Consider the following 144,179-nt stretch of genomic DNA (forward strand, 5'->3'; position numbering starts at 1 on the left):
CCCTGGTCTGGAATCAACCCCAGGCGCAAGTTGTTACCACCGCTTCGTGCCAACTGTGCTGCCGCCAAATATTGCGGCGTTGACGATGGCGCGCGCACGCGGAGAATGGGAGATGTGTCTGCGTGCACGTTCACGGCCGACGACGTATTTGGTGACACAATAAACGAAAGATATCTCGCTCTCTCTCCTCCATGCATCAGTGCCCTCCCTTCCTCCCACCTGCCCCCCTCCCACCTCCCCAATGCCAACTATCAAACCCAAACTGCGGGGAGCTGTAAACTATAAACTATTAAACAAAAAAATATTTTATTTCATTTTACTGGGTGAGGCCCCACTGAGCTATACATCACTTTTTCAGAAGCGACATGGCTATCACAGAGTATAGCTCAACGAAGTAGTGCACCACGTGCAAATGTCTCGCAGCAGACAAACACTCTAAACGCGTGATGTTGAGTCTAAATGTGGAGGGAAAAAACGGAGGACCCGGAGAAAAATCCACGCGACCACCAGGAGAGAGACCTCCTGTATACAAGGCGAAGTTGTTAACATCTTCTAGCCACCGTGATGATGATGAGAGAGAGACACACAAACTCCAAAAATGCAGCAGGCGTCAGGGTCGGGATCGAACCCACGATCTCCTGTATATCGAGAGAGGTAGTTAACATCTCCTAGCTACCGTGATGATGATGAGAGAGAGAAACGCACACGCAAACTCCAAATATACAGCTGGCGTCAGGGTCGGGATCGTACCCACGACCTCCTGTGTACCGGGCGAGGTAGTAAACATCTCCTAGCCACCGTGGCCAATCGGCGTTGCAACCTCTTGAGTTTGGAAATGGTACAGACTCATCACGGTGAGGGGGGGGGGGTAGGGAGAATGTCTTCCCATTGCAGTCTGACGCTCACCCTTGCCCCGTGTAAATTCATCAGCGCACATCAACAATAGTTTTTTTTTCTACACATCCTGTCAGCCACAGAGCCTTTCTTATGGTGGTTCATAAATTTCATAATTTGTTCAGTACAAGCAAACTCTGTATCGGTTTTGACGTAGTGTCTCGTCATCGTCATCATCATCAGCAGCAAGAGACCAGACTCGCTTGAACCAATTCTTGCGACTTGCCAGACGTTGCGGGCATGTGACCCTCTCTGGTTTGTTGCAAAACCCCACTGACCAGCGTGGTGAAGTATGGTCAAACAACGGCCCCGTAACGCAGCGTCGGGGGGAAGCCTTAATGCAGCAGTGGATTGACAACGGGCGATGAGCGAAAGTGCGAACAATGATCATGATGTACGTAGCGTCTACGAGCCACGGTGAAGGGTCCTTCCACACGCGGTTGTACTGCGTGTATGTTGAATTTCTTTCGCACCGTACGTAGCCAACCATGCTAATCGGAGGTGCCAGGGATGGACAAGAAACGAAATACAAAAGTAGTTTTAAATAAATTAGTCCATCAATCTAGATGATGACTTCAAATTCCACGGCTCAAGTGGTTTCATAACATCGGAAGGAAGAGCGTTCCAGACGGCCGCGGAAGCGCGTTCAATGCTGCGATGGGGTCTAGGAACAGAACGATACAATGCTGCGGTGTGTTCTAGGAACAGAACTGTTCAATGCTGCGATGGGGTCTAGGAACAGAACGGTTCAATGCTCGCGGTGCGTTCTAAGGTCGAGCCGTGCGTGTGCTCCCCGGCACGACGACCGACGTTTCGCTCCACGTGCCGGGAGCTTTTTCGGGCGCATAATTCAGAACAAATAGCTGCACGTCAGACGTCGCGCCAAACAACGCGCGCTACGACAACCCGAACCGAACAACAAATCGGAGCGCTCCGGATGCTGAGTGCCGCAAACGTTGCTTTGGCCTTCCCAAGGGGTGCCGTTTTTTTAGCTTTGTTAGCACAGATGTTTGTACGTATATGTATGTTGAACTTCTTTCACACCGTACGTAGCCACCCGCGCTAATCGGAGGTGCGAGCACGTGGGTCAAAGGTCAACAAATGCGGCGTGGCCAATGACGGAGAGCAATGATGATTATTATCGTACGGCAGATTAAAGCTCGCGCGCGCATTGCACTGAGCCAGGTTACGGGAGATTGTTGACGTGAGGCTAATGGGAGGAAAGTTCCAAAGCGAACGAGCACGTTTGTCTAACAGAGCAAGGCTATTGGGACTCGAGGGAATTGAGCGGGGCAAGTGCGAAGCAAGCGGAATGGCGTTGAAGTTGCTGGCTTCTGCAGAGCGGTGGTTGAACACAGGACGGGTGAGAGTGTGATCGAGTCGGTTTTAGTGGAACAAACGCGTGACATGGGCGAAAGCATCGAGGCACAACGTCGATCAGAACAATAAGTAGTGGCGATACAGGAGTGACAAGGGACTGACTGTACGGCAGTAAGAGAATCACAACTCCGTTCGCACAGGCACAGCAAGCAGCCGAACTGCTCGATGATGCATTCTACGATGCATGTGATTTAAGAGGTACATGAACTATTCACATTTTTTTGTTTTACCAGGTGAGGCCCCACTGAGCTGCGTTATCTCTTGTTCAGAAGCGACCTGGCTGTCACAGATGATAGCTCAACGAAGTGGCTTCTCATCACGTGCACATTTATAGCAGCCACATTACTATGAACTCACGTTGATTCTAAAAGTGGAGGGGAAAAACTGGAGGACCCGGAGAAAAATCCACCGACCACGGGGAGAGAGAGAGACACGCAAACTCCAAATATACACAGCAGACGTCAGGGTCGGAATCGGACCTACGACCTCCTGTATACAAGGCGAGGTTGTTAACATCCCATAGCCACCGTGATGATGATGAGAGAGAGACACGCAAACTCCAAATATACACAGCAGACGTCAGGGTCGGAATCGGACCTACGACCTCCTGTATACAAGGCGAGGTTGTTAACATCTCATAGCCACCGTGATGATGATGAGAGAGAGACACACAAACTCCAAATATGCAGCAGGCGTCAGGGTCGGGATCGAACCCACGATCTCCTGTATACCGGGAGAGGTAGTTAACATATCCTAGCTACCGTGATGATGATGAGAGAGAGACACACAAACTCCAAATATGCAGCAGGCGTCAGGGTCGGAATCGGACCTACGACCTCCTGTATACAAGGCGAGGTTGTTAACATCTCATAGCCACCGTGATGATGATGAGAGAGAGACACACAAACTCCAAATATGCAGCAGGCGTCAGGGTCGGGATCGAACCCACGATCTCCTGTATACCGGGAGAGGTAGTTAACATATCCTAGCTACCGTGATGATGATGAGAGAGAGAGACACACAAACTCCAAATATGCAGCAGGCGTCAGGGTCGGGATCGGACCTACGACCTCCTGTATACAAGGCGAGGTTGTTAACATCTCATAGCCACCGTGATGATGATGAGAGAGAGACACCCAAACTCAAAATATGCAGCAGGCGTCAGGGTCGGGATCGAACCCACGATCTCCTGTATACCGGGAGAGGTAGTTAACATATCCTAGCTACCGTGATGATGATGAGAGAGAGAGACACGCAAACTCCAAATATGCAGCAGGCGTCAGGGTCGGGATCTAACCCACGATCTCCTGTATACTAGGCGAGGTAGTTAACATCTCCTAGCCACCGTGATGATGAGAGACACACAAATTCCAAATATGCAGCAGGCGTCAGGGTCAGGATCGAACCCACGATCTCCTGTATACCGAGATAGGTAGTTAACATCTTCTAGCCACCGTGATGATGATGAGAGAGAGACACACAAACTCCAAATATGCAGCAGGCGTCAGGGTCGGGATCGAACCCACGATCTCCTGTATACCGGGAGAGGTAGTTAACATCTCATAGCTACCGTGATGATGATGAGAGAGAGACACGCAAACTCCAAATATGCAGCAGGCGTCAAGGTCGGGATCGAACCCACGATCTCCTGTATACCGGGAGAGGTAGTTAACATCTCCTAGCCACCGTGATGATGATGAGAGAGAGAGAGACACGCAAACTCCAAATATACAGCCGGCATCAGGGTCTGGATCGAACCCACGATCTCCTGTATACCGGGAGAGGTAGTTAACATCTCCTAGCTACCGTGATGATGATGAGAGAGAGAGAGAGAAACACGCAAACTCCAAATATCCAGCAGGCATCAGGGTCGTGGAGGATGACCCTACACAGGTGGGATGACGGGGTGGGGGGCGGGCTACGTGAGGTCACGCGCCAGGTGCGGCGAACAGAGGTGGTTAATTGGCGAGCCGTCGAGTCCCGGCGCTAATTGGCACACCTGGCGCGGGTAAGATTCTACAAGTTTCCCGGACTGGCAGGAGAGTGGCTCCCGGGGACAGCCAGCTTCGCCAGCCTTCACCGCTGCATCCCCATCAACAGCAGCAGCAGCAACAACAACAACAACCGCCACTAAGTGGCGGTGACGCCACCACGGCGCTTTGGCAAGGCGAGGAGCACTTTGGGGCCACGTGAAGTGTCGATGATTTGCTGCTGACAGGTCACAGGACAGATCCTGCTTACACGGGCTCACGGAGATAACTGGCAGATGCACCACCTGTGTCCCCCTACTGTGCCAAACTTGTACCGTTTTAGCCGCCCGGTGCTTCGATCGTTGTTGTGAGCGTGGCTCCTACGCCCTCCGCTAATGCTGGAGGGCGACTGCCTCCCGACTGCCCAGTAGCGGCGTCCTTCACGAGCCTCCTCCTCCTCCACAGAGGCCGACCTTGACGTCGCTGGTCCACCCAGCCCCACATCCTCCTGTACCACATCAGCTCCGTCTCTTCTCCAGCACCTATCACCACCACCACCACAGCCACAACAGCGACAACAACAACCCACGCACCTTATTTCCCTCCTTCCTCCTCGTTTGTTTATATTTTTTTTCTGGAACTCTCTTGCGCCCGAGCGGTACACAATTGAAAGAAATAATTTGCGTTTCGCGACGGCGGCGGTGAGTCGCGCGGTTTCGCTCGCGGTCCGCGTTTCCCATTGTTCGGGAAGGCGCGCTCCCTCCGTTTTGTTTGGTTCGCTCGGCACGCGAGGAAGGCGAGCGGAGATTTACATTTAAATTAGGGGCGGCTCGGCCCTCCGCCGTGTTTGCACGCAGCGCGTCTGTGTGCGTCTGCGCGCGCGCGTGTGTGTGTATGAACGTTGGTTGTGTGTGTGTGTACGTGGGGTGTGTGTGTACGTGGGGTGTGTGTGTGTGTACGTGGGGGGTGTGTGTACGTGGGGTGTGTGTGTACGTGGGGTTTGTGTGTGTACGTGGGCTGTGTGTGTGTGTACGTGGGGTGTGTGTGTACGTGGGGTTTGTGTGTGTACGTGGGCTGTGTGTGTGTGTACGTGGGGTGTGTGTGTACGTGGGCTGTGTGTGTGTACGTGGGGGGTGTGTGTGTGTACGTGGGGTGTGTGTGTACGTGGGGTTTGTGTGTGTACGTGAGCTGTGTGTGTGTACGTGGGATGTGTGTGTACCTGGGGTGTGTGTGTACGTGGGGTTTGTGTGTGTACGTGGGATGTGTGTGCTCCTGTGGTGTGTGTGTGTACGTGGGGTTTGTGTGTATGTACGTGGGGGGTGTGTGTACGTGGGGTGTACGTGGGGAGCGGTGGTGAAGCGGTTAGCGCGCTGCGCTACGAACCTGGCGACCCGAGTTCGATTCCGGCTCACGGCCAACACCAGTGACGATTATATGAACCGGTCCTGGGTCTCCCCTGGGTCGACTCAGCCTCAAATGACTACCTGGTGCGGTGTGTAAACATCGACACTGGGGAGACAAAGGCGGCCGGGCGTGGTGTTGGCCACTCAGCCCCTCGTGTGCCGTGCCGGCCTTCGGTGTTGGCTAACAGCACTCGCCCCAACAGTCTGTTAAGGCTGCCTCGCAGGCGAGGGAGATAACATATCGGCTAAAAATGAGCATGTCGCAAATAAGTCTATGAAAGATATTGTCTAAGAAGGGTCATCGCTCGAAACGTTGTTATTAGATATTGATGTTTTCTTAGTGTTGTTTTGTCGTTCACGGTTGACAGTGCACGATTGCCAACTGCATTTTTTTTCATTCGCAGTTTACAAATAATAATGCTAATAATCCCGGAAATACAATTAACACTTACATAACGTGTTTCACAAGTCGTCTCAAGGTGTCGTACATTCCAGGAATTGTTTTATCCCAAAAACGCAACTAATTTAATTAACATTTTAAAATAATAATTGAAAAGGGGTTATTTTAAGTGTCAGTGTGTTCACACCAAAACACACACAACCTTTATCAATTAATATAGTTTTTTAAATATAATAAATAGATTTCTAGATATAATTTAACAACATTCTTTAGCTCAATAGTATCTTATGCACGTGGTGTGTGCCAGGTATATGCGGGTACCGCCATTCCAAAGATGCATATTCTGCCTATTAATATTGGCTTTGTTAATTGCATGAGGTTAAAGGAGCAACCCTGCAATTGCTTTGCTCACACTGTGCATCGGTTAACCCCCCGCCCCCCACCTCGCATCTGAATAAATGAGTGCACCACAATTTCGATTTAAAGCTTTCGTGACTGCAGGGATTCATCTTCTTGGTTCTTTCGGTAAAGTCACGTAGAATTGAAATAATAAAATAATATAAGTAAAAACATAAGAACAGGTCTGTCGGGGAGACAGACCTGTTCTTCACCTGAGGACGGCTACTTGCGTTGTGGCCGAAACGTCGTGAGAATTATTTTATTATGTTTTACTTTTATTATTTTATTATTTCAATTTCATGTGACTTTACCGAAAGAAACAAGAAGAGTGCACCACAGTTAGTCGTCACACTTGGTGGGGTAAAGTATGGGTACTCACACCTCCGTTCAAAACGTCTTCCGATGCGCATTTTAGAAGCGCTCTCCTCTCTCTCTATCTTGAGATCCCTCTCGTAGTGGAGTCCGTTCCGCCAGCGGGTGGCGTAAGCCGGCAGTTTGCGGGGCTGCGCCTCTATCACAAAGGGCTTCGTAACGGCCACGTTACAGCGTCATTTCGCTTGAGGCTGCTGTTAAGCGCCACGGTGGCGAGGAGATGTTAACTACCTCGCCCGGTATACAGGAGGCCGTGGGCTCGATCCCCACCCTGACGCCTGCTGTATATTTGGAGTTTGCGTGTCTCTCCCCGTGGTCGCGTGGATTTCCCCTCCACATTTAGAATCAACGTCACGCGTTTGGAGCATTTGCCTGCCGTAAATGCCCGCGTGATGAGCCACTTCTCTGAGCTAACATCTGTGGCCAGGTCGCTTCTGAATGAGAGCTACAGTCCACAGCTCAGCAGGGGCATTACCTGCTAAAATAAATAGAAAAATGTTGCTTACATTTTTTTTTATCAAGTCGCTGCATTCGGCTCGTTCGGTAAGCTCTCGCCGGGTTTGACGGTTGCTGCTGCCGCTGCGTCCGTCCACCACCCCGCCAGGCTCTACGAGTTCCCCGTGCAGGCACCGCCGCCGCCGCTGCCGCCGCTGGCCCTGCTGCCGGCCAAGCGGCCCCGCATCTCGGCGCCGGCTCCGCCACGCCGGGGCAAGGGCGGCTTCCCCATGAAGGGCGGCCCACGCTCCACCATCACTGGCACCGCGGCCCCCGCGCCCAAACGTGAGCCCCCCCCCCACCCACCGCCACCCCCCCTCCCTTGCAACCCCCACCCCCCTGGCCCCCAGCAGCAAGCGCTGTTATTCTTTCTCTCCTTGTCGATGCAGCAGATGCTTGGCCGGTCAGTCGGTCAGTCGGTCGGTCATCCGATCTATGAAACTATTTTTTTTTTACCGGGTAAGGCCCTACTGAGCTGCTAAATAGCTCTTTTTCAGAAGCCTATCACATATGATAGCTCAACGGAGTGGCTTATCGCGTGGAAATGTATAACAAACAAATATTCTAAGCACACGTTGATTCTTAATGTGGAGGGGAAAACCGGTGGACGACCACGGTGAGAGAGACATGCAAATTCCCACATATACAGCAGGTGTCAGGGTCGGGATTGAACCCACGATCTCCTGCATACCAGGCGCGAGAGATAATATCTCGCCACCGTGGCACAATCGGTCGGTCGGTCCGTTGATTGCTCGATTGGTCCTGCTCACTTTCCAGGAAGCCAAACCACACGGAGTGCAAGCGGCTGGGTGGTGGGTGGCAGTGTGAGTTTCTACCCCTTTGTGTACTGACACGCCGCTCGCGCCACGCCAGCGCTGTGCCAAGCTAGCCCAGCACGGGTCCAAAAGAGGCGTGCTGGGCTTGTCTTTTTCCACCGCAGAAGCCCGTGCTGTGCCGCTGATGGCGTCACACGCAGCCCCTGTGCCAGATTCCGATGTCTCGTGAGGCCTCGCGCATCACGGTTTTTTTTTTATTCCACGGCTCGACCCGGCAAATATCCCGGTGGGGAAACCGCCCGTCAGAGCTCACAAACGGGTTTTGATTCCTTACCCGTACCCGTACCCGGCCGCACCAGGGTCGCAAACGGGTACCCGTACCCGGCCGGGTATGGGTAGCCGGGTATCGGGCAGGGGTATCGGGTACCCGGTTGCGACCTCTGCTGCCCGTGCCACGAGTGCGCCGTGCCTCGCCGTCGGTGCAAGTGGTGTCCGAGTAATCCCTGCCGTGGCCTCCCTGCTGCTTCTCTCTCTCTCTGTCGCGCGCCTCTGGCAGTGCGGGCCCTGAGTCTGCAGGCCATCAAGGGGGAGCTGCGGCAGGTGAAGTTCCGCATCGATTCGCTCCTGGAGAATCTGGAGAAGATCGAGAAGGAGCAGAGACCTCAGAACGGTGGGTTTGGTTCGCGCGTGGCCGACGCCGAAAGGCGACGCGCAAAAAATAACTTGCGATAAACGAGGCAAACAGAAATAAGCAATATTTAAAAATACCTTTTTTTAAACACGCTTTCATGAAATGTACCGTACGAGTAATGGAAGAACTCCACGACTCCAGGAAGTAGCCCCGAAGCTTGCCATAACGTAAGGGACTGTGGTGATTTACAGCCAGCGTCCAGTCCCTTCGTACTGCAGGCTGACTCCCCTGTCATTACCTCCTGTGGCCACTAGTCAACTCGCACTGCAGGGTGACTCCCCTGTCGTTACTTCCAGTGGCCACTAGTCCACTCGTACTGCAGGCTGACTCCCCTATCATTACCTCCCGTGGCCACTAGTCCACTCGCACTGCAGGCTGACTCCCCTGTCATTACCTCCCGTGGCCACTAGTCCACTCGCACTGCAGGCTGACTCCCCTGTCATTACCTCCCGTGGCCACTAGTCCATTCGCACAGTAGGTTGACTCAACTGTCATTACACATATATTATAGATATTTTTTATTCATATCTTATTTTGAGCTACAAAATTTAAGGAGCAGCGAAATCAGTGGAGGCCCACGTCCAGCAGCGTATTGATCATGGCGCATGATGAGGATACATTAAAAGTGCCCATAGCAATCGTAATCATCTTTTTTTCTTTTTGTTAAAGGAGACTTGGGATTTAAGCCGGTGTACGCACGTGAAAGAAAACGCTTTCAATCTTCCGTAGAATTTCGACATGATATCGTCGCCTTTTTTTATGCTCAGCAACTCCAGGAGACGAAACTAAAAGAGTTCGCTCGCAAACAAGAACATTCATTGTGAAAGCATATTTAAATTGAAAGGCCTCCTGGTGGTTTTGTGTTCTTTTGAAGGTGGCGTGCGTGCGTGCGTGCATGTGCGCGTGTGTTTTTGTTAACCGGTAGCGTAGAGGCTAGCGTGGGGAGCGGTTGCGGTTATTGATGCTGCCGCACGAACCCAGCGACCCCGACTTTGATTCCTGCTCACGGCCAACACCAGTGACGATTATCTGAACCGGTCCTGGGCCTCCCCTAGGTCGACTCAGCCTCAAATGAGTACCTGGTGCGGTGTGTAGTAAACATCGCCACGAGGGAGACAAAGGCGGCCGGGCGTTGGTGCTGGCCACTCGCCCCCTCATGTGCCGTCCAGGCCTTCGTAGGCGCTGCTCGCTAACAGCACTTGCCCCCAAACAGTCTGTCACAGGCTATACGGGTATCTTTGTCTTTGTTTGTTTTTTACCATTTCTCAGTTCATTGCGAGAGGTTCAAGCGACCCCTTTAAATTTCCTGTCAATCTTTTACGGGGGAAACACGAGGCCCTCGGGCGACGCTGATTAAACGGCTGTCATTTCATCGATTTCATTTCTTAATGATGATTTTTTTTTTCATTTTTGACCCCCCCCCCTCCACCACCGTTTGAAAAATGGACACGGCCAGCTTGCCCGTTTGGTCATTTTTCTTTCGCCCCAACAACAACAACAACGAGACCGGCTCTCTCTCCCCCACACGATTGCCTGCCCTCCCCATAGTCCAGCGGTCGGGAACCTATGGCTCGCGAGCCATATATGGCTCTTCCGGTGACGGCATAAGGCTCCCAGACAATTTTGAGTTGGAAAAAATAATAATAATAAAAATCAGTTTGGAACTGATTTTTAAATACTTGTGATATTGTTTAATAATACTGTGTCATTTTAAAGTAAACAGAAATTAGTTTTGAAGATAAATTTCACGGGTCACGCCTGCATGAAGCTCAACCTCACCACGTATGAACCAGACTACAAGGCCATCAGCAAAACCATGCAGCACCAGAAGTCGCATTAAAAGTAAGACATATTTAATTTATTATACGTTAAAAATACTATATGGCTCTCAATGAATTATATTTAGAAATATTTGGCTTTTATGGCTCTCCCAGTCAAAAAGGTTCCCGACCCCTGCCATAGTCCATAGCCACACCTGAAGGGGGAAAAAAATTCATTTTTTTTTACCGTAAAGGATTAGGATCGTATGACTGTGGACAGAAATTGCTATGTTTATTCCCACCAATGACCTCTGTGGCATTTTGTGCTGAAATCAATAGGAGCCAAATTTGTTTTAAAAATATGTATGCATTGGTGTGTTCTGCCCGAGTGGCCTGCCCTTGTTGATTTACCTTGGCGTAGCTTGCTGTTGTTGCTGTTGTAAAACTGACTATAGATACGCAGAGGCACGGACCTTTGTCAGCCTCCTGCATGCGCAAGAGGCATGTGATGCAGTGTGAGATTGTAACGTTAATTCTGGAATTCCGGACTTAATAAATACAATTTTGAAAGAAACAAACATTAACACGAATTAGAAAAAAAATCAACTCGCCACTTTCCTCGCGAATACCACCGCTACACAGGCAAACATAAAATAGGCCGACGTTTCAGGCATTGACCCATCATCAGTGTACATTGTCTAAAAGAGAGTACTATCGTGCAAAAGGCCCATTTCCCAAACCATCTAATATATACAAGACGAGAGAGTCAATGACCTCTGATATAGTGCGGCGGCGAAAGAGGTTCTCCATCCAAACATATGACAGATATAAATCGAGATAGAGTGAGTTATTGTTATTCTTGGTTATTTCGGTAAAGTCACGTAGAAGGGAAATGATAAAATAATAAAATATAAAACAATAAAGATTCTCACGACATTTCGACTGCAACACAAGCAATCATCGTCAGGTGTGAAATCCACAGCAAGATTTTTTTTTTAAGTGTAGGTTTTTCCCTTCTACGTGACATTACCGAAAGATCCAATAATATTAATCCCTGCAGTCACGAAAGCTTTAAATCTAAATTTTAGTTATTGTTGTTTGTCAATAATGTTTCTATACTCCATGGATAGATAAATGCAATTGCTCGTTCATAACAAATGTGAAAACATTCTAATTTAATGTATGAATATGGATTACAAATTTGAAATTCTAAACACCCCGCAAAGAGATGTATTTTCTATTATTCGAAGAAAGCAGAAGAGAAGATGAAAGAGGGAGAACTGAGAGAGAGAGAGAGAGGGGAGAGTGGAATAAAAATGCCCATACGTTTCGTCCAAACGAACACAATATCGTCAGGAAATTGGATTTCTAATGCGCCATTCTCAGACACACACACACACGAACGCGCTCAGTTTGCGTCGGGGTGTAACGATCAGCGCAGACAAACGCGCTTTGTCCGGCCCGAAGCAAATAATCCCCCCCATGCCCATCTCTCGGCATGATGATGTTATCAACAAAGCATGGCGCTGTGGGTAGAAAACTGGCAATGTGTGAAAATTCTAGATTTGAAGCTTTCGTGACTTCAAGGATTCATACTCTTAGTTTTTTCGGTAAAGTCACGTAGGTAAAAAATTTAATTAAAATTAATAAAAATAATAATAAAATAAAAATCACGACGTTTCGGAGGCAACACAAGTCTCCGTCATCAGGTGGGACCGTCACAGCCAGATTTGCTGCATCAAGTGATCAGGTGAGACCGTCACAGCCGGATTTGCTATATCAAGCTCACTTGATACAGCAAATCTGGCTGTGACGGTCCCACCTGATGACGGAGACTTGTGTTGCCTCCGAAACGTCGTGATTTTTATTTTGGTAATATTTTATTTTTATTAATTTTAATTTCATTTTTTACCTATGTGACTTTACCGAAAAAACTAAGAGTTTTGTGTGAAAACCCCACCCATTGGTGCTTCGTTGTGCCACAGCGTTAAGGTTTTTGTTTACTTTTCTAACAATTTTTTTTTTTTAGCAAGTAAGGCCCCACTGAACAGCTCTTTGTTCAGGACCGTCCTGGCCATCGCACACGATCGCCCGACGAGAGGCGGCTGATGATCGTGTGGAAATTCACAGCATGCCGAATACTCCGAACGCACGTTTCATTGCGATCTCGAATCGTTGTCGCGGAAAGTACGACATCGTTGATTCATTGACGAGTGTGCATAGCATACCGCCGGTGTGCCGCGTCGCATTTGTCGTGGTTGAGCCGTTTGCGCTGTCGCTGCACGGGCGATGCGATCTCCTCGAGTGAGAGGAGACGGAGAGAGAGAGAGAGAAATGGCAGAGAGACCGACTGACTCGCAATTGGAGAGTTCGCGCTTGGAATACTTCGGGTCGGCGGAGGGAGGTGGGGTTGGGGGTACATTTTCACCGCAGTTGGCGTTATGAATAGGTTGACATCAGCGGATACATTGAATTGCAGATTATGCCTCGAAAGGTCAAAATTATGTACGGTCCTAACGGGACGGTGCGTAGGTTGTCGCGGGTGTGCTCGACAGCTGTCTGCCATTCGTTGTCGCGCAGTGAGCGCGTGTTGCCAATCCGATTGGCGCACGACGTTTTTCGCCCTGGTGCTTTTGAAGGAAGAAGTTCCCGGCGCTGTGTTTCGTTTCCACAGCTGTACGGAATGCGAACGACTCCTTGCTTCCAATGATAGACAAAGATAAAGATGCCCCGTGTAGCCTCAACAGGCTCTTGGGGCAAGTGCTGTTAGCGAGTAGCACGTATGAGGGCCAGCGTAGCACACGAGGGGGTGGGTGGGCAACACCACACCCGACCGCCTTTGTCTCCCCAGTGGCGATGTTTACACATTGCACCAGGTACTCATTTGAGGCCGAGTCAACCTAGGAGAGGCCCACAACCGGCTCAGATAACAGTCACTGGTCTTGGATATTAGTTAACCGCGACACCACTGCTTCACAATGATAGACACACACGCACAAGCTCGGTGTGCCATACAAGTCAGCAATGAACCTTTGATATATGTGTATACCGTATATCAATACACACACGTGTGTGTGTGTGGCATTATCGAATTCCCGGTTCTCATAAGCTCCCATGAAATATAATAAAACGGTGAGCCATTAGGCACAAAGCACCATGCAGCCCCAGTCTAATAACATTTTTTTTTCTATAATCGAGGCACAAAGAAATTTCCCAAGCAGCCCCGGAGTAATGAGGCAAGGAATAACATTCTACAGAGCCGTCCCGGTCATTACCGCTGCCCCTGCGTGGTTCGCTGTGCATTTTGGGTCGTAAAATGTGGGCAAAGGTGGAGCCCTGCAGTGGCCCGATTGCATTCCATGCTGGCAGAAGGATCTTCACTCGGACGAGCTCTAAAAAGGCCCCCTCCTTCCAGAGGAGTGAGTCACTTGGGTCGCCTCTCCCACGCTGGCGAGACGCCTTAGAAGTAACGGGAGTATACACCCACATTGCACTCCACTGCACGTGACCTGCTGATGGATTTGGGTGGACGGAGGCGGCTGAGCGGATTTAAGAAATTGCCACGCCGTGAGATCAAATCAAATAAACTTTGGAGTAAATCGGTAATTTCTGAGTTACTTATAATATTTGGCAAAATATGGACCGTACTGTTTTTCGTCCACTATGCAACAGACGGAGTTTAGCTTCGTTTGGCCAGCTTTTCTTCCCCTTCAGTTCCGATGATGTACGTGCATATCGTCAAAACGAAACCGGAATAAAAACGAAAATAAAGTCACTTTATCGGTACCGAGGTTCCCACAAGGCCAAGCGGGGAGGGGCGTGTGGCCCAGCTTGGCGCCAGCTATCATAGAATGCGGTCATGTCACTGTGTCCCTCTGCGGTGAGTAGCGACGTCTTTAAAAACAACGGCGTTACTACGCCTCCTCTAAAAAAATTGAATCAACGCCGAGCCGCTTGCGAGTTCCCGAGATTCAGAGGTTAACGGGACCCGCACCCCGCAACTTGCATTTGCCTCTGAACGGGAAAGGGTTAACCAGGGTCGGTCGCCGGCTCGAACTGCATCACGCTTGCAACGGCACAGGGCAAGCGCGCTGGTCTTTGGGCCGTGTCACCGTCCCATGAACGTCGCTGGAACACACTGGGGCCAGCAGGGCCCGTGGGCCGAAGGACAGTAAATTACATTTTATTTTATTTGTTTTGGCAGCGAAACAGACATCCACGTATTTTATTTCTTATTTATCACGTCGGTTTGAGATGCCGAACAGCGCTGTGTCTCCTTTTCGGTGTTTATTATTTTAGTTATTTTCTTCTCTTCACCGTTTTTTTTTAAATATATATTTCGTTATTTGATGTAACTTTTTTTCTCCCCCCACAATTGTGTTTACTCGCGAGAGCTGCTGATATTGCCGCCTTCATTTCTCACCGTTGCGACGAAAACAAATTGACGGCCGAAAGACGCAGTTTTCACTGCAGCGACAAAAACACTTCTCACGCATAAATCCACATTACCCCGGCGATTCTTAAAAACAAAACTAAAAAATAGGGTGCTTCGTAGCCACTGAAATCACATTTTAATTACATTTGCTGTTGTTTAAAGTGCCAATTTTGAAACTTTGCAGCGAAAGTCGGCGAGCGTGTGACCGTTGACATCCTTGGATGCTGACGCTCGTTTTGTTCGGTGGAGACAATAGATTATTCATTTCTGTGCCCGATTTAAAATATTACATTGTGTCACTTTGTCCGTTTGCCCGTCCGAGGACCCTTCAGTGGTATTTCCTTTTTTTATAAAACTGCAAAATTCGCGTTTGCAGTCAAGAGCTACCCTATTCGATTCGTTTTAAGTTATTGACATTTCATTGATTATCGTTTTGATTCACCAGTGAATCATCAGATAATTATAATTGTTCGATCTTCATTTGAAGCTTTCGTGACTGCAGGGATCAATACTCTTCGGTTCTTTCAGTACGTAGGTATGAAATAAAATAAATCACGACGTTTCGATCGCAACACAAGTGGTCGTCCTCAGGCGGAACAAAAATTGTTGTTATGATTTCAACTTGGAGCGTACGCAGTGACCATTCGCTCGCTCTAGAAGAGAGGGAATCATTCGGAGGCGTGAGGAACCACGGACGAGCTGGATGGCAGCCAGGCGTTTTGAATCGACGCCAAAAAATGCCCAAGCTCAGCAGTCCTCCATATATTAAGGCGTTATCGGCCGTGTGAGTGGAACCCACGAAACCCGGCAAAAAAACCAAGCAAACACTCGATACCGCACGGACGGAACGGGTCGAGTCCAACGTTTTTTGCGGCACTGACTTCGCTCGACGCCCACAATGACATAGTCACAGGGCGCTTCACAGATTGACACATTAAAGCGCATTTAACGTTACGATCAAAACGCCCGTCGCGTGCGACGGCGTCGTCGCTGGCGGATGGGGCGTGCGTCCTGCAAGGCCGAACCTTTTAGCGCTGTTTTTTTGTTGTTGTTGATCAGCCGTGTTTTGGGCAAGCCTTTTGATGAGTGTGGTCCGGTCTTCAATGGGGCGACGCAACTTTCACGCTCAAATTGTGCTCATTTTGGATCGTATTTTTTAAAAAAAAGTCCTCACGGCGCTAAAGCGTTTGCGCTTTTTCAACCCTCAGCCGCAAAGCGTAATGAGAACCACTCGTCTGTAATGTGAAGGGAATAATTTCGCGTGGTTACCTGTTGTTTCATTATTATTATTTGTTACCTGCTGATGCAGCAGCTCCTCTCGATTGCCAAACTGCTCAACACGAAGAAAGAGTAAATCGAAGCCTTTTTGGGTCGGCAATTTAATCTTCCGTGCAGAATGTAGGTTAGCCTTCAGCTGCGATGCAGTCTGCTTAATGGCCTAGTCAATTAAGCATCTGAAATTATTTTAATTACACGGTCGTGTAGCTGTTTTTATGTTTGCTATTCTCCCAGTTTTTATCCTCCACTTTCGCCCCAGTTGTGCTTCGGAATCATTTTAATAAGACAAATCATCCACTCAGAACCCCAAGGTCAAGCACAAATGTATTAATATATATACATCCTGTTATATTATCCTGCATTTGTTCAACTGCATTGTGTCTTGAGACAAAGCAATCATTTGGCACGCGAGCAGAGTAGTGGATAAGCCCTTGTTTATAAATTCGGCCCGTGGAAAAATTAAAAATATCACACGGGAAGCCAAACATCTGTTGTTTTTGTGTTTTTCGAAAGGCGGCTTGACATGATGTCACCACGTATTCACGCCGGAGGTGGCTGTACTTCTCCCACACTTGGCAAACTGAGATTCGTAAATGTTCGCAGGTGGCATTTCGCCAGATCAAGTGGCGGATCAGATTGAATGTGGCCAGAGTGGTCATCGGTGACCAGGAGCTGGACTTGTAGTTGACGGGCGGTAACGTATCGTCGACCGTCTAAGTGCTAAGGGGCCGTCATAAATGACGTCACGCACCTGGGGGGGGGGGGTCAGACATTTGTGACGATGTGTGACGAGGGGGGGGGGGTTGAGAAATGTGACGTCACATAAAAATGCGCAACTTTAAATAAATATGGACAACACGTTCTACTTAATTAAATAGACTTTTTAATAAATGTTTTCTCCTACAACATCGGAGTGCAGCGCCACATTAAATACGCACTACAATGACAATAGGTTTAAAGCGATTTGAAGCATGTTTTAATTTATTTAGGGAGGGGGGCAGAGCTATTGTGACGTCATATTTGAAGGGGAGGGGGGTCTGACTTTTTGTGACGCCGTGTGACGAAGGGGGGGGGGGGGGGTTCGTCAAAAATCATCCGAAACCGCGTGACGTCATTTATGGACGGCCCATAAGCAGGTGTTCATTCCAGCCCCCCCACCCGCATCCCCGCCCCCCACGCTGCACACACACAAACTCAGCGGTGCTGTCACCCAAACTAGCAACAACAATTAAAAACATCTTCTTGGTTCTTTCGGTAAAGTCACGTAGAAGAGAAATAATAAAATAATAAAAATAAAACATAATAAAATATTTTATTATATTATTATATTTTTTATTATGTTTTATTTTTATTCTTTTATTATTTCTCTTCTACGTGACTTTACCGAAAGAACCGAGAAGATGAATCCCTGCAGTCACGAAAGCTTTAAATCGAAAATTAAAAACATTTTCTCGCAAAACACTTTGCCAGAGCAACTCGCCACAAATCCTCCGACTCTCTGGGATGTGACGCCGACATCATTGTGCAGATTCAGAAGCGAGTCCGGGTTTGTGTGTTGAGGATCCCGGATCAGTTTCGTTGTTTTTTTCCTGTCTGTGCGATTTTGGGAGAATTGTCTCGTGTGTTACGGCACCGCGTGTTGAACGTCTGTCGCACCGTACCTCGCCAACCGCGCTCATCGGAAGCGCTAGCTCAGAAGGCGACGCGGTGACCACAGTTCGAATCCCATCCTCGGCTAACATCGTTGGCGATGTTCGCCGAGGATGGGACGCACCCCTTTCAGCAACCCGCGCCGACCCAGCGTGGCGAAGTAGGCTCAAGCGAAACTCCACGTGCAGCGGATTTGGTACAGGGCAGAGGTCGCAACCGGGTACCCGTTACCCGTACCCTACCCGATACCCGGCTACCCGTACCCGGCCGGGTACGGGTACGGGTAGCCGTTTGCGACCCTGGTGCGGCCGGGTACGGGTACGGGTAGGCCGTGAGTCACTGGTGAGTAACCGTTTGTCACTCATTTCTGGTAGGGTACGGGTAGGGAACGGGTACCCGTACCCGGCCGGGTATGGGTACGGGTACCCGTTTGCGACCCTGGTGCGGCCGGGTACGGGTACGGGTAAGGAATCAAACCCCGTTTGCGACCTCTGGTACAGGGGCTGTAGAAGGCCTCTTTCGCGACGTACAGCGAGATTGTGTTTCGTAACTTTCCGCTGTCGAGTGTTTCGGCAATACTGCTGCCCGCTCACCTCGTCCGCAATCCCCGTGCGCGCGGGCAGATGAGCGGTGGTGCAGCGGTTAGCGCGCTGCGTTGCGAACCCGGCGGCTCGAGTTCGATTACCCGCTCACGGCCAACACCGGTGACGATTATCTGAACCGGTCCTGGGCGTCCATCAGGGTCGACTTGGTCTCAAATAAGAACCTGGCGCGGTGTGTAGTAAACATCGCCACGAGGGAGACAAAGGCGGCCGGGCGTGGTGCTGACCACCCACCCCCTTCGCGTGCCATGCCGGCCTTCATAAGAGCTCGCTAACAGCACTTGCCCCAACAGTCTGTTAATAATGCGTGTGTGCGTGCGTGTGCGTGTGTGTCCGTACGTGCGCATATGTGTGTGTGCATATGTGTGTGTGCATGTGTGCGCGCGCGTGTGCGCGCGCGTGAGTGCGTGCGCGTGTGAGTGCGTGCGTGTGTGTGCGTGCGCGTGTGCGCGTGCGTGCGCGTGTGTGTGTGCGCGTGTGAGTGCGTGTGTGTGCGTGCACGTCTGCACGTGTGTGAGTGTGTGCGTGTGTGTGCGTGTGCACATGTATGTGTGCGCGCGTGTGTGTGTGTGCACGTCTGCACGTGTGCGTGCGAGCAGGTCTGTCGTGTAGCTCCTCCTCTGCGGGAGCCTCCGCCGCTGGCACCGCTGGGACCTCCTCCAAGCTCGCGGATGCGCCGGCGGCAGCGCGCAGCGACGGCGCCGCCGCGAACCCGGAGGTCGCGGAGGGAGAGGACCACGGCCTCGCCGAGCCTCGCTCCTCCGGGGAGCAGCGCCTGGTGCGGTGACGCGCGGCTCCTCATTTATGGACGACCCCTATCAAGTCCGTGTTGCGATGCGCTGCCAAAGAATTATTTTTTTTTTACAAAAGTTTGGAGCTTCTGCGGAGCTCGTGAACATTTCTTCGAGTTAATTACCAGCTGGTTTTTTTTCTTTAATTATTTTTCACGCCAGCGCCTTTACATCGTGCGCCGTTCTGATTTGCGCTCCTTAATTGTTTCCACGACACCGCTGACGATTATCCGAACGTCTCCTGAGCCTCCCCTAGGTCGACTCAGCATTAACCGAGCGCCCGGTGCGTCATGGCAAACATCGGCGATGGGGGGGGGGGGAGGTAAAAGTGGCCGAGCGCGGTGCTGCCCAGCCATCGGCCACGTGTACCGTAATCGAGCCTTCATCGATTGCTCGCTAACGGCACTTTTCCCACCCCACCCCGACCCCCCCTAAACAGGCTACCGTGGGCGAACCTTTTTCCTTCGTATATTTTGTCCACGCTTGCATTTGCTAATCGTTACCCTTTTGTTGTTTTACATCTCCTTCTCGCAGACGAACAGCCACACATGCGACCAGGATGGAATACAGTGACCGCTGCGATTCCGGGTAAACGGATCACGTCCGATTCATTGCATTCGTTAATGAATCACCGCGTATACGTTATAGTTCTCTACCTCCCCCACCCCCCGCACGCGTGCAATGCATTTTTATGCACAGCTATGAACAGCAGAAGTGGCAGCTGAAGGCAAATGCCACATGGCCTCGTCGTGCCTGCCGTGCCAATCAAACCAGTGTCCTCCGCTGAATTAATAGGACGCGACTGGTACATTTTTGACACCTGTCGGCGGCGTTTCAACATTAAACCGCCATCGTAGGCAGTGTTGGATTATCCTAGTAGCAAAAGTAGCTACATGTGTTAAGGGCCCGGCGCTAAATGCTTTAAAGCTATTAATTCCGGGTTCAGTGATTCTGCACTTGCTCTATTGCTATAGTACTATACCGCCTTCAGCTTTTATGAACGACCGGGTGTTTAATGTTAGCTATTTGTTTTATCATCTGACTGTATAGCAAATGAAAAAATACAATAACTTTACTATGCAAGTAAAAAATATGTGTTTTTTTATGTGGGTTTTATTTATTTATTTAGAGCCCCTTCATAACAAATGCTACAGGCCCCGCACTAGCTTAATCCGGCACTGCTCGTAGTGACATCTTCTACAGAGGCGCGGTGGGTGGCATGGAAAGTGGGGGGGGGCAAGGAAGGGGGCAACCTCTACAGGGAGGGAGGGTCGGCTGATGGTTTGTGTCCAGCGAGTATGTGTCGATTAGACTCGCGCGCACACACACGTGTGTGTGTGCACACGTGTGTGGGGGGGGGGGGTTAGTGTAGCAGTTAGCGCGCTGCGCTTCGAACCCCAGTGACCCGAGTTTGATTCCCGCTCACGGCCAGCACCAGTGGCGTTTATCTGAACCGGTCCTGCACCTCCTCTAGGTCGACTCGGCCTCAAATGAGTACCTGGTGGGGTGTGTAAACACTACCATGCCTGACCGCCTTTGTCTCCCCGGTGGTTGAATTTACACACCGCACTAGGTAGTCATTTGAGTTTTAAAGAAAGTAGTTTGCCAATCCAGATGATTTAAAAGTGCATAGCTCCAGTGGCTCCCTAATATCAGAAGAAAGAGCGTTCCAGACGGCCGCGGAAGCACATCTGAGAGCGCGCGATGTGGCGTCCGTCTTTGTTCGATCGGCTGCAAAAAAAGCCGCTGCTTAAAACGACGGTGCCGTCGTTACGTTTCTTAATCAACCTCTTACTCTGCGCTCAAAGGTGTTGTTTGTTTTGGGGGGTCGTGCCACGGTCGTTGGGCAACATCGTCCGAAGTTTTCGCTGCGAGAAGCTCCGGTGCAGCCGCGCTAAAGTGGCCGGAGCGAACGGCCGCCGTTGTTTGCGATCAACAGTAAAAAAATTAACCCGTAAAAAAAAGTTTTTCACTATAAATCCTTTATATGCGTGGCATCGGTTTTATTTTATTATTCATTTCTGTTTTTCTTGAGTAAGACTTTCATTTTTATCACATTGGTATTTTAAATTAAAGATGAAAAAAAAATTCCCAAAAAGTGGAAAATTTTGGAAAAATTTTTCACGAAAATAAATTGTCACGCACAACGATTCTGTGTGCAAAATGTCAGCTCGATTGGATCACGGGAAGTGGGTTAAAAAACGACCGAAAGATTTGCACGGTCGTAAGCGCGCAAGCAAGCAAGTAAACTTAATATAAAGGATTTTTAAAAAGTGTCTCTCCCCGAGGTAAAATGGGGAACGCGTTCTGACTGACTGCCGCTCGCTCTCGTGTCTAACTTATTTTTTCTTTTGTACTCCCCTCACAGATCCGCGCCCGAGGTTCACGATTTTCCGGCGCAAGACCTGGGGGGGTTGGGGGGGTTTGGGGGGCACGTTACCAATGGAAAACGTCGACGACTCGGCGCAAAATACCACCACGTGACTAGGCCCCAATAGAAAAAAGCAAACATTGACGTTAAACACAAAGATAAACTACAGCAGCAACAAGATACACGAATAAAACAAAGATTTTTTTTGAGTCGTAAAAACAATAACCTGATAGAATTACTTTCTTACAGAAGGAGGCACAGTTTTTTTTTATTACATTCTAAATATTTTTTCTTACGGTTTTGACAACTGTAGTCTCAACATTGCGTGTGTGTGTGTTGTCTTTATAATTGTGTTAACATTTCCACGGGTGATTTTCTTCATTCCAGGCGCCACAAAGCTCTATCCACATCCTTTAGCCTTTTTTTTAAGGGAATAATAATTCTTCATCTGCGTACGCAGCACTTTTACACCGGCCACACCCGAACCACACCAGCACGGGGCAACCAACACATTGAAATGCCAGCCTCACAAAAGAGACATCTGCAATCTGGTTCGGTGGCCAAGCAGGGCCAGGGGCGGGGCTAATGACGTGTGCAAGTGCGTGAGACGTCAGTCAAGTACAACTCAGAATTAATAAAGGTTTTTTTTTCTTTCTTTGGGGGTGGGGTGGGGGGGGGTTAGATCACGTAAATATAAATTTGTGTCGTTAAGCCCGCCACCACCCCGAGCACACATTTACTGTCCTCCAGCACATCGGTGGTGCTGAAGTAGCACATAATTGGCACGTTTTTGTTTATGACAAACCTTACTAATTGGCTGTGTGGTCGGGTGGTGGCGGTTTTAATGACACATGTTATTTTTAAAGTACCTAACCCAAAAAAAAACCACTTTATTATTAATAATATTGCTCGCCAAAGCCCTACTACTACTTCTACGTGTTAAACAACACGGAAAGGCGTCAAGTGCTCGTTCAACGCACGTGGCTCAGCTTCTGCAGTGGAAAAAAATAATTATGTCTGCGCCAGGCTAGTTTGCCAAAGGGCCCTGGCATGGCTCGGTTGTGCAGTGGAAAAGAACATGCTGGCAGCACCAAGCTCGCTTGGCAGTGTCCTGGCATGGCTCGGTTGTGCAGTGGAAAAACCATGCTGGCTGCACCAGGCTAGTTTCGCAGGGACCCTGGCATGGCTCGGATATGCAGTGGAAAATACGGATATTAGTTGGGCTTCATTCATGATTATGTGCGACTTGTGTGTGTGTGCTGTATTTGAAACATATCCACCACGTATTTATAACCTTTCATAACGACGATGATATAAACAACTTATAATAAAAACAAACGTGAACAATAAAACACGAGTGATTTTGATTGCGTTTTTATTTGGTATTTTGACACGGGAGTGTGCGTTTCATTAAATGTGTACCTTTTTTTTTTGGGGGGGGGTGGCAATTTGTGAACACACACAAGTACATCGTCTGAGCTAAAACGATTACATTTCAGTTTTCAGTGTGAGGGCAAAGAGTCGGTGGTGAAGCGGTTAGCCCAAGACCTTTTGAAGCGAGTGACCCGAGTTTGATTCCCGTCCACGGCTAACATCAGTGGCGAAGTGAAATGTGAATCAGAACCATCCCTCGCCCTCCCTCCCCCCCCCCCCAACTTTTCACCGCATTGACCAGGCGTGGTGAAGTATGGTCAAATAACCCACATAACAGACATGCCGTAGATAGGTTATTGGATTAATCAAGGGCTGTGCATTACTAATTTTTATTTGTTTATTTTAGCTCAGATTATTGTAAAAATTATGAACGATGTGTCACTCAATTAAAATACACACTTTTTATTTCATATATCCCCCCCCCCCGCCTCCACAATTTAATTTACAATTTTTCTGGCGTAGGAGAACACCGCACAGATGGGCGCAGCAAAATCGCGCGCCTGCAAAAAAAACGATCTTCCATATTTTCAACTCGCCTTATAATTAAAATGGAACCTTGATTTGAAGCTTTCGTGACTGCAGGAATCCATACTCTTTGGTTTGTTCGGTAAAGTCACGTAGGTATAAAATAAATTATATATATTTGTATTTTATTTCGCGTAGGTATAAAATAAATAATAAAATAACATTTATTTAATTTATTTTATGCCTACGTGACTTTACCGAAAGAATAAGAATACGTTTTACCCTTTCTGGCACTAAAACTGGCGTTCAGATGTTCAAACACCAAACATCTGAACACCTGTTTTATTGCGAGAAAGAGTAAAAACAGATGATTTTTCATACTTTGATACTAGTAAAAAATGTCTCATTTTGTAGCTTCTCACCCCGAGTTATAAATTCCCTGATAGTGCATTGTCTTTGGGGCCGTCCATAAATGACGTCACGTACCTAGGGGGGAGGGGGGGTCAGACATTTGTGACGATGTGTGACGAGGGGGGGGGGGTTGAGAAATGTGACGTCACATCAAAATACGCAACTTTAAATAAATATAGACAACACGTTCTACTTAATTAAATAGACTTTTTAATAAATGTTTTTTTTTATTTTTTTCTATTTAAAGCTTTCGTGACTGCAGGGATTCATATTCTTGGTTCTTTCGGTAAAGTCACGTAGAAGGGAAATAATAAAATAATAAAAATAAAACATTATTTTTAAAAACATTTTATTTTATCATTTCCCTTCTACGTGACTTTACCGAAATAGCCAAGAAAATGTTTTCTCATTCAGCATCAGAGTGCATCGCCACATTAAATACGCACTACAATTAGAATAGTTTAAAGCGATTTGAAGCATGTTTTATATTTTTTTTGAGGGGGGCAGAGCTTTGTGACGTCATATTTGAGGGGGGGTCTGATTTTTTGTGACGCCGTGTGACGAGGGGGGGGGGGGGTAAAAAATCGTCCAAAATCGCGTGACGTCATTTATGGACGGCCCTTTTGTGCTGTTCGCCATTTGGCGTTCTCTCATCTGACACTAGTGTCCTAGAGAAAGCCGCCTCTGGTGTAGACCAATCAGTTTGAAAGACAATGGCAGCTATTATGAGACAATGTTTGTTTGCATGCATGTTCACCACAACTACCGTGTGTGATTAACGCACACTTGATTCCTTGCGAAATGTTTCTATTTGGTGTTGGAACAGCTGTTTTATCGGCAGAAAGGGTAAACCCTATTCTCATTTTCGCCTCGTAATTAATTTACGCGCGGCCCATTCGAAGCGCCACAATTTCACGCAAAATATTTTTTTTTTAATGAAATCACGGCTCTCTAAATCGTAACAATTCATCAAACACCATTGCTATGAAAGATCCCCACGTATAGTATTCACAGACTGTTTGGAGCAATTGCTGTTAGCGAGCACCTATAAAGGCCGGCACGGCACACGAGGGGGTTGGTGGCGATCACCACGCGATGTTTACACACCGCAACCAGGTACTTATTTTGAGGCTGAGTCGACCTAGGGGAGGCCCGGGACCGATTCAGATAATCGTCACTGGTGGTTGTTGGCCGTGAGCGGTTCGTAGCGCAGCGTAGCGCTAACTGCTACATCACCGCTCCCCACATACATAGCGAATAGCGTTACGTGCGAGGCAAACGGGGCACGGCCTTTAATTCAAGGCCATAACCATGGAGTCAACATTGGGGGGGACCAAATCTTCCAGGGGGTGTGGGGGTCCAACCCAAAAAAAAATCTAAATTTGAAAACGAATTTCCTGCCTAAAATATAAAAAAATTCACTAACACATAGGATGGACTTTTTATTTATTTTTTACAATAATGTCTAATAGTTTATTGTATTACTTGGCTCTGATTTTTTTCTTTTTTACCTTTTCTTGTTTCATTATATGTAATGGCAGAGATTAGGGATGAATAAAGTACAACCATAACAATCATATAAACAAAAATCTATTTTATAGCAACATATTGGGGGGGACATTTTGAGCATATTTGAATATATTATAATTACGGCCTTGGTTTAATTACCCAATTTGCCATGTGCCTTTTTTTGGTTTAATTACCGACGCGCATTTTTAAATTCGCGTCCCTCCCTGCGGAGAGGGGGAGGGGGCACAAGTGGGCGGGGTAAGGGGAGGGGGTGGGGTGGGGGAGAGAAGTGGGCGGGGGAAGAGGGAGGGGGTGGGGTGGGGGGGAGAAGTGGGCGGGGGAAGGGGAGGGGGTGGGGTGGGGGGAGAAGTGGGCGGGGGAAGGGGAGGGGGGTGGGGTGGGGGGAGAAGTGGGCGGGGGAAGGGGAGGGGGTGGGGTGGGGGGAGAAGTGGGCGGGGAAAGGGGAGGGGGTGGGGTGGGGGGAGAAGTGGGCGGGGGAAGGGGAGGGGGTGGGGGGAGAAGTGGGCGAGGTAAGGGGGTAGGGGGAGGGGTGGGGAAAGAAGTGGGCGGGGGAAGAGGAGGGGGAGGGGTGGGGGGTTCCGTTACTCGCGACAAATCGGATAACGCGACAATGATTGTGGGGGCAGGGTAAGGTAAAGTCGCGCATCCCTCCCCCCCACGTGTGCCGCTGAACGGGAGGTAATGGGCGGGGCTGACGTCGTCCGCATCGTCACCGGCGTCACGCCGGGGCGGGCTGTCGGGGGTTTCCTGCCTTCGGAGGCGAGCCACCGGTGGCTTTTTGGATTACACGCTTTCTTTTAACTCATTCTGTCGGTTGTTGTTGTATCCTCAAATCTTGTAACTCAATTGTAACCCACTTCCCAATGTGGTATTGACTGCAAACTTGGTATACTTATGTCATACTGATGACAATACTATATTCTATCATAAAAAAAAACATTTGTGAACATGATTTTTTACATGTTATGTTTCGGCTTGGGTCTAATTGTCCACGCTCAACTAACGTTGGCTGTAGATCACCACGGTCTCTTACGTTATGGAAAGCTTCGGGGCCACTTCCTGGAGTCGTGGAGTTCTGCCATTACTAGTACATTTCATAAAAGCGTGTTTAAAAAAAAAGTTTTTTTAATATTACTTATTTTAAAGGAGCCTGAGTAAATTATACAAAATTCTGGATCTCCATTTTTTTGTATCGCATAATCAACTTCATTGACTAATCATCCCAGGCTTACGGTGCTATTGTTTACCCTTTGCCAATCCACCTCGCGCCGTGTGGGTCATGGCAGTGGTGCCGCGTGGCTGGCGAGGCCTCCGATCCGTCGGGCACGTTGCAGTTGCACCGCCTGCACACTCACAGCCATGCCACTGGGTCGTGGGGGGCGTGTTTGACCATACTTCACCACGGTGGTTTCGTGCGGGTTGGGTAAAGAAAGCAAAGGGGGGGAGGCCCAGTACAAGTTAAAATATCACCGATGGTAGCCGTGGCCAGAAATCGATCTCGGCTCACGCGGTTCGTGGCACAGTTCGTTCCACCGCTGCACCACCGCTCCCAAACGGAACATCCGTTAATTGCGTTAACTCAAGTAAACACAAAAGGGGAAAACTTCTGCGATGAAGCAAACATATTCCTGGTTCTTTCGGCAAAGTCACGTGACGTTACCGATAGAAACAAGAATTCCTGCAGTGACGAAAGTTTTAAGTCTAAAAATGAAGCAAACACTCAAAACGAGAAGTTTTTTCTCTTCTTCGTTACCTCCCGAAATATTTTACTGAAAAAAGAAATGCATCGCCACAGACGTCAAAGCGAGCAAGGGGTTGAGGCATGGTCGGGATGCCGTCCCGTGGCTTCATTACAGCTCCCCCCGCTGTGTCACCTTGTCAGCTCGCTTGAAGCTAAGCAGCATCGGGCTTGGCTCGCACGTGGATGGGTGACAACTAACGAAATGAGGTGGCTGCTCTCGGATGTTGCTTAGTAGGAGGGCCGCACTCACTCTTCCGCGCGTAGGTTTCACAGCTCCCCCCTCCCCCCCCCCCACTTCGTTATGCAAACGAAGCTGTCTGTCTTTGACGATACATCCAGAATCCCGCGAGCACTTTTCCTAAGCTGCGCGCAGCGAGCAAACACGAGGACGAAAAATCGTGCCCGCGTGCTTGGCTTCTTAGCGCAGGGTGCGTTCACGGATAATTTGTACCGGGAGCAAGAGCCAGCAGAGCCTCACCATTCTGGCGAATTGCCCGATGATGCTGGATGCAATTACCAGCGAAACGGCGTACTCAAAAATTGTAAATGTTGTGGTTTCACTCTTAAACACACCGGTGGGCTAAAGTAGTGAACTATTTGTCTTTTGTTAACGTGACACTTTTTTTGCTGATTGGCCGTGTCGGGTGGTGGAGGGTTACGACACATTTATAAATAACGCGATATAACCCAAAAACTTTATTATGAATAATATTGGTCGCGAAAGCCTCACACGTGTTAAACTGGAAAATTTATATTTCATCGCCGGCGGAATCTTCATCAGTGGATTGATCGTTGCGGGTTACGATGATCTAAACCATCGTTGGCGATGTCTGATTATTATATATTTTTAAGTACAAAAAAATTAACCCGTAAAAACAAAGTTTTTCACTATAAATCCTTTATATGCGTGGCATCCGTTTTATTTTATTATTCATTTCTGTTTTTCTTGAGTAAGAGTTTCATTTTTATCACATTGGTATTTTAAATTAAATATGAAATTATTTTTTTCCTAAAAAGTGGAAAATTTTTGAAAAAAAGTTTCACGAAAATAAATTGTCACGCACAACGAGTCTGTGTGCAAAATGTCAGCTCGATTGGATCACGGGAAGTGGGTTAAAAAACGACCGAAAGATTTGCACGGTCGTAAGCGCGCAAGCAAGCAAGCAAGTGAACTTAATATAAAGGATTTAAAAATCATACGCACACATGGGTCCTGTTACACTTTGCGGACACGCCTTTTGTATTTCATTGGCGATGGTAACACGCAGGAAGAAATACATTTTGTGAAAGGCAACGGTGGTTGTCCTATCTAATTTATATTTATATCGAGAGCAACTTCACCCATGGCGCTTGACACGGCCTGCAAAACGGTGACAGCATTGAATGATGTAGTAGGCCAGGGGCGTGCTACACGAATTGAAGAATGAGTGACAGCGATACTTAGGGATCACGAAAGGGTATGAGAGGGACTGGAAGTAGTGGAGGGAAAGAGGGGAGGGAAGAGAATGGGCGATAGAGAAAGGGGCTTCGCGGTGGCAAGATGTTAACAACTTCGCCCGGTATACAGGAGGTCGTGGGTTCGATCCTGACTTTGATTCGAGTTTGCGTGTTCTCCCCGTGGTCGCGTGGATTTTGTTATCCGGGTCCTCCGATTGTTCCCTCCACGCGTTCGGAGTATTTGGTTGCTAAAAATGTCCACGTGATACGCCACTTCGTTGAGCTATCATTTGTGGCCAGGTGGCTTCTGAAAATAGATCTACATAGCTCAGTGGGGCTTACCCGGTAAAATAAAAAAAATTGTTTAGTTCGTAGCTTAGGTCATCTTTAAGATAGTGACAGAAGGAATGTGGAATTTCCATCACCAGCTCGTGGTCGGTGAAGGAGCGATAAGCATTGCCTCTTGCGCTCATCTGTGGAGGACGAAATCACTTCTAGACCGCTCGCCGCTCTCACAGTGCTTCTGCCGTTTCACACAGAGAGAGAGAACGTCCCGATGCGTTCACGACGACTCGCTCCCCTCGAGTCTCGCCAGGTGCCTCCTGGCGTCACCGCTTTCGCCGGCTCGTGAATAATTCACAAGCCGCCCCGGGGAGAGATCTCCCCCAGGCCGCCTGGACCCAGGCACGTGCCCCCTCGACCACGAGACGTATGCGCCCCAGCGGGGCGATGCGTCGTAAATACGTTTCAAATAAATTCAATAATTTACTAACCCCAACGGGCGCGCGACGCGCCACGTGTCACCCTCATTCATTTGTGCCGGTTGTCTGCCCCCCTACCCGGTCCCCTCCCTCCCCTCCACCCCCACCCCCTCCTTCGCCTCTACCCCCCCCCCCCCCTGTTCTCCACTCCCGCCCCCTCCCTCCCCTCCTTCGCCTCTACCCCCCCCCCCCCCTGTCCTCCACCTCTATGTTTTTTCTATACAGCCAGATAATACGGTAAATCGCTAACCTTATACACCCGGTCGTTCATAAAAGTTGAAGGCGGTATAGTACTATAGTAATAGAGCAAGTGCAGAATCACTGAACCGGAAATGATAGATTGAAAGCATTTAAGGCGGAAGATTTGCACGGTCCTAAGCAAGCAAGCGAACTTAATATAAAGGATTTAAAAATATATTCGCCTGTGGAGGACGCGGGGATCGATCCCGCGACCTTTGGCATGGGAAGCGAGGGCGCTACCAACTACGCTACTCCACCACGGCCTGTGGAGGGGTTCTTACACTCTGACGTTCAGCCAAAGCGATGAATGCGTTCTATTTGAATATATGTAAAATATTTTTTTTTGCCTAAAAAGTGTCAAATTTTGGGAATTTTTTTTCACGAACAATAATTTTCTGGCACAACGAGTCTGTGTGGAAAATGTCAGCTCGATTGGATCACGGGAAGTGGGTTAAAAAACGACCGAAAGATTTGCACGGTCCTAAGCAAGCAAGCAAGCACGCAAGCAAGCAAGCAAGCACGCAAGCAAGCAAGCAAGCAAGCACGCGAACTTAACATAAAGGATTTAAAAAGAAACACCACTCGCTTTGAGTTCATCGCGCTAAAAAACTAAAATCGCGAAACCGCTGCGCCTCCGCTCCAAACCCATAACTAAAGTACTCCATTATTAATACAGAGTAACCCATAGCAACACTGCCCAATACTTCCCTCCCACGCGAGAGGACATCAATTTGCCACCACACCAGAACGGTGTCACGGCAAAAACATTTCTTTTTAATAAAAAAAAATTCGACGCCGACCGGCTGTCCCAGCAAATCGGGAAGACCCATTAGACCCGGCCACGATGTGTCCGCCTCCACAACCAGGACCGCGTGCACCGGCTTATTAGACGCCTGCAACTAAAGCGGCGTCGCCCGGTGATGAGGAATGGACAAAGAAAAGGCTGCCTGCCACCACCACCACCACCACCCACGCCACCATTTACCTCGTGCGCGGCGGGCGACTCTTAATGGGGTTGGCCAATCAGCCCGACTGGGCGCGCGCTCACGTGCCGCGTGTTCCCATGAATCAAAGTGGCGGCTGCCCCCCTCCCCCCCTAGCCCCCCTCAAGTGGAGAGAGACAGAGAGAGCGAGCGAGCGCGCGCGTGCGGTGCAAGCATCGCCAGGGAGATAGTGCGGCGTGATTTGACCCCGCACCGGACATCGATCATTCCTGGACGCTCGTCCGATTTGGAGCGTGCCCTCCATTCTCTTCACTACCCTCCTCTCTAACCCATACTCCCTCCCCTAGCCCCCCCCCTCACCTCCTTGCTTCCCCCACCCCCCACCGTGACCAGCGATGGCTACATACGGTGCAAAAGAAGTTCAACGTACATACATGTCGTCACCGTCTCGCCTCCGTGTGCTGAATCGTATTTGTCGCGTGCAATGATTGCTCCCTCGCTTCAACGCTATTCGATGATGAATTGTAGACATTTATTAGGGGATGGGGGGGGGGAAGTAACGATTTGATGAAAATAATGGATGCTTATTTATACGACACAACGCAGCAATTTGCATCGGTATGTCTTCTTAACGCTGGGGCTTCACATCTTTTACTCGATATTTGTTTCTCGCGAGTCACTGTTCAAAGAGACCGGAGCGCAAGGCGACTCCGTGTCTGGTCAGTAGCCACGAGCATACAGAGAGAGAGAGAGAGGAATGGTGTTGGGCCGTCTTGCTGACCTACAGGGCACTGAACGGGTTAGCCCCAGCAATATTCGCAAGAACTGATCCATCTTTATACACCGACGAGGTGTCAAGAGATTTCCGAATCGCCGTCTTCCAAGGACTCAGAGGTCAAGCAAGCCTCTGCTCCTGTGGAGTGATCGAGATTTTGCCAGTGAAGCTCCCAAACTTTGGAACAGCGCTTTGCATTTTGCTAATAAGACAATCGGAAGTCGTTAGATATCGTTAAGTATGTCTTGTGGGTGGGTGATCGGGCTTTTTCCGGTGCAGCTCCGAGGCTTTGGAACACCGCTGTGCCTTTCGCTAATAAGCCAGAGTCGTTAGGGAGAGTTAAGTCTGTCTTGAAAGCTCACTTCTCTAACCAGGCCATTACCCCCTGCTGCCTAGCAAAGACCGTGTACCCTGCAATTCTGATCATTTCCTGGCTCCCCATACACAAATGTGCATCATTATAATAACAACAACATTGTTATTAAATGCGACTGCATGTCAAGACGCCGCACGGAAACGGTGGCGATGTTTGCTTCGCAACGGGTGCGTGTGTATGTGCGTCGAAATTCTTTCGCACCGTCAGTCAGTCATTCATCTGTCATCTCAGACAGTCGACCTCGTGGCACCTGGGTCTGCCCCGTGACCTCCTGCCGGCGGGCGTTCGACACTTCACGTGGCCTCAACGTGCACATAGCCTGGCACAAGCGTCGTGGTGACATCACCGCCACTTAGTGGCGAATGACGGTTGTTGTTGTGTTGTTTCGCACCGTACGTAGCCCAAACGTGCCGATTGGAGGTGCAATAAGAAGAAAATTTAGTGAAAAGTTTTCAGGTTAAAGTTTCGTGGAAGACAATTTTTTCACGGACCGGGGGTGTGGGGGGGGTTCATCATTGGATCTTTCCCCCTTTTCAAAGAAGCTCGCCAGCGACGTTTGTTTTTTACTCATTTTGGCTAGGGGTTAGCAGCTTGTGGGCTTACCAAAACTGTGACTGCTTAGACAAGTGCGCAGTGCGGGAAAGAGGCGCGGACGGAAGTAGCTCTCCTCCTGCTGTGCGGTTCCTAACAGGTCACGGACCGGTACCAGTCTGCGGCCCGGGGATTGGGGACCCCTGGTTTAGATGACGGGTGATCTTAATTATTGAACGTGTACACAGGAAAAAAACATATACATATGTAATGATATAGTGACATCTACTGGTTGGAAAAGAGAAGCGCGGGTACAGGCACCACTATAAACATCATCCAATCACAAAAGGAGAGGTATCTGGCCCAAAGGTAAAGGGCGGGGCTGGCCGAGATACTCCAGGAACCCGCTAGAAGGTTCCACGAGAGGACGTGGCCGGAGGCGGAGCCTAGCCGCGCCTGCGGCTATATAAGCGTAGGCGGAGGTGGACTCGTGGTCGGTGTGGGGAGCCTTGGGTCCGTCATCTCTTCCCGTCGTTCGGCCACGTGGCGGATCTCCAGCCGAGATCCACCGCCCTCGCCTGCACGCCGTCAACCGGCGGCGAGGCCGGGAGTGGGCGGACGAAACCATTCTGTGGGATCGACCGCGTGTAGCCTGTAGGGATGCTAATATCTACGTGTGTACTCGGAGAAGGAAGAGGATAAGGTTGGCCTGTGGTGTGCCCGAATGTAAATAAAGGAAAGAGTACCCTCTCTTTGGTTCTTTCGGTAAAGTCACGTTGGTAGACATATAATAGATCACGACGTTTCAATCGCAACACAAGCAATCGTCATCAGGTGGGACAACCACAGCAAGAAAAAACTGCCTACTTAGCATGCTTCAAATTGCTTTAAACTATTGTCATTGTAGTGCGTATTTAACGTGGCACTGCGCTCTGATGTTGTAGGAAAAAACATTTTTTCTTGCTGTGGTTGTCCCACCTAATGACCATTGCTTGTATTGCGATTGGAACGTCGTGATCTATTATTTGTCTACCTACGTGACTTTACCGAAAGAACCAAAGAGTATGGATCCCTGCGGTCACGAAAGCTTCAAATCAAGAGAATACCCTCGACATAACGTGTCGCGGAAGTCGCTCATTACACACATATATAAAGGGCCGTCCATAAATGACGTCACGCACCTAGGGGGGGAGGGGGGGTCAGACATTTGTGACGATGTGTGACGAGAGGGGGGGTTGAGAAATGTGACGTCACATCAAAATGCGCAACTTTAAATAAATATAGACAACACGTTCTACTTAATTAAATAACTTTTTAATAAATGTTTTCTCCTACAACATCAGAGTGCAGCGCCACGTTTAGTACGCACTACAATGACAATAGTTTAAAGAGATTTGAAGCATGTTTAATATTTTTTGGGGAGGGGGGGGGCAAAGCTTTGTGACGTCATATTTGAGGGGTGTCTGACTTTTTTTGACGCCGTGTGACGAAGGTGATGATATTCGACTGCGGCGTCCATAGAGGTACAAGCTATTCATTCAAGACATTTGATTTCTAGTCGTGTAAATTGCACGATTGAAACGTAATATTCCTTTGCATCACAATCATCATCATCTGTGATCGATCCAGTGCTGAATAAAAGCCTCCTACGCAGTCTGTGTTAATTCCGTGGTCATACGACGCAACTATCGATCCAGCTCCGACACCCACAAGCCGGTCCCGTCTCAACGGTGTGGACATAACTTGTATTCTCAGGTGAGACATATGCGCGTGTGTTGGACTTCTTTCGCATCGCACGAAGCCAACCGCGCTAATTGGAGGTGCGGGCGAAGGGCAACAAACTGAGCACAAAAAGGCAGTTCTAAAGAAATGAGTTTGTCAATCTTGATGTTAAAAGTGCACAGCTCCCAGTGGCTTCTTGGTATCGGAAGGAAGAGCGTTCCAGACGGCCGCGGAAGCGCATCTGAAGCGCGCGATGTTGCACCTTTGCCTGCGATTCAGTCCCCAGTCTCGTCCGTTGGCCCTTCTGTCTTGCTTGCAGAGTCCAACCTGCGTTTCGTAACTAAACAAACGACTAAACTCAAGTAACTCTAAAACTAAAATTAACCAAACAAACAACCCGTGTTTTTCATAGCTAAACAGACGATGTGCTGCTGCTGCTGCGTTGGCAGTGGTACAGAAGCACAATAAACAAACACACAAACTCCACATTTGTAAACAACACCAAGGCCTTAAAAAGAAAACAACACTAGACGATTGTTTTCTGTACATAAGTAAATGGCCCTTTTCTTCAAAGCACGCGGAAATGAGTCACTGCGCGAGACAATGAGATTCTCTTCAATAAGATGGCACACTGTCACGTGGTGTGGCCTTCACAGAAATCATATAATCGGCGACGTTTCGGGCAATGACCCTTCTTCACAGCACCAGGGCTATTGCTATGAAGAAGGGCCATATACTGTATGCATTCTTTCAAGGCCACACATGGTGCTGTTGACGAACGTTTAGAGTTGAATGTACCCTACGCTGAACTTCGTTCGCACCGTACGTAGCCAACCGTCCTCACCGGGGCCGCTTCGAACGTCAATTTCGGCGAGCCCTTTATTTTTTGTGTGGCGCCAAGTGGATTCCCACATCGCGGGACACGTCCATCCAGCCGCGTCGATTGACCACGGCCGACAACGGTGACCCGCACCAATTTTAACGGGTCATTGCCACCGTCGGAATGATTGAAAATTTATTTGCGGAAGAAAATTTACCACAACCACAACAGTAGCAGCAGCAGCAACACCCGCGCCGGCGAAATGTATACGCCGTCGCATGTTTATTAATTCGTTTGTCACGCCGCATTGCCGGCGCATCGTGTTTATATGCAAGCTCTGCAGCACGGCTCGCCACGAGGCAGATGTTCTCAAACTGCCTTTATTAAATGTTGCAGTTTTTTTGTTGTTGCATTTTCTGGGGTTTTATTTATGCTCCACTATGCTCGTCCACCCACTCACATTGCACGCCCCCCGCAGCCCCCACCCACCCACCCGCCCTGGCACCCCCACCGCCAAATAACAGAAACAATAAAAATTCTCAATTTTGAAAATTTGCATCCGCCCCTGCAGCTTACAGCCCCGACAATATTGAGTCTCTGCGTGGGGCTGTGTCTGATGAAATTGCATTTGTGGGTGGGCATGCAACTCAATTAGCGTCAGGATGGGTTTTAGCGCTGACTGTGTGTGTGTGTGTGCGCGCGCGCGTTTCTTCCCGTCTGTCCACAACAGAAGCGTCTTTACACTTTGCATCGCTGGCCATGGAGCAAAGGCGGTCAACCGGCATCGCACGCTTTCAGAGACACTTTTGCGGCCGTCTGGAACGCTCTTGCTTTCGATATTAAGAAGCCACTGGAGCTATGCACTTTGAAATCATCATCTCGATTGAAAACTCGTTTCTTTAGAACTGTTTTTTGTGTTCAGTTTGTTGTCTTTCCCCCCGCCCGCACTTCGGATTAGCGTGGTTGGCTACGTACGGTGCGAAAGAAGTTGAACGTCCAAAACAACTTCTTGGTTCTTTCGGTAAAGTCACGTCGAAGGGAAGTAATAAAACAATAAAGATCAAACATAACAAAATAATTCTCATGACGTTTCAGACGCTGTCGCCTCGACAGAGCTGGTTTTCACCTGAGGACGGCTGCTTGCGTTGTGGCCGAAACATCGTGAGAATTCTTTTGTTATGTTTTATTTTTATTATTTTATTACTTCCCTTCTACGTGACTTTACCGAAAGAACCAAGAAGATGAATCCCTGCAGTCACGAAAGCTTTAAATCGAAATCCAAAACAACATTCAGAATTTCTGTTGATGTTATGTGTTACTTCTTTCTTCAAATGACATGGCAAGAGTTTAACAAATATAAAAATCCACGCGGATCTCTCGGCAGCTAGCGGCGTGCTACCTTGTGTCACAAAACGGCCCCATAAGACGACGTTAGGGGACGTCCATAAATGACGTCACGCGATTTTTGACCCCCCCCCCCCTCTCGTCACACGGCGTCACAAAAAGTCAGAACCCCCCCTCAAATATGACGTCACAAAACTCTGCCTCCCTCCCCCCAAAAAAAACCATGCTTCAAATCGCTTTAAACTATTGTCATTGTAGTGCGTATTTAATGTGGTGCAGCACTCTGATGTTGTACGAGAAAACATTTATTAAAAAGTCCATTCAATTAAGTAGAACGTGTTTTCGATATTTATTTAAAGTTGCGCATTTTGATGTGAAGTCACTTTTCTCAACCCCCCCCCCCCCCTAGTCACACATCGTCACAAATGTCTGACCCCCCCCCCCCCCCCTAGGTGCGTGACGTCATTTAATAGACGGCCCCTTACCAAATATATATTTCTGAATTCCCATCACCGCATTCCTCCGGATTTGCTGGAGAGGTTCAGGGTTTGAATTCCAGCGACTGCCCTGATTATTCCTGCGCGTGCAGTGACCATTCTCATACTACGTGGCGCAGTGTGCTGGCGTTAGGGTCCACAACGTTTTAAAATTACTCGCTTGGGATTACACACAGCCGGACAGTTAGAGCCGCGCCCCAAACCCGTTTCTGGTGTCAATAAAGTATTGAAAATCTGTTCGCATGCAACTAAAAAATCACGAAGAACTCCCATATATTCTCAACAGACTGTTGGGGTATTAATTCTAGATTTGAAGCTTTCGTGACTGCAAGGATTCATACTCTTAGGCTTTTTCGGTAAAGTCACGTAGGTAAAAAATAAAAATAAAATTAATAGAAGTAATAATAGAAATAAAATAATAAGTAAAATAATAATCACGTAAATAAATTAATAATAGCGGCTTGTGTTGCCTCCGAAACGTCGTGATTTATTATTTTATTTCTATTATTATTTCTATTATTTTTATTTTTTTACCTACGTGACTTTACCGAAAAAAGCTCAAGAGTATACTGTTGGGGCCAGTGATGTTCGTCAGCACCTGTGAAGGCCGCCTTTGTCTCCCTAGTGGTGATGTTTACACAACGCACCAGGTACTCATTTGAGGCTGAACCGACCTAGGGGAGGCCCGGGACCGGTTCAGATAATCGTCACTGGTGTCGACTCTGAGCGGGCAATCGAACCCGGGTTGCCGGATTCGCAGCACAGCGTGTTAACCTGCTGCACGAACGTCTCACACAAGCGCATACGCATGAGACGCGCCCCAAACATCTTGCTCTAAAGACGCAGGGAGAGGAAGTGCATCATAATCCGCAGGGTACGACTATAGCTCTCGTCTGTAATGAAGGGCACACCTTTGCCAAGTCTTATAAGTGGCGTTCGCTGCATGGCAATCTAACCACGTTTAACACGTAGACTTTCGCGACCAATATTATTCATACTCAACGTTTTTGGGTAAGATCGCGTTATTTATGAATGTGTTGTAACCCTCCGCCAGAATTGCCGGTGGGCTAAAGTAGTGAACTATTTGTCTTTTGTCAACGTGACACTTTTTATGCTGATTGGCCGTGTCGGGTGGTGGAGGGTTACGACACATTTATAAATAACGCGATCTAACTCAAAAACGTTGATTATGAATCTAACCACGTGTTTAATTCTCGGGCCCATGTAACGTCCTGAATTAAGTGAACATTTTGAATAAAAAAAAATCATTGGGTTTCTCGTTTGTCTCGTTGGCGAGCAGGGGCTGAGACCATCAACTCAAGCCACGTGAGAATCCAGCTTTTATACTCTTAGGTTTTATCGGTAAAGTCACGTAGGTAAAAAAATAATAAAAAATAGGAAAAAATATTATAGAAATTAAATAATAAATCACGACGTTTCAGAGGCAACACAAGCTTCCGTCTTTTTTTCTATTATTTTATTATTCTAAATTCTCATTATTTATTTATTTACCTACGTGACTTTACCGAAGAAACCTAAGAGTATGAATTCTTGCAGTCACGAAAGCTTCAAATTTAGAATCGAGCTTTTATTTAAGTCCACGGTTGGGTAGCTAATATCTGCATTTGAGCCCAGGATCTCAGCGCTACTTGCTCATCGCAACGACGCTGCCACGGCGAGAGAAGCCCCCCCCCCCCCCCCCCGGAGTGCAATAGGCCAGCCGAGCCAACGCACACGTCTCGCGTTCCAATGTTCGTTGAGCCGAATAACAAAGCGGCGCTGAAATTTTTGAGTTACGCAACGCCAGGGCCGCTGTGACCCAGTTGCAGGTAAGGGGACTCGTCGACAGACTCAGTTTTGTTTCCCACAAGTCAAATTTTCGTTTTAGTTATTATTGATATATATTTTAAAAATGTGTTCCCAGCTAGGCAAACGTGAATTCATTTGCTCAAGGCTTCTGCCAGAGTCACCGCCGTCAAGTCCAATGCAGAGATATCCCAGCGCCAATGAACGAGAGAGATGGGGACCGTCTCCTAGCAGGCAACCTTCGAGCACGTGTGTGTGTGCGTGTGCGCGCACTGAAAATAATGCTACTAATAAGAAGAAGAATAACAAGCGATATTAATATTTATACATTTGCAATGTCTGTCGTTGTGAATCGGAGATGAAGTGTGCACCCGAGTTTGCAAACGCAAACTGCGCCTGACGCTTGTATTTCTCTTTCCTCTTGCGGAAAAAAATGGAAAAAATGCGGAATGGAAATAAATAAATAATCAGTGGGGGTCAGCCGGGTGGCTCACAGCTACGAAGAGCGCCGAGCCCACATCACCGATAGCTTGAGTTCAAATCCAGGTTTCGGCCGTCTTGATCAATAAACCGGGTTAGTGTAGCGATTTGATGGCCACAGCCCAGCGACTAGTGACTTACGTGGAGACCCAATGAATTGCATCGAGACCCAATGAATTGCATAGAGACCCATAGACTCACATAGACTCACATAGGCTCAGTTGTGATTCAACTGATTTCTCAAGTGTAATGAGTTGATGGTCTTAGTCCGGCTAACCAATGACTTACATGGAGACCCAATTAATTTATTAGAGACCCATAGACTCACATAGACTCACATAGACTCACATAGACTCGCATAGACTCACATAGGCTCAGTTGTGATTCAACTGATCTCTCAAGTGTAATAAGTTGATGGGCTTAGTCCGGCTAACCAATGACTTACATAGAAACCCAATTAATTTCTTAGAGACCCATCGACTCACGTGGACTCGGTTATGATTCAACTGGTTTCTCAAGAGCTATGAGTTGATGGTCTGAGCTAGGTCAGTCACCAATGACTGCTCCAATAACAAAACAACGATATTGGTATATTTGTTTTTTTGCACTTAGATTTGGATAAGGTTCAGCGTTCAAATGTAAAATTATCGGTGTGTCACGTGACAATCTCGTATGCGAGCGTATGGGAGAGTGCGCTCCAAACTGCGTCGACTGCGTAGGGGATAAGCCGGCAACTTGAGGGAATTTGTCCATGGAATCCTCGTCACATATCTCTTCTGCAGCCATTCGTATGTATGTACTGTATGTTGAACTTCTTTCGCATTGTAAGTAGCCAACCCTGATTATTCGGCGGTGCGGGGGAACGACAATATACTAAACACAAAGAAGCAGTTCGAAAAAAAATTGTTCCTAAATCCAGATGATGATTTAAAAGTGCACAGGTACAGTGGCGTCCTAATATCGGACGGAAGAGCGTTCCAGACGGCAGTGGAAGCGCATCTGAAAGCGCCACGCGATGCCGGTGACCGCCGTCTGTGTCCGACAGCTAAAACCAAAAGCAGCCACGCCGCCGCGAGGACGACGGGAGATCACGCGACGATGGTGACACGATCAGCGAGGCATTGTGGGTGGTTCATTTGTGGCCAAGCGTTGTGTGTGTGCAATGATTGTGACCGATGACGCATGCCACCTTGCGAGATTAAAAAAAAACATATATATATAAATCTGTCGTTCCCTCGACGATGACAACCCTGGAGCATAAACGCCACAAATTTCGAGACGAAAAAAAGCAAAGTGAGCCCTTAAACATTTTTTTACAAAAAAAATATATTTAAAATGTTTTTAAATATATTTTTGTAGAATTTTTTTTTGGGGGGGGGGGAATAAATACATAAATTTCAGAGACAAACCCAGCCCGAGGCCACATCGAACCCCGCCGCGCCACTCTGGCCACCTCCCTGTTTCAGACCTTAATTAGCTGCGGCCCGTGCGCTGTCCGCAATCAGCACGATGCGTCTCTGCGGGCAGCCGGCTTACCGCCGATATTGTGAAGCCAGCATGCGGGTGGCGTGCGCCAAGGCGTTATTTCAGTGCTGGATAATTGTCCTAGAAGCAAAAGTAGCCACATATATAGTAGCTACGGGCCCAGCACTTTCAAGGGCCCCGTGCTAAATGATTTCAAGCTATCAATTCCGGTTCAGTGATTCTGCACTTGCTCTATTACTATAGTACTATACTGCCTTCAACTTTTATGAACGACCTGGGTGTTTAAGGTTATCGATTTGTCGTATTATCTGGCTGTATAAGCAAATGAAAAAATACAATTACCTTACTCTGGAAGTAAAAAATGTATGTTTTAATATTTACATGTTTATTTATTTATTTAGGGCCCATTAATAACACATGCTACAGGCCCCACACCTGCATAATCCGGCACTGGTTATTTCGTGTTCTCTTCCGCCTGGTTACGATTTGTGGAAAGTGTCGTTCTCTCTCTCTCGAAGGAGGAGGAGGTCATTTCTCCGTCCTCACACTTGCGCCGGCAATTGTCGAGAGTAATTGTTTTTAAGTCAATCTTTGACTCGTCAACCTGTTAAATCTCTTTGGAGGCTTCGTTTGTAGATTTATTTTTGTTATTGATACCTGGCACATCCTCAGGGTCCGGGATCGAACCCACGATTCCCTGCGTACCAGGCGAGGGAGATGACTTTTCTGGCCTCCTTGATGGTCGGATATGCAACGTTGTACCGCATAGCTGCGTAGAGGTTTATTCAAAACTCGGTGCGTTGCACCGGCAAAAATAAAAACAATGATGAATGACCCGTGCCTTTGCGGCAGTAATTTATCGAGATGCGACGGCCAGTGCATGGTGGCCTCTGATGAGTGAGCCGTATATTTTTTGGTATTATTATTATTCAGAGGCTCACAACCCTCCGTGGGAAATGGAGATGACGATGGTGGTGGCTGCGGATTTGGCAGACGCGATATAATGACGCAATAAATTTAACAACTACGAGAATGTATAATGTTGTGTATGTATAATCACATGCACGCAGTGTATATCCTCTCCAGGCGTGTGCGTGTAGATAATAAAAATGATGATCATTTTCAGCCCTTCGTAAGTACACTGATATGACGGCCTTCCCATGCACCATGTCGGTTCTTATTCTGCACAACGATCGGTGTAAGTTTGATCACGGGTGCGTCCGGGACTCGTTTGGATAGGGATGGCCAAAAAGTAACGATACACCAGGAACATAAGCCAAATTACATGAAATATTTCAGCTTTCTATATTTTGGTGTGGAACATACAAAGGAACCGCCTTCTGCAAGGTCCCTCTCCAACCGTCGGTGGGAGGCGTAAGGTAAGTTCAAAGTAAACATTCTGCAGGTAAAACCCAAGCTTGCTCTTGGTTGAGTGTTGACCCAGCTGTAACAGCCTTGCGCCTTTGTATATTTTTCGATAATATAGATCATTCCATTTGTCGAAATTTCCGACTTAAGATTGCGGTTGAGTGTTGATCTTCTGACAGAAGCCTTGGGCCATTGTGTATTTTATAAAACAGGATGTCATTATTTTTCAAAAGATAAATCATCCAAAGTAACGCAAGTTTGTTTTAGGTATTGACCCTGCAACAACAGCCTTCTTTGTGCCATCTTGTACCTTCCGATTATTATTTTACAATGTAATGACTAAGTATGTATTATTTTCTTGATATTATAAACATTGCATTTGAATATTTCCATTACTCTTTCCTTTAAATAGTACAACAAAACCGTTGAAAACATCAATGCAATCTGTTAATGTAAATCGATCTGTTAATGTTCTATTAATGTTAATTAATGTTCTATTAATGTTCTGTTAATGTAAACTGATGTTTTATTCAAAGATATTGAGTGGTCGATGTTTTATTTCTGTCCCATCCCTACCCAGGATTTGTCCAGATGTCACGCACCACTGATGTTAACCATGCCTGGCAATCCAGACTCGTGAAAACGCACGTGAATAGTAGCTAGCAAGAGATACAGTAGTTTCAAAAGATCGTTGTCTGATTGTTCACTGGAGACTTCGTTTCTCCACGAGTATTTTCCGAACCACTGGTAGACTGGAATTGGCGGCACGCGACTAGTAGCAGCAACCATCTCGCGAGAAGCATTCCTGATGCGGTATTCCGAATTCGTAAATAATTTCTGGGGTCACCAACCCGGATTAAATCTGCCTGAAACTAAAGCCCCTGCTTATTTCTGCTTTGTCTTCCCAAACCCAACGCAACTGTTATTAGCCGGGGGAATACAAGCTGTGGGTGGCTGACCTTTGAGCAATCGACAGGGGGTCCAGAGCATAGCCTTCAGGCCACAGCAGGGATCAGTGCCAGATTTCAGGGTTGCTGCAGGATTTGAGACATGATTTAGAGATACAATGCAATAACCGCGTGTGGTGGTGCATTCTTGAAATGCAGCGGCTTGGTTTATTTATTTAACCATGGGTATTATGATGTCAAGGTGATGTACCGTATTTCAGATGAGTCCTCGCTATTTAGGGGTTGTAAACAGTCAAAACTTCCTGCAGAGTTGCCTTACATTTTTTTCGGTTCAGGGTCAATATTTTATTGAGTAACGAGGCCAGATGTTAACCTGGTATTAAGGAGGTCGTGGGTTCGATCCCGACATTGACGCTTGCATATTTGGAGTGTGCGTGTCTCTCGCCCCGTAGTCACGTGGATTTTTCTCCGGGTCCTCCGGTTTTACCCTCCACATTTAGAATCATTGCGTTTAGAGTATTTGGCTGCTATAACATTTCCACATGATAAGCCACTTCGCTGAGCTATCATTTGTTGCCAGGTCGCTTCTGAAAAAAAAACTTCATAGCTCAGTGGGCCTGTACTGGTAAGATAAAAGTTTAGTTTAGATTCGTTTTTAAAAGTGAATGTGACGGCCTCTCGCGGTTGCAGGGTTAACTTAAGTCCGTGGCATACAACATACTGCAGATGAATTGATGGGTTCATATCACTACCCTGCGCTATGAACCCAGCAACCTGAGTTCGATTCCGGGACACGGCTAACACCAGTGCCGCATCGTGTCTAAACTTTTTTAAGGGCCACGATCCACCCCGTCCAGCAATCCGCAGTTACTAGCGTCGTGAAGTATGGTCAAACAACCTCCAATAAAATAACGGTGGTGGGGAGGCCCTCATCTAGCAGTGGATTGACATATCCATTGTTACGTGTAATGACACCCACGCTGTAGTACATGTTGTTTATGTCATTTATTGTGAAAATTCCGTCACAGTTCCTATGATCACTGTTTCATTGCTTTCATGGCTTTATTTGAGTGATTTCGAAAAGTTTATTGGTTTGGCCATGTTTGTTTGTTGTAGTACGGAGTAAGACTGATGGCCTTAATCTAAGTTGTCTTGTGGTTGCTGTTGTTGTTTGACTTGCATCCCACTGGGATTTTTGCACACAGCGTTGGTGTACGGTGCTTTTTCTGCAACATTTTGCTGTCTTTTGTTGGATTTTCTGTTTGCACTTAGTCACATATTCACTTTAAGATGTTTTCTTGTTCATGTTTTTTGTTTGTTGCGGTTGCACCCGATTCAAGAGCCGAATGGCTCACAGGGCTATCTATACCTAATAAATTAACTTGAATTGATTTGATCAGCCACCGAGCCAACACGTGCCGTGTCAACACGTGGCAAAGGTTGTCGCGGTCCCTTTAAACCGAACGCGGAAGTGGCGCGCGTCTTGGCGCCACTTTCAAAGCCGAACGCGGGAACTTGACGCCCGGCTCTGTTACAAAGTTTAACGAAACGCAACTGAAGACAGACATCATCGTAATGTTCGCCAATTGTTGGCGTCCTCACGAAACATGCCGTTCGCAAAGGGCATCGTAGCTAGCTTTGGCTTCGTCCGTCAACTTTCAATCGGAGGCCTAGCACGACTCCGCGGAGTTTGTTGAAGCCTCGGCGTTGCTTGGATCGCCTACCCCGGGAAAGGATTGTTCGGGCCCCCGGGTAAGTGAAATGCTGCTTTGACAACGAATCGAATAAATCGTGATTCACCCTCATTCTCCCCGTGGTGTGTTGCGTTCTCAGGCTTCGAGGGATCACAACTGTATCCAGGGATAGTCTCGTCACGCTCTTGTTCGATCTATTGCGACTTGTGACAATTCGGAGTCGTACAGCGTTCGATAAGGCGACCTCCGTGGAGATGGAGCGATGAAATCGGCGCTTATTGTTCAGCTCCTCGGTGGATTGTCACATCGCAAAACTGAGAACGTTGCATCCAGCAGCGGATATGTCTTGGCCGGCAATGATAGCGTATCGATATAGACATAATCTCAAGGTGATGTAGAGCAACTGCGTGCCTTGTACATCATGCACACGGTGTGATATACTGCACTGCACAGTTTAACACGGAGGCTTTCGCGACCAATATCCATATTAACAACTATTTGGGCGAGATCGCGTAAATATAAAAATGTGTCGTTAAAGCCACCAACACACCTGGTGTGCTGTACTAGTAACGAATTGGCATGCTCTGTTTAAGTGGCAAACTTTACTAATAGGCTGTGTTGGGTGGTGGCGGGTTTAACGACACATTTACGTGATCTAACAACCCCCCCCCCCCCCAAAAAAAAAAACTATTATGGATACTGCACATCGTTTTATTCTAGAGAAGAGACTCTCGAAGGCAGATGGGGAAGGTCTTGGAGCCTGAACTTATCGACCCCGAAAGGATGATTGTCCGAATCAAATCTCATGACCAGGATTTGAACTCGCAACCTTCCAATTGTGAGCCCGCTCTCTTAAAGACCGAGCCAGCTCGTACTATATCTCCTGCTGCGTTTGTGTTGTTGTTGTTGCTGGTATAAGGCGGTTTTAATGACACACGAGTTGATCTAATCTTGATTTGAAGCTTTCGTGACTGCAGGAATCCATAGTGACTTTACCGAAAAAACAAAGAGTACGAGTTGAATTTTGATTTAAAGCTTTCACAAGCAATCATCATCAGGTACACCTGAGGTACACCTGATGATGATTGCTTGTGTTGCAGTCGAAACGTCGTGAGAATTTTTATTGTTTTATATTATTTTCTGATTTTCCTTCTACGTGACTTTACCGAAAAAAACAAAGAGTAAGAGTTGATCTTTTCAGATTTCTGCAAGCTTCATGAGCGGGCACATTGTTGGTGACGGACTCTTAATGCTTTAGCGATTCGTGTAATGTAACATCAATGGGTGACCCCATAGTGGGTAAGGGCCATCCGCTGTGACCCCAAACTGAGCGAAGTTCTGACCCCGGGGAGGGGGCCTTGGGTAGCGTTGGCTGCTGGACGGTTCATATAACCAGACAGGGTTTGCTACAGGCTGGAGAAAACCTCTTTTGTCCGTGCTGTGCGAAAACCTCCAGATTTATTGCGATCAAATGTCTCTTGCCGAGCCCTTGATAAGCAGAGGCAACCCTAAGCGGCGTTTTGGCTTCCAGGTCACTCGCAATGACCGGCGTGGTTCGGAGAGGTGGAAACCAAGTTGCAAGGTTTTTTCTTTTGTGCCCACTTATACGCGACTGGTAAATATCGCTTGAGAGAAGGCCCCTTTGCGCTTGGTGACATTGAAGGGTAGGAAACCTCCTGGTTACACCAGCTCACAGGGGATTATTGTGTCCGTCCGTCGTGCAGGGAGGGGCTGGGTGGGGAGGGGCTGGGTGGGGAGGGGCTGGGTGGGGTGGGGCTGGGTGGGGAGGGGCTGGTCACCTCGTGGTGCCCTTATAAAACTCAACGTTTAACCTACTCACGCCGGCTTGTGCCTGCCCTCACAGTCGGGCATATTCGCGGGATACACCACGCCGCCGTTGACCCTGGCCATTGACCGAGCAACCCAACGTTCCTACCAGCTCCCTCCGCAGGAATGTGTTTTTGCGGTGATCCAGCCGCTGCTTTGGAGGTTTGTGGGGTTCAGAGATCCGGGTAGTTTGTATCTTATGCAACTCGCAAATATTCTGGACTGCGAAATGGCAGCTTGCGCGAACCCTTAAGGGCGTTTTTATGTTGTCTTGTGTGGTGGATTAGATGCATCACCGCATAGCAACCGCTATGGATAGCCAAACAATCCCCGATACAAGAATCCTCCTGTAAGAAAGGGACACTTTTGTGACTTGACAAGAAACCTCCCAGGGGTTATTTGGTCATACTTTAGCGCAGCTTGTCACCGTGGGTTGGCGAAGGTTCGGAATTAAATACACGAGAGCGTGGAAGTCCAGTATATTTTTTCCTGCACTGCCCAGCAATGTAGTGGTTGTAGTTTAACACGGCTTTCGCGACCAATATTCATAATAAAGGTTTTTGGGTTAGATCGCGTAAGTATAAATGTGTCGAAACCCTCCACCACCCGACAGGGCGAGTAAGGTTTGTCACGTAAACAACGCGCCAATTAGTTTACTACTTTAGCCCGCCGGTGTGTTGGAGAGTAAATCCACAACATTCACAATTTGAGTAGTACGACGTTTCGCTGGTAATTATATCCACCGTCATCGGGCGATTTGCCAGGCTAGTGAAGCCATCCACCTGCTTCCGGTCTTAAATAGAGCAGCAGGGTGACGTTACGAGGAGTGGTTGTAGCCTTTCTGAGGTTTGATCAACGCAGGCGTGTTACAGAGGATCTGGTCATGTGTTTCTCTTGAACATGTAGGATAACCCTATATTCTGTTTGTCTCGGCTTATTTTGCTTAGTTGGTACGATCGTATAATTTTTATGCGCTGAATTACATTTGTGTTCTACAGTCGGTTACCTGCGTTGCACCCCAGGTCTACTTTACAGAAGAGATTTATCTCAATGGGGCTTCCCGCCTGGACGTGAATTAAGTCTGAATAATGTAACATTCAGGGGGTGAGGCGGGGCCGCATTGATATGAGCCTGGAACACCTCTTTCGATTCTTGAACCATTACGTAGCGAGTGATATTTGAATCTGTAATGGAAGGCACCCCTTTGCCAACCTACACTGGCCGGCGTGGTGAAGCACGGTCAAACACACGCCCACACAACCCGGACAGAGTAGGGAGGCTCTCATTCAGCTGTGGATTAAACATATGGGCTGCACTCTTTGGTTCTTTCAGTAAAGTCACGTATAAAGAGAAAATAATAAATGAAATAATGGCATGCGACGTTTCGATTGCAACACAAGCAATCATCAGGTATAAATGAAATAGAAAACAAACTAGTAAACTTAGAAATATAATGCAATACAACACAGAGAGTCGGCTAACACAACAGTCAACACCCTACCTGGTTGATTACGTTCTTCCAGAGAATGCTAAATTTGAGAGAGAGATAAAACACAGAACCGGAGACATATAGACAGAGAGAGAGAGAGCTAACACAGATATACATAGAGAGAGATAGACACATATATATAGGCACACAGAGAAACCACTCCTCTGTGTCGAGGCCTTATGGGCTGCACACACATCCACGTGCGTTAAAAAAATACCCTTGGGGCTGTGAACAGCTTGACATCTTAGCTGACATGCTTTAATTGTGTAACGAATGGGCCACGTTAGTGTAATACTGACATTAGCGAACATTACACGGACACGGTATATGTGACATGGTAATGGGAATGCCTCTACTGACAGATGTTGTGAATCCAATAATGCATTGCGGTGGTTATGAGTCCTATGATCAATGCGAACGTTACAGAGAATGGTTCACCTTTATGATGTGTATATATTTTCAGAATTTATTGCTGGAGTCATTACAATCTCCTGCATTATTAATTTGTTCTTTAAAGTACGTGTCTTTCAGGATTGTTGCAGTTTAAAATTTCCTTGAAAATGTATTGTTTCCCAATGGGTTATTTTCCTTTGTAAATGAATTAAATGATTTAATTTTATTTAATTATGAGCCAACATCTTCCTACATAATTGTCTTTTTTTATTTCCTGATTCTTTGACGTCGTTTGGAAAAAGCCAATATGGATTTTTATATATTTTTTCCCCCCCCATCATCTACTTAACTTGCACGTTGTGTCTGTCGGTACCAACCTATTTGTATGTCATTGAAAGATCCCAGTTGTTTCGCTATTGTTGTAAGACACGCGTGCGTGCTCTATCGGAGAGTTTTCTGACGATGCTAATGGCGATGTCGACTTTTCGCGATAAACTACGAAGCCAACCAATCCTGGATGTCATATTGTGCGTCGCTTTGTGTCTATGTGCAGGAACTCCGCTCGAGGAATCTATCGGGATGCTCTAAAATTAAAAAGGTCTTGTCGCCCCAAGGGAGATGAGAAAAAAATATAAGTCCCACGATGGATACCGATCCTTCTGAAGAGCTCTGCCTGATTGATAAACGGATAACAAGGTGAGTGCGGGAATGGTGCCTGCTGTGGCTTCGACTAAAAAAATACAATCATCTTATCTTAGAATTCAAAAGTACACAATGTGCACTATCTCAGTTCATTACGTTTCCATTGTGGGACAACATTTAAGGGGCGATAATGCCACAGAAAACGTTATTAAAGTCATAACTTTAATTTAATGGGGTTTCCGCCACGTTATAGTTTTATGATACTTGGAAGAAAAAAATGGATGAATAGCTCAGATTAAAATCTGTCGTACAAAATAATACGTGATAGCGGGAGTAAAATAAAAAGATTATATAAAATGTCATTATGACCTGTGCTGACACTCGCTTTATGAGGTTTTCTGTACATGGTAATATTTTTATGGATGGCCACGGTGATTTATGGAAGCCTTGTCATACTCAATTATAGATGTCGCCTTATCAGAAAACGCAGTCCTCGGAGATAATAATGATTAATGGAGCCCTAACACAGTGTGTGCTACTGCCCGGAGTGAATATTTCAGTTTTATGAAGTCCCCCACCACCACCATCTTCATGCATCAACTTTTTCACTCCCCTTTTGAAATTGCACATCCCTGTCTCCTCCCTCCCTCCTCCGAAAAAATATTCTAAACAGTATGCCAATTCTCCCCCGCCCCACGCCCCACCATCGCCTCCACAGATTTGACATAGCCCAATTAACTTTAATTATCCTTGATGGTGCATTCATTTAGCAAATCCCCTGACGTGAAGGCGTACCGCTGGTATCGCGAGGCAACGTTGTTTGATCAATCTCTGAATGAGCGTTGGAGACAAGGCCGAACGAAAGTCACGGATGCAATTAATGCCATTGAGGGTTTTGTTTTTGAGAAAATAGCTAATTTCGCTGTTTCGTAAACATTCAATGGTAGGTTGTTAACATGCACGCGCTAAATACACTTTTGAAAGATTTGCATAAACGCCCAGTCCGTTTCAAACTGTAATACTTGAGCGGCTCCGTGTATAAAAATGCGGGAATTACTTTTCAAAATGTATAGGTTGACGATAGCCCGTGATGGATGATTCCGCAGATTTCCACCGGTTCCACACATTGGATGTTCAGTGGAATCTACGGCAGGCACACGGCGAGACATGCACAGAGGAAACACTCCCAGAAGACGGGCTATGAATTTCAAACAAGCACAGACAATAAAAACGTAGCAATTTGGTAATGCGATGCCAGTGAATGTCTGCTAATTAACAATATTAACTATTCGGGGTCCTTATTTTATCCTTTTCACTATTACATTAATTAGTGTTTGGTATGTGGCAATTATGTAAAACATTCTCTGAATCAAGAGATTTATAAACAATGCGGACGTTGCTAACAGGATGTTTTTTACTCTTAAATGCAACTTTGGGAAAGCACAGGAATAAATAATGAGTGCATTCATTTCCCCATCCTCACTTGGTGTGGAAGTTCTTGTACCGAAGTGGGGAGCAGCTAGCAATGCAACGAAGTAGCCTTCCCCGCAACAACTAAATACATTTTCACGATTCCGGATTAAGATTGTATTACAGATTCGATCGCTATTTTCCGTTGTGTGTATCACCCCGGTCGCACTGTATTATTGTGTTACCTTCCTAGTTCATAACAATTCTTATCAAACATATAATTTTTGTGTTCGCCCACGTAATGATCTGGCCAAATGTGTCTCATTAAAGACCCCCCCGCGTCATCTGACGCAACCAAACGCATTGTTACGTGTGCAAGCATTCGACGCGGCAATTTCTTTCGTTTCGGCAAAATGGCGAGTTGAAGGACGAATTCTCTCAACCAGAGCTCGTAATTGGATGTGACGTTTCGTTTTAAACCACGTCAAAACATAATCGGGACAAGATCCCCAGGTCGTAGTAAAAATCCAGGAAATCAAGTTGTATAGTACATTTAAGCGCAAGCGTAACAGCATATAATTTCCATTTAATTTTGCCAAATCATAAATAATTCATTCTCACGGATAGTGCACGTGAGAGTCGAGTTTATTTGACGAATCAATACATCATTAGATGCTTAGTTTTGGCACACCCAGTGGAAAAACAGACAACGCTCTGTCACGCTTAATTGTTATTTTTTCCCAATTTTGTCCAAATTGCACTATCAACGCAATGTCATGAAGAAGAAGTATCCATTTAGATCTCTCGCAGAGCAGCCCACGGAAGCCGATAATCACAGAACTACTCCTGAGATCCCTTCAAGTGACCTCTGGGCAACGAATTTGAGGGCTGCACATTCCCAACGTCTCTGCCATGTGAGAGTAATTCTAGATTTGAAGCTTTCGTGACTGCAAAGATTCATATTCTTAGGTTTTTCTGGTAAAGTCACGTAGGTAAAAAATTAAAATTAATAAAAGTAAAATAAAATAAAATCACGACGTTTCGGAGGCAACACAAGCTTCCGTCTTCAGGTAAAAAAAAAAAAACGTCACAGCAAGCGTGCTGTGACGGTTCCACCTGAAGACGGAAGCTTGTGTTGCCTCCGAAACGTCATGATTTTAATTTTATTTTAATTTTACTTTTATTAATTTTCATTTTTTACCTACGTGACTTTACCGAAAAAACCTAAGAATATGTGAGAGTAATGTTTGTCGCATGATCGTACAACATTTTTAATTGTCAGGGCTGGAAATTGGCTAAATTAAGTGTGCAAACAAATCTTATTTGATTTGTTTTTGTGTGTATTTGCATCAATTGGTGACTGGGCTGACATCATCATCAACTCACTTAAATCTAGATTGAAAAAACCATTTCTTTAGAACTGATTTTCGTGTTTAGTTTATTGTCCTTCCCCCCCCTCCGATTAGCACGGTTGTCTACGTACGGCGTGAAATAAGTTCATCATACATACACCTGAGAACCCGATTATAGGAACAAATGGCTGCCTGGAATCAAACCGATGATCTCGGACGTGCCAGTACAGCGCACCTCCGATTAGCCTATGCACGGTGCGAAAGAAGTTCTACATACATACATACAGCGCCGAGACCTCTGAGCCACACCAGACTCGCTCTCAAACAACGTGACCCTCCCTCCTTCCCCTTCGCAGCCTTCGCGACGTGCCGTTGCACTCTCGGCTGCGCTCTCTCAACCTTCACTGCAACCAGATCGCACGGCTGGAGGGCCTGGCGCGGCTCCCTCAGCTTGCGCACCTGGACCTGTCATCGAATCGCCTCGAGAGAATCGAGGGGCTGGCCTCACTGCCGTGCCTACGAACCCTGAACCTTTCCTGCAATCACCTTACTTCTGTCCAGGGTACGGTCGCTTTTGCGTCGTTGGTGATCGCATTTGAAAGAAAAAAAAGGATGAATGAAAGCAATTATCGGATTGACAGCCTTTACTGAACAATACAGAAACGTTGATTGCTGCACCGTATTTTCTATGTTCCTATGGCTAGGCTTCCTGCCTTCAGCCAAGCAGCACTAAGTTTGATTGTTATAGCAGCCAAATACTCTAAACCCGTGTTTCTAAATATGGAGGGAAAAACCAGAGGACCCGTAAAAAATTTCACGTGACTCCACAAGCGCTACACGGTGTGCTACCGAGTAGGTTTTCCCCGAATGTGCTCGACCGTCATCCCGTGCATTTGTGTGTCGTGCGCGAAATGTCGGACATCGTGCCGAGTTAGCACAGCGGTTGCGGCTTGCAAACGAAGTCGGAGAGATAGCCCTGAGGTTTTGTGAGTTGCATTTTATCTGCGCTGCTGCAGTTAAGTTTTCACAGTTTTACTTCTGCTGCTCATCTCGTCCGAGATATGCGGTTTTCTCACGGGTTACTTTGTTTCTTTCAGACCTCTTGGCGTGTAATTTATCGATGCAGCAGGTTGCATGCGACTTCAAAGTTGAAGGTGGCGCTCGCCTTTGAAATATACTTCAGAATTACAACGGCGGTGCTTTGAGAGTGCGAATCCGTTTTTTATGCTACGCTAAATTATTCAACGGTTTGGAGCGAAGAGCCAGGATTAATTGGTGCGGCGACACCTGTGCCGTGGCGAAAATTGTGCTTTATGCCCCCCCCATCCTCCATCCGTCCCCGCGCTGACGACTAGCAACGAGCGATAACGGTGAACGACCGCGGTGGAGCTGGCAGGCTGCGCTCCGCTCGCGGAAGACGTTAGCGGAGTAGGCGTATCTCGTAAACGCGTGGGCATGCCAGTAACGTATCGCCGTCTGGCACCGCTGCGGATGTTTTGAGGCTATCGACGGCTGTAAATGAAATAGAATTTTTTTTTTTTGGCAAAGGAAGCACTTTTATAGTTTGCTTCACGAGATTTTGTCATTTTAAAGTTGTGCCCAGGTTAAAGTGTTTGTGGCTCTGATTTCTTCTTATCCGTTTATTTGTTGTTTACCAATATGCTAAAAGACAGATCCTCTCTGAGCTTTATAGAGCAGGTAAGTGCTGTTGGCGAGCACCTATTAAGGCTGGCATGGCGAACAAATAGAGTAGCTGTGGCCCACAGCACCAATGTTTAATTCACACGTGGCATCCAATACCCTTTTAAGGCTGAGATAATGAGGATGGCCCCCAGAATAGTTTCGATACCTGAGTCTACTGATGTTATCTGTGACCGGTAATTGAACCCAAGTCACCGAAATGGTAGCCCCGTGTGTTACCATGACACCAGTGCTCCCAAAGTATTTATACAAAGATCCCCACGTGTAGCCTCAACAGACTATTGGGGCAAGTGCTGTTAGCGAGCACCTGTGAAGGCGCCGGCACTGTGGCACATACGAAGGAGGTGGGTGGCTAGCACCATGCCCCGACCGCCTTTGTCTCCCCAGTGGTGATATTTACATGCCTCCGCCAGGTACTTGTTTTAGGCTGAGTTGACCTAGGGGAGGCCTAAAACCGGTTCACATAATAGTCTGCGGTATTGGTGGCCATGAGCGGGTATCGGATTCATAGTGCAGCGTGTTAACCACTGCACTACCGCTGCCCACTGTACATGTGTAGTGATGTTTATTGGGTCACTACGGCGTTTAGCGCCAGCTACTGATGGAAGAGTGTAACTGTGCGTGTTAGAGCCTCTCTCTGACACCAGCGTATGTTATGGGGCATGGTACTGGTGGCTGTCAGAGAGAGGACAGTTGAGGACGTGACAGTCTGGTTGAACCCGAGAGGGCACGTGACCAGGACAGGGTAAGAATGTGAGCCAAAGGGGGCGAGAGGGACACGTGGTGTATGGCCCAGAACCTTCTAGGAGGATCCAGAAGGGGGCTTGGCCGAGGGCGGAGCCAGGCCACGCTCAGGGGCATTAAAGGGAGGTCCCGAGAGCCGATTGCTGCCGTCTTCTGGAACGTAACCCGCCGTGCTACGTCTCTTCGATCTTCGGTCTTCGCTCGGCATCGTGGGTCAGTCAGAATGTTACTGACTGACCCGCTTATGTAGTTACCCTGTTAAAGTAGTGTTGTTACCCTGTTGGGGGTCTCGTTAGCATGTGCACTTTTATGTAGTTAGCCCTGTTGGGGCTGTGAAATAAACGTGTTGCCTCCAAGCCAAGTGTGTGCCTCCGTGTTCAACATACACATGTATATACACACTACACCCACATACTCTCTTAAGCATTTTCTATAGATAGGAAGGATATACAACACCTGGCTTCCTGGTTCAGACAATTCCATCTTTCCATATCAATTGCATCTTTCTCCATGTCAGCCAGTCGGCAGAAGTGTACGAAGCTCATCATCCAGTTTACTGTGCTAGTCGATAAGATTATGTTGACGCAAAGCAAAGAGGGAGTGACCTGCCCACCGATATGTAATATGTATTTGCAATATATTACTGTCGTTTTTACTTAAATAATACCCCTACATACATGCATGACCGATGCATAAACATTTTAACACTCTGTATACATTTAAATTTGCAGTGTCGTCTTCTTGTACGTAGGGTGGATGTGGTAATTTATCACCCCCCCCCCCTCCCCGCTGAAAATTCTGTTCACGTCACGCGCACTTCGTTTGGAGATGCGAGACATGTCTGGCGACGAGGGAGGAGACCTTTAGCAAAAAGGACATTTTTGTATTTTCTTGGTATTCGGCAATGGCATTGGTCAAAAAAAAGTTCACCAAAATATAACAAAGCGGTCTCGGCTGCAGTGTTATTTTCAGTTTTATCGGTTAAAACTGAAATCCCCTACCTACACTCCTTGACAGTTTTTTTTTGCTCATCCAGCAAGGGATGGCATATGGTCGATTCAACACGGGGAGCTTAACTCTTAAGCCTACGATTCCTCAAACACACGGGTGAAACGGCACGACAAGGTAGCTTTGCATCCTCCTCTTCCTCTCGGCGTTATTGACGTAGTCGGCCCGCGCAAACCCCACCGAACGAATTGTTGAAAAGGCTTGCGTTGACACTGCCCCCGTTATTCTACCACGCCGGGCTTGCCCGCGAGTCGTTGTCTAAGCAATGTTTGCGTTTATCATTGCAGGATTGCAGGGCTTGGTCTGCATGCACTGGCTCAATGTCTCCTACAACCGCATCACCGACCTCATGGGTAAGAGACGGTCCACACTGCCCCGGCGTTGCTTGTTTCGTTGCGCTTGAACTTGCGGGGCCCATAGGTCACTCACGTCTGTGTCTGGGAAATGTAATATCATCCCGCTGTCTGCTCAAGGACGCTGTCGCATGTTATTCATGAAAAATACAATACCTCTAAACCAATTGCTATGGAACGTTTTATTTTATGTTTTCCCACAATTGGATCGCTGCTGTGCCATGAGCGTCGTGTGTAACGAGACGGAGCATGCATTTGTAGCTTTATGAGAGAAGTGCAAAAGCCATCACTTTTTAGAGAATTGACCGTGGAAGTGGATTTCACAGAGCTATCGTTTAAAATCCCTTCCAAGTGACCTCTGGTCCACAGAGTAGGGAGCATCACCTCCCCACTTGTGCTTCCTCTCATAATTGCATGCTTTGGTGCACGATTTTAGCCAACATTTAATGATGGGGTTTCATTTTGTGCCCATAATAGGTGAGACTGCCAACACCTACACTCGAGAATCCGGCTTGATCACGGGCAGCTCAAACCTGGATTCAAGCTCACGATCTCAGTGGTCTGACCTCTAAACCACCTTGAGTGAAACTTACCACACAGCTTGCCAATTCACCTTTTCCCGATGTTTATGGTTCGCAGGCAAAATTGGCAACATTACACTTTCCAAAAAAAGCATTCATATATCAATGAAAAAAACGTTTTTATTCATTAGCATCATCAGTGTGCCCCGTGCATTTAACCTATGCATCCGTTTGCATGTTCATTTGTGTATTTCCGTGCACACCTTTCTTTGTACATCAGATCTCCCACCAATATGGATGCTCCCCTAATATACCGGCTTTGTCAACTTGCTAGAAATATCCATTGTGTCCACTGTCGATGAGCTATAAGCCTCGGTAGCAGTGTGGGACCACCTTTTCCAATTATTGGAATCCCCTTGAGCTTACGTCGGGGAATATATTCGGCGTGCGAGCAACTACAGATTAAGACCCGCAGGATCCTTTTTTCTGTCGCATGGGTCATTTAGCCTCTACTCCAAATAGTTTTTTTTTTGCAAGGTGACACTCAAACTTAACGGGGGATTTTTTTTCCTTCCACCTGTCCTCTTTAACCTGTTTCTTTCAGAAGTGTCGGGCGCAAGCAGCAATTTTTGCAATGGGATTTTTTTTTGTCGCACACACGCGCGGCAATATATTGCCGTGACACCGGAGAGTCAATCGCCGCGTTTCACCACGAGGGATTCCCCACCTCGTTTTCACCCGTCCCGACTCAAGCACTCGGCTCCACAGCCTTATAAGAGGTTGTGCTTGGGATGCGTTGGTCAGAAGCGCTTCACGCGCGGTTTGAATATTGCGAGTTCAAATCGCGGCCGTGCGGGCAGTTAACAGTGCCCGGACGTAATTCTTCCTTCGCCGCTGGTAAAAGTTAGTATCGCCTTGTGGGAAATCCATAGTGCTTATTCTATGGGGAGACGGAAAGGTTTAAAACGGACATTGAATGCCACCCTGGTGCTTGTTTGAGCAGGGAAGCACTTTGATTGAATAATTGAGGAAGTCGGTTGTTGTGGAATAATTTATTAAATAAGTTTCAGGTTTTATAGTGGCACATTGGTTTGTGCAGTATGCTAGATAACCTAAGATTCGATTTATTTGATTGTGTGTATGTTGAACTTCTGTCGCACCGTGCGTAGTCAACCGTGCTAATCGGAGGTGCGGTGGAAAGGACAATAAATTAAACACAAAAAGCAGTTCTAAAGAAGGGAGTTTTCACTCTAGATTAAAAAACACAGTCATCATCAGTGGTTAGTGCTATTTGAACCAGTCAAGGGCTGTTGCTTGACCAACCCACACTGACCAGCTTGGTGAAGTATGGTCAAACAACATTCGTTCGTGACCTGGCATGGGAAGGCATTAATCCAGCAGTGGATTGACACAGGGCTTATAACTTTTAAACGTTTTTTTTTTATATTGCTTATCCACCTACCATAGCATTATTTAACAAACCAAATATAAGAGTACACACAATTTTGCCTAGTTTACATTGATAGAAACAATCACCGTTTGGAGTGAGAGCATTTGCATTGCGCTAATGTAGCACATTCACATTTAATTTGCCACAGTTATTGCATTGAGAGATGGCAGATGCCCTCCGGCTGTACGCCAATATATATTTTTTTCACCCGTGCTTTGTTTATGTAAAATTTAGTGGCTATAAAAATCACCTTTTTAACATTCACACGCCAAACGGTGAGGAGTAGATGTTAAAAGGTTGTCTGCTCCTATTTTTTTAAATGTCTGACATTTTAGCGTTTGTGTCAAAGCAACTAATGCCTCCAGCCACAACAATTATTTGTAAACCTGAGTTCTATTCCAGGCCAAGATTAACCGACACAGTATGGGAAGACCTTCATCCAGCAGTGGATTGAAAAAAGAGCTGTAGAATACGGTAATTTGTGCAGGTGACAGGAATAACAGCTGAAACCCTAAAGGTTATCTTGTTTAGCATGGACAGTTAGCATGCTGTGCTATGATAGATAGATAGATCGTTTATTGTCATTGTCACCAGTACAACGAAATTTAAAATGCTCACCAGTCAGGGCATCATTCATAAATTTAAATTAAATAAAACAAGAAAATTAAAATTAAAATTAAATGAAAGATAATCAATTTATACTATATATAAAAACAGCTCAAGTATACCCACATACCCACATAAGGTTACATTTTGTCATTGCACATCTCTATTTCACAATCAATTGTAAACACTATTACTTAATAATTAATTAGCATTATTGAGTGTGGTGATCGCTGTAGGATAAAAGCTCTGTTTGAATCTGTTTGTCCTTGTTTTGACTGATCTGAATCGTCTGCCTGATGGCAACAGCTCAAACATCTGAGTTTGATTGCTGGTAATGGCTACCATCGGTGGTGGTTGATATCTGAACCGGGCCTGAGCACCCACACACCCTCCCCCCTTCACCAACCAGCAATGACCAGCGTCATGAAGTATGGCCAAACAACAAAAATGATGGACGCGACGTTGGGAAGCCGTCATCCAGTAGTGGATTGACAAAGGGTTGCTCATGATTATTTAAAATTATGGCTTTGTAAGGATAATGTACTCCCTGATGGCAAGCTGGAATTGCCTCGTTAACATTTTTGCTCACCAGTACATTGTTTTTTTGTAATTCTCCCTGCTGGATACCCCCTTCATATCCATCCTTCACTTCCCCCTACGTCGTGCCATCTCTAAACAATAAACAGGCTTAAAATAATGCTGTTTAATCAACCGTAATTTTATTTGAGGCTGGAGCGCATTAAATTCTGTCACGAAATTCTTTCTTCAGGGATTAATGCGGGGTTTTTTCCACACCTCCCCCATCCACCTTACCGCTACCCTGGGTTTAACGTTCCGCTAATCCAAATTGTTTAAATAATAATAAATAATCTGATAAATTATCTCCGTGTGCTGCCCGTGTTTGGAACGGTTAACTCATCGGGCACAGAGAGGCGCTCGGAGGAGGGAGCTCTCCCCGCCACCGTATCGCCAAATAAATCAATGCCGAGCCCACGCTTGTTCAAGTTCAAGTTCATTTATTAGGTATAGCCCTGTGAGCCATTCGGCTCTTGAATCGGGTGCAACCGCAACAAACAAAAAACAAAAACATGAACAAGAATACATCTTATAGTGACTATGTGCAAGCAGAAAATCCAAGAAAAGACAGCAAAATATTGCAGAAAAAGCACCGTACACCAACACTGTGTGCAAAAATCCCAGTGGGATGCAAGTCAACAACAACAACAACCACAAGACAACTTAGATTAAGGCCATCAGTCTAACTCTGTACTACAACAAACAAACATGGCCAAACCAAGAAACTTTTCGAAAATCACCAAAATAAAGCCATAAAAGCAACGAAACAGTGGTCATAGGAACTGTGACCGAATTTTCACAATAAATGACGTAAACAAACATGTACTACCAAACTCTGCAGCCATCGCTCCACAACAGTAGGAGCATCAGTCGGAGTATTTTTCAATGCACCTTTAAGATCAGCACACTCACTCCCTGCTCCCGGGGAAGTTAAGCCGTGCGGCTGCCCGACTCCTTTGCCGCGGTCGGAGCCGAATTATGCAGACGTGGTTGGAAATCTGCAGCGCTGCGAGCCAATTTCGTGGCTGAAGTAACCAATTTAAATTAATACGCATTAATAATTTACTTTTACCCAGGCAGGATAGCCGCCGCAGTATTGGCGGCTTGGCGTCTGGGTCATCCCCCGTGACAGGCGGGTGCGTTAATGCGACGCACGTGAATGAGTAAGATAAGGTGCTTAGGATTTCGTTTCGGTTCTCGAGGCTCAGGGTGGCGTCGAAGGCATCCCCCCTCCCCCCGCCAGACAAAATTGCGTACGGGGACATCCGTGTGTGAACAAATTTAAAACGTTTAATGATGTTTTTTTTTTTTGATGATTGTAAACTCGCATTAATTCCATTTTTTGTTACACGTGCAGTGGGTTCTACGGAGGCACACACTTGAACTTGGAGGCAGCACGTTTATTACACGGCCCCAACAGGGCCCCGACTTCAACGTTACAGCGATCACAGTTAACTAGACCACAACGGGGTAACTACGTAACCGGGTCAGTCAGCTAACGCACTGCCTGACCCACGGGTTGATTCCAGAAGACAGCCCGGATCGGGACTCGGGACTCGGCCTTTATGGGCGTGGCCAAGGGCTCTGCTGCCCTTGGCCACGCCCCTTTCCAGATCCTTCCCGAAGACTCTGCCCCCCTACATCACGTGTCCCTCTCCCCTCCTTTTGGGCCTCCCTTGCCATCTCGTCTGGTCACGTGCCCTCTCGGGGTCACCCAGACTGTCACGTCCTCACCCGACCTCTCTCTCTCTCACTGTCACCAGGACTAAGCCCCCTAGGGCCCGCTTCTATGGCATGCTGCACCCACGCTGGTGCCAGAGAGTTGCCCAACACGCACAGCTCCACTCTTGTGAGGGTGGCTGGCGCTAAACGCCATAGTGACTGCATTTACGTCACTACACACGTATATTAATTACGGTTATAAATAGGAGTGATGTTTTTTTCCACACCTGAAGCTACTTCTAATCCATGTTGACATTTATTTTTTATTTAGTCAATAGCAGTTAAAGTGGTGCAGGTCTTTTTTAAGCTTCAGTAATTTCATTGAACTTTGTGGGTTTCTTTTTTAGTAAAACGTTCTAAATCGCATTAATTAATCTAAAATGCATTTGACCCTGAGGCTGGCGTTTACGTGCAAGCCTCACGCAAAGGGGCCTTAACCCTGTGTTCAACGTTCGGCTGCTTGCCGTTTGAGTGACTTGGTTGGGATTTTGGTAACCGTCTCCAGTTAGCAAAAGCAACTCCCAGAGCTCTACCCGGCGGTGTACAATTTTGTCAACTCTCACTCGCTCGTACTCACGAGAGCCTATTTACGCAGCCTTTTTCCTTTGAATCTCTCTCTCGCTGCTGCTGCTGCTCCTCTTCTACGTCAACGACGGCGTCATCGTTTTTTGCTCTGCGCCCGTCGCTGGGACGCCGCGAGTGGGGTTGCGCACGTTGCGATTTGAACGATTGAACGGTGGCGCTGTGCCGATTATGGGGAATGTTTGACACTGCTTTGACCTTGACAGTGGGTGCGGGTCGGCGAAGGCGATCGGTGGTGGGGGGGTAAGATGAATGAGTGTTTCAATTGTCACAGCCTACTAATGTCGGCTGTGTCCCAGGAATCAAAACTCAGGTCGTTGGAGTTATAATTCCGTCCGCCAGCCTCTGTGCCCCCACTCTACGCAAATTACGAATTTGCTCAAGAGTCACCTTTTTTTGGTTAAGACCAGATGGGTTCTGGTTAGGGCACGTATTTTACTGTATGTATGTTGAACTTCTTTCGCACCGTACGTAGCCAACCAGCCGTGCTAATCGGGGGTGGGGAGCAGTTGCCACAAACTAAACACAAAAAGCAGTTCTAAAGAAATACGTTTTTAATCTCGATGATTTAAAAGTGCATAGCTCCAGTGGCTTCCTAATATCGTAAGGAAGAGCATTCCAGACGGGCTGCGCAAGCGCATCTGGAAGCGTGCGATGCGGTGAACCTCTTTGTTCGATGGCCACTGTTCAGCAGATGGCGGGGCCTAGCGGAGGAGCGTAGAAAGGAATCCGCGAGCTGTGGTGGCATCGGTGGCTTTGAGCATGATGACATCTCGACGTATCATTTGAGAGCGCCTGATCACGTTGGTGTAGCAAGATGCCCACAGCAGGAGTTGGGGATAAAAACGGGGATTGAGGTGAAAACACATTCCTGCGGAGGGAGCTGGTAGGAACGTTGGGTTGCTCGGTCAATGGCCAGGGTCAACGGCGGCGTGGTGTATTCCGCAAATATGGCCGACTGTGAGGGCGGGCACAAGCCGGCGTGAGTAGGTTAAACGTTGAGTTTTATAAGGGCACCACGGGGTGACCAGCCCCTCCCCACCCAGCCCCACCCCACCCCCCACCCAGCCCCACCCTCCACACCCAGCCCCTCCCCACCCAGCCCCTCCCCACCCTCCCCACCCAGCCCCACCCTCCCCACCCACCCCCTCTCCACCCTCCCCTCCCCACGCAGCCCCTCCTTCCCCACCCAGCCCCTCCCTGCACGACGGACGGACGGGCACAATAATCCCCTGTGGGCTGGTGTAACCAGGAGGTTCCTACCAGTATAAAGGAGTCAAGACAATGGCCCAGGATTGATGGTGTTTGTAACTGATGGAGTCGGGTCGTGGTGGAGGAGGTTTGGTGGGTGGCAAGGCAGTTGAGGCTCGATGCTCGTGTAGTCCACGTGATGACGATGATGAATTTATTGAGACCCAATGCCGGTGAGCTTTTCTCGGTGCCCGGTTGGCGTGTGACAACCCGTTTATTCTTCGATCGCAATAAATTCTCACGCAAATGTTGTGCATTGTAGTCTTTTGATCTTATTGTAAGAAAATGATTTGCAAACACTACACCATTATCACGTTTCAGATAATTGGGGCGAACAAAACTGTGCAAAAAGAAGTGAAAAACGGTGCAAATGAGAGAGGGTAGTTCCGAGGACGAAGAGATTATTGATTCTTGAATCAAATTGTTCCAAATCGTTGAGTGGTGGGGAGTGAGTGAATTATTGAATGGCAAGCGCTCAGCACCGAGTCCTTGATAAAACAATGGGAGGTAGGAGTGGTGGGAATTTGCAATGGGGAGGGGGAGAGGTCATAACATTGGAAATAAGACCTTTAATGTGTAGTTTACGTGAGTGGATTAGGATCCGGTGAAAGTTATAGGCTGGGCAAGCGGTACATTCTAAGCACACGGATCTGCCGCAACCAAAGGGGAGAGATGAGGAACAGGCCAAAGGCACAGCCAGAATGAAGTGGTCATCTTCATAAGGCACTGTTGATAAGCACGGTTGGCTATGTGCGGTGCGAAAGAAGTTCTACGTACGTACACACACACACATCAATTGCCCCAGCCCCCGAGCCCTGCCTGGCCCAGAGTCGGCTTCAGATGTCTCGTGTCCCGAGTCCCGATCCGGGCTGTCTTCTGGAATCAACCCGTGGGTCAGGCAGTGTGTTAGCTGACTGACCCGGTTATGTAGTTACCCCGTTGTGGTCTAGTTAACTGTGATCGCTGTAACGTTGAAGTAGGAGCCCTGTTGGGGCCGTGTAATTAACGTGTTGCCTCCAAGTTCAAGTGTGTGCCTCCGTAGAACCCACTGCACGTGTAACAAAAAATGGAATTAATACGAGTTTATGTTCATCAAAAAAAAAACCCATCGGCACAGCAATCAGCCAGTGGAAAAACGCCCCGAAACTTGTCAGGTCCCCAGGATGTCTCGACTCCAGCGTTGTGCGGTTACCCACGTGCGCCCTCGTTGAGTATTTCTCTCTCCACTGTCTTTTGACGGCTCAGGCCTGCGGGACCTGCACGGGCCAGACTACCAGCTGAGCCACCTGGAGGCACACGGCAATCGGCTGGCCGACGTGGATGCGCTGGTGGCGGCGCTGGGAGGCCTGCACTGCCTCTCCACGCTGGTGCTGCGCAAGGACGGGCAGGCCAACCCGGTGTGTCGCGTCACGGGTGAGCCGCTTGGATTGTCGTCTGCCGGTCGGCCGGGCGTACGTGCAGCGCTCTTTGGCTGGGCCGTCGGAACAAAAGGCGGTCACCGCATCGGGCGCTTTAGGTTGCGCTTCTAATGCCGTCTAAAACGCCCTTCTGATATTAGGAAGCCACTGGAGCTATGCACTTTTACATCATCTCGATTGGAAACTCATTTCCTTAGAACTGCTTTTTGTGTTTTGTTTGTTGTCCTTCCTCCGGCACCTCCGCTTAGCCACGGTTGGCTACGGATGGCGTGAAAGAAGTTCAACATGCATACATACTCCTAGGTTTTTTCGGTAAAGTCACGTAGGTAAAAAATAATATTAAAATAATAATAATAAATCACGACGTTTCGGAGGCAACACAAGTCTCTGTCTTCAGGTGGGACCATCACAGCCAAATTTACTGTATTTACTGTATCAAGTAAATTTGGCTCTGACGGTCCCACCTGAAGACGGAGACTTGTGTTGCCTCCGAAACGTCGTGATTTATTATTTAATTTTATTATTATTTTTTACCTACGTGACTTTACCTAAAAAAACCTAAGAGGTATGAATCCTTGCAGTCACGAAAGCTTCAAATCTAGAAAGACTGCATACATACCTCTGATATTCGAGCGAGAAAGACCTTTTAGACCTTTGTCCTTCCCGTGCTGTACAGCATTATCCGGCCTCTCGGAAATGTCCGCTGTTCAGCCAGCTGAATCACTCCACCCCATAATATTCCGGTGACCTTGAAAACATTGTTGTGTTCCTTTGTTCATTTTTTTTGTTTTATTCCGGACTTGACCGATCAAATACAACACAGGGGGGCCTGATTCGTATTTCGTGTAATTGCGGTCAGATTTGCCGCTATTTTCCGCGCATTTGTCCATTGTGCTCTGTTGGAAAAATAATTGGCCAACGTTTTCTCGACAGTGCGCGAATCGGGCTCTGATTTTGTGAACTTTCTTTTCTTCTTGCAACTGGCAAGCAGCTGACGAGCGATAAGCGCTTGGAATGTTTTGCTTAAATACAAAACCCGCGGCGAGAAATATCGCAGCTCCTTGACATTTGGGTTTATTTACAGCATCTTGACATTCTGTATCGCGTTTAGACGCCATACGTACAATTGGTGTTGTATTTTTTTTAATGATGACAATGGGGACATCAGTAAATTAATAATGGAGCTGGATGCAACAAACACAGCCTATTAAGCATCAAGAATGTTGAAAATTACACGTAATCGTGTGTGACGTGCCTTCTGTGTGCCCGATGTAAGATAATAGCGGTGATGTTAATGTGATTATAGTTTTTGTCGTATTTGCCCATTTGTGTCGCTCGGTAAGCAGAACGTTTTTATTGCGTCGTGATTTTTTTGCCCCATTAAGGGGGGCCTCGTGTAATTTGTAAATCTACAATTGAAGCCTGTTTATCGGGCACTCCAGTTTTTAATAGCTCGTCAGGCAAAGAACTTTCTAATGATGAAACAGCCCTAATAGTTTTTTTTGGGGTTAGATTGCGTAAATATAAATGTGCCATTAAACCCGCCACCACCCGATACAGCCAATTAATAAGGTTTGTCATGTAAACAGAACGTGCCAATTCGTCACTAGTACAGCACACCGGTGTGTTGGAGAGCAAAACCACAACATTTACAATCTGAGTGCGACGTTTCGTCAGTAATTACAACCAGCTTTATCAGGCGACAGCCAGATTGGTGGAGAAATCCTCTTTTTTCGTTCCTTTAATAGAGGGATAGATGTGGTTACGTCACTTGTGAGCCCTTCACGTGCTGAAGGGGGGATTAATGAATGTCATTTATATATATATATATGGCAAACCCATATTAATTTCTCAAACCAAGAGACGGGCCTAGATCGTGTTACGTTACTTGTGCAGACCTTGGCGACTGGACAGAGACCATCAACTCACCGCACTCGAGAACCAAGTTTAGTCACCGGCAGCTAAAAGCCTGGAATCGTACCTCGTCTTTCGGGCGGCGGTGATGGCGACAGCGCTCAGACCTCGGTAGCCACTCGGCTTCCTTCGGAGGAATTGCAGGACGCGATGGGAAGAGTGGCGTCTCCGGCGGGCGTGGTGTGCTCCCCGCAGGCTACAGGGAGCGTGTGTTTGAGGCTGTCCTTTCGCTGCAAAGTCTGGACGGCCGCGACACCCTGGGCACTGAGCTGAGCAGCTCTCGGGAGGGACCGAGGCTGGCGGAGCTCCGGGATTTGGAGGACTTCCTGGACGTCCTTGACCATTGTGACGACGACCGCATCGTCGAGCGGGTGAGGCGGCGCGTGCGTCTCACTGTTTATTGCCAGAGCTATAATTGTCGTCGTTATGTTTGCGTGTACGTATATGGAACTTCTTTCGCACTGCACGTAGGCAACCGTGCTAATCGGAGGTGCGGGGGAAGGACAGCAAACCACACACAAAAGGCAGCTCTAAAGAAATGAGTTTTCAATGTAGATTTAAAAGTGCACAGATCCAGGTGTTGAGATGTTAAAACACCAAACTGCAACCTTTTACAAGGAATCATGTCTGATATTATATGCATTGTCTTTGAAACTGATTGGTCTACACCAGAGACAGCTTTCTTTAGAGCCTCGTCTCAAACGGTGTCCTATGGTCTAACACCGTTTTGAGACTAGGCTCGAAAGAAAGCTATCTCTGGTGTGGATCAATCAGTTTCAAAGACAATGCATATATTATCAGAGTGGTTTTTTTGTTTGCTTTCTGACCACAAGTATTGTGGTTAATGCAGACATGATTCCTTGTAAAAGGTTTCAGTTTGGTGTTTGAACATCTCAACACCTGTTTTATTGCCGTAAAAAAGGGGAAAACCTATTCTCATATTTTGGTACTGGCAAAGGAGGTCACATGATGCACAGCTCCATTGGCCTGCCAATATCGGAAGGGGAAGAGAGTTTCAGACGGCCACAGAAGCGCATCTGAAAGTGCAGGATGCAGTGACCGTGTTTAGCCAAACCAAGAAAAGGATCAAATCATCTTTGTAATTACTCATTAGATCGTTATGCAATTGTCTGCCATTATAAATGTGTTCATGTTAATCATCGTTATTGGAGTCGTCAACTTTATCATCACGAAGCAGATGATGATCATTATCATCATAATTTTCACGGCTCTCAAACAATGTGTAGCCATCATTGCAAGCATCCTGGGTGCACTAATCGGATACGAGAAGTGTTTCTTTTTTAACCTAGCACCGCTGTTTTTAATTTTAGCATGCTCGATCACTTCTGTTACTACATTCGCCTCTGCTATAACAGAAGTGACCGAGATCTGTTTGTGTTAACGTGGGGAGCGTTAGTGTAGCGATTAGCACGCTGCTCTACGAACCTGACGACCCAACCACCATCACCAGTGACTATAATAGGGACATAAAGGCGGCCGAGTGTGGTGCTGGCCACCCACCCCCTCGTGTGCCATGCCGGCCTTCATAGGTGCCGCTCGCCAACAGCACTTGCCTCAACAGTCTGTTAAAGGTTATGCAGGGGACCTTTGTCTTTGTCTAATGCTCGCCAACAGTATATGAAAGTCGTTTTCGCCCCTCTGGAAGGAATAAGTCCCGCACCCCCATGCTAAAGTGGCTTTACAAGTGGTCTCGAAACAGCCACCATCCGTTATATACAACATGAAGCTGTAGCGATACCAAACCAGGTGTGAAGAGTTGCAGGCATTGCGGCTGGCAGCAAGTCTGCACTCTGGGGTCGAGGGAAAGTAAATTGATCTGGTTGTTTTCACATGGCGAAAGGTGAGCCAGACCTTTACAACAAACGCATTTGCTATCAACTTCGCGTTTCAATCGTGGACCATTTTTTTTTCCATTTACGAAAGGGGGTGGGGGAAACGTAGAAAAAATAAATCCCTTGTCCAAACCAGAGAGATCGTAAGGAGAAATTCTGGGTGAAACTTTTGGAGCTTGCGGTTGGATAGGCAGTACCGCATGAGTGTGGTGGGTAGGGGATAAAGGATAGAAGTCTATTTTTCTCTAAGTTGAAGGTGACGGCGGTGACGAATGTCATACGTTCGTACGTATCTTGAACTTCTTTTACACCCGTACGTAGCCAACCGTGCTGGTTTTGTGGTTAACACAATGTATAACGTGCGCATATTTTGTGAATCACGCCTGATTCTGAGAGATCGGGGTTGCTTTGACAGGGCCCCGGCGGTCGCTCGTTCGGCCTTTGTTGCGGACGTCCACGGCACAAATCCATCGGCCGCGCTGATGATTATTATTATGATTACCGCGGCCGTATCAACCTTAAGTAAACTATTACGCTCCGTCCACTTCCGAGCATACATTGAAGGTCCCCTGACATTCGCAAGGGCAGGCCGATGTGTGCCGGCGTCGGAGGGGATCCATATTTCGCCCCCTGCTGCGAAAAGCTTTGACTGGACCCTTCTGAATGAGAGACGTGACACTTTCTTTTCCTGGGTGAACGAAATAAATCATGTGGGAATGACGTGCTGCGGGAGGGAGTCGTAGAGCCTCTGCGAGGTTGATGGATTTCCCCCCCCCCTCTCCCTCCCGGCGGGTTCTCAGGGTGATTCGCTGAGCACGGAGGGGCCAACGGCACCGTGCTACCGACGGCACCGTGCCACCGGGCAGGGAGACGCGGCGAACGGGAGTGAGGCAGAACCAGGGACAGGCGGGGGAGCGAGCGAGCGGCGAATCGAGAAGTTGGAAGAGCAGATCTCGACCCTGCTAAGGCAGGTAAGGGTGGTTACCTCACCGGCACATCAACCACCTAGCTTCCTCCCTCTTGCTGCAGTGGTGAGATGTTAACTCCCTCGCCTGGTATGCAGGAGGTCGTGGGTTTGATCCCAACCCTGACGGCTTCTCTCACTTGATGCAGCAAATCTAGCTGTGACGGTCCCACCTGATTACGGAGACTTGTGTTGCCTCCGAAACGTCGTGATTTTATTATTATTTTATTTCTATTATTACTTTTATTAATTTTAATTTATATTTTTCACCTATGTGACTTTACCGAAAAAAACCTAAGAGTATGAATCCTTGTAGTAACGAAAGCTTCAAATCTAGAATGAATTTCCCAAACATGTCAATGCAGATCCCTTGAAAAAAAAAAAGTCTAGAGATTCATGAACGCCTTGCTGAATAAATACATTCATATGCTCATTAGGGGTCGAGTGCGTGACTGCTGTGCCGTCAGCAGAGCGCGATGTGTAGCGGGGCATGCTGTGGGGGCCTCGTTCTGCTGTGGTTTGGGCTTCGCCCGCGCATTGTTAATTTTAAGGGGTCCTCTCAATGTCGTATAAAATATTAATAGACTCTGCTGCCAGTGGTGTACAAGCACACATCAAAAAAAAAAACCTCACCACATCCGTCATGAACATTCTCTCATTCCAATAAAGTATATAATAGACAAACTTTTTGGGCACTGCCCCCCCCCTCCCTCACTTTACATTTGGGAGAAACGTCCCCCAAAACCCGCTCCCTCCGATTACGATTCCGTGAATTGTCACGATTCAAGGTCATGATTCAATACCTGCATCGATTTTTCTTTTTGTTTTACACTCTTTTTTCCCCCTGTAATTTGTTGAATATTTTGCCCCACCCATCCCCCCACGGTAATTTCTTCTAACTGCTATCGGCATCATGATGAGAGATGAAAAATCAATTTGGAATTCTCATGGAGCATTGTGCAACGCGCGTTAGAGAACGATCCACGGAAGGGATTTATTCTTTTGTTCACAGCATTTCTCCCAAATAACCCTTCAAGGTGGGGGGGGGCCTTTGTACCCTTTACAGATTAAGGAGGACACTTTCGCAAAGTCTGCCAAAGGGATTATTTTCCACGTGACAGTCAAACCGATATTTTTTATTCTCGTGGCCAGAATTCAACCGAGTGAAGTGCAAAACCATGATAATTGTTTATTTACCCATTTATCTGGCAACAAAACTGACACCTATTTACAAGGAGTCATGTTTGCATAGACCGCAATACCTGCAGTCATAATACAAACAAAAGAACATAACTCTGATAATGTGCACTGTCCTTAAAGTTGATTGGTCCACACCCGAGACAGCTTACTCTGATGGTGCATTGTCTTTGAGTTGTGCGCCTTTTGGCGTCATCTGGTCCAACCCATGTGAGACTAGGCTCTAAGGAAAGCTGTCTCGGGTGTGGACCAATCAACTTCAAGGACAGTGCATACATTATCAGAGTTGTGTTTTTTGTTTGCATTATGACTGCAGGTATTGTGGTCTATGCAAACATGACTCCTTGTAAAAAGGTGTCAGTTTTGTTGCCAGATAGAAGGGTAAAAAAACAATTATCATATTTTGACTCTCAAATAAGGTTCCAATGGTGCAAAACCATATTTACTGATGTTTTTTTATTATTGTTGTGTAGCCGATGGTGACCAGGCTGAGACCATCAAATTGCTACACCTGAGAGCCCGATTGAGTCACTGACAGCTGAAACCCAATTTTATTAAATGCAGGATCTCAGCTGTGTTGGCTCAGTGCTCTGATCTCGGAACTCAGAATCTGTATTTTGACTGGAGGAATCCAATGAGCTATAAAGCTCTTTTCAGAGATGTCCAGCATGGCAGGTCAGCAAGCTATATATAGGGGTGGGTTGCAAAGATCATGTGATGATTATTGTGTTTTGATGTGGCGCCCTACTATACGCCGTGGCCTCTTGGGGCATCTTATCTCACGTGTTTTAAAGGGCACCCCCAGCAGCAGCTGTCCCTCTTGGTATCAAGGTGATCCGGCACCTGGCCTGAAAAACGGCATTTGTCTGCCAATGTGAGGCGATGATTGCTGCGCATAATCCCAGCTTTAATCGTTTAAACCTTTTTACGTGCAACACATACCAACTGTAAACCACTGATTCGTCCACATGTAATTCCATCTAATTATCTTGCTCTTATGAATAAATATTAATTGATGTATCATTGTAAGGCTACTTAATAATGGTTAGCTCACATATATTTTTTTAAAGTTTTGAAGCCATTCCTTATAATGCTAGCCTTCTACTTATAAGGCAGTGCCTACTGCCAAAAGCGGAATGCACCAGATCTTGTCATGGTTTCGTTCGCTAAGCTGCGTGGAGCTTGTTTCGTGACCACCGAAGCTCAGAGGTCGCAAACGGGTTTTGATTCCTTACCCGTGCCCGGCCGCACCAGGGTCGCAAATGGGTACCCGTACCCGGCCGGGTACGGATACCCGTTCCCTACCCGTACCCTACCCGAAATGATTGACAAACGGTTACTCACCAGTGACTCACGGCCTACCCGTACCCGGCCGCACCAGGGTCGCAAACAGCTACCCGTACCCGGCTGGGTACGGGTAGCCGGGTATCAGGTACGGGTACGGGTATCGGGTATCCGTTTGCGACCTCTGCCGAAGCTTGCCAGGTGCTGACGGCATGGTGCTGCAAGGCGCCAGTGTCAGGAGATGGCAGTCATGAGGGTCACCTCTTGTGCGTGGCTTTTCCCTGGGGTACTCCGGTTTCTTCCCACGCGTCAAGCACTTCAGGACATTGTGGAAAAAGAGCTGCATAGCTCATCGGATTCCTCCAGTCTAAATCAAGATTCTGATCCCAATGCAGGACCCCCCCCCGCACCCCCTGCAAGCACCTGGGCAGATGTTTGCCGTCGGTTGTTTTAACGACGGAAGTCGTGGCGGCTGCTCATTCGATTGGATTTCCGTGTGCCGTTTTCATTAGGAGGCAAAGCGTTGCCTCCTCCAACCTTCTCTCTCTCCCCCCCCCCAAGCCAGGCAGCAAGCAGGGAAGGGAGGAGGTGGGGGGGGGGCCTTTGTTGTTAACAAATAAGTTTGCAGCTGTTTCTAGATTTGAAGCTTTCGTGACTGCAAGGATTCATACTCTCAGGTTTTTTTGGTAAAGTCATGTGGGTAAAAAATAAAATTAGAAGTTAATAAAAGCAATAATGGAAATAAAATAATAAATCACGACGTTTCGGAGGCAACACAAGTCTCCGTCATCAGGTGGGACCGTCACAGCTAAAATTACTGCATCAAGTAATTTTAGCTGTGACGGTCCCACCTGATGACGGAGACTTGTGTTGCCTCCGAAACGTCGTGATTTATTATTTTATTTTATTTCCACTATTACTTTTATTAACTTCTAATTTTATTTTTTACCTACGTGACTTTAGCGAAAAAACCTGAGAGTTTGCAGCTGTTTGCCTGCTCGGCCACGGCGCGCAAAGCCATTATTATTAATAAAGCTGGCACTTTCGTTACGGACGTTCGACCGCGAGGAGCGAAAAAGGCCGCTGTTTTCTCAGTCCGTTCTCTTTGCGGTCGTTTTCTCCCCACGCGTTTTTTCTTTAGTTTCTTTCGACCAGTCTTCTTCGTTTCTCGTTCCCAACGAAATAAGCAGGGCGCTTGAAGCAGAGACTCCTATTGATCGAAGCGATTGTGCGGGTCTCCAGCGGCGAGATGAGCTGTCGTTGGAACAGCAACAACAAAAGTTATTTTATACTCCGGTTTCTTTTTTTAAAGACATTATTAACACAATAGGAATCCACTCGGAACAGTTTAGAGCAGTCAGATTGCGTTAATTTCTTTTTTTTGCTCTCTTTTTAAAGTAGTTTATTTCTTTATTTTCCTAGCGCCGCTTTTCGCTGCAAGAGATTCATGACTTGGAAGCGTTTAGTGTGTTCAACTTTTGCGAATTATCCGATGTTAAAATAATGAGATTTCAAATTGGAGAAGCATATTTGCTTCATTAAAGCATAAGAAAACCCTATTATTTCCATTCCACACATATATATTTTTTTATATTACCAGTTAATACCCAAGTTATATTGTTATATAATACATATACCAACAATGAAAGGCACTATGTACGAATTATTTTAATTATTTTTTCCAGCGACTGAATTTTCATATGCATGATGTTCCTATATAATAAATGGTTGGTAATAATGAAATAGCTTACGCAATACAATAGCTCGCCTGATAGTGTGCTGAACGTTTTTTTCTTTCTCTATTGCCTGCGCGTGCGTATGCATGAGTGGTGTACGCCGGTGTGTATCGGATTTTTTTTACGAGTCCCTGGTGTAAACGTCGCCCATGGGTGATACAAAAGGTGTTCAGGAAAAGGTTTGTCGACTGTAAAAAATCACCCCCCTTGTGTGTTGCGCCAGCCTTAGCGGTGTATTCATTCAGCGCACTTGGACAAAATGGAACGATTACTCAAGGGTGTACAAAGAATCGGAATCTGATGAGATACCAACAATACAAAAAAGACGCCGTCGGTGCTCGCTAGCGGAAAGGCAAGTAGATATATAATAAAAGTGCGCAAGTGCATACATTACTGCCGATTTGTCAACACCAAATGCAAGCTTGGGGCAATGCAGCAAAACAACAATAACAGTCCCAGACCACACCAAGACAGCACGCAGTCCCTCAATTGCTTTGCACGTAAAAATGTAACTATCTATACATGGGTAAGATTCAAAGTTGACGGTGACCTTGTCTGCAAGTGTGTGTATGCCAGTGGTGGTGTCGTGGTTAGCGCATTGGTGGTTAGCGTGCCGTGCTACGAATCCGGCGACCAGAGATCGATTCCTGCTCACGGCCAACACCAGTGACGGTTATCTGAACCGGTCCTGGGCCTCACCTCGGTCGACTCGCTCTTAAATAAGTACCGAGTGCGCTGTGTAAACATCGCCACTGGACACGACATCGGTGCGTGGTGCCTGACTCCCCCACACCACCCTGTGTAGTATGCCGGCCTTCATAGGTGCTCGCTTAACAGTACTTGCCCCAGCAGTCTGTTCAGGCTACACGGATATGATGCTTTGTCTTTGTTTATGGCATTCATTAGGTTCCGAATGATGCCGCGGCTTCCTCGTCCCCTGCGCGACCGCGAGCCAAGAGGGACGTGGACGACACGTCGGAGAGCGAGCGCGACGGCTCGGCGGGACCGTGCTCCGGCCCCGCGCGAAGAGGCCGCGTGCCGAGCCGCAGGAGACCGACGGAGACGCCGCGCCAGCGCACCGCCACGGCCACGGCCACGGCCGGCGGTGGTGGCGGTGCGCAAAAACTAGCAAAGTCTCGCAGGTTGGTAAAAAAAATATATAATATCATCAACGGAAATTTTAAGCGTGCAGCCCTTGTTTTTGACTGGGGGAGATGAGAGGCACAAGAAGAGGGAGAGTTACATTACGTGAGCAGTTTGAACAATTGTATGCGTCTGTGGGAGTAACTGATGTCGAGTTTCTGGGTGAATATTGTGCGCAGAGCTAAAAGGAAGGCTATGATCGCCGGCGTCTTTGAGAAAGGATACGGCACATCGAGAGAGAGAGAGCAGCCATGAGGGCTTTGAGCAGTGAATTCTTCATGGCTGATGATGATGTAGGGCATTGAGCAGTGCATTTGTTGATGGCTGATGATGATGTAAGGCATTGGGCATTAATAGACTGTTCATGGATATTGATGGTTATGTAGGGAAGAGAACAGTGGCTTGCTCGTGGCTGATGATGACGTAGGAAATTAACCAGGTGGGGGGGACTCATCCCGCGGAGTGCAGGCAGAAGGGCAGTAGCCCTGGCTCGGACGCGAGCGTCACGGCGGCGACGAGCGACTCTGCCGCAGCCGCCGGCGTCGATCGTCGTGCGAACCGCGGCCGCCCGTCAATCCATCTCGATCCGGCGTCCACCGAGGAGTCCACCTACAGGGTACCGCACGCACGCTCGCACGCTCGCAAAGACAAGGGTCCCGCTTGCAAAGGCTCTTAACAGAATGCCGAGGCAAGCGGTGTTCGTGAGCGCCTGTGAAGGCCTGCATAGGCGCTCTCTCACACGCCGGTCGGCATGGGTTGGTGAAGGTGGGCGAGTATAGACGCGGGAGTATTGATGTTCAGGACTCTTCTGCGCGACGACCCTCTGCTGCCCACAGCTGAGCCCCCATGTAAGCTTGTCATGCATGGTGGCCGAAGAACGCCGAGGACGCGTGGGGTGGAGTAAACGGTGGGTGCTCTCCCACCTCTTCCAAGACAATCTGGCCAGTGTAGGACAATAGATGAATTATCCTGCAGTACGGCTCCCGAGAGTTCTCTCAAGTGGAGGCCCTTCCGCTAGCAGCGTCGTGAACAAGCCGTTGCAGGGCTTCTCCTTGACCTAAACAAGGCATCGCGGCTTCATGCCTTCACCTCTCCAAGGGTGCCGTGATGGCGAGATGTTATCTGCCTTGCCTGGTATGCAGGAGGTCTTGGGTTCAATCTCTGACCATGACGCCTGTATATTTGGACTTTGCGTGTTCTCCTCCGTAGTTGCGTGGAATTTTCTCCGGGTCCTCCGGTTTTTCCCTTCCACATCTAGAAACACGTGTTTTGAGTAATTGGCTGCTATAAATTTCCACGTAATGAGCCACTTTATTGGGCTATCATTTGTGGCCAGGTTGCTTCTGATAAAGGGACTATATAGCTCCGTGGGCCTTCCCTCGTAAAGTAGGAAAAAAGTGTTAAAATAGTTACATCATTGCACAATCAAACTGGGCATCGGTAAAATAGCACACGCAACGGGTTTTTTTTCCGCCGTGCGTGTGCGCAGGCAAGCAAGGCGCCTTCCCGGCTTGTCTGCCGCACCAACACAAAGGCGAGATTATAGCCTCTGAGCTCAGCCCTTCTCCCAAACGTAGCTTATGAGCCGCCTCTCCCATGACCATGTAACAGATATGCTCTCTCTCCAGGCTTACCAACAGCTCTAGCCCCAACGCAGCTTCCCGCTAGAATCCTAATCCGGGCATCTGTCGCGTGTGCTTCCTTCGTTGGGTTTTTTTGAAAGTTAACAATGTTTTTTTTGTAAATGTCAAGGATAAAATTGTTTTGGCAGCTTCACTGGAGGAAGAAAAAAAACGAAAGTCACGCAGCAATAATTGTTTTTGCCAGGCAATGTTTGAAAAACCCCCAGACAAACAGATGCCGTTCGTGCGGCTGGCGTATGTCTGCCGAATTTGCCCGATAGCCTTTGCAGCTCGCTAGTAGGCTTCTTCTGATTTCTGTTGACTCGCGTGATGCCAGGGTCTACGCCGGCCGGACCTCGCGGCCGAACGCACACTCGCTAGCGCGTTGAACACCGCACGCGCCTTTTGCGCGTGCATCCACCGCGACTGAAAGAAATGTTCCCGCGACCCGCTCACTCTCTCTCTCGAGAGAAGCCCCTCCTCCCCCCCCGAGCCCGCAAGTGTCTTGTGGCCTGTCAATATTGACGTGCGTTATATCTTTTCCGTCGCATTCAGAGCATGGTGGCGGCATTATTTTTTTTTCGTTCCCACACTTTTGCTGGAGACTTACCGCTTATTTCTTATTGACTTACTCCCACCCCCCCCCACCCCGCCACTTTGCAGAAGAGTATTACTATGGCCTCCTTCATCTGTCTTTGCAAAATTTGCACAGGCTGCGTTTTTCATATAACCGGCAGAAATATCCCACATGGTTGTGCTTGCAATCCAATCGGGGTTTGAGTACAAACAAATATTAAGGTCACTCATTCAGGAATAATTATTATTTTTAGCTAACTTGGGGTATTAGAAGTCAGTCCTGCGTTCACTCGAGTGTTGGGCCTCCGTTGTTTTTCTGTCAAAAGAAATGCAAATGTCAAGAGGTGGTCGGGTGGCCTAGGGGTTAGGGCGCTGAGCCGGCCCTGCCGAGATGCTGGGTTCAATATTCTGGGTTCAATATTCTGGGTTCAATATTCTGGGTTCCGCCATCCCTGATGAAACTGGGTTCCCAAGTGTAGTGAAATGATGGTCAAAGCCCAGTCACCAATGGCTGCACACACACACACAAAAAAATGACATTACATATTTGTTTTCACTTTATTTTGCATAAATTCCACCACTTCAAATATAAACAAATGCTTGCCTGACTGCAATTTTTTGCACGAACATTAGTTTGCAATAGTCTGTGTGGGTAAAGTGCAACTCCCATCTTGTAGATAAATTATGATCACTTGAAGGAACTGCCGACTAACTTCAGCTTGTAAGCGTAAGGTCACCTTGTGCCATACAGGGACAGCTGATACTGGGGGGGGTGGGGGCGGGGTGAATTTTCAATGTTTGAGATGAGATGTAAGGCGCATTTCTTGTATAAAGTGCTCTGAGACGCTGCCACGGTGTTAAGGTCGCTCTGTCAGAAGCAAATCGATCAATGCCAATGGGCTCGTTCCTCTAACGGATATTTTGTCTCGTCGCATGATGCCAATATCACGTGTGGAATCAAATTGGGGGAAAAAAAATGGCACTCGTTTCATTTGTGTTGGCGCGAAAGTGTATTTTATACAAGTAGCTATTGCAGCCAATGAGCAAAGCAAGTTCGTACGCTGCCCAATCTCATTAGATGTCAGAAGCTAAGATAGGCTTGAGCCTGGCACCGGCTTCCTCCCACACAAAGCCAAAACCAAACCTTTCATGGGATTAGCCAAACATTCACGATCATTGCCCTCTTGAAAATAAAATTATGCTTTTACCTGTAAGTATCGCTCCATTGTAAACTTGAGAAAACAAAATGTGACCATAACCGTAACAGGATCTTTAGCAACAATGAGGTGCGCTGGCCCATTGTGCTGTTGGGCAACAGATGGCTGCATTCCATTACAGATCATTGATAGAAGGCAAATTTGCTGCAAGTGACACGATGCGGTAAATAACATACGTCGGTATGAATGGCTCATTATGCATGCAGGACGTCCGGGGCTGTTAGCCGCGGCCGTATAATCACGGGCTTGCAAGGCGGGCGCGTGTGTTTTTAAGTGCCTCGCGTAATGTGTCCGAATTGCCTCGCAGGTAGCGGCGCGGCAATGGAATAAAATGTTAAATACGGCGCCGGCTGGTGCTCCCCGCACGCGGTTTGTTTATTTTTATTGCTTAATATACATTCGTCAAATCCTCAGTGGGCTTGCAGAGGACCGGAGAGTAGACAGCGGCGGCGGCGGCGACGGCGCAAATTGCAAAGACCGTTAGAGCCCCTTCTGAAACTTGGCACTACATTTATCTTTAAACTTTAAAACCGTTTTTTTTTCCTCTTTTTTCTTTTCAGTAGCTGAGAAGAAAAAGCAGGATGATAAAACAAGGTTATCTCGTGACCCCGAGCCGCCAGGTTCATCTTCGCAGTTGCCGTGATCAGGGGTGACGTTGTGGAAGTAAATTCACCGGACAAGAAAAATACTCATGACACGTGCTGAATAGAAATTGCAATGTAAGATATGAGAATAGGTTTTCCCCTTTTTTCTGGCAACAAAACAGGTGTTGAGATGTTAAAACACCAAACTGAAACCTTTTACAAGGAATCATGTCTGCATTGACCACGATACTTGTGGTCAGAATGCAAACAAAAAACATCCTCTGATAATATTTGCATCGTCTTTGAAACTCATTGGTCCACACCAGAGACAGCTTTCTTTTGAGCCTAGTCCCAAACATGTCCTCTGGTCCTAACACTGTTTGTAAAAGGTTTCAGTTTGGCCAAGGAGGTCTCATGATGCCAGGTGGCTCAGCGGTAGAGCAAGCGGCTAGCAATTGAGAGATTGCAAATTTAAATGCCGGTTGAGGAATCATTCGGCCCATCATCCCTCCAGTGTTGATAAAATTAGTACCACTTTGTGTGGAAGTAAAGCGTTCTTGTCCTATGGATATACTCCCGACATAGGTATGTGGAATTTTTGCACCACTGGCTGTGGGCGGTGACTTTTATTTTCGACTTTTAAATTCCAGTTTCATCAACGTGTGTGCGCACGTGTCGCGAGCCCGTATTGTGCGGGATGCGCAGCGTCGCTTGCCCATTTCACCAGAGCCAAGTCTCGTTTAGGTGAGAAATTGGTAATGTGAGAACTTTGTAAGAAAGTCCACTCACTCGATCGCACTTGAATTTGTTGATGTGCAAATCGTGTCGTGCAGCGTGTGAGACTTTTATCGCCAAAAACCAGACAGTCGCCCGGTCGGTGAATGGCTGTGCTTATTTGAGGCTTATTCCTTCGCCAATGGGTTTTTGCGGTATATTTTTGCGCGTGTCTGTTTTGATCAGCATGCGAGCCGAGTGTCATCAGCCATTCCCACATGGGGGGGGGGGAGGGGGTGCGGGTGGTGAGGGGTTGGTTGGTGGGGGGCTGTGTAGGGGATGGAGGTGGGGGCCTGTATAACGGGCGGGTATTCTACGCACGGCATGTGTCCCCATGCAAGCGGGCAAGGGGAGAGGTCACCCAAGCAGACTGGGGCATCGACGGGAGATTAAAAAATAAATATTTCAGTGACTACGGGGAGAGAGCCGCGACTATGGAATGAGAACGTATGAAATTTTCAGAAAGTGTAAAATGGAATGCGAGCTTGGGTTTGCTAAATAAGGTTACACAGGAACGGTGAAGTTGTAAGGAAGTCAAATCTCGTTTTCGCCACAGATGATTGCTTACTTAAAGTTTCCATTTATAAGGGAGATTAAATTATAGTTGGTTGCAGACGCTGCGCCCCCCCCCCCCCACTTCCCCATCAAGATAAAAGCGTCAATGAAACCTGGCAAAGCGAAATGAGAGTTTGCAATAGACAGGCTTCTGCGAGTGATTTTTCGAATTCGCTGGTTTTTCCCTAGCATAGTCGAGTGGTGAATGAAATGACGTGTCATGCGGATTCTCAAGTGCGCTTTGACGTGACGCGTCTACGAGTGAGGCAGGGGGAAAACTAAAACCTCGTCTGTCATCGTCATCATCATCAGCAGCAGCAGCAGCTGTGGCCTAGCCACTGCAGGATAAAGGCCACCCGTGTTGTTGCCATCCCCGCACAGTCCCGTTTTAGGTGTTGTTAATCATGATTGTGCGGTGTTAGGGTGACCAGCGTTGAAGGGAAATTGAGACGGAGCCAGGTACGTCGGGCTCAATTTTGTCTGAAATGACCTGGGGAGTGTGGGAATTATGCTGGAGGACGCCCTTGGCTTGGCGTTGAATGAGAAAGATTGGGACGAACTTCATCAGTGATCGGTTAAAATGATGAAAGACTGCACCGTTATAGCAAACGCTGCATTTGGAGCCGGCCCACTCAGGCGGGGAGGAACGACGCTCGCCATACAATTACTGCCGCGCTGCTGAAGAGCGTGTTTCGTCTTTGACGATAACGAATCGATTATAAATACGCGAGTGCCATCGCTAATTCGCGGGCGCATATCCCCGCTCGCCCCTCTCAACCTTGTCACCTCTCTCGCCCTCCTCCGCCCCTGCCCCCTTCCTCCTCTTCCTCCGCACGCACGCAGGCGCTCGTGCGGGAGCTGGACCTGGAGAGGGAACGGCGCTGGAAGGCGGAACAGGCGACCCGCGAGCTGGCGGAACGCCTGCGAGGTCTGCAAGCGCAGGCCGGGCAGGAGCGGGAGCTGCATGGAACGGCGCTACACGTCACCAACAGGTAAAAGCAGCTGCCCCGAGTCGCTGGGAGAGGACAGGAGCGCAGGGCGCGCGGGGGGAAGGAGCGGATGCTTTGAAGATGCAGGTAGAGGTGGCGAGCGCAGGGAGGGGAGGCAGCAACAGCAGCAGCTGCAGAAGCAGCTGGGGGGGGGAGGGTCAAGGGTGAACGGCGGAGTCTCGGTTTGCATTACAACACGGGTTCTCAACCCGGGTCCTCGGGGGATCCACGCTGTCGATCCTCCCTGCGTGTCGGCCAGCGTTCTCAATTGATGTGTAAATAAGATGTCTTTTCACTTGCGCAAGTTGAGCGGCGGCGTGCGCGGGCGTTCCGCCGGGCGAATGGGGAACGGTGAGGGTGGGGGGGGGCTCGTGCCGTCCCCGAAGATTGAGGGACGCACGTTCTCGTGTTGGTTAATGCGGAACGGCTGTTGTTCCGCAGCGCGCTTGATGTCTTGCCCCGTTTATTTTTATTTCCCCTGCAAATTGAATTGCCTCCCCGTTCGCAATTGAGGTGCTGTGTCACCGTCGACGTGGCTGATGATTAAGGGCCAACAATTCACTCTGGGACATCAGAGCTGATGGGGGGGGGGGGTGGGGATACAGAAGAAACATTCACACGAGAGCATATTCGGCCGAATATTGAGTTCGTGGTTTTTCATGAATATCGCCGAGTTTGACTGGTACAGAAAACTCCCAGGTCGGTGCTACCCTCATGCGTCACGGCCGCGCGGATTTTTGCGGTCGTGCCGTACAGCTCTCCGACGGCGTTTTCGGGTTGTGCCCGCGTTTCTGTTTGCTACGATGCGACTCCACCTGTCACTCCACGTGCCCGAATTAAATTTCCCCGAAGAGACGCTGTGGCACGCGTAAGCTTAAACATCGGACGCCGCGCCCCAACACCGCGCGGTGCGGCCAGAAAAAAAAAAACACGGCGTAGAGCCACTTGCTGACACCGCCGCCGCTGTTGCTGCTGTGCGTTGGTAGACTCCAGCAGGGCTTGCTGAAGGAGCGCGAGGAGAAGGAGAAACTGCGAGCCTCGCTGGCGGAGCTGCAGAGAAGAGCGGAGAGCTCGGCGCAGGAGGCGGCCGCTGCCCGGCAGGCTGACCAGCGTCAACAGAAGCGGCTCCGCTCGCTCGAGCAGAACCTGGAGGGGCTGCAGGCCCAGAGGCTTCAGCAGCAGACGGCCGAGGTGCGGGAGCGAGAGAGCGCTTTGGTGCCGGCCCGCGTCGTGTTTTTAGAGTTTATTTTCTTGAACCGGATGACAACGCCAGAGACCAGGGGATAAAGTGTCATCTTCTTGGTTCTTTCGGTAAAGTCACGTAGAAGGGAAGTAATAAAATAATAAAAATAGAACATAATAAAATACAATTCTCACGACGTTTCGGCCACAACGCAAGCAGTCGTCCTCAACGTTGTGGCCAAAAAGTCGTGAGAATTATTTTATTATGTTTTCATTTTTATTATTTTATTACTTCCCTTCTACGTGACTTTACCGAAAGAACCAATAAGATGAATCCCTGCAGTCACGAAAGCTTTAAATCGAAATATAAAGTGTCATCTCACAAGAGGGACCCTGGGTCACCAAAATTAGAAAAAAATTTAAATTAATAAAGTACAGCGCTGGCGTCAAACAGAAATCTGAGTGAAAACACTGCCGCTTGAGGAATCGACAATATTGCCCAACGCATTCATCAATGTTAAAACAAAGCTAAATTTTTAATTCCCTGCAGCCTGTTTAGCGTTGCAGATGATAATGCACAGAATGGCCCAGCTGTTCTGTTTTCCACAGGCCACCTCAAAGCACTGTTTGTTTGTGAAGCTGTAAAAATGAGTCAACACATCCACTTGCTCCACTGCCTCCGACAGGCTATCTCGTAGCTTTGTCGGTGGTTCGTGCAGGACACCCACGCGGTACTTTATGGAATTCCAGCGAGGGACAGGAAAAGGAACGCTTGGATTAGAGAACGCACACAAGTCAGAGACGTTGCATTGACCGTTACGAAAAGCTAACCTGACTTGGGCATGACGCGTCGCCGGAAAGGCACGGTGACCGGTGGGCGAAACTAATGACGGGAGTGGCAGCCAAAAGTGGCAATGCGCCATGAAATTACGTCGTGTGCTCCGGAGCCAAATCGACTGTTGTGTCGCGAGACCGCGAAGAACGTCGGCGGTTCGGGAGTTGTTTTGATCCACCGGTAAGACAGGTCATGGATGTCGATGAGGACGATGATGACGACGACTAGAGACGATGAAGTGTCCAGCCCCCCCCCCCCCCCCCCCGCAGCTGAAGAAGACGCAGGCGGCGGAGATGCGGGCGCTGGCGGTGCAGAGGGAGGCGGAGCTGCTGCGCGCGTCGCAGCGCCAGCAGCAGGACAAGGTGCAGCAGCTGCAGGAGCTTCTGGCGGCGCGCGAGCAAGACCACCGGTTAGTGGCTCCGGGGGGGGGGGCACGCTGCGGCGCGGGTTTGACGCAGGATGCTGGCATTTGGGGGCGGAAAGAATGCGGCACAGGGTGTGTGGCACGGGAGCGGCACAGGATGTGTGGCATGGAAGCGGCACACGAGGGGGGGGGAGCGACATGGTTATAGCACAGGAGGGGTGGCAAGGGGGGGCGGCAAAGAGGGTGGCATAGGGAGGACGGCACTGGAGGGTGGCACGGGGTGTAGCACGGGGGGGGGGGGGGGGGCGGTACACGGGGGGGGATACAGGGGAGTGGCACGGGGGGGGGGGGTGGTACACGGTGGGGACAGGGGGGACAGGGGGGACAGGGGAGCGCCACGGGAGCAAACTCGCCATCACACCCACCACAATAATCTTGATTGGCAGTGCTGTCCGATGCAGTTTTGGTTATTGCTACATTCACAAGATACATTTTAAATGACAACGGCGAGACAAAGGAGGAGAGCGATGCGAGCTCGTTAACCCTTTCCCACTCCAATGTCGCACGTGTAAGTCATCTGTCCTTATAAAATAAAATAATTTTATCGGTACATCTTCAGGCCGGGAGACCGACCTACTGAGGCTCCCACAAGGCCATGCGAGAGGCGTGTGGCACACTTTGGCGCCAGCTTTCATAGAGCAGCGGTCGTGTCGCTGCAGTTCTCTGCGGTGAGTACATCGTCTTTAAAAACAAACGGCACTACGTATCTCTAAATACAATTTACAAACGACGTTGAACGGGAACCCACCCTGCAACTTTCAGACGTCTCAGAACGGGAAAGGGTTAAGTGCATTGTATGCTGTGGTGCGGTTGTGTGCATGGAATAACTATGCAACGCATTTCTTTCACGATAAGACGAAAGATAAACTTAATTAGGAGAATAGATGCAAGGCCATTAGTCTAGTCTTGCAGACTAATGGACAAAGTCAGCTGTGCACAGATAGGCAGGGGGTGGGGTGTTCCAGACTGCATGGCGATGGAGCGACCTGCCATGATCAAATCACCCCGAATGCGCCCACCCAATCTCAACGGATCTCAGACGCCAAGCAGAATTTTTGATTCGTGCTTGGATTGGATTGGTGGCCCCCATACGTAGGGGCGCCGCTGGTGACGAGAAGTTAACTACCTCTCCTGGTGTACAGGTTCGATCCTGACGCTGACGCATGTTCTCCCCGTGGTTGCGTGAACATTTTCTCCGGGTCCTCCGGTTTTTACGTTTTTTCCGGCCACGTTTAGAAACATGAGTTTAGAGTATTCGGCTGCTCTCGGTTTCCACGAGATAAGTCACTTTGTTGAGCTATCATTTGTGGACAGGTGGCTTCTGAAAATGAGCTTCATAGCTCAGTGGGCCTTACCTGGTATAAATCAACATTTTCGTTGACATATTCTTGGTTCTTTCGGTAAAGTCACGTAGAAGGGAAATAATAAAATAATAAAAATAAAACATAATAAATAATTCTCACGACGTTTCGGCCACAATGCAAGCAGCCGTCCTCAGGTGAAGAAACAGAGCTGTCGGAAAGACAGCGTCCTAAATTAGGACGCTAATTAATTTTATTTTATTATTTCCCTTCTACGTGACTTTACCGAAAGAACCAAGAATACGAATCCCTGCAGTCACGAAAGCCTTAAATAGAAATTTCCGTTTACGTTATAAAGTAGGCGTTGTAGGCTGCTGCTGAGTTACGTTTTGAGCAGAGGGCAGTTCAGCAAAATTAATGATTGTACATTACTCGCTTGCTCCCACGTCTACGCTTCCCCACCTTCGCCAACCTGCACTGAGCAGCATGGTGCAGGATGGTTAAACCGTCCTACACTGACCCGCACGGCGTGGTTCGGCCCTCATCCGGCAGCGGATCGACAAACCGTGCCGCGCGCATGCACGCGGTCACCATTGTTGGGAGACGCAAGCAAAACGGGGTACCTCGCACGGAACGAGCCCATTGCCATGGCACGGCTTGGTGGTCGTGCAATTTCTCTCGCGCAAATTCCACATGTATGAGCTGACGGCCTCTTAACCATTTCCCGTTGCCGATGATGTACATGTAACCCACTCTGTCATCAATTTAGATTTGAAGTTTTCGTGACTGCAGGGATCCAAACTCTTTGGTTCTTTCGGTAAAGTCACGTAGGTAGAAAATATAATAAATTAAATCACGACGTTTCGGGCGCAACACAAGTGGGCCCACTTCAACAGTTGTTTCTTGCTGTGGTTGTCCCCCACCTGATGACAGATGCTTGTGTTGCGCCCGAAACGTCGTGATTTATTTTAATTTATACCTACGTGACTTTACCGAAAGAACCAAAGAGTACACTCCGTCATCGTTGACGGGAAAGGGGATCATAGAGTTGCGGTCGTATCGCTACGGTTCTCTGCGGCGAGAGTACAATGTCTTCAAAAACAACGGCGCTACGTCTCTCTGAATAAAATTAGTGCTGAGCCGCTCGTGCGTTCCGAGATTCAGCAGCGAACGGGGAACTGCAACTTGCAGGCGATCTCGGAAACGGGGAAAGGTTTAAGAATACTGCTGGGACCCCCCCCCCCCCCCAACTCGTGAACGTGGATGGCATGGTGAAAGCGCCGAGTCGTGATTCAAGTGCCTCCTGCCCGACCCCGCTTCCATTTCTCTGGCTGATTTTCAGTCACTGTCTGGAGATACCTATTAAAATATCAGTGAAAAAATAATTATCGTAATTTTGCGACTGCTCAGCTTATTCAAATAAGAATGAAAAATGCTTTTGCCGATGCTAAAATATGTCATTGGGAGCGTGCGCGAATGCGATGTGGCCTGTGCAAAGAAAGAATAAATAAATCACGAAATCTAGCAACTTACAATGGCAGCTTTATTCTGTTCCTTTTTGCCCCCTGATAACGCTGCTGAAATCATCGTGCTCCGCTGTTTTCAATTTAAAACCCAATATCGGCAGCAGCGGCCCTGCATGGAGAGTGGCCCAGAGCTTGTCCGTGCGATATTGCACATCCCAAGGTGCCTGCATAAACCTTGCAGGATAACACACGCTTCTTTGCAGCGGGGCGTACATTCCCTATCTTGTTCGAGCCCGTGAGCCCATGTGAATGGGTGGATGTCACATCCTGCTGGTGCAATTAAAATGATGACCCTGCCGGCAGTTCGAGGTGTGCATTCAACTTCAGACTTAACCGTTATAGACGCCGTCGCCGTTTGTTGCTGCTGTCACGCTCTGTCTCAGCTCACCGTATCGCTGGTAACCACCAGCGCTGTCTTGTGAACCACATCTCCAGATGTGGCCAGCTGGCTCGGAGGTCAGTGGTTGGTTGCTTGACATTTTGTCCGTGCGAACTTGGGGGAATTTCTTACGCAGTTGCCCACAGAACACACCGAGCGGCCAACGGCGCTGAGATCCTGGCGTCGAATTCAGGATTCGGCCAACCGCGATTTTAAACTGGATTCTCAAACGTCGCAAGACGGTAGCTCGGGGTCATTCATCAATGACTGTTCACGAAAACCATACTCGATTTTGCGAAATAATAGTTCTGCGAATGAGAAATATCTATTCGAGCCTCATGTGACAATCTATTGGCAGGGTTTTGCAAAGCGTACGTCTTTACCGTGCAAATGATAAAATGGCAAATTGGGGATTTTTCAGAAGTCTCGTTTAAATATCTCTTCAGTAGGTCGTTGATCGTCCCACTAACATCTGCGTGAAATAATCCCGATGGTATTAAATTGAGTTTTCATTTAATGTTGAAAAAAATCTAACTCTGGGTATTTAAAATAAAATCGAGGCTTCACTTCCATGCAATACACATCGCTGCAGCAGGGCGCGTGAGAATGTGCAGCACTTGGACGATAATTCTAGATTTGAAGCTTTCGTGACTGCAAGGATTCATACTCAGCAAATCTTGATGCAGCAAATCTGGCTGTGACGGTCCCACCTGATGACGGAGACTTGTGTTGCCTCCGAAACGTCGTGATTTTTATTATTTTATTTTTTATTAATTTTAATTTCATTTTTTACCTACGTGACTTTACCGAAAAATACTTGGACAATAGGCCACTTAAAGGGATCTCAGGAATTGTTCCGTGATATCGCCCTCTGCGGGCAATTTCTCTAACACAGAGTGATGGCTCACAGCTCTGCAAGAGTTACAAATGCGCATGTAGCCTTGTTGCATGTTGACATGAGCACGTCATCATCGTCAGGCATGATCTGTCCACCGATTAGAATCAGAATCGGAATATATATTGAAATGGAGGAATTCGATTACCTATAAAGGTATGTCCAGTCGTTTCACAGATGTCCAGTATCACAGAGTGAAGACAGCCGTCCCACGCCGTTGCCATATCTCACGTTCTTGGCCGACATCTCACCGCCACTTCGTCTGTCGCCCTTCAGAAAAGCGATAGAGAGCCGCGTGCCACTCGACGGTCCGGAGTTCAAGCAGGCGTTGGACCGCGAGCGGGCCCGTGTGGAGGAGCGGCACGCGGAGACGCTGCGTGTCCACCAGGACAAAGTGGAGGCCCTCACGCTGCAGTACGCCCATCTGGAGGATGAGTTTCGGGCAGCCTTGTCAATCGAGGCTACGCGCTATCAGGAGGTGCGTGTGTGTTCGCACGTGTGTGTGTGTACGTGGGCCTGACAGGTGAGCGGTAGTGTAGCGGTTAGCGTTCTGTGATATGAACCCAGGGACCCGAGTTCGATTCCCACTCATGGACCCCAGTGACGATTATATCTGAACCAGTCCTAGGCCTCCCCGAGGTCGACTCGGCCTCAAATAAGTACCTAGTACGGTGTGTAAACATCGCCGCTCAAGAGATAACGGAGGGCTGGCATGGTGCTGGCCACCCATCCCCTCGTGTGCCTAGCCGGCATTTTAGATGCTCGCTAACAGCACTTGCCCCAACAGTCTGTTAAGGCTTTACGAGGGATTTAGTTGGCCACTGCCAACAGTGGGAGCCACCCACGATGGCATACGCTTGAGATGCAGCACTTACGGATGCTCTGTTAGCCTAAACGGGATATTAACATAACATTTTCACATAATTTACATACATTGTAGAGTCATGCACACACACAGTTTGCTGTATGCTTATGACCAAATTACCCATAATGCACGTGATTTAGTTGAATCTCGGAAGCTAAGCAGGCTTTGAGCCTGGATAGTGCCTTGAATGGATGCCCGCCATGCATGAAACAGGTGTTGCACGCTGCTACAGGGCTGCATTTCCAGCAGTGGGCAGTGTGGCAATGACCACTGTGATACCGTAATGTGCTCCAGTCCAATGTTTACGTTCCCCACCTTCATCGACCCGCACTGTGACCAGTGTGGTGAAGTATGTCCAAGTCACCCCTGTGACCCGCACGGTATGGCGACGCTCTCATCCGGCAGTGGATTGACAAAAGAGCTTTAGGTGTTCGTGTTTTTTTTATTTTCCCAAGTAAGGCCCACTGAGCTACGTAGCTCTATTTAAGAAACCACCTGTCCACAAATGACAGCTCAAAAAAGTGGCTTATTACATGACAATTGATTGCAGCCAATTACTATTTTTAATGCACGTTTCTAAGTGGTGAGGGGGAAACCGGAGGTCCCGGAGAAAAATCCAAAAGATCACGGTGAGAGAGGCACGCACACTCCAAATATAAAGGCGTCTCAGGGTCGGGATCGAACCTGCAACCTCCTGTATACCGGAAGAGGTCGTGAACATCTCGCCACCGTGGCACCCAGGTGTACTGCAAGCATAAGCGTGGATCTTTTATCGATGACCGTGCCTGGCAGCTAACCCCAACGTGCGTGTGCTTCACTGGCCTGGGCACGTTAATTAGCGAAGAGAATCGAGGTGACGCGGCCAACGTGACTCTGGGCGGCAGGTGAGGCTGGCGTTCGATCGCGCGGCCGAGGAGCTGGCGCAGCAGACGGCGGAGCTGGCGGCGACGCGCGACAAGGAGCGGCGTTCCGCCACGCTCGTGCGGGAGCTCACGGTCATGGTCAAGGAGCAGAAGGGGCGGCTGTCGGAGCTCGCCAGGGCAAGGCAGGAGGCGGGTGCGCTCATCAAGGTGCGTGAGCGAAGGGATCGTGATGACGCGCACCCACCACGGGTTGGTCCGCGGAACGCTTGCGCCGGGCGCGCGCACAGTAAGTGGTGCGTCCGTAGTGCCACGGTGCGTTCATTGTTGGATACACCAGAAGGCTTCATTGTGTGAGGAATTCAGAACCTGAATATTTATTTGTGCTGGAGGAAGCTGATGAGCAGTTCCACCGCTCGGTGGCGGACGGAGACCCGGGCGTTGTTCTTGTTGTCGTTTTGGGTTGGTTGTGTGCCGATTTGCTGGATGCTCGGCAGAAAATTTGGGGGAGGTGGGCCCCTTTTGCGGTGTTTTTATTGATGCGAGAAAACATTGAGAGAGCGATCGCGTTCCTCGCACCATTCACCGTTTAATTCTTCAGCTTGTGCGTTGCACGTTGTGAAGTGTGCATTTGTACAGGGTGGTGAAAGTGTCTTGTGATCCCCATTTAATTCTCTAAAACTTAATATTGTTTTAAGTAAGGTTGAGTTAAAACAGAAATTAATATGAAAAGGAAAGAAATGCTCAGGGTCAATTCAAACCCGGGTCACCGGTTCATAGCACAATGCGCTAACCGCTTAACTACAGCTTCCCACGCTCACAGACATGCACAGACACAGACACCGACACAGACACAGACACCGACACACACACATACACCGACACAGACACCGACACACACACATACACCAACACACACACATACGCCGACACACACAGACACCGACACACACACACATACACCGACACACACACATACACCGACACACACAGACACCGACACACACACACATACACCGACACACACACATACACCGACACACACAGACACCGACACACACACATACACCGACACACACACACACACCGACACACACACACAGACACCGACACACAACAACAACAACCGCCATTCGCCACTAAGTGGCGGTGACATCACCACGACGCTTGTGCCAGGCCATGTGCACCTTGAGGCCACGTGAAGTGTCGAACGCCCGCTGGCAGGAGGTCACGGGGCAGACCCAGGTGCCACGGGTCGACTGACCGACACACACACACAAACACCGACACACACACATACACCGACACACACACATACACCGACACACACACATACACCGACACACACACAGACACCGACACACACACACACACACACCGACACACACACATACGCCGACACACACACACACTGACACACACACAGACACACACCGGCTGGCGCACTCAGCGAGGAGCTCACCATGAAGCCACCACCATCCCCGGTCAATCGTCGCGCAAAGAGAAGCAGCCACGACGTCTTTGCAGCGAGCAGGCAGAAGTGCGCAGCCGATGGGCGACGATGCGCATTGGAAAACGATAAATCATTCTGTAAAGCGTTGCGGGGGAGGGCGTTCTTGGTGTGGGTGCTGGCAAACGCGAGTGCTGGATGATTTCGCTAATGGAAGTGGATTTTTTAGTTTTCTATTGTTTTCTTTCATTTTTTTTATTTTCGCCTTCGTTTTGAAATTACGCGTCACCTTTGCTTACGGGCGTCGTGTCACGAAGGAAAGAAAAAAAAATTCCACTCGCGACCCGCGCAGGTAGCAGCACGTACACACCTTGTGCGAGATAATGGCTCCGGACGATGACGTCAGATCTATTACTGTTGGTGCCCTGTCAATTGGCAATAATCCGCACTCACTTGCCGTGATTTTGAGCTGTTTCTCTCATTCCAATCAGACTGAGCTGTGGCCGTCCATTCATTGCACAATCAGTTGCCGAGTTTTCATTCGCAGGCTCCCGGCGGTGCCGACTCGGCGCACTGAGACACTCGGAAGTGAAATCTTTAAATTCTACTGCATTGCTCGGTAGACTGCTGTGACTACCCAGACTTTTTGTTAAGACCAGCAGTATTTTTTAAAACTCTTTTGTGAATGTCCAAGACTTACATTTTCACTTATTCTTCCCACACCCCCTCACCCTTAAACATTTCATAGGTCAACAGACTGGGCAATTTTCATTTATCGCATTGATGCAAACAGCACGTAGCCCCGCGCCTTGGTAATGGCCAACGATTTTTTTTTTTTAAATTACGGAGGTTGTAAAATACTGCGTACGATGTCTCTGTTTGCGTGCGCCAGCCCGTTCGTGTCCCAGTTGACAAAAGTACAGGAATGGGAAGGGAAAAAAAAACACCAAATTTAGGTGAGCGCGCGCACACCTGTAATCCGCAGCCGGTGAAATTGGATCCCCACCCACTCCCCCCCGCGGCTTGCGATCAGCGCCGCGCTCCGCGACCCGCAGGTCACGCGTTCAAATCGCCAGCTCGCACGTCCTCTGTTGATGTTGTTAGCGTAATTACATTGTTTTTTTTATTTACCCGGCTAGCCGCAGCAATAGTCGGTGGGAGGAGGAGGGGGGATCCCTGGTCTATTTCATAGCTGAAAGTCTGGAAAGCTGCAAAATGCGTTACAAATATACGTATGAAAAAAATAAGTCATCCTTTGTTGCGTGCATATACATAATGTATTACCGTGTGTAGTATGCTGTGTATATATGTTTTATTATACGGACCAACCAAAACTAAAATCACTAACTCTACATATTTCGTGTTGTGTTGCACTGTGTTGTAGTTATATTTGTCGGTCAGTCCGATGGGTTGCCTCGATGGTACATCAGCTCCCCCATCCCCCGCCATGTAGTACTACCCCGCTACGGACGGAGCGTCAACTCGACCCTTTCAACCTTCAGCCCGGAAACTTTTCTAAATTCTCACCCAATCAATCGCGGCTTGCGTCTCCCGACTTTCAATCTGCCCGCCCACGGTCACTCTGGCCGTGCCGTGCGTCACGCAGCGGCAGGCGCAGGCGCTGGACGGGGCGGCGGAGGAGGACAAGCGGAGGACGGTGCAGCTGGAGTTGCTACGCAAGGAGAAGTCGCACCTCGTGTCACAACTCAAGGCGCTGGAGTCTGTGGCGGACGGACTGCGGAGCGAGCGGCACGCCTGGGGTCATGAGCTGGCGCAGCAAGGTTCGGGCCATGTGAAACTCTAAACTAAACTATTAAATTTCGATTTAAAGCTTTCGTGACTGCAAGGATTCATCTTCTTGGTTCTTTCGGTAAAGTCACGTAGAAGGGAAATAATAAAATAATCAAAATAAAACATAATAAAATAATTCTCACGACGTTTCGGCCACAACGCAAGCAGCCGTCCTCAGGTGAAGAACAGGTCTGTCGGGGAGACAGCGTCTTCACCTGAGGACGGCTGCTTGTGTTGTGGCCGAAACGTCCTGAGAATTATTTTGTTATGTTTTGTTTTATTATTTTATTACTTCCATTATACGTGACTTTACCGAAAGAACCAAGAAGATGAAAATATCTAATTTCGATTTCTTTTCACAGATATTGCGATTTGATTTGCGATTAAATTTTTTAAAAGTCAAGCTTCAGGTCAATATTCACTGTGTAATAGATTTAAAACATGTGATGGAGCATTACCACATGATACCATCAAACTATGAACTGCTCTATATATTCTAATGCAAGGATGAGAGCTTTCAAGATATGAATTGCTTCCAACATATATTTATTAAAATGTTTTAATTGAAATAGAACAATCACACACACAACAATTGTTAAGTTAAATAAATAAAGTTACAATAACACAAAATAAAACAATTCCAATAAGAAAGTAATTGGACTTTTCAAATCGCAAAAAATCGCAGCCATCACGATTAGCTAATCGCATTGTTTCAAATTGCGATTTCGATTTGAAATCGATTCATCGTTCAGCCCTGCTTCATAGGCGCGCACTAACAGCACATGCCCCAACAGCCTGCAGGGCAAGCTTTCGTGACTGCAGGGATTCATCTTCTTGGTTCTTTCGGTAAAGTCACGTAGAAGGGAAATAATAAAAATAAGAATTTTTTTATTTTATTATGTTTTATTATTTTATTATTTCCCTTCTATGTGACTTTACCGAAAGAACCAAGAAGATAAACTATTAAACTGAACTATTTCAGGTAAGGCCCACTGAGCCTATACAGCCCATTTTCAGAAGTGACCTGGCTACAAAATGATAGCTCAACAATGTGGCCCATTGTGTGGAAAATTAGACTCTAAACGCATGTTTATAAATGTGGAGCGAAAAACCGGATGACCTGGAGAAAAATACACACAATCACGGGGAGAACATCCCAACTCCAAATATACAGGCATCAGGGTCGGGATCAAACCCACGACCTCCTGTATACCAGGCGAGGTGGTTAACATCTCGTCGCCATGTTGACACCGCTTGCCAAGCCCCCCCCGGTGCCGATCGGGCTGTGTGGAAACGGCAGATGCGTCTTGTCATCTGGCAAGCCCAGCAGCGTGTGTTTAACATGCCTCATGTCTGCTGATGAGGCTCTGAAAGTCGCTTTGTTTTGAAAAATTATTCAGTGGGCTATGGGAAGGATGCGTCGCTGTAAGGGGGTTTGGCGGCTGGTGGTCGAGACTAACGGGGAGCGATGATAAAATCGGCACGTGTACAAATCGCTGTATGGACTACCGCACCGCGAGACCTTGGAGAACTGGCGACGGCTTGGGTGGGGGGGGGGGGCGGGACACCTTCAACCAGAACTCAGTCGATCAAAGATGATGCTGATGACGACGACGACGACGATGATGATTACATTGACCACGTCTGTTTGTTGTTGTTGAATGTTCCAGGAGCGGCGCTCTCCCAGGACCGCGGGCGGATGGAGGCGAGGATTGAGTCGCTCCAGGCCGAGGCGGATTCTCTGCGCAAGCAAGCGGAGCGCGACGCGGACGCCCTCAAGATTAAGACCAAGATCCTGGACGACCAGACGGAGACGATCCGCAAGCTCAAGGAGGCAAGGCCCCCCACCCGGCCCCCCCCCCCCCCATCCTGGGTAGAGGCCCCAAATCTGAGCCGCTAGCGGTTGTCGTTCCGTCGCTTATATGGGACTATCGTTTTTAATGGCCAAAGGAAGGATAATAACACACTGTAACATGATAACAAATGTAACGTTACTAGCTTTAAAAGGTCAGAGTCTCTACTCGTTCGCCATCGTTGTCAACGCGTGCCTGGAATCTTCTCCAGGTGGTCTCCAGAGCCCGGAGGAGGGTACATTTCTCGTGGTATTGCAAATTCTCAGAAGTGTTCACATTTTTTTGAAGCGCCCCCCTGTATAAGCTCCTACACGAGATGACGAAAGAGAGTTTGATGAGAGACGATCGCGGTGAGAGATATTAATGTGTTTATGTTAATCAACTCTTTTTTTTTTCTGTTGTCATATGTATTCAAGCTGATATTTAGTTCACCTGTTTTTTTTTCATTTCGTGAATCGTGGAGACGCCTTGAGCCGCTTGGGGGGGGGGGGCCCTAAGGCTTCGATTAGCACCCCCACCACTGGATGTTAGTCGCAGCCTTTTGTCAAATTTAGTGCAGATTTCAATTACTGTAATTGTAGCGGGGTGTGCATGACGTATTGGGGTCTAAAACACTCTTTGCAGGCCCAATGAAAGCCGGTTTTAATTTATCTGTAATTTATCTCCTAATCCTGTGTGCCGGCAGTGCCAATTGCAGAGACGCTGCTCGGTATTTTATCAGAACTGACACCTTATATGTAGATAATTATTTCATGGTGAAAAAAGACTACGTGTGTGCACGTGTGTGCACGTGTGGCAGGGTAGCGGTTAGCGCGCTGCGCTACGAACCCGGCGACCCGGGTTCGATTCCCACTCACAGCCAACACCAGTGATGATTATCTGAACCGGTCCTGGGCTTCCGCTTGGTCGACTCATCCTCAAATGAGTACCTAGTGCGGTGTGTAGACATCACCACTGGATAGACAAAGGCGGCCGGGTGTGGTGTTGGCTGCTTACCCCCCTCGTGTGCTGTGCCGGCCTTCATAGGTGCTCACAACAGCACTTGCTTGTTACAGGCTATACGTGGGATCTTTGTTTTTGTGCGATCGCTAGAATCACCGCTCTTCATTTTATTCCCATTTTATTAAAACACCCTCATGATCTAAACGGGCCTGGGTAACGTATTGGCTGGTGTCAGGCGGTGTATAAATAAAGGTTCATTTAACCCTTTCCTGTTCCGATGATATATGTGTACGTCATTGAAACGTAATCCAAAAAAATCTCTAGCATTATTGGTACCGCAGCTCCCACAAGGCCATGCGGGAGGACGTGTGGCACAGTTTGGCTCCAGCTGTCATACAATGCAGTCGTGCCGCTACGGTTCTCTGCGGTGAGTGCAGTGTCTTCAAAAACATCGGCGCTACGCCTCTAAATAACACGTTCCTTTGGAGTGGGCAGGTAGGAACTTGGTTGGACAGCGCATTCGTGCACGACAGAAAGCTCGCGGTCACGTGACGCACTTCAACCAATCCAGGGGCGTACTACATGTTTGGGAGGGGCTATGCACGACAGACAAATAATCCCTGGTGGGCAGTGTTGAACTGTTGTTCCTAGCTGTAAAATTAACGTTGAAACGCTCACGCGTTGCGATATTCAGGCGGTGAACAGGACCCACGCTGCAATCTTGCAGACATCTCGGAAAGGGTTAATTTCTCCTCGCATTGCGCTGTCTCGGGAAAATATGAGCGCAGGCTTTTGATGGCATCATTCGTCATTAGGCGCCGTGTTTCCTGAAGCACAAGGTTAAACGTTTTATCGCAGCTTCGTTAATTTTAAACTGTACACTCGCATCCATACCTGCCAGTTGTACTGCTTTGCATTTGAAACAATGCACTACAATGTGTCTGTTATTTAAGATATACTGTATATGGTCGTGAATTTATACAGTGCTGACAGAAGGGCCTCTGCTCGAGAAAACTCTGGGGGGGAGCCCCTTTTTAGGGGGATTTTTTTAATTTGTTTTATTATTTATTCTGCATTGGCCAGACTTCTGAGTGCGAGTTGAGAGTAACCACACGCAGCCTTATAATAGATAAACTGTGGTGTTACCCATTTATACTGCTGGGTGAACAGAGGTGAGGGGTGATTAAATGAACCTGCATTCTTGGTTCTTTAGCTAAAGTCACGTAGAAGGGAAATAATGAAATAATAAAATACAACATTATAAAATAATTTTCACGACGTTTCGGCCACAACGCAAGCAGCCGTCCTCAGGTGAAGAACAGGTCTATCGGGAAGACAGCGTCTGAATGAAACGTCGTGAGAATTATTTAATTATGTTTTATTTTTATTATTTTATTATTTCCCTTCTACGTGACTTTACCGAAAGAACCAAGAAGATGAATCCCTGCAGTCACGAAAGCTTTAAATCGAAATTTAAATGAACCTGCACCACTATTTTGGAAGGTCGAACCGGCAAACCTCTGGATCGCAAGCAAGGTGCGCTCACCATTTCACCGCTGTGGCAGCATGATCACAAAACTGGCGATAATCAGTCGGCAGTAATCGTCTGTCGTTGTGATAGCAATGCGTGGATAAACAACGCTTGAAAAACGCTTTCATGCTTTCTAAAGCCTTCGCTCAAATGAAAAACCAAGTGACTTTTCTGAAACTGGAATAGCCAGCATTTAAAATATAAGGCAAAATGTAGAATCGCGCGATTGCCTCGGCTAGAGCTGATCCCCTCGTCGCTTCAGCCGTGTGCCGTGACAGGGCGCTGCAAGATCCGACCGTGTCTGTCCAGTGCTCGCCAAGCTGCGTTGGCTGCTGAACGAACACGTGAGAAGGCCGCGCTCGTTGCACACAAATTGCTCGCCGCAAATGAGCCACAACGCCTCGCTGATCTCGTCACGGAGCGTAAACCACCACGCTAACTACGCTCATCCTCGCAGCAGCGGATTTTGACTGGCCATCGAACAAAGACGGTCACCGCATCGCACGGCGCTTTCGGATGCGCTTCTGCGGCCGTCTGGAAAGCTCTTCCTTCTGATATTAGGAAGCCACTGCAGCTATGCACTTTGATATCATCGAGCTTGACAAACTGCATTTTTGTGTTCAGTTTGTTGTTCTTCCCCCGCACCTCCGATTGGCACGGTTGGGTGCATACGCTGCGAAAGAAGTTCAACACACGTGCATACATACACACATCCGTACATACGTTGCGACAGCCTCTGGGTCTCTCTCTGCTCGGCGCGCCGCCCCTGCGACAGCCGCGACGCTGCACTCGTCGTGAGCATGAAAGACACGGCATCTGGTGCGTAATGGTGGCGCGGCGCGTACCAGGAGATAAAAGCAGCCCCCCCCCCACTCCACTCGAACCTGCTGGGAGCTCATCATCCCCTCCCGGTGCCCAGTTGTCTTTCTGCTGTGCTAATTCGTTTGGAATTGCATGACAGTGAAACGTGATATTTTTTTAATTCTCAGAGCTGGGATTTTATCTATATTAATTGCAAAGAGAAATTGCATGTGAAGGCGAGGGGGGGGGGAGTTTTATCGTGCAGTCATTAGTGATGTGCCTGACGTCGTTAGCTCACTGCACTTGAGAGCCTCGGTTAATCACCGGTGGCTGAAAACGTGGAATCGTACACAGGATCTTAGCGATGCCAACTCAGCATTGTGACCTCTGAGCCACCAGGCCTACGCCATGTCGCTTTAATTAGTAGGGGTAACAGCTCGGGGAGGCCTTCCTGCAGCAGTCAGCTGATCGTGGCTGATGACTGATGTTCACAAAACCCATATTTGCCACCCGGCCACGAACAACATTGATGTTTCCTGTCAAACTGCCTGTCACATAAACCAAGCGCCAGGTCCGCCAAAACCTTCAGAACTCTCAGCGGTTCCAGCTGAGCCCTCGGACCTCTTGAGCCACCTGGCCACACTCGCAACATCGAACTTCCCGTCCAGATAGTGTCCTACCCAGCCTTGAAGAAAGGTCACCCATCGGTCGTCCGTTTTCCTCTCCCTCCGCGCTGCCCAACGCCGGCAGGGCCTGCAAGAGCGGGACGAGACGGTGCGGCGCGCGCGGGACGAGAGTCTGGCCGCCCGGCGGGAGATGGAGTCGCGTCTGGCGGAGCAGACGGCCGCCGGCCGGGAGCTGCAGGAGCGCGCCGAGCGCCTGGACGACCGCAAGGAGCAGCTGGAGCTGGAGCTGGAGGAGGCGCGCGACCGGCTGGGACGGGCCACGCTTGAGCATGAGTGAGTGAGCTGGCGAGCGCGCGGGCGGGCGGGCAGGCGGACGAGCAGGCGGGCAAGGGGGCGAGCAAGCCATCACGCGGGGGCGGTGATGGCATGTCGGAACACCCACCCCCCCTCTTCCCCCCCCCCCCCCATCGACTGGCACGCAACCCACCAGGGACCCCATTCAAGCCACAACTTCCCACCGCCCCCCCCCCACCCCCGTTCCCACACACCCCCCTTCATCAACCCCTCCATGACCCTAACAATAATTAGAGGAATTGTTCGAACACACCAATTCAGAACCGTCCTGAAGTCGCCTTGAGAATCATTGAGGATTTTTACTTGGGTTAGATGGGCGGGCGTTGTTGCTCCTGCTGTTATTACAATTGTTACACAAGCGCTTGTGTGGCGGGTAGCTTTGTATGGACGCAAGGGATTCCTCACTCAGGAAAGATGAAGAAATGACGATCTCGAGGCCTTGGAGTTGAATGTACCCTCCTCTGCATTGCCGAGGGTTCTCTGGAGAGCCCCGCGCCGGACAAGCGAATCAATTTCTGATGAAACGAGGTTCCTTGAGTCGATCAAGAAGAGAGAGATGATATCTCCTGGGACACGTTTTGCGGAAACGCGGAGGCTGCAGGGGCAGAGAAAGATGGTAACTTAAAACTAAGTTATAAACTCAACTATTTTTCAGAAGCGACCTGCCAATCACAAATGATAACTCGACGAAGTGGGCTTATCACGTGGAAATTTCGAGCAGCCAAATCCTCTCTGAGCGCGTGACGTTGATTCTAAATGTGGGGGGGAAAAAAACGGAGGACCCGGAGAAAAATCCACGCGGTCACGGGAAGGACACGCAAACTCCAAATTTCCAGGCGTCAGGGCCGGGATCAAACCCGCGACCTCCTGTATACCAGACGAGGTAGTTCACATCTCGCCACCGTGGCGCCCTCAATGCTCTGCAGAGGTCGCAAACGGGTTTTTATTCCTTACCCGTACCCGGCCGCACCTGTTGTCGCAAACGGGTACCCGTACCCGGCCGTACCCTACCCGTACCCGGCCGTGTACGGGTAGGGTACGGGTAAGGTATGGGTACGGGTACCCGATTGCGACCTCTGGGATGAAGCCATGTTGCAGGCGCCGGTGGGTTGATTCTAGGAACTTGAATTGTGAGAAGAGATAAGACGTTGGGAAATGAGTGACAAACGGTTACTCACCAGTGACTCACGACCTACCCGTACCCGGCCGCACCAGGGTCGCAAACGGGTACCGTAAGTAGCCGGGTATCGGGTAGGGTACGGGTATCGGGTACCCGATTGCGACCTCTGACTCTCTGTGCCGGGAGAGCGAGGCTGACCCAGGAGAGCTTGGATTGACGGTGCCGTTGCGTGGACATGGGGCTGCGTGCCGGACAACTCGCAAGTGCAGGTTTTTTCATCGGAGGATGCATTCCGGAATCGGGGGAAACCTTTATTTCGACAGGAGGAGGAATCCGATTTGAGCTGCAAAGCTCCTCTTTTTCACGGATGGTCCAGTAGGCGTCGGGAGTTTTCAGCGACTTACAGCAGCAGCAGCGACAACGGGGAAAAGGTGAGCAGGTCACGAAAAATAAATAAAGGCTTTCAATAAATTAATTACGCGAGTACAAATCGCACAAGTACATGCATTCCTGCCGATTTTTCCCACACATAATGCAAGCTTGGGCAAGGCAGCAACACAACAACAAGAGTCCCAGGCCACACCAAGACGACACACAGAGTCGTCCCTCGGTAACATTGCACATTAAAATGTAACTGTCGATATACGGGTAAGGATCAAAGTTGCATTTGCTAATGTGGTTGCAGTCTGCACCGTTCTGCTTTGTGCCAACAAAAGGGCACACAAATCGAAACCGCGCGAAGAGACAGCCTGCCGAGTCACGTACACACACAGCACGCACACACACAGCACGCACACACAGTACACACACAGTACACACATACACACAGCACACACTACACACAGTACACACACAGTACACACAGTACACACACAGTGCACACACAGTACACACGTACTCCACACACAGTATACACACAGCACACACTACATACAGTACACACGTACTACACACACAGTGCACACAGTACACACACAGCGCACACACAGCGCACACACAGTACACACACACACACAGAGCACACGCACAGTACACACATACTACACACACAGTACACACACAGCACGCACACACACACACTACACACAGTACACTCAAAATGTCGTCCCATGACCGACCCGCATAGCTCCGTATAGAGTGAACTCAAAACGCACGATATAGCGATTTTTTTGCGTAGAAATAGGTTGACCGCATAGACGCGAAATCGCACAAAGCGAACCGGCATGGGGCGAGGGAAACCTGTCCTGCTGAAGACGGAGCCCGGTGCCATAGGCCAGTCCATCTGGTGGTCAACTTTCGGCTGGAGGAAGGCTAAAAAGCGGAAACGGACAAGTGGTCGTTTCCCGGCGCTCCGGTTTTCTCTCGCGCGTATGAGCAGTCATCAATTGGCTCAAAAAGATCTTAAAATACAAACCCCAGTGTCACAGCAGGACCCTTCTGCAACTCAGCGTGGTACTTCCGGATAAATAAATGATTATTATCAATAGAGTGCAACGATGGATGTTGGGCACACTGCGCCCGATGCTGCCCACAACCTCAGCACGAAAGAAGTTCAACATACGTACGTAGCCCCGCAGATGCCTATAACAATCTACTAAATGCATGGCAGTGGGTCCCATCCAAGCACTACCCAGGCTCTGTCCTGCTTACCTTCCCAGGTCTGGCGAGATCGGGGAGGGGGGTGGGGTTGGTGAGGATGGGGGGTGGGGGTGCGTGTTGCGGGTGATTTGGTCATAGCGATATGAACGCTATCACGAGGAGACATTTAATTCCCACAAGCAGACGGGAGGAAAATCTGCTCGGCCCCCCCCCCCGCCCGCGCCGGATCGGCACTGCCAAACGCACGTCCGTCGGAGTTCGAAGTTCGCCGCGTTCACTGCGTCTCCTCTTCCCTCCCCCCCCCTCGCCCGTCGCGTCTGTGCCGCCGGTCGGCAGGGCGAGCAACCGCAAGTGGAGCGAGAAGGCTCAGCTGCTGTCGCGGCTCGAGGGCCAGGTGCGGCAGATGAAGGAGGGCTTCGACGCCAAGGAGGCTCGGCTCCAGCAGGAGAGGGACCAGGCGATCAAAGCGCACAAGTACGCGCGTGTGCGTGAATGCGCCTCCGTGTGTGCGTACGAGCGTGTGTGCGTGCGTGCGCCTGCGTGTGTGCGTGTGTGCGAGTGTGCGCCTGCGTGTGTGTGTGTGTGTGCGTGAGCGTATGCGTGCGTGCGCGTGCGTGTGTGCATGCATGTACGTGCGTGTGTGCGTGCCTGTGTGTGCGTGTGTGCGTGTGTGCGTGCCTGTGTGTGTGGGTTGGTACTGGGGAGCGGTGGTGTCGCGGTCGGCTCGCTGCGCCACGAACCCGGCCACCCAGGTTCGATTCCCGCTCACGGCCAACACCGGTGACGATTATTTGAACCGGTCCTGGGCCTCGCCTATATTCACACGGCCTCAAATGAGTACCTGGTGCAGTAAACATCGCCACTGGGAAGACAAAGGTGGTCGGGCGTGATGCTGGCCACCCACCCCCCCCCCCTTCGTGTGCCATGCTGGCCTTGATAGGTGATACTCCCCAACAGCATGTTAAGGCTATTTGAAGGATCGTTTCTTTGTTGCTGCCGGTGACATAAATAATAAAAATATATACATAATTTCTTCCACATTTATCTCGATAGTCCTTTCGGCACCATGCCATGAGATGAAATCTCAATGTTGGGTCTCTCACAGTGCAAGGAAAGGTGGTGCAATGAAGACCTTCAGAGCCTTTAGGGGTGGTTACGAATTTTGTTGAGAGGACAAGGGAGAGTTAGGGCTTAAATAGTTTGGGCACGTGTTGACGAGAGACAAAGAAGGCTTGCGAGGGGGGGGGGGAGACGCCACGGGTGCAGGGCAGGAGGAGGAGAGGGAGAGATGGGAGGATGCGGTGGAGCGAGATGAGAGGACGGCGGTGGACGTGACGAGAGATGATCCACAGGATAGAAGCAAATGGACGGAGGAAATCTGAGCAATCCGACCCCACACACGTGGGGGACTTGTGTCTTAGAAGAATGAAGCAGAGCAGTGCGACCCTTTGATGGAAGCGGATATCACAGACCTACCTGTGAGATCCTTTTAAGTGATTTCCGCTCCTCACAAGTAGGGAGCAGCACTCTCCAACACGCTCCGCCACTGAGAGTCCTGTATCGTCACGTGATGGTGAAACCAATATTTTTCATTATGAAAGCAGCACTTTGGCCACATTAAGTGTGAAACGAAACGAATCGCGATGGGTATTTGTGCAGTCCTTGGGTGTCCAGACTGTGACCATCACCGCGCTACACTCGGGAGCCCGGTTTGATCGCAGCCTGTGTTCGATCCGAGAGTATCAGCCGTGTGCCCCCCCCATTACTCCAGGTAATTGACAGTTAACTGCACACGTGAATGTTTCTACGCGCAACTTTTTCGCGGTCGCCAGGGCGGCCCTCGACAAGCTCCGAGAGGCCGATGACGCCTTCCGGCGGCAGCTGGAGAGCGCCCACGCCGCACTCCAGGCCGAGCTGGCGCGTGTGTCCACAGACGGACAGCGCCAGGTGGAGGCCGCCAATCTCTCGGTACGACGGCCCCCCCCCTCCCCCCCCGTTCAGCCGCCGAGACCGCGTGTGTGTGTGTATATGTAAGTATGTTGAACTTCTTTCGGCACCGTACGTAGCCAGTTGCCGGGGAAGGACAACAAACTAAACGCAAAAGAAAAAACGAGGCGGGCGATGCGCGCAGGAGGAGATGGCCGCCCTTTGATGGCCGCCCTTTGCTCCGTGAGACGGCCGGCGGCGGGAAGTCCACGGAGGAGGAGGAGACACGTGGCTGCCTCCCGGCCGCCTTTTTAAATCCTTTATATTAAGTTCACTTGCTTGCTTGCTTGCGCGCTTACGACCGTGCAAATATTTCGGTCGTTTTTTAACCCACTTCCCGTGATCCAATCGAGCTGACATTTTGTACACAGACTCGTTGTGCGTGACAATTAATTTTCGTGAAATTTTTTTTCCAAAATTTTACACTTTTTAGGAAAAAAAATATTTGATATTTAATTTAAAATACCAATGTGATAAAAATGAAACTCTTACTCAAGAAAAACAGAAATGAATAATAAAATAAAACCGATGCCACGCATATAAAGGATTTATAGTAAAAAACTTTGTTATTACGGGTTATTTTTTTTATCTCCGAGTGGAACTTTGGGCCAGCACGTGAATCGAGAACCACAATCCACCAATCCCGACCTCCACCCCGATGCATTGCGCAGGCATCCGACGCAAGATGAATAATGCGCGTGTGCGGAACGCCTTTGACTCGCCGCCTCCTACGTTGGGGACAGCCGCGGCGATGCAAGCCAACAGCTGCCACCGCCGTCACACCTCCGTGCCGTCTCCGCGTGTTGGGAATTGTGTTGGGAATTTTTTTTTTTTACGCTTTCCAACTTCGGTTGAATGCGTTGATGCATGAGACCTGTCCGTCCGTCTGTCTGTAGCGGTGGGTCACGATAACCAGTGTTCGTTACCATTAGGAAACTTTGCCTGTGTAAAACTGGCCGAATGGATCAAGAGGTTGCCCAAAACTTGCCGATTAAAAAACACTAGCTCGAAAAGAACTCTCCTTTTCTGCAAAGGCAATGATTTCACGCGCCAGGCCACCCCTTGACCTCGATACTTGTGACCTCCAAATTCGCCCAACTCGAAAATGAACTGTGAATTGCTCAATTGGGACTGTACATCGCAATCGTCGCCCCCTCCTGGCAGACGAATGCCCGATTGCAGGCCAGGGGTCACCCTGTTGCTCACAGAGAGAGAGCTGCCACTGGGTGAAGCGCCCTTTCAAATGTTGAAGATGAAATGTGATGTAAATTGCTCTGAGATACCCTGGTGTACAGGATCCCTATATCAAAAACAAACCGTCATCAATCCTGTTTCATCTCATGACGTCACACGTCATGTGACTTTATTTCGTTGTGCGGCACGGAACGTCACGGTAATATCGCTGAACGCTTCCGTGGGCAAATGCGTGTTGGTGATCGTTGCAGAATTTCATCCTATGTAGATTTATATAATGCCTCCCTCCAAGGCGCTTTGCAGCAATTATACAATTGTACTTTAGATGACGGTGGTTGAGATAACGAGTTAGATTTCGATTTAAAGCTTTCGTGACTGCAGGGATTCAAATTATTGGTTCTTTCGGTGAAGTCACGTAGAAGAGAAATAGTAAAATAATAATTTTTCTTATTATTAAGTCACGTAGAAGGGAAATAAACATTTTTTTTTATTTCCCTTCTACGTGACTTTACCGAAAGAACCAGGAATATAACGAGTTAGGTTAATAAAAGTGGCGCTGTACAGTTATGGTAGTGGTGGCGTAATTACGGTACGCATGATTTGTCATCCCTGTGTTTTTTGGGGGTGTGTGTTTCCCCCCCCCCCCCCCTCTCTCTCACAGGTCCAGAGGGTGGAGGAGGAGATGCGCGCTTTGCTACGCGAGACAGCCAGCGGCAAGAAGTCCACCGAGGAGAAGATACGGCGTCTCACGGCCGCCTTGACGGAACTGCAGCAAGAGCTGTGACTGCTGTCGCAAGCGCACGCACGCTCACGCGTGCCGCCAAATCCCATCACCCCCCGAGACTTGGAGCTTGGTCAGAGCGATAGGACCATCGTGAATCACACCTCAGGCTTGTCATCGGGTCCAACACCGATTGGCATTCTGGCCACAATGTTTACCATTGGGACTCTGAATGGAGGGGGATGATGTGGAAAAATTGTCTTTCACTGGGTGCGTAAACTATTCAGTGTCTCTTACTTATTCGGCGATTTGTCGAGATTCTGGATCGCTCTTCGATTCAAGAAACAAAGAAAGAAAAACATGGTCCGTCTCTGTTGTTTCTCCATTTTGTCTTGTTTGAGCAGCCGTATTTTGCTCCGTTAGCTCAAATGTGACATTTGCATATCTTTTACATGAATTGTCATCAATCAGTTCTTACATGCGCGATTCACTTGCTGTGTTGTGAGCGGAAGGAATATTTTTAAAAGATTTCCTCATTGAAATGCCTCGTCATTAGAGTTTGATAACGTTGCAGATGTTGTGTGTGTGTAGATGTGTGGGGAAGTGTAATGGTTTGTGTGCTGGCACTACGTTTATTGGTGACTTTGATTCGTGGCCAAACTCATCGGTGACATCCAAAACGTCTTCTAGGTCAACTTAACATGAAATGGGGACATCTAAAGTGTGCTTAGGTAAACATCAGCTCTGGGCAAACGTAGGTGGCCGGGTTTGTTTCTGGCAACACCATCCCCTTGTGGACACTTAACAGCGCTTAATCCAATGGCCCGTGATGTCCAAATGGGGGCAGCCCTCTTTGTCACGTCGTGGTTATCGCGTCGCGTTGTGTGTAGAGTTCAAGTCTCGGCCATGGTGATCAAAATGAGTGGCAAATGGTTGTTTGAATCTGGTTTGTCCTTCGTTAGTTCGAATTTGGCCTTAAATTTAATACGGAACGAGGCTTGTGCTGGCGTCAGTACCGAGGAAAAATGTGAATGGGCATGATTTTTTTGCGGTCCACCCAGTCTCTCAAAGGCTTAACATTACACTCACGAACGGAATTTCCCTCCCACGCTCTCTAGTACCTAACGGGGGATTTCTGTGTCTGTGTACACATGAATACATACACACTCTGGGGAGCGGAAAAGCAAAGCGGTTGGCTCGCTGCGTTAAGAACCCGTTTGACGAATCAAAGTCACCAAACAACGTAGTGCCAGCGCACAAACCATTACGATTCCCCACACATCTACACACACACACATCTGCACACACACACATCTACACACACACACATCTACACACACACACATCTACACACACACACACACATCTACACACACACACATCTACACACACATCTGCACACACACACATCTGCACACACACATCTACACACACACATCTGCACACACACATCTGCAACACCAATGACGATTATCTGAACCAGTACTGGGCCTCCACTCGGTCGATTCGGTTTCAAGCACAAACATCGCCCACTGGGGATACAAAGGCGGTCGGGAGTGATGTCCCCCCCTTCACCCTCGTGTGCCATGCTGGCCTTCATAGGTGCTCGCTAACAGAACTTCCCCCAAAATTATGCTAGAGTTTATGCGTGGGATATTTGTATACACATATGCGTGTGTTTTTTTGACTGCATTAAATTATTTTTTGAGTTTTTACACTGTGATCTGTACAATTATTAGGAGTCGTTGCTCAAGTTATTCAGGACGGGGGGCGGAGGGAGACTTTTTCTCCTGCTCGGCATTTTTTTTCTTTCAAAGTGATGGAACTGTTAATCTTCCAACCGCTGACTGTAACAATTTTATTGTCGAACAAGCGACCCGCGGCCGACCGCCAGTGCCGCCCGCCAACGCACCCACCAAAAAAACCAAAAAGTTTAATTATAAGACCCGTGGGTTTTTTGCTTTTATTATTTTCTATTTTTTATTTAATTTTACTATTTGTATCATGTTTTTTTGCTTTTTATTTTCAATGTATTTTTTTTTCTATCTACGTGACTTTACCCAAAGAACCAAGAATATGTATAAGACACATTTATACGTTGTTGCCAGCTCGCGTTAATCCATCCGGCTGAGCAGAGCCGTACAGACACATCGGTGCGCTTCGGCACCCAGCTGAAAGTAACGCCCCCCCCCCCCACCCTCTAAACACGATGAATAAAATCCGACAGCGTTTAAAATTTTACAACGCGGAGAAGGGTGAGAAAAGCTATGGGAGGAGCAGCACGGTTGAGCTTTCGAGCCGTAGGAAGGATGCGCAGCGTTTGCTGTGGTTTTTTTTTTATCCATTTACTTGTTTCGGATAATATCAGGCTTTCATTTTTTTTACACTCCCTTTGATCCCAACCTTTGATCCCAACGGGGGATCGTAACAGATGAGATTCGGGTTAGCTTCACCATCGGTCAAATGGAGCACGTGGTGATGATGAAACACCGATTGAAAGTGTGGAGGGAGTGCCCCAGATAATCGCGGTGATGATTTTGTTTTTTTCGGGCCAGACTGCAAAATTGAGATCCATTTCATTGCTGCACGGTTCAGTTGGTCTTATTTCATTGCACAAAACAAACACAAACGTGCACTTCTGTTTTCATCAATTTGCGGTTGAACCTTGTTTTGTAGACACTTTCATACAAAATTGCTCCGGCGCGAGAGGAATTTGGATTTCTGCGGAAGTACACAGCACGACCCGCTATTGTTCCTCGTCAGCATGACTTCATGGTCAGCACAACATTCTAACAATGCTACAGAAAATGTTGTTAATCAAAGCGCCGATGATTAGGCACTACAAAGGACGTAGTCCTTTTCTAAGAGTGCTATTCAAAGACTTGGACATCAATTTTATTTTACATCCCTTTGTGCTCTTTTACACTTTTATCAATATATTCCGTCGATCACGTTTTATATGGACAGCTTTTATTTTTTTTAAGAGTATTTGATGCCGCCAAGACAGAGAGGGAAATCAATTGTGGAATGTTGAATGTGGTGATTTTCGAAAGAAGTTTTCTTAAAAGGGTTTCTTACCGAGCGGGGCCTGCGCCCATCGTAGCCCACAATGCCCAGCACGCTCCCCCTTTAATCTCGGAGAGTGTCCGACGGACGTCTCCGCTCCCCCGCTTGTTAACACGACGTTGACCTGGCACCGCAACCTCCCGGCAGCAGAGGTCGCAAACGGGTTTTGATCCCGTACCCGGCCGTGTACGGGTTGGGTACGGGTATCGGGTACCTGATTGCGACCTCAGGGATGAAGCCATGTTGCAGGCGTGGGTGGGTTGATTCTAGGAACTTGAATTGTGAGAAGAGACAAGAGGTTAGGAAATGAGTGACAAACAGTTACTCACCACTGACTCACGGCCTACCCGTACCCGGCCGCACCAGGGTCGCAAACGGGTACCCGAACCCGGCCGGGTATCGGGTAGGGTACGGGTTTTGGGTACCCGGTTGCGACCTCTGCTCGGCAGATTGTCTGCAAGCGCGCGCGATGGCGTGCGGAGGTAACATTGTACCTGCGTGGATTTGAAGAAGTAACCTCAACACCGGGTGCCACGCTATGTCTTCATCTGATAAGCAGGCGAGGGTCAACATCCGACTGCAATGTTGCTCGCCGCTCTTCCGGCACTGGGAAGACATTCTCTCCCCCCCCACGCCAACCCACCCCGTGATCAGTCCGCACCGTGACAACCCCACGTGGTTGTGGTGGCGAGATGTTTACTACCTCGCCTGGTGTGCAGGAGGTCGTGGGTTCAACCCCGACCCTGACGCCTGCTGTGTATTTGGGGTTTGCATGTTCTCTCTTCCACATCTAGAAACACGCGTTTAGAGTATTTGGCTGCTATAAACGTCCACACGAAGTAAAGCCACCTGGTTGAGTGATCATTTGTGATAGCCAGGTTGTGTCTGAAAAAGCTGCATATCTCAGTGGGCCTTACCTGGTAAAACATTTAAAATAGTTTTATTGTTTAAAGTTTGAACTGCTCGCTCCGTTCATCGGTGCGGTAAAAATTAAACACAACATTGCGTAACCTCTTCTCCCCTTCGCCAAGCTCACTGCTCTTCGCTTGCCTACTTTTTTTTTCCATCCAGGCAGCTGCTTTGCATTCACCAAACCCGTCGTCGCTTTTCTGTGGCTCATGCGCCTTTTCGGGAACAAATCCCCGCGAGTACAGATTGTGGGTCAGAGCTTGGAGCGACGGCAGCGGCGTGGGGGGCTTTGTTAGCGCACAGCCTTGGCCACCCACACCGCCCGATAATCTTGGCAAATAACGTTGCATTAACGTTCAACCAAACTCTTCAAATGCGGACGGCTTGTCCGCATTAACGATTGCGCACGTGTATTCCATTATATTATATTATACGAGTAGGCACGGGTGTAAATGTCTTAAACTGCAATAGATTTTTTTGGGGCTGAAGCGCAAATGCTTTTTTGGTTCAAATTGGGGTCCCCATTTCATGCGTTTCGTTTTTCTTTTATGTTTTTTTTATCCGTCCCAACCCCTCCTGGCCTCAATCAGAGTAAAAGAGCCCTTGGCAAACAATGTATTTGGCAGCAGAATGGATCCCTGCCGCGGATCGCAGGCTTCAGAGACGATGACCTCCTCACTTTCCCTCCCCACCACCACGAGTGTTTTATTTGCGCTGGCACGCGGCACCGCTGTAATTCCACTGTTTATCGTGTGCCACAATGGGGGCTCTCTCCACGCCTCGCGGCTTCATCCTCGGATCTGAAGGGGATGGGGGGAGGACTGTCCCATGCTGTGTTCGTGACCCGAACGTTCGATTGCAGCCTTTAGGGCGTACATCTCTCGTGTTTTCAACTTGTCTCCGTCCACATCGTGATTTAGCCGTGCGCCAGTCGTCCTGCAACTTGCAGCATTTGGGTTTTGATGACGACAGCAGAGCAGCTGTGGGAGGGGGGGGGCGGGTGGTGTGGTCAGGTTGCCCCCCGCTGCACTCCCTCGTCAGGTCAGGGTTGTGGTCGAGAGGACATCTCGCCCAATGCTGTTGATGACGTCACACCTCACCTTCCGCGCAATCCATCTGTAATAAAAGGACTCGAACACTTCTTTCTGTCTTCGTGTCTTTATTCAGGTTCACGTCTTTACCCACACGGCACTCTGTTATAACTCCTGTATTTGTAGCCCCCGGCTATTCACTGCTATTATAGCTTCCTCACCCCTCTGACTCTCTGCTTCATCTACTGTAACCTCCTCCCTGCAGACTTGCTGCTACCCCTATGTGCAGACCCTCTGGCTGTCACTGTATGCAGACCCGCTGCCCACTCTCTCTGTGCAGCCCCGCTGCTGACTGCAGCCTCCTCGCTGCTTCGGGTCGGTCACCGCTGGCCAACGGTGCCGATCCTCGCTCCCCCCGTGTTCGTGGCGATCTCGCCACACCCCGCTTCGCCCTTCGTGGCCTTCCTCTGTTCCTGGTTCCCCGTCACTCCCTCTGCTCTTCCGGTTCCCCTCCTTCTATACTCAACCCCTCTCCCCCCCACGTGACCTAACTCCTCCCCCCCTGACGGCACCTCAGAAGGGCCGTTTACAACCGCATTACATCACCCTCCCCCCTAAAGAAAATCCAGCCGACCTCGGCTGAATTGCAACCTGAAAAGCAATGCGGGTGTAAAGGGCCAACACGCAAAAAGACACGAAGCATTGAAGAACATTATAACAATAACACAACACAATCTAACGAAACGTGAGGGATTTCGAGCGAGTACGGGTAGCCGGGCCGTCCCGGACGGTCGGCGGCCCACCCGCCGAGCGGGAACGTGGAAGGGTTTTAGGGGCGACGGGCGCAAGTTCTTCCGTCGCCATTGGAGGCCCGCCACTGTCCCGCTCGCGTCCAGAAACATCCCGTACTCGCGTCCGCGGAGGGATAGGAAGAGCTGCAGGTCCCGTGGGTTCTGCGGCTCCGGTCGGCGTCCCACAAGCGGAAGGTCCTCCTCCCTGCGCTGTCACGGCCGGCTTGTCTGTGAAGGGTACGACAGGCGCTCTCGCAAGGTCAGCAGACACAGGCAAGGGCGAGTCGGCAGCAACAGACCCCGGCAAGGCAACTTGGGGAGATGACGCATCCGGCCGTGGGGCAATGTATGGCTTCAACCGGGACGTGTGCACGAACCAACGCCGTGCACCAACCTGAACACGCGCCGACTGTGGGTTGGGAACCTCAATGAGGCGGACCGGACCCTGCCAAGGTCGATGTAATTTAGGAGATGTACCTGGCCGCACCTGTGGGCAATGAAGCCAGGCCAGGTCCCCCTTTTTCCAGGGACACTCCCCCTTTGAACGTCGGGCACACCGCTCATTCCTGGCCTGAGCCTTGGCAGTAGCCATGCGGGCATTTTCCCTCGCCTCAGCGACACGCCGAACGTTGTCCTTAATATACTCAGGAAGAGGCTTAACAGGCCCCCTCGCACCGGTTCCCAACTGGTCATGAATCGGCGGCACGTTCTCACGGCCGTACATAAGGAAAAACGGCGAGTATCCAGTAGCCGCGTGCGGCGTCATGCGATACGCCGAAAGCACCCCAGGGATATGCAAATCCCAATCAGATTGGTTTTCCCCGACTGTATGGCACAGCATGGCGGACAGAGTCCGATTCAACCGTTCCACCATACCATCCGTTTGCGGGTGGTAGGGGGACGTCCGTATCTTTTTAGTTCCAAGAGCCGCACACACCTCCCCCAACAATTTAGACGAAAAGTTACGTCCCTGATCCGTAAGGAGCCTCTCCGGAGCCCCTTTGTCCATTACATACCCAAATAGAAAGGCGTCCGTGATAGACGCCGCTGACTGGTCAGGCAAGGGCCAGGCCATCGGCCAGCGAGAGAGGTACTCCACCCCCACCAGTAAATACTTATTCCCTTTAGCTGATGGCGGAAAGGGTCCCAAAATATCTAACGCCACCAACTCATTAACCCGAGATACTTTAATCGATTGTATCGGCGGAACATATGGATATTTAGGCGGCTTACGGCGGGCACAATCGGGACACGCGCGAACGTGACCGACGACATCCGTCGTCATGCCGTGCCAATAATAGTCTCGTTGCAGCGTCAATAGGGTTTTCTGCACCCCCAGGTGTAAAAGTGTGTCACAGTGCAAAGATCGAATCAACTCATAGCGCAATGACGCAGGCACAACGAGACGCCAGTGTTCCTGTATCCCTTCCCTCCACATCAGTAACCCATCTCGGAGAGCAGTTTCCGAATTACCACCCGCACCGACTTCCTTACCCGCCTTCTCCGTTCGTTTCCGTAACGACACCAAAGAATCGTCCAACATTTGCTCCCGAATCCACACAGACCTTGGAAGACGCAAAATCCCGTCAGCCGGTCCCCCTTCAACCGGTCCCGGTGTAAGCGGAGGTTCGAGAACATCCACTGCCCGCGCGACAGGTTGAGGGGGGGGCTGAGCCGGTCCACACCTATGCGTCCCCGACGCACACGCACAAGGGGATTGTTGCGGCAACCTGGACAGTGCGTCCGCGTTAGCGTGACGCACACCCTTCCGATGGTGAATTTGGAAGGAGAATTCTTGCAACGTGTCCAGCCATCTCGCCAATTGTCCGGATGGCTGGTCCATCTTAAGAGCGTACTGCAAGGCCGCATGGTCCGTTCGGACAATAAACGACCGACCGTACAGATACGGTCGAAATTGGCGGAGAAAATACACAATAGCCAAAAGTTCCCTGCGAGTGACGCAGTAACGAGTTTCCGCGGGAGACAAAACCCGACTCCCGTACGCCACCACACGCTCAACACCACCTTTTGACTGGGACAACACCGCCCCAATCCCGGTGTCACTCGCATCAGTATCCAGAATGAAGGGATGTTCAAAATCCGGATAATCCAACGTCGGCGCAGTAGCCAGTAGGTCGCGCAGGCTCCGAAACGCCGCCTCCTCCGGCGGTCCCCACACAAATTTGTGCCCCTTCCCAGTAAGGAGATGCAAAGGCCTGGCGATAGTAGCGAAATTCGGAACAAACCTCCGGTAATATGAGGCGAACCCCAAAAACCGACGCACATCACCCACCGTGGCGGGGGTTGCCCAATCCCGGACACACGCAGTTTTCTCTGGATCCGTGGCCACCCCGTCCGCACTAACAATATGTCCCAAGTATCGAACGGAACGTTGCAGTAGATGACATTTCTTAGGCTTGAATTTCAAATTAGCAGAACGCATTCTGGCAAAAACGGCCTCCAACCGCAATAAATGCTCATCAAATGTGCGGCTGAAGACAATAATATCATCTAAATAAATGAGACATGTCTCCCACTGCAACCCCGTCAATACCAACTCCATCAATCTCTGAAAGGTGGCAGGGGCTGCATTCAACCCCATCGGCAGACAGTTAAATTGGAACAACCCCTGCGGCGTACGGAACGCTGTCTTTTCCCGCGAGGGCTCGTCAAGGGGAAGCTGCCAGAAGCCCGAAGAGAGATCTAGCGTTGAAAAAAACTTAGCCCCTGACAAGGCGTCGAGAGAATCGTCCATACGCGGCAGGGGATACGCATCTGCCACCGACACTTTATTTAACTTCCGAAAATCCACACAAAATCGTAATTTACCATCTTTCTTTTTAACCAACACGACAGGCGCACCCCACGGGCTATTAGACGGAGATATAATATCCGCTTTCAACATGTCTTCCACTGCCCCTCGAACGTGCTCACGCTCAGCCGGACTCATCCGACGCGAGTTCAAGCGGATAGGGGCCGCGTCCCCCGTTTCGATGTGATGAGAGAGCAGCGAGGTGCGTCCCAAGTCCAAATCGTCCGAGCTAAACACATCGGAATAGCTCGCTAATAATTTATGAATCGCACAACGCTGCTCAGCGGAAAGGGCCGAATTTTCCGCACATAATTCGGCGATCCAACGATTGTCCACCCCTCCGTCGTGTGAAACACCACCCACCAGCCCCCCGTCCGGAATGTCACTCTGAGCCGTAAACGCCGTAGTGGCGTGTGCCACAACGGTACCAGCCGGCACACACACGCTTTCAGAAGTCGCATTTAAAACCTGCAAAAACGGGCGCTGATCCGGACGGACAATGGTTTGCGCCCCCACCAGTGCCAATCCGCCCGTAACAGCGGCGGACGGCGACAGCAAAATTCCACAAGCACTCTGCCGACCCGGAACCGGCTTCCGGTATCGTAGGGGAATGAGCATCTGCGAGCCAGGTGGAATATCAACTGAAACTTCCGATAACGCCTGCACCTGGGCAACCGGAGCCGGTCGCCCCCAGGTGGACTGTAAAAACGCCAATTTGCGGCCCCCTGGCAGTTCAATGCAATTTTCATTGATTCTAATTAAAATGGGCATCTTAGCCAAAAAATCCGTGCCCAACAAGCAAGGAACCGCCAGGGACCTCGAAATTAACACAACGCCCGAGGCCGAGACCCCCCCGATAGAAATATTAGCGTCCACCTGTCCCACGATGCCCATACTACCCCCGTTCGCAGCGATGCAGGAAGCGTAAGCCGGCCTCACGGCCCCCGGTGGGATGTTCAAAAGATGGAATATGACATCGGAAATAATGGTCGCGGACGCCCCGGAATCCACCAAAATACGCACGTCCACCCCTTGGATTGACCCCGGTACAGTGGACGAACCTGTAGCGGCCGCGACAACCCGCCGAGCCAACTTACGCCACTGCGTCATCGAGCGACAAGGCGCAGATACTGGCCTCCCATATTTTAGAACATCCGCGTCGCACAACAACGGCGATGAGTGAGGTGTCAGGCCTTGCCGGGTGTCTGGTGCGCACCGACTTGCCTGTGCCGGAGGGTCTTTCTTTGGGACGTCCGCGATCGAGGCCTCCTGCTGGGGCGGCCCCGGAACCCGGGCCCAGCAGTCCCTGGCATAGTGGCCCCGACGGCCGCAGCGGAAACAGTCGACGTCGGGTCGGCGCGCAGCAGGCACCCCGTCCCGACGTGGCCGCGCCGGCGGCGGAGCCCGCGGCCCCGGCTCGCTTCGAGCCGGCCACGGAGTGGAGGCGGCCGACAGCTCCTTTGGGCCGGTCGCATCCGGCACGTACACGGCCTTTGTAGGGTCCCACCCTACGGCCCCCCCATCGACGACAGGACCGCCCGTCCACGCCGTGACTTGTTTCCAGCGGCGGAGATTGAACTGAGCGTCCAAACACTTAGCCGCGGTCCGGGACGTGAGTTTCTCGTGACCGCAAGCCGGCATAGGAATGCCCAGATCCCGGGATAACTCCAACATCTTCCCCAAGATGAGAGGTTCCAGCAGGTCAGGCTCCGTCTCCGGGTAAGCGGCCATCGCGAGTTCCAGCACGGCGCCCCTGTACGCTACAGGCGACTCCTCCGGTGCGCGTTGCCGCTGCACGAAGCGGCGATGGGCGTCATCCGGTGGCTCGTACGCGTCCGCCATTTCGTCGAACACTCCACGCAATGTTTTCTTCTTCGCAGCTTTTATAGAGCGAAAAAAACGAACAGACTCATCGTCAAGGAGAGTCGGAAGCACCTCCAGCGCCTCGGCGTCCGTCCACCTTGCCGTTCGTACCGCCGCCAAAAATCGACAAGCGAACGCACTCCAATCGCCCCCGATGGAGAACTCCTTAACAGTTGTAAGGTGACGACTGCGGCTCCTTGGCCTGCTTCCGTCCGTCACCGACTCTTCCGGCGGCAAGTTCAGCAAGGCGTCGCAACGCGGTGTCGCCAAGATGGCGGACGATCTTCGTGGCGGCCCCAAGATGGCGGCTTCCCGCCTTCCGTGGTGCGCCACGCCCAAGATGGCGTCTTCACGCCGCGTGGTCGATGGCGGCGCCATCGAAGACGACCCGGGCTCCTGCCGATCACCACCATCACCTTCCAACGCCGCCCTTGGCGTGACAAGGTCACACAACTCCGTGATGACGGTTTTTAGGGTCGCCAGTTGCTCCGCCATCCGGGTCCATCTTAAATCTTCGTCCTTCAACGCAGATGGGTCGGGCGCAGCGGCAACCTCCTCCACACCCGGGCCCTCACGGATCTCTCCCTCCGCCGAAGTGAAGCCGACCTCAGGAGGAAGATCGTCGTCGTCCGATGATGAAGCCGACGCCGGAGATGGGATATTCTTCTTCCTCAGTTGTTTCGCCATGCCGTTTCACTTCTGACTCCAGTGTAATAAAAGGACTCGAACACTTCTTTCTGTCTTCGTGTCTTTATTCAGGTTCACGTCTTTACCCACACGGCACTCTGTTATAACTCCTGTATTTGTAGCCCCCGGCTATTCACTGCTATTATAGCTTCCTCACCCCTCTGACTCTCTGCTTCATCTACTGTAACCTCCTCCCTGCAGACTTGCTGCTACCCCTATGTGCAGACCCTCTGGCTGTCACTGTATGCAGACCCGCTGCCCACTCTCTCTGTGCAGCCCCGCTGCTGACTGCAGCCTCCTCGCTGCTTCGGGTCGGTCACCGCTGGCCAACGGTGCCGATCCTCGCTCCCCCCGTGTTCGTGGCGATCTCGCCACACCCCGCTTCGCCCTTCGTGGCCTTCCTCTGTTCCTGGTTCCCCGTCACTCCCTCTGCTCTTCCGGTTCCCCTCCTTCTATACTCAACCCCTCTCCCCCCCACGTGACCTAACTCCTCCCCCCCTGACGGCACCTCAGAAGGGCCGTTTACAACCGCATTACACATCGTTGCAGAGCCGACGCGTGACTTTGCACTCGTTACGCACAAAGTGCTTGCCGCAGATGAACCACGGCACCTTCCTGGTCTCGTCAAGGAGCGTAAACCTCCATCGCGCAAACTCCGGTCGTCCTCGCAGCAGAAAGCGGATTTTGGCTGGACATCGAACAAAGCCGGTCACCGCATCGCGTGCTTTCAGAAGCGATTCTGCGGCCGTCTGGAACGCTCTTCCGATGTTGGTGAACGCCACTGGAGTTGTGCACTTTTAAGTCTTCTAGATCGACAACTAATTTCTTTAGAACTGCTTTTTGTGTTCAGATTGTTGTCCTACCCCCCCCCGCACCTCCGATTAGCGGGGGATGCGAAAGAAGTTCAACAGAGATACATCTTAGTCCACTGTCTGATTTTGGATCTTTGGTCTATGACCTCTGGGAGCCACTCCAAACCCCGTCTCGGCAGCTTTCCCCCTCCCCCCGTCCAACGGGCGTGTCTCAACCATCGCAACCTCCTCTTTGCCGATTAAAATTTGCCACACTGCAGTGCGTGTATTCGTTTGCAAAAAAAAAAGTGCAATTCGTAAAGCGTAGCTGCTTTAAACAAAATCGTAATTGAAGTTGAACACGACTGCTCGCGAGGGAATGAAGGTGGATCATGAGACCACTCTCCATATCTCGCCTCATCTCTTTCCATGTCCCCTCCGCTCGTGCTCTGCATTCTCAATCTTCTCTCTCTGTCCCTCCTCCCTATGCCCAATCTCCGTTCCTTCTCCCTCCTTGCACCACTCCACCGGAATCAACTTTCCCTGTACATTGAGCAGCATTGCACCATAGACTCAACATTGCACCATAGACTCAGCACTGCACCATAGACTCAGCACTGCACCATAGACTCAACACTGCACCACAGACTCAACACTGCACCATAGACTCAGCACTGCACCATAGACTCAACACTGACTATAGACTCAGCACTGCCCCTTTAGATTCAGCAATGCACCATAGACTCAGCACTGCCTATAGACTCAGCACTGCACCATAGACTCAGCACTGCACCACAGACTCAACACTGCACCATAGACTCAGCACTGCACCATAGACTCAACACTGCACCATAGACTCAGCACTGCACCATAGACTCAACACTGCCTATAGACTCAGCACTGCCCCTTTAGATTCAGCACTGCACCATAGACTCAGCACTGCCTATAGACTCAGCACTGCACCATAGACTCAGCACTGCACCACAGACTCAACACTGCACCATAGACTCAGCACTGCACCATAGACTCAACACTGCCTATAGACTCAGCACTGCACCATAGACTCAACACTGCCTATAGACTCAGCACTGCCCCTTTAGATTCAGCACTGCACCATAGACTCAGCACTGCCTATAGACTCAGCACTGCACCATAGACTCAGCACTGCACCACAGACTCAACACTGCACCATAGACTCAGCACTGCACCATAGACTCAACACTGCCTATAGACTCAGCACTGCACCATAGACTCAACACTGCCTATAGACTCAGCACTGCCCCTTTAGATTCAGCACTGCACCATAGACTCAGCCCTGCACCACAGACTCAGCACTGCACCATCGACTCGGCACTGCACCATAGACTCAGCACTGCACCACAGACTCAGCACTGCACCATATACTCAACACTGCCTATAGACTCAGCACTGCACCACAGACTCAACACTGCCTATAGACTCAGCACTGCACCACAGACTCAACACTGCCTATAGACTCAGCACTGCACCACAGACTCAACACTGCCTATAGACTCAGCACTGCACCATAGACTCAACACTGCCCCTTTAGATTCAGCACTGCACCATAGACTCAGCACTGCACCAAAGACTCAGCACTGCCCCTTTAAAGTCAGCAGTCCCCCTCAATCTTCCGATCCTCTGTCAGCCTCACCTCTTCTCCATTGCTCATCCTCTTCACTCTCCTTGCCCCTCCACTTCTTCCCGTCCCTTCCTGTAGCCCTTTCACGACCCCCATGTCATCTCTGTTAGGGTCACTCATTCCTCAACCCTTGCACGTCCCTGTCATAAAAAATAATTATGTTCTTGAGTGAAGTAAATATCAAATAAGATACAACAGAGATCTTTATCGTGAAGGAGCCACAAATTCATAAGCACCAGCATCCAAAGTCTTCAATCGGACCCTGCGAACATCCGACCCCTCGCCAGCAGAGCGGTAGGGGTAATGGTCCTGCAAATGAACGGGTCCCTGATTGTCTAAGACCTTGAAGGTCGGTAAACCAACCTTCAATGTGATCCGCCACTGAAAATGTGCCACTTGAAATTCCAAGTTTCTTATCCTGCTCCTCCACGAAATCCCTTGCCTTATTTGCATTCTCACAGTCAAAGTTATGCGCCGCTTTTTGTTCCATTGCCTAGTTAAATTCCAGCTTGCAGGGCCCTGTTTAAGGCAGTTGGCCAATTACATAACACCCAAGTTTCTGCCGCAGTGGCCATTAGAAAACTATTTCAATGCGCGGTCTGCCGTCCTTTCCTCGGTTAGTGCAGACGCGGGCGATTTGCAGGCGAGGCCGGACGCGTTTCCATCGCGCGGACGCGAGGCACCGATGTTGCCTCTCGTGTCGTCCGAGAGCCGCCCGCAACGGCCGTCGATTGCATCGCAGTGCTGTGACAGGCGAGATCCGGCGCAGCGCAACAACAAAAAAAACTAATTTCGCGATGATGGACGAGGTCTCTTAGCGACACATTGCCAGGCTTAGTGACCTCAAAGCCCCCACCCCCTCCCTCTCTCGCCACGCTCGCTACCTGATGATCACAAGCTGTGTGGTTTGCGCTGTTTCCCCGGGTGATATTTCATATGCCAAACCAACGCTGCCACCCCACCGCCACAACCTGCATTTATGAAACAAGGTCACCGAGTCTGGGGACATCCTTGAATTGAGAGTGGCGTTCATGCCCAGTGGCAGGAGGGATGCTTCTGAGCAAAGAGCAGAGCTGCGGTAACTACTTTTAACCCACCCGGGTTACTCGAATACAAGTATACGTTTCGATTTAAAGCTTTCGTGACTGCAGGGATTCGTATTCTTGGATCTTTTGGTAAAGTCACGGAGAAGGGAAATAAAAAAAAAAAATTCTCATGCCAACAAACATGCTTGTGTTGGGGCCGAAACGTCGTGAGAATTTTATTATGTTTTATTTTTTCTCTTCTACGTGACTTTACCGAAAGATCCAAGAATACAAGTGTCCATCTCAACCACAGCTGGTTTTGTATTTAAAGCATGCACGAGTCGGTGTTACCATTTCTGGCAATAAAACGTGTTCAGATGTTCAAACACCAAATAGAAACCTTTTGCAGGGAATCAAGTCTGCATTAACCACACGTACCTGTGGTGGACATGCAAACAAGCACGCTCTGATAAAATATGCGTTGTCTTTGAAACTGATTGGCCTCCACCAGAGACAACCTTCTTTATGGCCTCGTCTCACCAGTGTCAGAACAGAGAATGTCAAAAGGCGAACACAACAAAGACAATGCACTATCAGAGCATTTATAGCTCGGGGTGAGTAACTGTATTATGGGACCTTCAAAACACAATGCATATATTATTATTATCAGAGCATGTGTGTTTCCATGTTCCTTACAAGTGCGCGTGGTTAATGCAGACTTGATTCCTTGAAAAATATATCTGTTTGATGTTTCAACATCTGAAGACCCGAAAGGGTAAAACCTATTCTTATTTGTCATGCTTTGATACTGGCAAAAAAAGTCTCATGGTTTGGTTTCGCCTGTAGAGACCGGCCAAAATGTCAGTCATGTAAACCCTGACCCCCCCAAAAAAATATGGTGGGGCGAAGTTTATGAACAAGCTCACATCTGGCGGCTCGTCGACACGAACGAGCACGCGTGTTTACACGTGTGTGTGTGTGCACTTGTGCATGCGGTCTCAGGAGCTCCAGCGTTTCCCCTCGTCGTTCGCGAAACTTGGCTATCCACTGTTCTGGCTGTCTGCGAATCACATCGGCAACTCGATACTCTGCTGCATCGAGAGAGAGAGAAAAAGTGATAATTTAATTTGTAAACTATAATTTAATACTTGCACCTTTTTATTAACTTAATAATAATGAATTTAATTTGTATTGTTATGATAATTAACCTGTGTTTAATAGCTTATGCATTTATTTAAAGTAATTCGTTCAACAAGTAAACCCGTAAAAACAAAGTTTTTCACTCTAAATCCTTTATATGCGTGGCGGCTAGAGTCCTCTCGTCCTCTGGCTTGAGATGGCTGCTACCTATGGGTCAGATGATTGGCTGCCAGTATTAAGCAATTGGTAATTAAATATTTAATTTGTTTTCCCTAAACAGTGTAAAATTTTGGAAAAAAATTTTCACGAAAATTAATTGTCACACACAACGAGTCTGTGTGGAAAATGTCAGCTCGATTGGATCACGGGAAGTGGGTTAAAAACGACCGAAAGATTTGCACGGTCGTAAGCAAGCAAGCACGCAAGCAAGCACGCAAGCAAGCAAGCAAGCGAACTTAATATAAAGGATTTAATAAAAAAGATAGGTTTTCGTAGGCCAATTTAATTATCCGCGAAGATGTTGCTATTCACGAGCTTCTCTGGAAGGTATCCCTCGCGAATAACGAGGGAACAACGCGACATTGTAACGCGTTGACTTGCAAGTGTGCGTAAAGCAGGGCCAATCCATGACATTCAGCTCGTCCGTGCTCTTGGCGAGGACATTTCTCCCTTACTCGTGGAAGTATATTGGTAGGTAGATTTGAAGCTTTCGTGACTGCAAGTATTCATATTCTTAGGTTTTTTCGGTAAAGTCACGTAGGTAAAAAATTTAAATTAATAAAAGTAAAATGAAATAAAAATAAAAAATCACGACGTTTCGGAGGCAACACAAGCTTCCGTCTTCAGGTGGAACCGTCACAGCCACGACAGCTGTATCAAGTAAATGAGAGATTACAAGAGCTACCACTCCGTATATATAATGGTTGAGGGGGGAATGGCCCGGAAAGGCACGCTTTTTATTAATATGGTAAGGTGAGGCTTAAGACTAAGAATAGACTGCATAACAAAAGACTGAGCCTTTGTTATGGAGAGGTGCGGTTTGTGACTAACGCCTAGCCTACATAACAAAAGTGTGAAAAAAGAAAAAACTAAACCTGGTAAAACAAAACTGGCTGTCGATCAGTAACCTGTAATAGTTGTCTGTCAAATAAGATGGTCCAAATAAGTGTAGTTACATCTTTTTTGCATATATATCGGTAGGTATGGGGTAGGTTGCTTCGGGCGATGTCCGATCAATACCCCAACACCCACCACCGGGTATACGCCCGATGGACCGTTGAACATGCGCTCTGTTTAGACTCGCTGTTAATTCGCGTCAAAAGCTTGTGCCGCTTTAAAACACATTGTCCTGCGGAGGGAGCTGGTAGGAACGTTGGGTTGCTCGGTCAATGGCCAGGGTCAACGGCGGCGTGGTGTATTCCGCAAATATGCCCGACTGCGAGGGCGGGCACAAGCCGGCGTGAGTAGGTTAAACGTTGAGTTTTATAAGGGCACCACGGGGTGACCAGCCCCTCCCCACCCAGCCCCACCCTCCCCACCCAGCCCCTCCCCACCCTCCCCACCCAGCCCCTCCCCACCCAGCCCCTCCCCACCCAGTCCCTCCCCACCCTCCCCACCCAGCCCCTCCCCACCCTCTCCACCCAGCCCCTCCCTGCACGACGGACGGACACAATAATCCCCTGTGGGCTGGTGTAACCAGGAGGCTCCTACCAGTATGAATCGGAATTTACATTTAGACCGGTGGAATCTAACGAGCCTACGAATATTTTTTTTTTGCACAGCTGGCCTAATGATCAAAGTCAGCTCGTCGCTGTCCGTGACACGTTCATTAAAATTGAAGCGTCGTGTTTGGTGGCATTTTCATGTTCTCAACACCAGAAATGTGAAGCAAAGGCCGGCTTTACTAATTTCCTCCGAAAGACCAAAACAAACGCTTGTTCTCGACTTAAAGCTAATCATTCACGGTGACATAACCGCCGGAAACTTCGCCAGACGTTCGTCAACCGAAGTGAAAATGTGTCTAATATGACTTTGAAACCCCCCCGCCCACCTCCTACTCATTCACCATGAATATGCTAAATTCCTCTTGATATGCACATTCTTTTGTTAAGGCGCTCTTCTTCCACCTCCAACCCAGCTTATAAATAAGCTCCAAGCTTGGCAGTGTCTCATTCTTCACCTGAAGACGGCTGCTTGCGTTGTAGCCGAAACGTCGTGAGAATTATTTTATTATGTTTTATTTTTCATTATTTTATTACTTCCCTTCTACGTGACTTTACCGAAAGAACCAAGAAGATGAATCCCTGCAGTCACGAAAGCTTTAAATCGAAAGTTAATTATTTTTATTATTTTATTATTTCCCTTCTACGTGACTTTACCGAAAGAACCAAGAAGATGAATCCCTGCAGTCACGAAAGCTTTATACCGAAACGTCGTGAGAATTATTTTATTATGTTTTATTTTCATTATTTTATTACTTCCCTTCTACGTGACTTTACCGAAAGAACCAAGAAGATGAATCCCTGCAGTCACGAAAGCTTTAAATCGAAGGTTAATAATTTTTTATTATTTTATTATTTCCCTTCTACGTGGCTTTACCGAAAGAACCAAGAAGATGAATCCCTGCAGTCACGAAAGCTTTAAATCGAAATTTAATGGGAGAGAGAGACACACAATAAAAGCAAGCCGCAACACACAAATTTTGTACACAACAGTCTCTTATTACTAGATCACAAAAATGTTTGCTTGCAATGGCCGCGAAGGCTGTGGGGGGAATATGTGGCGGTGGGGGGGGGGGGGAGAAAAAAACAACCCAAAAAATGAAAGCATATATTCAAAGTAGACATGATGTGCCGTTCAGCGGCGCCTTTTCTCCCAGGGGAATGATTCGCGTGCCTCAAGACGATCACACTCCGCCTATCTCTGCCGCACACAGCAAACCTCCCGCGTGCACTCTAATCCGGTGTTTGCCCCCCCCCCCGCGCTCGTGAAATTGGCTTTGGAGTGGGCGACGGCGTTTGGTCTCTTTGTTCACCCCGTAAAGTGCCGACCAATCCATTGGTCGCGGCCGATTTGCTCCAGAAGGAGACCGGCAGAAGCGCCCGCGGAGAGAGGAGAGTATATACTCTTAGTTTTTTCGGTAAAGTCACGTAGGTAAAAAAAATGAAATTTAAATTAATAAATAAATAATAAAATCACGACGTTTCGGAGGCAACACAAGTCTCCGTCATCAGGTGGGACCGTCACAGCCAGATTTGCTGTATCAAGTGAGGCAGGGATTCCAAGATGCAAGTTCTTAAATACAAAAAGAGAGAGGAGAGGTTCTTTCTTTTTTGGGTGCCTTGACCGGGTCTGTGGAGCGGGCGTCGGGAGCTGGAGGTTGCAGGTGCTGCGCTTTGCGCGCTGTGCTGTACGTGCTGTCTGTGTGCTGTCTGTGTGCTGTCTGTGCGCGCTGTGCTGTGCAGCGTGCTGTCTGTGTGCTGTCTGTGTGTGCAGTGCAGCGCGCTGTCTGTGTGCTGTCTGTGCGCGCTGTCTGTGTGCTGTCTGTGTGCTGTCTGTGCGTGTTGTCTGTGTGCTGTCTGTGTGCTGTCTGTGCGTGCTGTCTGTGTGCTGTCTGTGTGCTGTCTGTGCGCGCTGTGCAGCGTGCTGTCTGTGCGCGCTGTGCTGTGCAGCGTGCTGTCTGTGTGCTGTCTGTGCGTGCTGTGCAGCGTGCTGTCTGTGTGCTGTCTGTGCGCGCTGTGCTGTCTGCGTGCTGTCTGTGCGCGCTGTGATGTGCAGCGTGCTGTCTGTGTGCTGTCTGTGTGCTGTATGTGCGTGCTGTGCAGCGTGCTGTCTGTGTGCTGTCTGTGCGCGCTGTGCTGTCTGTGCTGTCTGTGCGCGCTGTGCTGTCTGTGTGCTGTCTGTGCGCGCTGTCTGTGTGCTGTCTGTGTGCTGTGCAGCGTGCTGTCTGTGCGCGCTGTGATGTGCAGCGTGCTGTCTGTGTGTTGTCTGTGCGCGCTGTCTGTGTGCTGTCTGTGCGCGCTGTGCTGTGCGGCGTGCGTTTGACGTACGGTTGCCGTGAGACAAAGCGAGACCCGTAGGAGTTCCGTGCGAATTCCTTCATACACCACATCGTCAAGGACTCCATTTGTCGCCAAATTTCTGGGGGGGGGGCATCGCCTCCATTCCACCACTTATCAGATTGTGTGGGGGGGGGGCGAACAAGAGACGTTGGGTACCTATCTCCCCCACACCCCCCGCCCAATATTTATTTGCATATCAGCAGTTATTGTTGCTGATGACAGCGCATCATTGAACATGCCACAGTCAGCCACAATCCTTCTCGGAGGCGTCTCGCTGTCTCCGTGGCCCCACAATCGGCCGTCTCCCCTCTCTCTGGCTGCCGCTGTCACCAGCCTCCGAGTCGTCTGCAATTGTTTTGCGTTCAAATGTTGTCTTCTAATAAGTATAACCCGTAAAAACAAAGGTTTTCACTATAAATCCTTTATATGCGTGGCGGCTAGAGTCCTCTCGTCCTCTGGCTTGAGATGGCTGCCACCTATGGGTCAGATGATTGTCTGCCACCATTAAGCAATTGGTAATTAAATATTTAATTTGTTTTCCCTAAACAGTGTAAAATTTTGGATTTTTTTCACGAAAATTAATTGTCACACACAACGAGTCTGTGTGGAAAATGTCAGCTCGATTGGATCACGGGAAGTGGGTTAAAAAACGACCGACAGATTTGCACGGTCCTAAGCAAGCAAGCGAACTTAATATAAAGGATTTAAAAACGCGCCTGCTTTTGTAGGATTTCCTTCGTAAGCTCAGCTTCGCGTGAGGCGCGATGAGACCTCGTGCCAATCGCGGTATAGAACAGCGTTGTTTATTTGATTGTTATTATTATTTGGGGAGCGCATCTTCACTACTGACGATGCGCTCCCCAAATTTCACCAGGCTCACTGTTCATGAACTCTTGGAAGTGCTTGCACAAAGGATAGTAACATCTCATCCTGTGTTTTTTGGAATCTGAATTACATGATACCGCCCCTCCCAATATGTACAGAGATGAGTAGTTACATTTCATGATTATAATTATGGTCTCTAACTGGGATTGAGCAAGGACCAGTTTGATTACTAGTGGAGCGGTTATTTTTGTCCAGCAGTGTAGGATTGGCATTGATGATTCCCCCCCCCCCCCCGCCCCGCCACTCAGACTGACCATTTCAAGGATATTTTCCCCTCTCACACTCATAACTGGCTACGATTACACTCGGCAGAAGGGTTTTTTTTTAGTTTTACTTCCCAGAATTCCACATTATCGAAAACGTTGGCTCCAGCAGGGCTATGCGGCGTTGAACCAGAGGAGTAAGAGTGATCTGCAAGGCCTCAGGACTGTGCCAGACTAATCTTGCCTAAGGCTGGAATAAATCATTGCATAGATTGTTCAGAGGAATTTGCTGAGGGTAGAAATGTTCATAAAATGTGAGTGGAAAATTTTTTTTTTTTAAGTGGTTTAGTTCCTCGGTTAATGTAATATTTCGTTGTTTCAGTAAAAAAATATATACGGAAAGTCGATGTTATTTTTCTTAAAGCAGCGTTTCTAACACTTTAAAGAATTTTGATTTGAAGCTTTCGTGACTGCAGGGATTCATATTCTTGGTTCTTTCGGTAAAGTCACGTAGAAGGGAAATAATAAAATTATATAAATATTAAAAAAAATTCTCACGACGTTCCGACTGCAACACAAGCAATCATCATCAGGTGTTAAATCCACAGCAAGAAAATCTTGAAAATTTGAAATTTCTTGAAATTTTCTTGCTGTGGATTGCTGTGGATTTCACACCTGATGATGATTGCTTGTGTTGCAGTCGAAACGTCGTGAGAATTTTTTTAATATTTATATAATTTATTATTTCCCTTCTACGTGACTTTACCGAAAGAACCAAGAATACTTTAAAGACTCTTCAGCACCGCTCTCGTTTTTTATATTTTAATGACACGATGGTGGCTTACAATGCATTTTGGATGCAGATTAACAGATTAACTTTCCATCCATTTTCGTTTCCCCCACCTCCCTCCTTACCCATTTTCTCGTTCACATTATATATATTCTTTAATGAAATAATTTGGCCTGAAATGCAATTTAACGTCACGTTAATGCATTTCCTATGAGAAATGTATCACATCAAGAAGAAGATTACTTCCTCTTTAATGGAAGTTATTGTGCCTGGCTCCTCCTTAACGATGCCATGATGTTCGCGTGTCACGTGTACATCTCTTTTAAAAATACATCTTTCATGCCAAACATCACTGCTAAAATACGTTATAGATGCATTTTCATTGGGTTATTTCCACCCCGCCCCCCACCCCCATTTCTCCATAATGATGCCTCTCTTTAGCCAAAACTATTTTGCGTACAAATACGATCTATCACGGTGAAATTTAATTGAAAAACAATTTGTGACATCCGAACGTGGATTTTCTCGGTCTCTTAACACATTTTACATTCGAATAAATGCATGTAAAATGTATTGCAGATGCGTTTGTAATGTTATATACATACATGGTGTGGAATGTTATTAGCAATACATCCCGTAGATGTTCATTGTCGTAGCAGCTAACCGCACTTTTTAGCTTACTGGACTGGTGTTAATCCCTTTTAAGTCTCGCTCGCCAAGGTTTTAACCGACTGAGTATTGATGTCATATTTTTGCATTAACATCTCTACACAATACACCGTTTTAAAAATTCTAAAGCCACTTAAAATGTCTCCTTTTAAAATAGATAAGACACTCATAACAATGGTTTTTGGGTTAGATCGCGTAAATATACATGTGTCGTAACCCTCCACCACCCGACACGGCCAGTAAGATTTCTCACGTAAGCAACGCGCCAGTTAGTTTACCACTTCAGTACTACCGCTGTGTTGGAGAGTAAATCCACGTTACAACACGGACATGAGGCCGAGCAGAGAGCTTGGCTCTCATGACCATGTTTTTTTTTTTTTATATAAAGACCGTGGGTAAAATACAGGCCGATGGAATATATCACTGCGTACAAAAATATTTAATCCACAAAAAACACTGGATGGCTATAAAAGGCTTTGTTTATTTTCTCATGGTTAAAGAAAAAGCCGTGGCACCAAAAATAACAATTGGACAAATCCAATGTTTTTTGCGTCTGTCCGGAATGTGTGATCCGCTTGCCCTCACGCTGCCTTTGATTTCCGGGTAATGCAACGACCCATGATCATCGTGTGTCTGTGTGTGTGTGCCTTCTATCTACCTCGTGGTACTGTGTGCCATCCACTCACGCGGCGTCTACCGAGGTTGGGGAGGGCGTGATGAATGAACGCAGCCTTGCCCGTGACCCTTCCCTGCGAAGGCTGGAATTCTGGCACTGGGCTGCCGAGTAACTCTGCAGTTGCACTGCTGCGGTGGCCCACAACACAAACTACTGCCAACTCGAGCGGTGAAATTCGGCTGCGAACTTTGTGTCAGCTGACAACCAGCTGCTTCCGCTTGGAGGAATGAGCGAAGCAGAGGTTTCGCCCGTGATGGGAGCGCAGTGTGTGCGATGCGTTTGGCTTGGAAATGAACCCGAGCAGAAAGGAAGATAGGCAGTTAATACGCGCCCTTAATGTGTGTCCTCTGCCCTGCAGACTTTTGGGTGTGATTATCGGTCTCATTTGCAGCATTTTGTTATGTAGTCTAGCCGTAGTCTCAAGCCGCACCTTACCATAATAATAAAAAGTGGGCCGTTCCTGGCCCTCCCCCCCCCCCTCAACCATTATATAAACGGAGTGGTATCTCGTGTAATCTCTCATTTACTTGATACAGCTGTCGTGCTGTGACGGTTCCACCTGAAGACGGGGGCTTGTGTTGCCTCCGAAACGTCGTGATTTTTATTTTTATTTTTTATTTTACTTTTATTAATTTAATTTTTTTACCTACGTGACTTTACCGAAAAAACCTAAGAATATGAATCCTTGCAGTCACGAAAGCTTCAAATCTAGAATGTGATTATAATTTCGGCAGCAATCGTTTCAGTGCAAGCGAACTGGACCAGTTTCGACATCGAAGGCTTCATCAGCAGAATCAGGCTCGCTGGAAGCAATGCTGGTGAACGTTCAGATGTAATAGGCAAACACCATCCCATTAAAATGCCGGTCCTAGTTATACAACATGTAACTCAAAATTATAATTCGCGTCGTTGTAGAGAATCTAAATAACAGTGCAGATAAGCAGACAATGTCTTCCTCGTATATTTGTGTATTCACATAAGAAAATAAGTTTTTTTTTTACAAAACCATCGGCCCCACGGCCTTCTGGGAGCGCGTAATATCAGCAACATTGACTGAGAACAAGAAAACTGGACCGGTTTATATACATAGTGGCGCAAAAGTCAGGACACATGGTTCTTTAAAATATTAACACTGCCATTTACACATCTTTATTGTTTATTCTTGAAGCCGATATCTATTTTATCTTTTTTTTTCCTTTTCATGTGAAATTAAAAATGGAAAGAAAATTGGCGAAAGACAAACGAGTTCATTTCGTCTTTTTTTACGCAAAAGAAGGCAGCTGTAATCTTTGAAAAAAGAATCCGAAATTAATTCCAAAAGATAATTCATGCGTGCATTAATATTAATAGAAGTCAATTTGAACATTTGTTAAAGTAAATTAAATAACCCTGTGTAATTCGTTAAAATGTAATAACCCTGTGTTTTGTCTTTTGGGCCACCATGCAATGTTAGCGGGGCCCTCTCCTTTAATCCATTCCCCTTCCCGTGAGCGTTTCACCGCCACCACCGCCACTGCCACCACCGCCACCACCACCACCACCGCCACCACTACCACCACCGCCACCACCGCCACCACCGCCACCACCGCCACTACCACCACCGCCACCACCGCCGCCACCAATGCCGCCACCGCCACCAACGCCACCACCGCCACCACCGCCACTACCACCAACGCCGCCACCACCGCCGCCACCACCGCCACCACCGCCACCGCCACCACCGCCACCACCGCCGCCACCACCGCCACCACCACCGCCACCACCACCTCCACCACCATCACCACCGCCACCACCGCCACCACCGCCACCACCGCCACCACCGCCACCACCGCCGCCACCACCGCCACCACTACCACCACCGCCACCAACGCCACCACCGCCACCGCCACCACCACCGCCACCACCGCCACCACCACCGCCACCACCGCCACTACCACCACCGCCACCACCGCCACCACTACCACCACCGCCACCAACGCCACCACCACCGCCACCACCACCGCCACTACCACCACCACCACCGCCACTACCACCACCGCCACCAACGCCACCACCACCAACGCCACCCACGACCCATAGAAAAACGCTGCCCGTTTCTATTTAAATTCTGTTTTTTTAAATGTTAGATACGACTCGCGAAGCTCAATCCAAAGTTTAAATGAACTGGACTGTTTAATTTCGCCACCACGGCTGGTGATGATGCACGGGAAATGCTATGGCTGTAATTAAACATGAATCAATGCCTCTTCGTTGTGTCACAGTGCTACGGTGTTGTGGTAAAACCATCCCCCTATTCCTTTCCATATAGCATTATTATTCCCTGTCTCCATACTCTTCCCTTCCGTTCCCTTGTCCCTCCCTCTATTTGGGTAGGCGACTCGGTGGCGACTTGTTAACTACCTCGCCTGTTGTATATTTGGAGTTTGCGTGTCTCTCTCACGCGGGCGCGTGGATTGTTCCTCCGGTTTTCCCCTCCACATTTAGAAACATGCGTTTAGCTTTACATGTCCACGTGATAAGCCACTTCGTTGAGCTATCATTTGTGGCCAGGTCGCTTCTGAAAAAGAGCTGTATAGCTGGTAAAATAAATAAAATAGTTAATCGTTTTTAGTTTATTTCTAGATCACAGGGGCAAAAACAAAGATTCCCCGTATAGCCTTAACAGACTGTTGGGGCCAGTGTTGTTAGCGTGCACATATAAAGGCCGGCACGGCACACGAGGGGATGGGTGGCCAGCACCACGTCTGGCCGCCTTTGTCTCCCCGGTGACGATGTTTACTACACACCGCATCAGGTACTCAATTGAGGTTGAGTCGGCCTAGGGGAGGCACAGGACGGGTTCAGATAACCGTCACTGCCGGTGTTGAGCGGTAATCGAACTCGGCTCTCCAGATTCCTAACGCAGCGCGCACGCCGCTACACGGTTCTTTCGGTAAAGTCACGTAGAAGGGAAATAATAAAATAATAAAAATAAAATTATTAAAATAAAATATAATAAAATAAAAAATGTATTGTGTTTTATTTTTAGTATTTTCTTATTTCCCTTCTACGTTACTTTACCGAAAGAACCAAGAAGATGAATCCCTGCAGTCACGAAAGCTTTAAATCGAAAGATCCCCCGTATAGCCTTAACAGAATGTAGGGGGGGCACCCACTGTCATACACGCGGCGTGTGTTTGTGTTGATCGTTGGGACGCAGTGCGCACCCCCCGCCCATCCCCCCACCGGTTCGTCGCTTTCATGTCGAACGTCGCGTTGACAAACACATACCGATGAAAGCGAGAAGTAATTTATTTTATGGAGCCGCTTTACAACAAACAAACAAAAAAACATCCGACGAATTTTGGCCGCCGCCGAAAGCCCCCGCGTTAATCCAGCGCCTGTGCGAGGCACGTGGTGTGGTGGTGGTGGTGGGTGGGGGTCAATGGTCCTGGGCCTCCCCTAGGTTGACTCTGCCTCAAATGAGTACCTGGTGCGGTGTGTAAACATCGCCACTGGGGAGACAAAGGCGGTTGGGCGTGGTGCTGGCCACCCACCCCCCTCGTGTACCGTTGCGGCCTTCATAGGTGCTCGCTAACAGCACTTGAACCTACAGTCTGGTAAGGGGCCGTCCATAAATGACGTCACGCACCTGGGGGGGGGGATGTCATACATTTGTGACGAGGGGGGGGGGTTTGAGAAATATGACGTCACATCAAAATGCGCAACTTTAAATAAATATAGACAACACGTTCTACTTAATTAAATAGACTTTTTAATAAATGTTTTCTCCTACAACATCAGAGTGCAGCGCCACATTAAATACACACTACAATGACAATAGTTTAAAGCGATTTGAAGCATGTTTGATTTTGGTTGGGGGGGCAGAGCTTTGTGACGTCATATTTGAGGGGGGGTCTGACTTTTTGTGACGACGGGGGGCGGGGGGGTCAAAAATCTTCCAAAATCGCGTGACGTCATTTATGGACGGCAATGGTGAGAAACGGCAGCGGGCGAATGGAGCCAAATGCCCTCTCCGCCCCTAGTACTGCGAGCCGTCGGCTCTATCCGACGGCTCGCAGCCTCTCCTCCACGATCTGACCCCACGTTGACCCTCGCACGCGCGCCATAAGGCAACACGAGGCTGCCCGTTCCATTCGTGCGTCCAGCACGGAATGTACAACTCACCTCGTACAAGGACGAAGATGCCCCCCCCCCTCGCCCCCTATAAAGTCGCCATAATAACCAACCCCCGTGACAATCATTATTGCTGCCACCACCACCACCGCCACCGTAACAACAACAATAACCACCATCACTTTTTCTAGACGGTTCCCCCGTATAAACCATATTTATTTGAAGTGTAATATCACCTCCACTCAAGGATGGTATCAAGACATTGTACACTAAAATATATGGCCCACACAAGCTACCGTGGTGGGGGGGGGGTGCTGTTAGCGAGTGCACGAGCGTGTGTTGTGGTCACACTGTGTAACAAAAACATTTATATATTTTGTATTCCTGGGTAGTATGTGTTATTTTCCAATTGTTTATGCCTCAAAAGTACAAAAAATGGCTATTATTCCCCACAAACTTTTATTTTGTGACCAGGACAGTGTTATTTTGAAATGTACTGATTTTCAACGAGAAAACGTGGTGTGCATTTGTATCATTCCTTCGCATCAAGTCCTGGTCACAAAAGCCATTTTCTATAGCTTTTGAAGCATAAGCAATTATAAAATAACACTTACTACCCAGGAACAAAAGTCGTGTTACATAGTGTCATCATGACGCCCGGTCCACCTTTGTCTCTCCCCTGCTGATGCCCCGGGATTTCGTGGCCGCAAATCAAACTCAGCTCACGAAGTTCGCAGCGCGGTACGCGCGAGCCACCGATCCACTACTCTCCACACACGACAAAGACCCCCCCCCCCCTCGCATTGCCCTACAGGCTGTTGGGGCACGTGCTGTTAGTGCGCGCCTATGAAGCAGGGCTGAACGATGAATCGATTTCAAATCGAAATCGAAATTGAAACAATGCGGATTAGCTAATCGTGATGGCTGCGATTTTTTGCGATTTGAAAAGTCCAATTGCTTTCTTATTGGAATTGTTTTATTTTGTATTATTGTAACTTTATTTATTTAACTTAACCATTGTTCTGTGTGTGATTGTTCTATTTCAATTAAAACATTTTAATAAATATATGTTGGAAGCAATTCATATCTTGAAAGCTCTCATCCTTGCATTAGAATATATAGAGCAGTTCATATTGTGATGGTATCATGTGGTAATGCTCCATCACATGTTTTAAATCTATTACACAGTGAATATTGAACTGAAGCTTGACTTTTAAAAAATGTAATCGCAAATCAAATCGCAATATCTGTGAAAAGAAATCGAAATTAGATATTTTCACCTTCTTGGTTCTTTCGGTAAAGTCACGTAGAAGGGAAGTAATAAAATAATAAAAATAAAACCCAATAAAATAATTCTTACGACTTTTCGGCCACAACGCAAGCAGCCGTCCTCAGGTGAAGACCAGGTCTGTCGGGGAGACAGCGTCTGAATGAAACACCACCACGCTTGGAGCGTATATTTAAGCTGGGTTGGAAGGGGGGAAGGGCGCCTTGACAAAATAATTTGTATATCAAGAGGAATTTAGCATATTTATGGGAAATGCAGATATGTGATTAGTACTACTTGTGAAATGCGTAGGAGGTGGGCGGGGGGTTTCAAAGTCATATTATGCCCGTGCATTATGCAGGATTAGCAGCATCAAAGGGAGGGGATAGGGGTTGCATTATTTTATTACTTCCCTTCTACGTGACTTTACCGAAAGAACCAAGAAGATGAATCCCTGCAGTCACGAAAGCTTTAAATCTAAATTTAGATATTTTCCCCAAATCGTTCAGCCCTACTATGAAGGCCGGCACCATACGAGGCCGTCTTTGTGATCTTCCGAACCACAACAGCCGTCATTCGCCACTAATTTACGATCATGTCACCACAGTGCACGTTGTGCCAGGCTAGGTGCACTTTGAGGTCACGTGAAGTGTTGAAGGCTCGCACACACACACACACGCACACATACGCACGCCTCGGATAAATGCACATTTTAAAGTGCACCCCACGTCCCGACTCTTAATCACTCGGCCTGTCGGGATGAGGTTTTGACACGCAAGCGTGCCTGGAAACTTAAAAGGGACCTTTCCACAAAATGACAAAGTCGCCTTTGTTGTGCGCGTCACTATAATTGACAGGCATACATTTCCTATCGACGCAATCAAATCCCATCCGAGCTAACTGCTTGCCGGTAATAACCGTAAGGGAGATGAGTGTCCTTTTTGGGGGGGGGGGGGCTCGAATTAGCATCCGCTTTCAAGATTTCCCTAAATCGGAGGGACCTTCTGGCGAAAGGGCGCTAATTGGGAAAGCCGCATTACTGAAATGACTGAAACCTCGAGAAGATTCCCCGCCCCCGCCCACCTTTGCCTGGATTTTATTTCGACCAAAGCGACACCTATCCTGATTGAAATCGCGAGGTCTCACGCTAACAAAACAAATGTCACTCGGCGCTGTTGGGGTCCGCTTCCAGAGTCCGTTCACGCGGTGCTTCGTTTTAGCCGGGATCAGTCCCCCCCCCCACAACACACACAACATACATACACATACACACATACATGCACATACAAAGACAAAGATCCCCCGTATAGCCTTGACAGACTGTAGGGGCAAGTGCTGTTAGCGAGCACCTATGAAGGCCGGAACGGTACACGAGAGGGTGGGTGGCCAGCACCACGCCCGACCGCCTTTGTCTCCCCAGTGGCGATGTTTACACACCGCACCAGGTACTCATTTGAGGCTGAGTCGACACATACATACACACACATATACACACACATACATACACACGTACATACACACGCGCGCACATCAGGAACCAGGCGGTTGAGCTGAGCGCACCTTCGCGTTTATTGTCAACGTCTCCATCGGCACCCGCTCTGCCATGTCTGCCGTGCCCCTACAATTGGGCGGCACAAAATTCATCGTTATCGTCGTCATCATCAAAGTGATTTAACGACGCCGCTATCGGGCGGGCTCCCAAGAACGAAGACAGACCTTCTTGATTCTTTCGGTAATGTCACGTAGAAGGGAAGTAATAAAATAATAAAAATAATAAACATAATAAAATAATTCTCACGACGTTTCGGCCACAACGCAAGTAGCCGTCCTCAGGTGAAGACCAGGTCTGTCGGGGAGACAGAGTCTGAATGACCTGGTCTTCACCTGAGGACGGCTGCTTGCGTTGTGGCCGAAACATCGTGAGAATTATTTTATTATGTTTTATTTTTATTATTTTATTACTTACCTTCTACGTGACTTTACCGAAAGAACCAAGAAGATGAATCCCTGCAGTCACGAAAGCTTTAAATCGAAATTTAGCGCAGGCAGATGTTGGTCGGTGCGCATTTCCATGCACACACACGGTCCTTTCGTCAATCCGCTGCTGGATGAGGTCAGTCACTTGTGGGAAACATTTGACGGTGCTTCGCCACGCTCGACAGCGTGGGTTGGCGAAGGTGGGGAGCGTAGACACGGGGAGCACAGAAGTGTAGTACAACAATGGATAATTCCGCACTATAGTTTGCTGCCCACCAGGTTAGCACGATCCAGGCTTAACTCCGCTTGGCTTCGGGGAGATCTGACATCTGATGATCTCCGACGATATCGCGCACGATTTCCACCGATTTCGGTCGCGGGACGAGAGAAAGTCATCGTTATCCTCACCAAGTTCGTTCCGTTTTTGTTTTTACAATTTACAAACCCGTCTCCAGGTCCAAACGAGACGTCGACCAAGCGCGAATTTTATTCCGCCAAATAACCTTCGTTTATTTCTCTGCGCAAACGGATGGATGGATTTTTTTTTAAACAAGGGCACAGCTTTCACAAGCGAGACATTTTTGCTTTAAATACAAAGGACATTCACAGCTGACGGGAGCGCAAGAGAGGTCTCGCAGCCGTGAGTGAAGGCGGAGACGACAACGCCTGTTAACACGGAACGAATTTCAGCTTCCACTTGACGCAAAGTCGACCTGCCACTGAGTTTTCGGATTTCTTGAAATCTACAAATTGGCATCCACCATTCGTATACATCTCCGAGCGATTATCGCTTCCACACTAGGCCAGCACGAGGCTTGCTGTTGGGTTGGCCGCCGAAATTCCAGTTGCTGCGCAGGGCTTCTCAACACATCACGCATCGCTTGTCACCCCCACTGATGTCATCTCCCCCCCTCCCCCGCCCACAATGTGTGCAAATACTACTGACTCTATAGTAGATACTACTGACTCTATAGTAGATACTACTGACTCTATAGTAGATACTACCGACTCTATAGTAGATACTACTGACTCTATAGTAGATACTACTGACTCTATAGTAGATACTGCTTCTGTAGTAGATACTGCAGACTCTATAGTAGATACTGCTTCTATAGTAGATACTACTGACTCTATAGTAGATGCTACTGACTCTATAGTAGATACTGCTTCTGTAGTAGATACTGCAGACTCTATAGTAGATACTGCTTCTATAGTAGATACTACTGACTCTATAGTAGATACTACTGACTCTGTAGTAGATACTACTGACTCTATAATAGATCATACTGACTCTATAGTAGATACCACTGACTCTATAGTAGATACTAATGACTTTATAGTAGATACTACTGACTCTATAGTAGATACCACTGACTCTATAGTAGATACTACTGACTCTACAGTAGATAATACTGACTCTGTAGTAGATACTACTGACTCTATAGTATATATTGTTGACTCTATAGTATATACTGTTGACTCTATAGTAGATACTGCCAAAATAATGCCATCTGTGAATACAGGAAGGCACGGGTCTTGAGATGTGCAATAGAGTAGTGTGTAAGCGGAATTGAGTTTTGCGTAAATAATGAAACGTTGGCCCAAAGTCGCTGGCCAACGTTCCACCCACTTTGATCAATGGCCATCATCCCAGATTTGAAGCTTTCGTGACTGCAAGGATTCATATTCTTAGGTTTTTTCGGTAAAGTCACGTAGGTAAAAAATTAAAATTAATAAAAGTAAAATAAAAATAAAATAAAAATGACGACGTTTCAGAGGCAACACAAGCTTCCGTCTTCCACCTGAAGACGGAAGCTTGTGTTGCCTCCGAAACGTCGTGATTTGTATTTTATTTTTATTTTACTTTTATTAATTTTAAATTTTTGCCTACGTGACTTTACCGAAAAAAAACCTAAGAATATGGCCATCATCCCCTTGTAGCGACACGTCCCATCCCGTGTCCGCTACTTTGTTAACGGTCGTCACGGAGTCTGTCCAGGAGGCTGACTTAAAAAATAATATGCAGCTCTACAGAGAACCGATTGCTTCGACCCCCTCCCATATCATCGGCATGTCGTGCCTGGTGGGGTAGAGCGTGGGTAATTCCCACCTCTTTCAGATTCCCCGAGCGCTCCCTCAAAGTTGTTTGGAGACCCCTTCTGCCAGCAAGTGGCAGGGGCTTGTGACGTTTATTTTAAGGTTAATGTATAAATATCCATCTGTAGCGGGCACTCTCCTCACCAACACGCCCAGACAAGTCAGGGTTGCAGTCTGTGTATTCCAATCCGCCACACACAGCTCTCTCCTTCGTCCACAGCTCTCTCATTCGTCCACAGCTCTCTACTTCATCCACAACTCTCTACTTCATCCACAGCTCTCTCCTTCATCCACAGCTCTCTCCTTCATCCACAGCTCTCTCCTTTATCCACAGCTCTCTCCTTCATCCACAGCTCTCTACTTCATCCACAGCTCTCTCCTTCGTCCACAGCTCTCTACTTCATCCACAACTCTCTACTTCGTCCACAGCTCTCTACTTCATCCACAACTCTCTACTTCATCCACAGCTCTCTCCTTCATCCACAGCTCTCTCCTTCATCCACAGCTCTCTCCTTCGTCCACATCTCTCTCCTTCGTCCACAGCTCTCTCCTTCATCCACAGCTCTCTCCTTCATCCACAGCTCTCTCCTTCATCCACAGCTCTCCGCTTCCTCCCGTTATTCCTCCTCCGACGTCCCGTCTCATCCCCACGGTCCCCTCTCCCATTCCATTCCCTCACTCACTGTCTCATCTCCATCCATCCAATCAAAGATCGTGACGTCTCCCACTGTCTCATCTCCATCCATCCAATCACAGATCGTGACGTCTCCCACTGTCTCATCTCCATCCATCCAATCACAGATCGCTACATCTCCCACCGTGTCTCCTCATCTCCATCCATCCAATCACAGATCGCGACGTCTCCCACCGTGTCTCCTCATCTCCATCCAATCACAGATCGCTACATCTCCCACCGTGTCTCCTCATCTCCATCCATCCAATCACAGATCGCCACGTCTCGCGCCGTGTCTCCTCATCTCCATCCATCCAATCACAGATCGCTACATCTCCCACCGTGTCTCCTCATCTCCATCCATCCAATCACAGATCGTCCCGGTCCACAAGGTGCACTGATTGACGTGGGACGTGCTTCTGAAATGTCGATGTTATGGGGGTCCCATCGTGGGCAGGGGTTGGTAACCTGCAGCTCTGGAGCGGCATGCGATTTTTTAATGAGTGCTTCGTGACGTTACTCACGCGCATGAAATATTGAGTGGTCGTTCGTATTCTTCGGGTCTTTCGATAAAGTCACGTAGATAGGTTGAAAAAAAAAATAACTAAAAATATTTTCTTTCAACCTATCTCCGTGACTTTACCGAAAGACCCAAAGAATATGAATTCCTGCAGTCGCGAAAGCTTTAAGTCAAGATTTGAGTGGTGGTTGTTGTTTTTTTTTGTACCGAATCAGGTGAACAAAAAATTGCTCTTCTTTTTATTTCCGTTTTCTGACAACCTCGTGATGGAGGACCGTTACACATCCATGACTGCCCAGGCGTGGTGTGTCGACCGCGGAAGACGAGGCGGAGGAGGGGGGGGGGCAAGGAAGGAGGAGGAGGGGGGGAAGGAGGAGGGGCGGGGAAAGAGGAGGAGGGGGGGAAGGAAGGAGGAGAAGGGAGGAGGGGGGAAGGAAGAAAGGAGGAGGAGGGATGGAAGGAAGAAAGGAGGAGGTAGGAGGGGGGATGAAAGGAGGAGGGGGTGAAGGAAGGAGGAGGAGGGGAAGGAAGGAGGAGGAGGGAGGGGGGGAAGAAAGGAGGAGGGGGTGAAGGAAGGAGGAGGAGGGGAAGGAAGGAGGAGGAGGGAGGGGGGGGGAAGAAAGGAAAGAGGAGGAGGGAGGATGAAAGGAAGGGGGAGGAGACGTTGAGATGCTGGGCACGACGGCCTCGATCGGGCCAGGAGGCAAGCGAAGAGGTCGGTCTTGGGAAACCGCCCGCCGTCTTAATAGCCACTTAAATATTGATGGCGAAAACGGTGACATTTCGCCGGTTTACCCACTACGCCGATTCGGCGGACCAGCTGCAGATGCCGCGCTGCGAGCGCCATTCTGTTCACGAGCTCATTACGCAGCTATTCACGTCCCATTATCTCCGTCCCTGCATCCCGCATTCACTGCAGTGTTCACCACCACCAACAACAACAACAACACCAACAACAACACAAACACACGTGACATTTGTTGTGCTCGCCCACCCCCCCCTCCCCCCATTTTCTTAATGCGCAATTAAGCGGATGTTGCCCGATCGGATTGGGCTGCTTTGCTGCTCATGTGAAGAGTTCAAGTTCATTAATTAGGTATAGCCCTGTGAGCCATTCGGCTCTTGGATCGGGTGCAACCGCAACAAACAAAAAACAAAAACATGAACAAAAAAACATCTTAAAGTGAATATGTGACTAAGTGCAAACAGAAAATCCAAGAAAAGACAGCAAAATGTTGCAGAAAAAGCACCGTACACCAACGCTGTGTGCAAAAATCCCAGTGAGATGGATGCAAGTCAAACAACAACAACCACAAGATAACTTATATTAAGGCCATCAATCTAACTCTGTACTACAACAAACAAAGAAACATGGCCAAACCAAAACACTTTTCGAAAATCATCAAAATAAAGCCATTAAAGCAATGAAACAGTGATCATAGGAAGTGTGACCGAATTTTCACAATAAACGACGTAAACAACATGTATCACAAAACCCTGCAGCCATAGTTGGCTTTGAGATGGTCTGGCCTTTGAGATGGTTCGGACGCATTGACGTGTTGATGTGCAAGAGAGTTTGTGTGTGTGTGTCTGCACTTGCCTCACCGGTCTGTTAAGGCTATATGGGGGATCTTTGTGTTGGTGGGGGTGGTGAAGTGGTTAGCGCACTGCGCGATGAACCCAGCGACACGAGTTCGATTCTTGCTCACGGCCAATACCAGTGACGATGATCTGAACCGGTGTTCGGCTTCCCCCTAGGTCGACTCGGCCTCAAATGAGTACCTGGAGAGGTGTGTAATCATCACTGCTGGGGAGACAAAGGCGGTCGGGCGTGGTTCTGGCCACCCACCCCCTCGTGCACCGTTCCATCTGTCATAGTAGCTCGCTAACAGCGCTGGCCCCCCAACAGCCTGTTCAGTCTACACGGGGGATCTTTGTCTTTGAGTTGTCGACAATAAGTAATCTTTGCCTATTTTGCACAGAGAGCGAAAGAGAGAGAGGCGGTGTTAATTAAGACGACGCAATTGCGAGGAGGCCGCTAACACAACACCCAGCGCACACTTACGCATGCTCTAAGGTCATCGCGAAGGCCATTAATTTACTTGTCAGCGGGAGGTAAATGCCGAGCGAGCGAGATCCTTTTCTAAAAGTGAATTCTCGCAAACGCGAGCCACGGGTCGCCCCCCCCCCCCCAGTTTAGGAATCGGCACTGACGAGGGGGAGGCTCGGGGTTAATGATGCCCATTAGAAGAGGGGGCTGGCGGGGGGTCGACTGCCTCATCCCATAACCTACATCATCCACACACCGCACGCGGAGCGGCTAATGGCGTAGCATGGGAGAGGTCCACAAGGCAGCTCTGGGCACGTGCCCTGGCAGCGGTGGTGGTGGTGGTGGCGGTGGTGGTGGTGGTGGTGGTGGCGGTGGTGGAGGTGGTGGCGGTGGTGGTGGTGGTGGCGGTGGTGGTGGTGGAGGTGGTGGTGGTGGAGGTGGTGGTGGTGGTGGCGGTGGTGGAGGTGGTGGTGGTGGCGGTGGTGGTGGAGAAGGTGGTGGTGGAGAAGGTGGTGGTGGTGGTGGTGGTGGTGGTGGTGGCGGTGGTGGAGGTGGTGGTGGTGGCGGTGGTGGTGGAGGAGGTGGCGGTGGTGGTGGTGGTGGTGGCGGTGGTGGTGGTGGTGGTGGTGGAGGTGGTGGTGGCGGTGGTGGAGGTGGTGGTGGTGGCGGTGGTGGTGGAGAAGGTGGTGGTGGTGGCGGTGGTGGTGGTGGTGGAGGAGGTGGCGGTGGTGGTGGTGGTGGTGGTGGTGGTGGTGGCGGTGGCGGTGGTGGTGGTGGTGGTGGTGGAGGTGGTGGTGGTGGTGGTGGTGGTGGAGGTGGCGGTGGTGGTGGTGGTGGAGGTGGTGGTGGAGGTGGTGGTGGCGGTGGTGGTGGTGGTGGTGGCGGTGGTGGAGGTGGTGGCGGTGGTGGTGGTGGTGGCGGTGGTGGTGGTGGTGGCGGTGGTGGTGGAGGTGGTGGTGGAGAAGGTGGTGGTGGAGAAGGTGGTGGTGGAGAAGGTGGTGGTGGTGGCGGTGGTGGTGGAGGTGGTGGTGGAGAAGGTGGTGGTGGTGGCGGTGGTGGTGGAGGTGGTGGTGGCGGTGGCGGTGGTGGTGGAGGTGGTGGTGGAGGTGGTGGCGGTGGTGGTGGTGGTGGCGGTGGTGGTGGCGGTGGTGGGGAGATGTAATCGTCGCCGGTGTTCGGGGCCGTGAGCGGGAATAGAACTCGGGTCCGCCGGGTTCCTAGCGCGGCGCGCTTCCCCGCAGACACGGACACGCGCACAGAGAGAGAGAGAGCAGAGAGAGTAGAGAGAGTAGAGGGAGCCCGGCACCACTTTACTGCCCGTCCGCCCGCTCCGAGCAATCAATTCCCTTCAAAACAATCAGGGGGGGTCTCCCCATCCAGCCGCAGGCGACCTTTGCGCATGCTAATGGCGCTGTACCCCCCCCCCCCACCTCCTCTTGCGCGTAAACACATCCCAGAGGCTGATGAAAGAATGCTAGATCGTAACCCCCCCCCCACAGCCCACCCAGCCCCCCCACACACAGACCACCCAGCCCCCCCACACAGCGCACCCCACCCAGCCCCCCCCCAGCCCTCTCCACCCAGCCCCCCCACACCCCACACAACCCCCCCCCCCCACAGCGCACCCCACCCAGCCCCCCCCCCACACTCCACCTCACCCAGCCCCCCCCCACACAGCCCCCCACACAGCCCACCCAGCCCCCCACACCCCACACAGCCCCCCCAGCCCTCTCCACCCAGCCCCCCCACACCCCACACAGCCCCCCCCCTTAGCGCACCCCACCCAGCCCCCTCCCAACACACCCCACCCAGCCCACACCCCACCCAGCCCCCCCCCCCCACACTCCACCTCACCCAGCCCCCCCACACCCCACACAGCCCCCCCAGCCCTCTCCACCCATCCCCCCCACACCCCACACAGCCCCCCCCCCACAGCCCCCCTCCCCCGTGTGTGACCTGTGCGAGTCTTGCTGCCACTTTGTTCGTGGCGGCACAGATGGCGCTAATGGATCTTTTTTTTGTTCGCCCGAGCGGGGGCTCTGGAGAGCCCCCAAACACGCCGGCACCGGAATAAGCAATGATGATTATGATGGTGGTGATGGTGATGATGGTGATGATGATGATGGTGATGATGATGATGGTGATGATGGTGATGATGGTGATGATGGTGATGATGATGATGGTGGTGATGATGGTGATGATTATGGTGATGGTGATGATGATGGTGATGATGATGGTGATGATGGTGATGATGATGATGGTGATGATGGTGATGGTGATGATGGTGATGATGATGATGATGGTGATGATGGTGATGATGATGATGGTGATGATGATGGTGATGATGGTGGTGATGATGGTGATGGTGATGATGGTGATGATGGTGGTGATGGTGATGATGATGGTGGTGATGGTGGAGGTGATGGTGGTGATGGTGATGATGATGGTGGTGATGATGGTGATGATGATGGTGATGATGGTGCTGATGGTGATGATGATGATGGTGGTGATGGTGGTGATGATGGTGGTAATGATGGTGATGATGGTGATGGTGATGATGGTGATGATGATGGTGATGATGGTGATGATGATGGTGATGATGATGGTGGTGGTGATGGTGATGATGATGGTGATGATGGTGATGATGATGGTGATGATGGTGATAATGATGGTGATGATGATGATGGTGATGATGGTGATGGTGATGATGATGGTGATGATGGTGATGATGATGATGATGGTGGTGATGGTGGTGATGATGGTGGTAATGATGGTGATGATGGTGATGGTGATGATGGTGATGATGATGGTAATGATGGTGATGGTGGTGGTGATGGTGATGATGATGGTGGTGGTGGTGGTGATGGTGATGATGATGATGGTTGCGCTGCTTGAAATGCCGATCAATTAGAGCATCCCCGTCCTCCCAGTTTTGTTATTTTCGTCTGAGGTGCTCTGCTCTCGTGCCAAAGGGGCCGTCCATAAATGACGTCACGCACCTAGGGGGGGAAGGGGGGTCAGACATTTGTGACAATGTGTGACGGGGGGGGGGGGGGTGAGAAATGTGACGTCACATCAAAATGCGCAAACTTTAAATAAATATAGACAACACGTTCTACTTAATTAAATAGACTGTTTAATAAATCTTCTTGGTTCTTTCGGTAAAGTCACGTAGAAGGGAAGTAATAAAATAATAAAAATAAAACATTACTTCCCTTCTACGTGACTTTACCGAAAGAACCAAGAAGATGAATCCCTGCAGTCACGAAAGCTTTAAATCGAAATGTTTAATAAATGTTTTCTCCTACAACATCAGAGTGCAGCGCCACATTAAATACGCACTACAATGACAATAGTTTAAAGCGATTTGAAGCATGTTTTTTTGGGGGGGAGGGGGGGGAGTCTGACTTTTTGTGACGCCGTGTGACGAGGCAGGGGGGGGGGGTCAAAAATCTTCAAAATCGCGTGACGTCATTTATGGACGGCCCCAACGACAAATTCTGCCCCCCCCCCCCCCCCACGTTTATCATGATTAGCTGACGCGGACAGCGCTGTTGGTGAGCGTCTATGAGTGCCGGCGTGGTTAAAGGGGTGGGTCAAGTGGCTATTCCTAAGTCACGCTTGAGCGCTTCGCTGGAATCCTGGGTTTGAATCCACGTCCGCACTGTGTGTGTCCATATATATACAATGTGTGTTGCATCTCTTTCTCACCGTACATAGCCGATGTGCGGGGGAAGGATAACGCACTAAACACACAAAGCGGTTGTAAAGATGTGAGTGTTCTGTTTAGCATAGTGGTGTAGTGTATAGTAGTGTATAGTGTAGTACGCATGTAGGTTGGACTTCTTTCGCACCGTACGTAGCCAATCGCGCCAATCGGAGGTGCCGGGAAGGACAACAAACTCACCACAAAAAGCGGTTCTCAAGAAAATTGTTTTCAATCTGGATGGCTTAAAAGTGCAAAGCCCACGTGGGTTCCGAATATCGGAAGGAAGAGCGTTCCAGACGGCCGTGATTTGTACCGGGTTCCCAAAATGTAGTTGAGCCCTCGGTGTAAACCCAGTCACCAACGATGGCACAATGAATTTGACTCGGCACTTTTATTTGACAAAATTTCACGACGTGAGAATTGATGATATCGATGTGAAACCCAATGGACACGGTTGGCTATACGTACAGTGAAATACATACGTGCTATAAACCTCACTCAACACATCGCAGGCGGTATGGTGGGGACATGCTGCCCCCTACTGTGTGCGAACCCGCGGTCACTTTTAAAGGGCTCTCGGAGTGTAG

General features: G+C 48.9%; 2 protein-coding genes across 3 annotated transcripts in view; both read left to right on the forward strand.

Moving 5' to 3' along the window:
* Positions 1-23,013, forward strand: part of LOC133354929 (RNA-binding Raly-like protein) — a 170,977-nt gene extending 147,964 nt beyond the window's left edge. For both annotated transcript variants that reach the window (XM_061572126.1, XM_061572127.1), the window contains exons 6-10: positions 7,423-7,598; positions 8,646-8,759; positions 19,105-19,283; positions 19,831-19,884; positions 21,665-23,013. In XM_061572126.1, coding sequence (XP_061428110.1) covers positions 7,423-7,598; positions 8,646-8,759; positions 19,105-19,283; positions 19,831-19,869 — 508 coding nt within the window. In that variant the 3' untranslated portion in view covers positions 19,870-19,884; positions 21,665-23,013. The remainder of the gene's footprint in view (positions 1-7,422; positions 7,599-8,645; positions 8,760-19,104; positions 19,284-19,830; positions 19,885-21,664) is intronic.
* A 21,200-nt stretch (positions 23,014-44,213) lies between these two features.
* LRRCC1 (leucine rich repeat and coiled-coil centrosomal protein 1) lies at positions 44,214-106,312 on the forward strand. The gene is made up of 20 exons (XM_061572099.1): positions 44,214-44,494; positions 48,699-48,841; positions 51,906-52,111; positions 55,290-55,355; positions 63,309-63,476; positions 65,591-65,766; positions 68,049-68,219; positions 73,336-73,571; positions 74,041-74,188; positions 79,744-79,892; positions 80,876-81,080; positions 82,176-82,315; positions 86,708-86,909; positions 88,181-88,366; positions 91,213-91,387; positions 93,068-93,231; positions 97,275-97,483; positions 100,560-100,697; positions 102,056-102,191; positions 104,065-106,312. The coding sequence occupies exons 2-20, from the start codon at positions 48,789-48,791 to the stop codon at positions 104,185-104,187; spliced, it is 3,051 nt and encodes a 1,016-aa protein (XP_061428083.1). The 5' UTR covers positions 44,214-44,494; positions 48,699-48,788; the 3' UTR covers positions 104,188-106,312.
* The last annotated feature ends 37,867 nt before the right edge of the window (positions 106,313-144,179 follow it).

The sequence above is a fragment of the Lethenteron reissneri genome, chromosome 49 (genome assembly GCF_015708825.2).
Source record: "Lethenteron reissneri isolate LAM-NWPU_2019-01 chromosome 49, ASM1570882v1, whole genome shotgun sequence".
Lineage (NCBI taxonomy): Eukaryota > Metazoa > Chordata > Hyperoartia > Petromyzontiformes > Petromyzontidae > Lethenteron > Lethenteron reissneri.

Coding starts and splice junctions, on each gene's coding strand:
- LRRCC1 (XM_061572099.1), top strand. CDS start 48,789: ATGGATACCGATCCTTCTGAAGAGCTCTGCCTGATTGATAAACGGATA. Junction 55,356..63,308: donor CCGCATCACCGACCTCATGG/GTAAGAGACGGT, acceptor TTGACGGCTCAG/GCCTGCGGGACCTGCACGGG. Junction 68,220..73,335: donor TCTCGACCCTGCTAAGGCAG/GTAAGGGTGGTT, acceptor GGCATTCATTAG/GTTCCGAATGATGCCGCGGC.